The 144,179-nt window shown below is 37.7% G+C and overlaps 1 protein-coding gene across 1 annotated transcript; it reads left to right on the top strand.

The window, feature by feature from the left end:
- The first annotated feature begins 42,628 nt into the window (after positions 1 to 42,628).
- LOC150081509 (uncharacterized) lies at positions 42,629 to 126,374 on the top strand. The gene is made up of 7 exons (XM_090379349.1): positions 42,629 to 42,823; positions 76,164 to 76,240; positions 90,253 to 90,391; positions 101,517 to 101,630; positions 109,776 to 109,826; positions 114,276 to 114,350; positions 125,774 to 126,374. Exons 1-7 carry the CDS (start codon positions 42,746 to 42,748, stop codon positions 126,083 to 126,085), a joined length of 846 nt encoding a protein of 281 aa, XP_090235475.1. The 5' UTR covers positions 42,629 to 42,745; the 3' UTR covers positions 126,086 to 126,374.
- Positions 126,375 to 144,179: the final 17,805 nt, after the last annotated feature.

Here is a 144,179-nt window from a genome sequence, read left to right as displayed (position 1 = left end):
AGGTTTTGAAACTCCAAAGAAACAATACGTATTCTTTTAATAAAAAGACATGCACACAAATAAAAAAAGTATACACTGGCACTTATAATTCTGTCAGCTACTGTTATTAGAATAACACACACACAATTTTCAGCGTTGTAATTATATTCATCGTAATCTTTTCCAATCTTTTAAAATTTCATTTAGCACAATTATTAAAAAAAGAATGTGAAGAAAGTAAGCCTAGTGTATATAATACGTGAAAAATGTATATAATGTTTGCATAGTTTTGAAGATAATAGTGACTTACATACGAAGATATATTTTATATTTCAAGGAAATACATTCTAAATTCTGGTGCCCCTACATGCTTATTTTTCGTTCTCTCTCTCGCTCGTCTTTTTCATTTTCTTACCTTCGCATTGGCAGGGTGCCAAATATGTTTGCTCAGAAGAACTGTTAATATCTCCACTACTTTTAGTTTTCTATAAATTTATTTAGGTTGATGACTCGCTGATTTCGTAGAATTTCATTTATCCTTGGAACAGAAAAGAAATATTTCGATATCTGACTCTCGCAATGTTTCTATCTTCAGGTTGCTCTCGAAATTGCAGACGTGCGCTTATCATTTTCATCAGAACAGCAGCTAGTCGTCTGCCATTGTTATCAGAACGCAACGCACACACATAACTGAAGAAATTTTCTATATTTCTTTAAGGGAACATGATGCAATATTAAAGTAATTTAAAACCATTGTTTTTATACTAAAATCTCATATAAGAACAAAATAAAAAATCTAAACATCTAATATAAGAAAAAAAAAATCTCAACATCTAATATAAAAATAAAATAAAATCTAATATAAAATTATTATTATTGCATTATGAGTTAATTGGCTACATGAGGACGGCTGAAGGTCAGCCACGTGGTGAACTGTCAATTTCTGCAGCAACCAGGAACATTAGTTCTAAAGGACGTCTTTTGCCACTTTGACCGATAAAGATGGAAGGCACGTGCTGTGACGTATTATGTGTGATACGTTTTGTGACTTCTGTAGCACAAAAAAAAAAAAAAAAAAAAGTCACTTTAGCATAGCAGAATACGTATCCATTTTGTCCCATAGATTTGGCTTTGATTACTGCAGGTTTTTATTTATTTTATTTTACTTCTAATAAATTCGATTGATATTTAGCAAAGTCCATTATTTTCGGATGTAAAGATTATAATCGGAAGCAACTATTATTTTATTAAAGTTTCATGGGTTTCACTTAGCTCTGATTAGAAAATCCATTATCAGTTTAATTAATTAAAATTGTATTTTACATTAACTAATCAAGTAAACGAGCTACAATGTCAGAATTTCTAGAAAGAAAATTATTGAAAGTAAGTATTCTGATATTATCCAATAGGATAATTTTATTCCTGAAAATGTCCTATAATAATAATTAGCTTTATTTCACTCTACTTATCTGTACTAGTTTATATCTGTGTTGTGGTGCAAACTATTTTATTTATAAAATAAAATAGTTTTCGAGAAAGAGACTGCATTTCTGACATGGTTCGGTTGCAATAGTTGCATAAATTCACTGAAGACTAAAATAATTATACTAGCAGAATCTCTCCAGAATATTAATTTTGCCATTAGTTTGTATCTATTACAATCGACCCTCGCAGGTCCATCCACTCTTTAAACATTCAAATTATCATTAAATAATATCAAGGTGAATTTTTACTTTTACATCACAATTATTCGACATAATTTGAAAAAGCGTGGAATAAAATGGATGGCTGCTTCTAAACGGAGATACTCATTAGCATGATAAGAAACCATTGTCATGTAAGTTTTCGCAATGAAAAATTGATATTCTACTACATCATCGCCATAACCAGAAAAGATACCACACGAAACAATAAGAAATCAATAAAAGTATCAAATAAGTGCAGTACAGAAAAAAGAAGTCTTCGAAATACCGCAAAACGTAATCAATAATTTTATGCAGATATTTATTTAAAAACTGTGTAGTTTTTTGGCCAAGTTATTATTATTATTATTTTTTGAATTTTTTTCTCCCTCAATATTCCTGTTACCTTCATGTTTATGTCACAATCATGCGGTAATTAATTGAAATTTCGTTTTTAGACTGGCTGTTCAAATTGATTACCATAACGTTGTCTTTTTTCATTTGTTGAATCACTAAAGAGAATTTTCAGCTGTCAACATGATTTATGGCCTATTAGCATTCTTCCTTCACGTTGTTGTTATAATTGTTATATATAAAAAGTAAAGCATCAGACCAAAAAATATACCTCTTGCCTCTGGCCAGCCTTATTTGAGATGCATTTAGTTTAATAATTAAATTATTTTTAACTGCGTAATTATCCTTCATGTCTTTCTTTTCGTCGAATAATAGTTTCATGAGAAAACTGAGTTTTTTTTTTTTTTTTTTTTCACGTGATTTACTCGAGGTCGATAGGACCATCATACAGGCATCTCTAAAGTTAATATATTAACAGTAATTAATATATTGACTTTATAAACATATTAACTTAATAAGAATTAATATACAGTATTTGTTTATAAGGTTGTTATAAACACTTTTAACTTCTTCAATCGATACTGTTTCTACCCCCCCCCCCCACCTGAGGATTGCTAACCTGGTGGAGGAAGTAGGTGGAATAAGGTGGAGGAAGTAGGATTTTCAGCTCTCGCAATATGGAAATGCTCGTAAACGCACCTTGTATATATGGGAACTTAATACTAACTGAAAAGCTAAACAGGGTCCATGTTCATACCTCATTTGATTTGATGAGAGATTGACTTCACTTACACATACGTCATTTCTAAACAAATTATTATTGTTAAGATGACCATGAGATTTTTCTAAAACAACACATTTAATGGCAATATTTCCTTTGTTCATGTTATTCTCAAGTATTTCAGATAATTCAAAAATTCCTAGCAATACCACTATGTAGTAGTAATAATAGTACACAAACATAGTTCCAATCAACAATTTTACTAGAATCAACGTTGTTGGATAATGGTTGTCCTGCCGCCATCTATCGTTCTCCGATGAAACTACATACCTAGAAAATAAAGAATTTCAAATACTGTTTTGAGAAAATTAATTATATAAACTCAGAATACGACATACCGGTACTTAAACATTTCTGTATTAGGAAATTGCTTTTACTAAACGTATCAAGTGGCATTTTATGAATGTTAACAATTAATTTTGCTTGTTTTTATTTCCGTCATGAAACGTGTACCTATATTAATTTAAAAATAATAGAGCTTAAAGTAGTATATTAATTTTAAAAAATAGAGCTTTTAATCACTCTAATTTAAAAATTATAGTGAGTAAAAAGTATTATCGATTTAAAAGTAATAGAGAATAAAAGTATATTGATTTAAAAGTAATAGAGGTGTGAAGCTTAAAAGGCTTCGTACCTCGAAAAAACTGATGTATATTAATAGTGGGATGTACTTTAAGTTGTAGTTTATTTGTTAATACTACTATATGAGAGGATTAATGCAGCGGGACATACGTCTTGCGCTAATGCTCAAATTAAAAATAAAACAAATTATCTGTTTATACTCCAGGACGACCACAAGATGGAGACAGCTGCACAATCAATGGCTATTCGTACAAGCAAAAGTTAAAACCAACTACACTGGTGTGTAAAACTTAAGGACCAGTCAGGTTTTCACCTGTAGCTTCTCATAGGAGTGGCCTGGATATGGGAAAAGCATGTCAAAGGAACCTCGTGAGGTACAGAAATGATGAAGAAAATAAAACCGACGCAACAATGGAAACAAAACGGAACAGAGGGATTTTATTCAAAAATGGCAACATAGCACTGGCTGCCATGATACAGATGCATCACTGCAAAGATGGAACAAAGGGAAGAGGTGGCCCTCAGTAGGAGATATGGCCACCCCTAACGTCGATGCAGGCTTTGCACCGCCTGTCCATACTTAGAACAATGTTGTTGATAAGTTCTTGTGGTAACATCGTCCATTCCTCTGTCAGCGCCATCTTCAGCTGGTGAACGTTTTCTGGTGGGTGCGGACGTGCCGCTAGACGTCTCCCAGAGCGTCCTCGATGGGATTTAGGTCGGTGAAACGGGCAGGCCAATCCATACGAACAATGTCCTCACTTTCCAAAAGCATATCAACAGCTGCAGTGCAGTGTGGTGTAGCGTTATCATCCATACACACGAACTCGGGGACAATGGCATCTCGGAACAGACGCACATGGGGAAGGATTACCTCAGTACAGTAGCGTGCACCGGTTACAGTACCGCCTTCCAGTATCCGGAGTTGTGTACATCCATCCAAGATAACGCCTCCCAAGACGAGAACACCTCGACCGTCATATCGATCCCTTTCAGTGATGTTCCAGTGACCAATCTAGCAGCAGAGGCTATCATTGTGACTGCATATTCTGAGTCACCCATAGGAATAAATTTAATAAAAATTGTAATACTTTTACATGTATTTAGGGAAAAAACACACTTTACCCAACCAGAGGGACAAGTGTGGGCAAATGTATACCTTGTTTATTATATATATATTTTTTTCTTTTTTTCTGTTCTTATGACGCAATTGTTTTTCTGTTTATTTCTGTACAAATGGTATGGATTTTGCTCGGTTCCTTCTCATATTTATAACGTTATGTTAATAAAATACTAATGTAGAAATGAGTGCAATTGCATCATTTCAGTACATAGCCAACTATTTAAATAGTTATAAATTGGCATCATTAAGTATATTTCATATTGCGAATATGAGATATATCCACAATATGAATATATCTCATATTCACAATATGAACCTGAGGTTTTAGCCATAAATTATATTGTAATCTAAATTACTCCGCACCGTCAAGCATCTCTCATATTGTGGATTTATACTTCGCAACTGGGTTGTCATCACTGCACCACCACCAGGGTACCTGCCCCCCCCCACTGATGAAGAATCAATAAGCTCCGAAACGGTGCCGTATGTGTGATGGTATCAGCTGAGAATAAGTAATAATAATCTTCTCCTATGGTGAAGAGTTACTTATTTGAGGTAGTGCAATATCATGGCAACTCGTTGTGAAGGTATTCACAATATGAGATATACTTAATGATGCCAATGTTGGCTATGTACTGAAATGATGCAATTGCACTAACTTGTACATCAGTTAAACTCTTTACATAATCTGAGGCTGTAGCCATGAACTACTGTATATTGTAATATCAAAAAAAATACTTACAATAAATCGTTAATAGGGAAAGCGATATTCAGGGATATTCATGTGTTGTTGTTGTGAACCCCAGGAATTCCGCCATTACTAACGGTTGTATATCTTGTGAAGAAGCTTGCACCAAAACCGACCATTTTTATGTAGAGTGTGTAAGTATAATGATATGGTCTCTTGTTGCGTTGTCATCCGGTATCAGGCTCTTAGCAAGTGAGAAGCAGCAACACCTGGTCACCGCGTCCCATTCCCCATCCCCACCACGTGGAGGCGGCCAGGATATACTACCGGAACAAAGTTCCAGAATACACAAAATTATGGGAAAAGGAAAAGGGGAACAGCCGGAAAAAGGAAGTTAAAAGAAATTGAGAAAATATAAAAGAATAAAGAGGAAGTGGAGGCAATTTTCAGCCTTTATAGAAGCCACATATCATGGTATAATCAGGGACGGCGCTAGATTAGCCGCCAGCGACTGGCGCCCTAGGCAAATCATGCAGTCAGAACCCCCAAAACTCCAAGGGAAGTATAGGCTAAGGTCAGTACTACGTCCCTCTGAGGTATGCGCCCTAGGCGACTGCCTAGTTGGCCTAATGATAGCACCGGCCCTTGGTATAATCCGCTCCTAAATCAGGATTAGCAATTCTTGTCCTGTGACCAGGATTAGCAGATGCCGAGGCGCTTCCTCAATAGATCATTCAGCTTGAAGGGTAACTTCCAACAACTGAAGACCTCTTCCAATGTTGAAAATTTCTTCAGCAGTCCCATCAATTCGATAGGAAAATCCTCTTGGAGCAAAGGCAAAACAGTACTCCTTGTCAGACCAGGTTCGGTAGCTGTAGTAATCCTAAGTTTCAATGTTAGAACTGCAAGTGTGATAAATTACTACAGATTGATATAGTGTTCCAGATATATCATAAATTAACCAGAATTCCAGTCAAGATCAAGGTGTTTATGTTTAAATTGCGGTTTCAGGGGTTTCCTCTATATGCCGCTGTAGCATCTGAAAAGGCAGAAAGCGAACGCCAGTAAGTGTATGTATGTATCTAAGTACGTGTGTTGTTATGTTGGGTGCCGGCATCTGGCGACTTCGCAGCCAAGGGGCAGGGGACACCTGGTCACCTATCCCCTTGGCCACGAGGAGGCGCTACAGGGACTATATTTTAACTGAAACTCTTACTGGGGCTATCAGGCAAGCCCGGGAGCCACAAGTTGTTTAGGGAAAGGAAGCGGAGATAAGAATGAGAAATATGGGACTGGAAGGGAAGGGAAAATGGAATAGAAGATAAGGGAAAGAAGAAATAGACATCCCCTGAAATTGAAGAGAAGAGAAGAGAAAGCACAAAAAAAAAAAAAAACAAAGTAATATTTTATGAAAAGGAAATGGGTAATAGAATGAGAAGTATGGGAGCAGGGAGGAAGGGGGGGATAGAGATAGAAAGTAGGGGAAGAAATAAGAAGGAATTCCCCAGAAGAACGAGTAACATAAAGTAAGAAGGTATAACAGAATTCAGAAAAACTAGTGAACAGATACTTAATCTAAATTTAAGACCAAATATCAGTCAACCTTCTAGTCAGTGGCCTTCGTCTACAAACCAAGAAGCACAATTTCCAATGTATTAACACTATTTACAAAATACCGATACTGTAGACAGTTGAGTCGCCAAAGCTTTATATTTCGGACATGTCAAATCATTTAATGTCCAAGAAGACAGTCCAAGTTTAAATAGCTTGTTATTGAGAGAATTGATTTGACCAGACAAAAGGTATGTTCCATATAATCCAGGAGCAAACCACAATAGTTCCCTTTTCCTAAATTTCCTTACATTGGGCAAATACTCTCTTGTCACCTTACCCGGCTCCGACACAGACCAGTCAGTCTACCACTTATCAACATAAATAGTGCGCAATCGTTTCTTTTCAGTTGTAATTGGAACACTCAGATCAAGTTCCACGTTATCAAGAGAAGTAGGATGTGCCTTTTTCAGGTGGTATTTCAAATACCTATGCTGGACCTCATCTTGTATTGGCATCCTTCCTGTCACGACCTGCAACGCTGCAGTAGAAATTGTCCTACAAGTTCTCGATAACATAAGAAGGGCAGCACACTGTGCTTGCAAAAGCTATTTAATAATGGCACACTTGGTTCCCCTATATTCCCAGGCGCTAGCACCATGTGTAATAACTGGGCAAGAATACGCAGTTAGAATGCAATCTCAGTGAGTGACCTTTAAGGCCCACTCTTGTCATGTTACTTGTCTCAATCTAGATAATAATGACTTGCATTTTTATTTAATGTTTTTTTCATGAGGTATAAAGCTCACACCAACATCCAAATTAATTCCCAAGTATTTTGTGGTTGAACTGTATTTAATAGCCTATCCTTTATATTTTATTTGAGTAGGATGTTCTCTGTTTAACCTGCCTTTTAGCAACATTTCGGATGATTTTCTTGTATTCCTGAAGTCCTGAAATTTATGCTCTTCAATCTACACAGACTCCTGCAGTACCCGATTGGCAACATCTTCAAGAGATTTCCTGGAGTTTCCTCGGACCAAGATAGTTAGGTCGTCTGCGTATGCAATCATGGTTGTTGCATCAAAATGTTTATTTAACCAGGAGTTCGAACACTAAATTCCAGCACAGGAACCCAAGAATAAACCCTTGTGGACAACCTTTGGTAACTTTTCTTGAAACTTGATTGGAACCGCTCTTAACAACAAGTGAGCATTGCGGAAAGTAGCTGGTCGGCAACTTGTAAATAGGTGAGACACTTCGGCCTCCCGGAACTTCTTCAGGGCACTTTTCCACGAAAGGATGTCAAAGGCCCTTTCCTAGTCCACAATGAGGCCGAGCAGATATTTGGTCACAGTTTACCACTGTATCTCTAAAAGAGAAGCAATAGCATTTTCAGTTCCTCTATCTTTTTTAAAACCCAACTGTACAAGTGAAGAAAGTCCTTTAGTAATAACGTAGTCAAAAGACGACTCGCAAGAACTTTTTCAAGAGCCTTGCCCACAACAGGGCTTATATGACAGGGGATCAGATTCTGGCTTCTTCGGATTTTTGAGAACGATTTTTAAGTTAGTAACTCTCGAAATTGCAGAGAAAATACTCTCATTAAGACAAGAGTTGAATAATGTTGTAATAACTACAGGAACCGTTTTCCGTAGCGCTTAAGTACTTCCACCTCAATGCTATGAAGTCCAGGACATTTGCCCGAACGCATGGACGAGATGGCAATATCAATCTCCTGAAAAGTAAAAGGAAGTTTATCAGGTGAGCCCGAATAACAAGCGTTTTTCGTTCTGATGTCTATCTGTTTTGGGAAAGTGACATTCAAAAAATATATATATATTCAAATTATTATATTAGGGTCACCAGTAGTTGATTACATATACCGAAATATGTATTTTGACTGTAAATTGCTTGTCTTCTCTGGTTGTTTTGCTTGTTTTGCTGGACGAAAATATCCCAGTTTGACAGCAAACTTTGTCATATTCGCCAGTCTCCTTTGTTCGCCACCATATTGTTTCACTTAGCGAACCTACACGTTTTTCGAGTTGGCATTAAGAAGCTTCCTGCTAATTGGCTATAAATTCTAGCTGTTTTGAACCACTTCAAAAAAAAAAATAATAATAAATAAAATAGTAATAATAAACAACAATAAAATTTAATAAAATATGTCAAAAATTGAATCTCAAACGGGAAACAGTACCCCCCCCGTATTTGTACTATTGCCCCCTTCATGCAGAGCACACCTCGAGCAACGAGGAATTACTTGAAAACACCTGCCCAAACTCAGCTCTGATTAAACGGTTCAACAACAAACCAGCTAAGTTAGGCACTGATGTTTCCTCGCAAAGCGATCCAAATAATAGTAATATTATTGTTGATGAGGAGGTCGCGAGTGTGGACACCACGATGAACAGCTCCATCCCTCCAGCTGAGCGAACACGGCTAAAACCCAAAAAAAATTTCAAGAAATCCACTAAAACCTGTTCTCCTTCAGCTGCTCACTGGGAAAACCTAGAAGAAGAACTGAACTCCATGCAGTCCACACAAGATAAGGATTGCTCTCACTTGGAGAAAATTATTATCCTCAGATCCATGATGGAATGCTGCCTTCGCTTTGAAGGAAGTAGAGTATCCAAGCCAGCTGCCCAAAAAGTTACAGGCTGCTGGGGTACCCTAGAGAAAATGTTACATGATTTAATACTACAGAATTAACAACTAAGAGCAATCAATGAACAATTGAGGGAAACAAATTACACTCTGACAAAGGCCTTCAGCAGTCCAGCTCGGCCCAGCCATAGCACTCAGAACTCATCCCTCCCAGATCTGAACAGCACAACCAAACCGACAGACTTGGCCAGCACTTCTCCCCACACCTATCTTAGAATCAACTTATGCTGCTATGGTACAGTGGCCAAAAATTAATGTCCATCCTCCCAATCACACTGCCTTACCACTAACCAGTATTGGCTGCCACCTTATGGACAGTGCACCGTATATCACAGTTAATGATTATCACCAGACCAAGAGCCGGGAACCAAGTGAAATTCCACAGCGCCCCCAGTCCTATTCAGATGCGCTGAGGATCCAACCAATGGCAGATAAGCTATTTGCCCTTCCCAATACCAGACAGAATAGAGAACAAAACCTAGTCACCCTTCGCGCGACCCATGAAGGTTCCTTCACTTCAAGCGACGTTGTCAAGGATGTTGTTACTACCAACTTGAAACCTCAAATGAAAACCATAAAAATTAAAAGCCTCAGAAAAATCCGTAATTCTGGAATTACCATTGAGACTGCTTCCAAAAAAGATGCAGAAAACATTATCCAAATCCCACAGAAAAATGAACTTGGTCTTAGCGCTGAGATACCCAAACCAAAAGGCCCATCTATTGTAATCTTCGATGTCGAAAAAGGAATTTCCAAAGTTGACCTCCTTGGGGAAATATATGACAGGAACCTTGCTGATCATATCACTGGACATGAAATTCAAAGTGAACTTAAAGTCAAGTACTCCAACAAATCTAGATCGGGTACTTATTGCAACTGGGTAGTCGAACTCTCCCGAATATATGGAAAATATTATCCAAACAACAACGAATATTTATTGGCTGGAGCTCTTGCCGGTTCAACGAGCACATACCTACCATCAAGTGCTTTAAATGCCTCCGATTCGGACACACATCCCATGTCTGTGTCCGTCAAGACTCCACCTGTGGCCATTGTGCCAAACGGAGACACACTTACAACAATTGTCCAAACAAAAATCAAGCCCCTAACTGGGCCAAATGCAAAGCAGGAAAAATGGATCCCAATCACTCCGTCCGGGATGTCAAATGTCCAATCTATTTAAGGGTATTGAGAACCATCCAGAACAAAACTGACTATGGCTCTACACCATAATCACTATCCCACCAACGTCCTCAAGATTCTCCAACTGAATGCCCAAGGAGCCAGAAATGTGGTCGAACAAATTAGAATGAAAATGGATGAAGAAGAAATTGATATTCTCTGTGCTCAAGAGCCCTACAGCCACAAGGGATGGATACAAGGCTACCCTCGAGCATATAGGATCATCGAGACAACCACAGATACTCCATGGGCAGCCATCATTATTAGGAACACTACAATTACAGTCACAAAGATCGACTCCTTATGCACCCCCCCCCCCCCTTTGGTGTTTGTGCACACATTATCTGCCAACAAGGCTCTCTGCAAATAATCTCGTTGTACTGCCGACCTCGAACTGATATTGCACCATATATTGAATATCTCCAGTCAGTCATAATTCTCTTACCTTCCAGCAAAATCCTAGTAATGATGGATGCCAATTGTAGATCTCGCTTGTGGCTATGCCACAAGCGAGATCTACAATTGGCATCCATCGTTATGGATGGACAGCGACAGAATGGACAGCGACCAGAAGATTTCCTTTTATCTTCTCCATTTGAGGTCCTTAACCAACCTCATCACCTTTCTACCTTCAGCAATACCCTGTGGGAAAGCAACATTGACGTTACCCTCGCCACACGGTCCATAGTACAAAAGTTCTCATCATGGTTGGTTCATGAGGCCTGGACCACCTCAGACCACAGGGCCATCTCCTTCCATCTATCTAGACAACTTGATAGTACTCCTCCCATATACCACGATATCATTAGATACTCCACCAAAACAGCTGACTGGAATGCCTTCATGACAATATAAAATCAAAGCTAGAAATGGATACATACCAACTAAACCGTCTTGATCCACCGGAGCACCTCTCCCTCTTAACAACCACAATCCAACAAGTATGTGAGAGAACTATGAAAAAACGTCAGAAGCACCTAAAAGCAGTCCAGTGGTGGTGCAGGGAACTAGAAAACCTAAGGCAGCAAGTCCACACTGCCCGAAAAGCCTTCCAGAGAGCGAGGCATTACTGGCCTCCTGCTGAGGAACAGGCTCTACGGGAAGCATATAGAAGATATCGTAACGACTACACAAGCCTCATTCGGCAGAAAAAGAAAGTGTCTTGGAAGAACCTTGTCTTGCAGATCCTTGGGTGGTCGTTTATCGTATCATTATGAATAAACTGTCCAGGCAGGAGATGTTAAATGCTACCCTGACTCCCGATGGCAATCCAACACACACACACACACACACACACACACACACACACACACACACACACACACACACACACACACACACACACACACATGGGCTGAATTCATGAATAATATTCTGAATGCCCTACTCCGGACTGATGAGAGTGCCATCAATGATGAACAAAAGGTAATTGAACAAGATAACCAGGCCTTCTGCAACAATAAAATAGAACCTCCTTTCTCCCCTGAGGAAATGAACAAAGCACTTGACAGAACAAAAATAAATAAATGCCCTGGACATGATAATATTGAGGCGGAGGTCATCAACAAAGCAGCAATACATATTCTGAACCACCTATTAGCACTGTTCAACAAATGCCTTGCGAAAGGAATTTTCCCTGATTCTTGGAAAGAGGCGGTGCTTCAACTCATCCTAAAAGGTCCAGATAAAGATCCTACTCTACCCAAATCTTACCGTCCCATTCCTCTTCATCCCGGTCTTGGGCAAGATAAGGGAGCGGCTGCTTCAATCCAGATTATCCACCTACTACCAGACAGCCAACTTAGACTCTCCAAAGCAGAATGGCTTTATGCCAGGATGCTCCACTGAAGACGTTATGAACAATCTCCTCAACACAGCAAACTCAACCACAGAAAAATACGTACTGGCTATCTCCATTGACTTTGCTAGTGCTTTCGATTCTATCTGGTGGCCTGGCATTGTCAGGAGATTACGTCAACTCAATATTTCACCAACCTCTACCGCAGTCTCCAGAACTACCTCTTCAATCGCTCAGTAACTGTTCAAACAAATTATCAGAAAACTTCCCGACCAGTTGTTAGAGGTTTTCCACAGGGCTCAGTTCTTGGTCCCTACTTCTGGAACTTAATACTAGATGAATTTCTTCTTATGGATCTAGGTCCTGTGGACTGCATGACCTATGTAGATGACCTCATCCTCCCTCAGCAAATTGCCTCCCCTGCCTTAACGATCCTCCAAAATTGGGCAAACAACCACAAGTTAGTCATCTCTGGGGAAAAAACGAAGACTATCCTCCTCAAAGGAGCATTGGACATAAGAAGACCGCCCCAAATTAAAATCTCTGGGCAGACATTGCAACTCAAAACAGAACTAAAATATCTAGGAGTAACCTTCGACTCACGAATAACATTCTTACATCATCTTAATTACCTTACCAACAAAATACGTCGTTATATTGCCATGATCGTAAGAATTAGCAGAGCAGACGGGTTTGAAGAGGAGGACTCTCATACTACTTTACAAAACCCACTTCTTACCAGCTGTGTGCTATGGTGCAGGCATATGGTTCCCTCGTACCATTGTTGCCCATAACTGACCCCCTGGGGCTTACATCTGGTGAGTGTGGGCTTGGCACACCCAGGGTCCTGAGCTGGATATCACCATTCTTCTCTTTTCTTGGTGACTCCTCTCTCTCTCTCTCTCTCTCTCTCTCTCTCTCTCTCTCTCTCTCTCTCTCTCAGGGTAACGCAGGAATTTTTTTGGTTAGTGCAGCATAAGCCTCGGGCTTCCTAGCACCGTATGGCTGATAATAATAATAATAATAATAATAATAAATAAGTAATAATAATAAAGCAAAGTTACATACGATTCAACGCAATATCCTACTCATTGTGACCACAGCTTGCACAGTCAGTAATCCCACACTGCAGGTCTTAGCAGGTACTCTTCCTCTGGATCTGGAGGTTATTCGATGCGGCCTTGCATACCGTATAAAGAGATCAATTTCCACCACCATTCTGGATATAATACTCGATCTAGCTAATAATCCAAAAAATGAAATGCTCCTTCAGCATTGGCACAGATCTTGGGAGCAAACCAAAGGTGAAACAACTAAAAGATTTCTTCCACAGGTTATGATAACTGCTCCAAAACCTCCTCCGTGGTACTCGCCAGGCCTTCACGTCTCGTTCTTCCTCACTGGTCATGGATCGTTTCGGGCCAAGCTGCATGCCCTGGGTCTCACCGATTCTCCTCTCTGCACATGCGGTGACAATGAAGACTGGATTCACCTCATGTGTAATTGCCCTCTTTATGATTTACCCAGAAGTCTCCTAATTACCAGAACTGGAAATATACCCAGTGGGCAGGAACATCTCTACATAATTGACGAAACCAACTACAAAGCCTTCTCTACTTTTGCACAGAGTGTATTTGAAATGCGTCAAATTCACCTGCAGCAAACTGTTCAGCGCACCCCATCTTATAATGAACCCAAAACTCAATTTACAGAACAAATCCTGAATGGAATCAAAGAAAACACCAACAAGATATTGATCTTTATGCTGACCTAACAGGAATCGCTCGACGTAATCCTTGAGCTTCATGAATCCATGTGCCTTCCCTCATCCCCTAAGAGAAGATGATCCAAATCCACTGTCCAGTGTGGGACACTGCTCACTGCCTACAAGTCACCCTTGGCTGAAGAAGATTTAATTGCTGACGCTGGGCCCTTAGCAAATGTGGGACCCACTCACTTTCTGGCACCTCTCCTCTTCGAGATGTAGGACAATATCTGATTTTCTTACTTGTGTAGGAACTCACATAAATACTCCTCTGGGAGTGGGACTGGCATTTGACTTGTCAAATGCAGGGTCATGCTATTAGGCAACCTGACTTTGTGGGTCACTTGACCTCACAATCTTTTCTCTTCTTCCTGAGGTAGGGTGGATTCCCCCCATTTTTTTCGGGGGGGGAGCCCACCCTACCTTGCCCTCTTTCTTCTGCTTACTTTCTTTCTTCTCCGCAATCTCTCACCCCTTCTCCTATTTCAAAAAAGAAATTTTTTTTTCTGTCCCTGGGAAGCCCCGGCTAACCCCAGGGTCGGCCGGCCAGAGTTCTCTTCCCACTTACCTGGTCCGGCTCCCAGTGCCAGTGACGGTAACTAGCGGTCTGTGGTGTTCCACAGACCCTAGGCTAAGCGGCCAGATTAACAACATGTTATATTGTTTTGGTTTTCAGGAGCATTAGCAACTAAGGCCATATTGCTCCAGGAATATGCGGTGGTCATTCCCTGGCCTTTCCGCATCCGCCGTATTTGGTGGTGACGGGCTCGAATCCCGGTCTAATCAAGAAGCGTGTGCTAGGCACTGCTGCTCCTTCCCACCTGGCTACGGAGGCGCCTAGATTAACAACATAACCCGCACTACGCAAACATGAACATATACTAACATATGATATCTGGCCTTGACAGTACTGTCTTACTTCACAAGAGATTCAAATGCGGAGTTGTGCGAAAGCACCGGTGCCGCTTGTCAAAAAACACTATGTCACTATGTGTCTGTTCGCTTACTCGTGCTGTTACTTGGGGTTGCCCTCAAGGATCAGTCCTAGGACCGGTCTGCTGGAATGTGTGCCTCAATGGGTGCCTCGGGGTACAGCGCGACAAAATTTTGAAGGCGGCATATGCAGACGACTTGACCGTATTGGTTTTTGGAGAGTCTCATAGGGAACTTGAAGAAGGTGCGAACGAAATCTTAGGAGACCTTGATGGTTGGTGTAGTGTGCACAAACTACAGATTTCTATTGACAAAACTGAACAAATGGTTTTGAAATGTTATTTTGTCCTGAATAGACCCCCCCATTGTAAAAATGAATAATCGATCCATTAAAATTGTAAGAACGTTTAAATATCTTGGAATAACGATGTACGATAGATTTATTTTGTAGCACACGCAAAAAAATGTGCTAAACAAAATAAAAGCCTTAACTGGTAAAATCATCAAAATAACTAAAAATGTCTGGGGAATTAAACCCTTAATTTTAAAGTTATACTACGAGTGTATTTTTATAGCAATAATTTGTCATGCTGCAGGTGCATGGGATTATCGTGTTAATAACTGTTTAGTCTTGAAGTATTTGTCTCAAGCACAACGTTTCTTTCTTCTTCCAATCACAAGAAATTGCAGAACAGAGTCGACAATGGCACTTCAAGTATTGAGTGTAAAACTTCCTATTCAATATGAAGTTATGTTCCACTACTTACAATATTATCGTCGGAAAGCTCTGCCTGCAAGGGTGAGCAACTATTCAATTAATTTAGACATACCAACTAAATATGATAATTGTAGAATTAGAAGAGAGTTTGTTAATAGTTGGCTATTAACTTAGTCCAATGCAGAAGTTGGTAGAGTTACTTTTAGTTACCTTCCTAACATATTAGAATTTACGAAGCAACGGTTGGCCTGGTTTTGCCCAGGTCTGAATGTATCTTTTCTTCTAACAGGGCATGGCAGCTTGAACTCCAAATTGTTCACTCTGGGGTTGGCTGCCTCTCCATTATTTAAGTTTGGTGCTCCTGAGACCATGGAGCATTTAATATTTAACTGCTATCTCTATACAGACTTAAGAAATAATCTACAGCTTTTTACAGAAGTGTTCAATGAAGATGACCTACCATGTTTTGCCAATGATAAAGAAAATTTCCTAGCTTTTTGTAATTTTGCAGATAAATTGTTTGCACGTAGAAAGAGACTAATTGGAGTTGATCTGTAAAAAGTGATGCCAAGTAATCCAGAGTTTGTGTTCAAGGACAAGAACTATTATGCTTTTTTGTCCATTAAATACGTTTTCTGTAAATATGTTCTTAGTTTTCTTTTCTTAAGTAAATATGTTGGTTCCATGATGGTAATGATGTTGTGTTTTGTAGATTATTTGCCATAAATATAAAATTGGATTTCGTAGAATTAACAGAGAGGTTTTCTGTTAGTTGTGTTAGTGGTTCTTGAGCAGAGTGTGGTTTCCGTCAAAATGTGACTTGTAAACACTATCACGATATTAATAGCGACAGACGAAAAGTTGGCTATGCATGTTGTAAACATGATATTGAATTGTAAAACGCTGACAGGGTGCTACCTATGTTTGTACATTGGTAGCGCCTTGCCATTTGCCTTCTGAGTTTAATGCTGAAATCTGTTAGTGTCAGATCAGATAATCATTGCATCAGGAAAAAAAAGAGAGAGAGAAAGAGAGAAGGAGAAGAAAAAAAAAAAGCTGAGGCAGTGGTTGAGTCCTGTACAATGACTGGACAAGTGTTTCTGATTGCTGTGACCTAATAGTAATACTTTTGAAATAGTGTTTATTAATGTAATGAAGTGTTATTTATAGTTTTGGTTTTCTGATTAAGTCTCCCAGGAGTGGTGATCGTACTCGCTTTTTTTTTTTTTTTTTGATTTGGTAGTTGTTGGCGCATCGGCTTCTGTAGCCATATTGCACCTCCCAAGGTTTTTGCAGTACTTTGATCCAAGCCCGAGGCGAGAATCGAACCCGCGACCTTTGGGTTGCCGGGCAGGTACTTTACCCACTCGGCTAACCCGGTCGGCTCGTACTCACTTAGCTAATAGTAAACATTGTATATAGGTACTTTTTTTTTATTTATTTTATTTTATTTATTTTTATTTTTTATTTATTTTTTATTGATTTATTTATTATTTTTGTTGTATTTTATTTTTTTATTTATTTTTATTAGTTTTATTATATTTTATTTATTTATTTTTATTTTTATTTTTTTTATTATATTTTATTTATCTATTTTTTCTTTTTTTGTTATATTTTATTTTTTTTGCATATATATTTTTTTAAATTATATTTTATTTTATTTATTTATTTTTTCTTTTTTTATTATATATATATTTTTTGTATGTTTATATTTTTTTAATTATATTTTATTTTATTATTTCTTTTTTTTTGTTATATATATATATATATTTTTTTTTTTTTTTGTTTTTTAATTATATAATATATATATTATATATATATTTTTTTTTTCACTCTATACACTATTGTAAACTTCTCTCTTCTATTTCATGGGAGGTCTATCTCTTCCCCTTATCTTCTATCCAACCTCCCCATCCCTTCCAATCCCCGTACTTATTCTTATCCCCACTTCCTTTCCCTTGGGGCTCCCAGGCTTGCCTGATAGCCCCAGTAAGAGTCTCTGCTAGAAAGTGGACGATGGCGCGCCTCCTCGTGGCCAAAGTTGGGAGTCAGGGGGCAGGGGACCCTGCCCCCTGCCCACTGGCTGCAAAGTCGCTAGTGCCGGCACTCAACAGTCAACATAACAAGACACATACTTACACACCTACATAGATACATTGCTGGCCTTCACCTTTTCAGATGGTACAGCGGCATATAGGGGAAACCCTGGAGACCGCAATTGAAACAAACACACCATGACCTTGACTGGAGATATTCAATGCATGGTGCGATATCAGTTGGTGGTCGGCAGTACAAGGAAACTATGTGCAGAGAGCCTTGTTGGCAGTAATGTGTGCACAAACAGCAAAGCGGGTGCATAAGTAGTCAATCTTCGTGACTGTAATTGTACTGTTCCTAATAATGATGGGGTATCTCTGGTTGTCTCAATTATCCTATATGCATGGGGGTAGCCTTGAACCCGTCCCTTGTGGGTGTAGGGCTCTTGAGCACAGAGAATATCAATTTCTTCTTCATCCATTTTCATTCTAATTTGTTCCACCACATTTCTGGCTCTTTGGGCATTCAATTGGAGAATCTTGAGGACGTTGGTGGGATAGTGATTATGGTGTACAGCCACAGTCGGTTTTGTTCTGGATGGTTCTAAATACCCTTAAATAGATTGGATATTTGACATCCCGGACGGAGTGATTGGGATCCATTTTTGTTGCTTTGCAGTTGGCACAGTTAGGGATTTGGGTTTTGTTTGGACAATTGTTGTAAGTGTGTCTGCGTTCGGCACAATGGCCACAGCTGGAGTCTTGTCGGACACAGACATGGGATGTGTATGTTCGAATCGGAGGCATTTAAAGCACTTGATGTTAGGCATTTGCTCCTTGAACTGGCAAGAGCCCCAGCCAAAAAATATTCTTTGTTGTTGAGATAATATTTTCCATATCTTTCGGGGTGAGTTCGACCACCCAGTTGCAACAAGTACACGATCTGGATTTGTTGAAGTACTTGACTTGGATAGGAACCTTGCTGATCATATCTGGTGATATGATCAGCAAGGTTCCTATCATATACTTCCTTAAGGAGGTCATCTTTAGAAATTCCTTTTCGACATCGAAGAATACAACAGATGGGCCTTTTAGTTTGGGTATCTCAGCGCTAAGACCAAGTTAATTTATCTGTGGGATTTGAATAATGTTTTCTGCATCTTTTTAGAAACAGTCTCAATGATGATCCCAGAATTACGGATTTTTCTGAGGCTTTTAATTTTTATGGTTTTTATTTGGGGTTTCAAGTTGGTAGTAACAACTTCTTTGACAGTCTCGTTTGAAGTGAATGAACCTTCCTGGGTCGCCCAAAGGATAACTAGGTTTTGTTCTCTATTCTGTCTAGTATTGGGAGGTGCAAATAGCTTATCTGCCATTTGTTGGATCTTCAGCGCATCTGAATATGACTGGGGGTGCTGTGATATTTTATTTAATTCCCATTTCTTGGTCTGGTGATAATCTTCAACCATGATATTCGGTTTACTGTCTATAAGGTGGCAGCCAATACTGGCTAGTGGTAAGGCAGTGTGATTGGGAGGAGGGGAATTTAGTTTTGTCCGCTGTACCATAGCAGCATAAATTGATTCTGAGATAGGTGTACTGGCCAAGGCTGGCCGTTTGATTGTGCTGTCAGATCTGGGAGAAAAGAGTTCTGAGGGTTATGGCTGGTCCGAGCTGGACTGCTTAAGGCTTTTGTAAGAGTATAAATTGTTTCCCTCAGTTGTTCATTGATTGCTCTTAATTGTTCATTCTGGAGTATTAAGCCATGGAACATTTTCTCCAGGGTACCCCAGTAGCCTGTAACTTTTTGGGCAACTGGCTTGGTTACTCTACTTCCTTCAAAGTGAAGACAGCATTCCATCATGGATCTGAGGATAATGATTTTCTCTAGGCGAGAGCAATCCTTATCCAGTGAGGACTGCATGGAATTCAGTTCTTCTAGATTCTCCCAGTGAGCAGCTGAAGGAGAACAGGTTTTAGTGGATTTCTTGACTTTTTTTTTTTTTAGGTTTTTGCCGTTTTCGCTCAGCTGGAGGGGTGGAGTTTCATCTTGGTGTCCACACTCATGACCTCGTCATCAACAATAACATTACTATTATTGGAATCCCGTTGCGGGGAAACATCAGTACGTAACTTAGCCGGTTCTTTCTGGAGCCGTTTAATCAGAGCTGCGTTTTGGCAGGTGTTTTCAAGTAATTCCTCGTTGCTCCAGAAGTGCCGTTCTCTGCATGAAGGGCACAATATCACAAATACGGGGGTACTGTTTCCCGTTTGAGGTTCAAATTTTGATATATTTTGTTTAATTTTATTGTTTTTATTAATTTATTATTATTACTATTTTATTTATTATTATTTTTTTTTTGAAGTGGTTCAAAACAGCTAGAATTTATAGCCAATTAGCAGGAAGTTTCTTAATGCCACTCGAAAAACGTGTAGGATCGCAAAGTGAAACAATATAGTTGCAAACAAAGGAGACTGGCGAAAAACATGGTAAAAAGTTAAATAAACTGCTAGGATCTAAAATAAAGACTAATGTGAGGTGACCAGTTTAAAAGTTTAATGAGAGAACTCCGTTCCCAGTTAGTTTCACAATTTACAGGTTTCACTGCCTCTGTGACGCTATTGCCACGGCGACCACGAGGGTTTCCATAGGGAAGATATGACGATATATTCACTTGCATGTAAAATGGCCTTCCCACATTAAAAAATGATAAAATTTTCCCTGCAGGTAGAGGAAGCGATGCTGTCCACTGAAATGGTCGACAATGTCCAGGGAATTGATAATCCAAAGTAGAATCCGTATTTTATGGGAACACTTTAAACATCGTTGCAACACAGAGAATGAACAGTAGTGACCGGATATTGTAAATGTGTAATGTCATGTACCGTTGTTCCTCTGGCCATTTAGCCGCTGGACCCCTACTGAGGCCCAACGTGCCCGCACTTTGCCCCCTGGAGGCAGACCAAGTACACCAGTATTTTAAGTAGGTATTCTGGCAGGTCCTGCCACCTACTTTCCTGAGATTTCAGCGGCTATTAGCTAAAAAAAAATTATCGATTGCGTTGGGATGTCGCTTGAAATGAATAGACCGAGTTTGGGCGAAACTGTAAATTTGATCGAGATTAGATTTGATGTGTGGGGCATTCGCTTGTGTGCAGATAGATTGGGGGAGGGGAGGCGGAAGACTGGGGGGTAAAGGCAGAAGAATGGGGACGATAGAGAAGATGTCCCCAGATGATCAGTGGGGCATGTCAATGCTCCACCAGGAGAAGATGGGACCGACAAGGGGGAGGCAGGAGCTGTCTTCCCCTCCCCTCTGGGGAGTGTGGTTTAAACCACACTCCCCAGAGGGGAGGGGAAGACAGCTCGATTTAGGTCACCAATAAGGCTATTGTCAGCAAGCTGCGTAGTCCGGGCCTAGTGCGTATCAGTCCGGTCCTAGAATTATGGTCATTCATGTGCCATGGTTCTACGTCCATGTTGTTTTCAGTTAAGCATAGAGTTGTGCATCGTTTTAGAGTGTCCAGTTAGTCAGTCTCTTGTGACTGGGATTCTGTTCTCCAGAAGGGTGAGTCTTAGTACCCCTGCCATATTTGTAGTTAGATCAGTTGAGCCTTTTGTTGTCATCATATTGGGCGCAGTCATACATAAAGTGCTGCCAGGTTTCTTGCTCGGCGCATGTACAGTTGGGATCGTCTGTAATTCCGAGTGAGGTCAACTTGGCCTTGATGGCACCATATCCTGTTAATAGGTTGGTAGTGAATAAGTCTGGTGAATACCAGGTCGGCATCTTCGGCTGAAATCTATCAACTTTGGGGAGGAATGTTTTGGTGATTTGTCCCTTTGTGGAGGCATACCAGCGTGCCTGCTACACATGCAGCAGGTGAGTCTGGAGTCTTCTTTTTTCTGCAGCGTGGTTATTTGCAGGGTTTGCATTGAAATCCTGGTGTATGTGCAGGCTGTACCCCTGGTGAGCTCATAGAGCATGCCTCTTTTGACCACTTCAAGATCGATGGGGAGGGCTCCTGCGATAATCCGTAGTGCATGTGTGCTCACCGTGCTGCAGGCCCGAGTAGCAGACAATAGAATAGTTCTCTGGGTAGAATCCAAGATCCTTATGTTGACAGCAGTGCCGGCTTTTTTATACCATGCACCCGCTGCATATGTTGCTATTGGCAGAAGTGCTGCCTTGTAGTACAGCTTCATTTTGCGTTGGTTTAATCCCCAGTCTAGCCGGGCGATTCTTTTAACCAGGGCAGTGCAGAAGCGTATCTTCCTTCTCAGGAGGTTGAGGTGTGGTTTGAACGATAGTTGCGTGTCGAGTATGACTCTCAGATATTTCAGTTCTTTGTTGAATCGGATGGTTGTATTGCTTATTTTTATCTGGCGTATATCCAGTGTTCTCTTGAAGAGTATTGAGTTAGTTTTAGTGGGTGAGATTTGGAGCAAGTGAACTCCAACCCAGTTTTGGAGGATTTGTTTGGTGCGGTTTGCCTGGGTCTCCAGCTGTAGTCTGTAGTTGGTTGCAATTGTCAAGAAAGGTCGTCCGCGGAAGCCTGCGAACGAACTTCCTCCAGGTCCTTGTTCGGGAATTGTCCATCAGCAAGTACCACATAGTTGGTCCCAGCACTGATCCTTGTGGGCAGCCTCTCTGGATTTGTCTCTGTATTGCCTTGTACGATCATCGTTCTGTCAGTGAGGTAGCTCTGGATAACGTTGTACAGGTTGCCGGGGACCTTGGCCTCCCAGAGCCGGCCCAGGACGCTCAACCAGCATAGGGTGTCGAACGCCCAGGCAAAATCAGTGAGATAGCCAGTAGATATTTTTTATCCATCTCCTGTGCTTGTGTGATTAGGCTTTAAAGGGCATCAACAGTGGAGTGACTTTGTCGGAATCCATATTGGTTGCATGAAGGTAGGTTTGCTAGTTGGTAGTAGTGTTGGATTCTTGCTAGTAGTAATCTTTCAAAAAGTTTACTGCAGATGGTGAGAAGGGCGATTGGTCTGTATGAAGATGGTTATTCAGGTGGTTTGTTCAAATTTTTGATTATTAGTTTTACATTGGCTATTTTCCAGTCGAGTGTGAAGAATCCGTCTAGCATGCATCGGTTGAACAGTTGGAACAATAGATCAGGGTCAATTTCAGTGACCTTCTTAATGATATCCTGCTCCAGGAGGTCCGGGCAAGGACATTTTCAAGCAGTTATATGTGATGCAGCCTACAAGAGCTCCTCTTTAGGAAATTTTGGCTCCAAATCGTCAGTTTGATAAGGGTCGTTTTCCCGACATGTGCTAATCTGTTCCTCTGTTTGCATGAAGGTAGGTTTGCTAGTTGGCTCCAGGGATTTCTCCCATCTCCGCGTATGTTCTATGTGGGTCAACATAAGGGCGGAAGGATGTTATTTGGATATTATTTGTTGATGCGTCCCAGGAACACGTTGCAACACCTTCTAGTGTGATCTTGGTTGTTATTATCCCCCCTGATGAGTTTGTTTATGACGATTTTGTAAACGGTGCCCCAGGGGCCAGCAATTCCCCGTGTTATCCACAAGTCGGTCCAATGATTCTTGTTTGTTTTTCCCTATGAGAGCAGTGTATGAGTTCAATGCATCTTGAAAGAGTTCCCTGAGTGCCTCCGCTTCCTCTGCGGGCCAAGTTCGTCTCGCTCTTTGGAAGTTTTTCCTCCTGTTTTGGACTTCTTTCCGGAGTCGTTGCAACTCATGGGTCCACACGGCATAGCGCCAGTTGTAGGTCGTTTTATTTTTATTGCAGTGTTGGCAGCGTCTGTGATGATATCTGTGATTGTCCTTTACAATTCGTCTGAGCTTCTGGCGTTTTCTCGGTCCATTTTTCTTCTGTTTTTATTGACAGTTAGGTTCTTCTTAAATAGATCCCAGTTTGCAGTATGGAGCGCGTAGCGGTGGAGCAACCGTCCAGCTGTTGGCTGCCTGTGCTGCCTATTGAGGTGTAAAGTGAGAACCCTGTGGTCGGATGTGGTCAGGCATCCTGCACCGTCCAATCAGAAATGTTACCCGCTATATTTCGAGTGGCGAGGGAGACATCAATGGTCGCTTCCCATCTCAGATTACAAAATGTTGGCATCTAGTTTGGCCTGTTTAGTACAGCAATGGAAGCGCTCGCAAAGAACTCCTACAGTCGCTGTCCATTACTGGTACCCTGCCTGTCAGGTGTGTGGCTATACCGGGCCGGGAATCTGCAATTAGCCTCAGCTCCGATGATAATTTTTTCTCCTTGGAGCGTGTTGGTGACGTGGTCCAGGAATCTGGTGGCTGTAGTGATGTCTTCTCCAGGCCTGCAGTACGGGGAGATTATGTAGAAGGCGCCGATTGCAGTTATAACTTGGGCGCAGGCAGCCCAGGCTGTGCATAGATGGGAGACTTTGATGGCAGTTATATCCGGGTTTCTTATGAGAATTGCAGCCCATGGAGTTATGGCCCTTGCCCTTTGTGCGTTGTGTTGAAAGAATTTGACAATCGTGGTGTTGTATTGCTTAGGGTGTGTTGCTATAGTCGATTCTGGGTTGGTTCAAACTCTTGATTTTTATGTTGACAGGACATTTGTTATCTCTTACTGAGTGCGCTGCGTCAAGTTTTTGGTCTTCGCAGTTGGCGCATATTGGTTGTTCATCTTTCTTAGGGCAGTCCTTGTAGTCATGGCCTTTTTCGGCACAATGGCCACATGTCTGGATTGTTTGGCTGCAAGTATGGGTGGTGTGGCCAAACCTGCAGCACCTATAACATTTGGAGACCACGATGTGTTCGTGAAATTTGTGGCTACTCCAGTTTACAAAGATCATTGTTTGCTTGGCAAGGACTTGCCATGCTGTGGGGCTAAATTCCAAGATCCAGTTCTTGGAGTTTCCTGTCATGGGTTTAATCCCATATCTCAGTGTGACCAATTCTTTCAAGTTGTTATTTCGGAGGGACCTATGCAAGTTTCATCTCAGAGGGCAGTTTTTCTGGCGTAATGTTGCTATTCAGGTCGTATATGTTGATGGAGGGTCCTTTTTTCTTCGGTGATTCCGCCTTCTATACAGTAGTTGTTATTTTGGAGTTAGTCATGATGTGGTTGATTTCTTCGATGGTTTCCGTCTCTATGACGATTCCCGGATTCCTCATTTTTCTGATTGTTTTTATTCTTGTCGATTTCAAATCATCAGATAATTCTTGTATAAAGTGGGTCTTTATACTTTCACTGGAGGTGGTGTCGTCGGCGGTGAGTGGTCTGAGCAAAACAATATTGGGAGTTGGCAGAAGAATTTTTCTTTTGGCAGGTTCGTTTTTGGTTTGTATATTGTCGGGAGGAATTCCTCAGCGTTTCTGCATACGTGAGTGCAAGCTGTTGCATTTTCGCACAACATTCAATATATGCCTGGAGCTAGGTAGTCGCTCTTTCACTCTCAATGTATATTTCGGTTAGGAGTGTATCTAGCTTGTTCCAGAGTTTGGCAATTTGCACTCTGAGAGCTGTGGTTACCCTGTTGTTCTGTTCCTTGATCAGTGTTTCAAGGGCGGCCTTGGGGAACATCGCTTTCTCGGGAACGGTGCCCTCTGGAAGAGAGGGGTCCAGAGGGAGTTCTGGTTGTTTTTCATCGCTGGCATCTCTCTGGCTTGGCTGGTTACCTTTCTGTTATTTCAGTTCGGTTTGCGTGCGCGTCACCTGCTCCAACTTGAGCACTGTTGGCTTTATATATTTCCTCTTGCCAGTCTGTGGGGTTACAGTGCGAGTGTCCTCTGCTTCATCCTGGTTTTCTGTGACGATGGGGTCATCGTTGAGGTACTCAAGGTAGGTATAAGTATAGTTATAGGTATGTTGAGGGTCTGACGGCTCCAGGGATTTCTCCCATCTCCGCGTATGTTCTATGTATCAAGTGACAGTACCCTGTCTATGCCAGAGGTTTAAAAATAATGTATGGGTCATGTGGTATGCAGTTTGTTGTGCCCCATTGTTCATCCGACCTGTTGGCCGCCGGGCCCCCAGTCGGACCCGGCGTTACCATACCTAGCGACGGGGACGCAGGCGGGTGTACCAAGAGACTAATTATACTCTGGCAGGTCATGACACTTACTTTCCTTGGATTTCGGTGACCAGGATCTATAATAAAAGTTGGAGCTATCGCTGTTGATTTAAGTAAAATTGCATTTAGAAAGCGCTGCGTGGGGTTTTACGCTGAAAGAACTATTTCTAGAGAGCCTAAAGGTCGGGCAAAATTTGATGTGATTTAAATTTGGACATGTGGGGCAGTCGCTGTACAAGAGAAAGTGATAGAAGGGAGGGTGAAGATGGGGGATGAAACAGGAAGAAGAGAGGTCGGATAGGAAGGTGACCCCCCATTTTCAGTGGGGCATGCCCGTGCCCCACGACAGTGAAAAATTGGGAAGCGAGGAGAGGAAAAAAGTAAATACTCCGCTGCCCCCTCCCCGAAAAAAAAAAAAAAAAAAAGCTGCACAAGGGAGTGCAGTTTTGGGTCGCCAGTAGGCCATCCAAATCACCCTAAAGTCTTGTCTTTCTGTGGTATGGTGAGTCTTGTCTTTCTGTGGTATGGTGAGTTTTTTTTTTTTTTTTTTTTTTTACTTGTTTGACCTCCTGCATTCTTTCTAGTCGGGTTGCATTTGGTGTATTTCTATCATTGTTTTCCTTGTAGAAAACAGATCCTGGGCATATTGACTGAGGTCCTTGTAGTCCTCTTGAGTGTCTAACAGTCTGGGTTCTTGGTTGTCTGGGATATATTGGATTACCGTTATTAGGCGTAGTCGTAGGTCGTCATACAAATCGCACTCACACATTAAGTGTCGCCAGGACTCCGGGTTGTCACAGGGACAGTCCGCGTTATTTATGATGCCAAGTTGGTGAAGTTTAGCGTTAAACAGGCCGTGTCCTGTAAGGAGGAAGGTGGTATTTCGACCAGGGTGAAACCACGCTGGCGCCTTAAGGTACAGCTTGGTGACAGTAGGGAGGAATCTTCTGGTCACTGCTCCTTTTTTCTGGGTTGCTCCATCTCCTCTGCCAAATCTGGACGAGGTGGTCGGTGATTCTTCTCTTCTCATAGTTGTGGTCATTAGTGATATCAGTGGTGAGGTCATACATTGTAGCCGACGTGTTTCTGGCAAGATGGTAGAGCACAGCGGGCAGCTTCGAGATCCAGGGGCAGAACTCCTACCAGTACTTGGAGGGCAGCCGTGCTAGTCGTTCTAGTTGCTCTCGACATGGTAAGGAGGACGGTCCTCTGAATGGTTTCGAGGATCCGTTTATTCACTTCTAGTCCCGCTCTCGCGTACCAGACAGGGGAGCCATATGTGATGGCAGGGATGAAGAGAGCTTTTTAGTACAGCAACAGGGTAGTACGTCTGAGTCCCCAGTCCCTGCGAGTACGAAGAGGGCCACGTATCTTCTTATCTTTTGTTTAATATATTCTAGGTGTGGCTTGAAATTTAATTTTCTGTCCAGTATTATTCCTAGGTATTTAATCTGTTCGCACAGCTTAACTGTTTTGTTCTGAATCTTAATTTGTGGTGGTCTCCTTAAGTCTAGCGTACCTTTTAACAGCACCGATTTTGTCTTGTCGGGTGCTAGTTTGAGCAAGTGCAGCTTCGTCCAATATAGCAGCCATATCCCTGATCCGCTGGGAATTCCAATTAATGCTTGATGAAACAGTTCTAACACGCTACTACCCTTTTCCATGCAGATGATCTTGGTTTTTTTTTTCCACTAATGGTCAATCATTCTAGGCACTGGAACCCAGCCAACGTTGTTTTGTCTGACCTAACTGTCTCTTTAGTGGTTTACAAGCTCACCATCTCCATCAATAATTCTTCGTGTTAAAGGGAACCTTGACATCTTCTATCCTTCAACTATCGGGATCAGTCATCCGTAACCTGAAGACAATCTTAGACAAGGTTATTTACTACTATGCTCTCGTTTGTCACAAGGAGCGACTGGGGGTTGAAGAATAAGTCTCTTCAGCTCATGTACTCTACCATCTTCATTCCCATTGTTCTCTATTGAGCTGAAGACTTCTACCACCCAGATCGAAGCGCTTCATCCATGACCATCTCAGAGAGAGAATCATGTACTCCATATAAGTCGCGCGTGTAGGACGACCTCTATTGCTGCTCTACAAGTACTAACTGGCAATGTTCTCTTGAATCACCATGCCATTTGATTTTTTCGTAATAGTGTTTAATCTATTGCGAAAGAATCAGGATGCTTCCTTCCTTGGTATTCAAACGCAGGTCGACAACGCCATCAGAGCGGAATAAAAAAGCATTTCAGCAGAAACCTAACAGACTCACTGGCCAACTGGTGGTCTGCGCGGTAGCACAGTGGTATCGTCGCCGTCCTCCCCACACCGGGTGGAAAAGTCCAGGGTTCGAATTCCATTGATGACGACGCGAGGAACTTTAAAGGGATTTTTTCACTCTGTGGCTGAGTTAGTCAGTCTCAGGCGTGGATAGCAAGGTTCCTCCCCAGAAACTGGGGTTTTTCGGCCTGCAAAACAGACAAATCGACCATAGAACACACGCAATTTACAGACATAAGACACACTGAATACCAGATAAATTTAATGATTCGGGTGGCCAAAAAATAATAGTTTTGGCCAATTGGTGACAAAAGTCTTATTGCAGGAAGCTCCTTCCCTTGGTTCCTTCCATCGATAACGAGCGACTTCAGGTGTTTACCTAGAGACTTCATTTCTGCTCACTGGATAGATACGGTTCCATCGGGAAAATGTTAGAAAGGTCTGGGTCTTTCTGAAGATGCCAAGAAGAATGATCAGTTAATCATTCTTGCACAATCGATTTTCATCTCTGGCAGTGATTACTCATGGAACCTAACCTGACTGCTATGCAACCTGTAAGATCACTAATCAATTACAGACATGCTTTCTCTACATTTCTCCCTTCAAGGAAAGACACTGCATCAAGGCATTAATTCCTCAACCAACCATCCCCCACTTAATGAGAGATTGCTGTGGGATGTCTTCTCAGTCTTCTGCTTTGCTTGCAACTCCTCGCCCCTTCTTCGGGGATAAGTGCTCCAAGTCATTATCCAGTGTATGCCTGCTCCAGGGTCACCTCTTCGAGACTTTATTCTTCCTTCTTCAAACTATATGAATTATCTGCTTCTGGTAAATTAGATTGTTGCATGCCTTCCTTCTCGGTAGGATTGTGTCGTAGGATTTCCGTTTTCCAGAATAGAACTTTCTCTTTGCTGCTGCATTTCTCCTGAACCGCTCTCTGAAAACATCTCTTCTTCTTGGTGACCTGACAAGATTTGTCTCATCCAGGAGAAACTTAAGTGTAAGTTCACACTTAAGTATGAACCCTTGCACAATGCAAGGGTTCACACTTAAACCGTCGCATACGTCGTAAACACATTTTACAGAATATGATCTGGTGACGACGAACTTTTCATCGTGGTATTTATTTCTTATCATTAAGCTTGGATACTACTGACTGCAGAACCGCCTCCTCCTGTGTGTGTGTGATTCTTGCTAACATGTGGGGTAGGATTTTCTTCTTACTGCCTCCTGCTAGCCCTGGTCTATCTTCCAATTCGGGTAGACTCTTCCTTCCTTATGATAGCTCTAATTTCCAGCTGACACCAGGTACTCATTACTCTTGCATAGGATCTGGAGGGCTATCTTCCTTATGTTCTTCCGAGGTCCGCAACCACTTGTTTACAACCACAAGCCTTACTTGCTGACTCCTGGATGTCCCAGGAGTGGGAATATTAACCTGACATCAAGTACCCCTTCCATTGTGAGGAATCTTTCTTGATAGAACTTCTGTTGGCCCACGTGCTTTTGCACTTTCTATCTTTGCCCCAATCCTCGCTAGATTTCTTCAACCCTTCTCTAGTAGTAGGATCCCCCTACTAGAGGCATCAAATCCCTACATTCGCCAGGCGATATCTCTTTTAATACCTTCTATGCCTTTCTATTTTGTCCACACCCTTCTCCTGAGTTTTATCCAAACTCAGGAGTACCTCCAATAGCATTACTCAACAAAAGTACCGCCTGTATTCTTGAACCGACACCAGTACAGGTCCAGTCAGTGGAGCTGTAGACTGGACAGCCCATCTCCTAGAGGTGGCAGGGTCGTGAACTTGCAAGCAGCTCCACTGGTGACTGGCTGGATGGTAGCTGGTCACTAAGCAATCCGTTATACAACGCAAATAGAATACCACACTAAAACCCTGCATAACACTCACGAATGAGTGGCAGTGTTCATGCTTTTTCATAATGATATTTGGCGGGTTTGTGGGAACCCCTGGAGTCATCCAGAAAACAAACACTATATCATGCTACGTGATAATGATCAGTAATTGAAATACGACTGCTTTCCGAATTCACAAGTGCTGGTGCCTATTTGAAGGGACAGTCTTTTGGTCTCTCTGTTTCTATTTTATGTTATTATTGAAAGAGAGCTCATTCTTTGGTGGTATGGAAATATGTCTATTTGAACCGTGCACTCACCGCTCCAGAGTGCTGCTGAGATCTTTTTATAGGGACCGTAAGTTCTCAGGAAAAATACAGCAACTTGCCTTACCTTATCACTATTAACAGCATTAGTTTGCTATGTTTATTCCGCGTTTTAAGTGGTCTCTGCATATTTTAATAGCTTTAACATATTTCTAAATTTATATTTTCGTTACACTTACAAAAAAAAAGAAAGAAAACGCACTGAAATACACTTAAGTGCCTTCAGATGGAAGCAGGACTTATTAATATATTATGCCATTTGTTATTCGAGGAGATGCCATACCTTTCTAAGTGGTATCAACTTAGTTTGAAACAGTGTATACTGTAGGTGTTCCTGCGCCAGATAAAAATAAAAATTTCACACCCCCAGCTCTCGTGATGTTTGTGTTTATACATAAACATTTTTAAATTCGTGCTGAAGAAATTTATGATGAATATTAAAAGTAGAGATATCAAGAGGTTGATTAAAATTTTCAACCTTTTTTCTTCCAATAACCAAACTTTGATTGCAACAAATGAATAATCTCTGAAACATTCCTGGAGACATACATTTTTACTAAATCTTCAAACATTGTAAACATTAATTTGTTTATATGTAATCATATAGATTGAGATTAGCATCCTACAATACAGCTTACAACCGTTATTTCTCTCCATAATTACAGGGCTCTAGCGGATGGACGCGTCCTCAAGTACTCGTGAAGTGTGAATAAACATATTATGGTTGCTGATAATTTATGTATAACTGATAAAAATATTAGTGCTTCCTAAACTTTTAGCATCTGTTTGTTTATCCAAGGCATATTGCATTAAGAAATGACTAAGATAAAAAGTCCTGGAAACTTCAGTTTTTCTTCCAGATAAAAATCAGTTAAATGAATTGAATGATGCTATCCGTATTGAATTGTCCTCATAGGTAGCACAGTTTTCATCATCATCGTCCTTCCTATACCGCGTTGAAAAGACCTTAGTTCGAATCCCGTATGATGCAAACTCAGATCTTTTTATGGGCATTTCAAAAATGCCCATAAAAAGTCGAGTTAGTCGGTCTGAAGCCGAGATAGGGTGGATGTTTCTCCTGGGAACTCCAGGAGAAACATCCACCACAAGTGTTAATTCCAGTAAACAGAAAATCGACCATAGAACATATATAATTTTCAGACGCATTAACCGTTAATGACATGAGGAATTTTTATGAGGCTTTTTCACATCGTGGCTCAATTAGTCGGTCTCAGGCAAGGGCAAATTAGTGTTTTCTCCCCGACACTCGGGTTTTTGGTCCAGCAAATAGAAAATCGACAACTGAACACAGGAAATTTACAGACAATATATACGGAGTATTATGGCCCTAATCGCTGATACTTCTAAAACCTTACTACAACCAACCAATCGCATTGAATTTATACTTACAAGAGATGTTGATTACAGACTAAAATGCTAGTGCAGAACACTAGTATCTCTTTTATAAGAAAAAAATTAGAAGATTTTTATAAGTTGGTGTGGAAAATATTTACAATACATCAGAAAACCAATCATATTCTACAGAAACAAACCATTCATATTGTAACATTCTTTATTGACTCTCAATATTATTTTTCTCTTTTCCTTTTGAATCCCTCCTGAGCGAACGGCCTTGGTGTTGCTGAACCACGTGCACTGTAGTATGATTCGCCAGTGAACTCAGTTGCACAGTTTATTTGGAGAGCTTTGGTTGTTCATCCCATAAAACAAGCAAACCGAACATGAATACATGCACTTTACGACCTACAAACGGTCAAACTGACTACAAATTACAAGCATTTTACAGAAACACTAAACTGTTACCTCACAGTCTCAGTTGTAGTAGTAGTAGTAGTAGTGGCATGTGATGCAAGAAAGGATGAGCTTATGCAGTATCAGCCAAAAAAAAAATCGCACCATTCCCTCCAAATGCCTGTCCAGTTCCTCCTTAAATTTATTCAATCTATCAACTTCCACAACGACAGATGGAAGTTTGTTCCAGCAATTAACCACCCGCTGGCTAAAGGCAAATTTCCGCACATCTATTCTAGATCTGTCTTTTCTTAATTTGCATTTATGCTCTCTTAGGTTCGTAATCTAAACAAGTGGAAGGATCCCATCAGAATTCAGCGTGCTCAACCCATTCAAGGCCTTATACACCACAATGAGATCACCGCGCAGGTGCCTAGTCTCCAGCCACTGCAATTTGCAGAACTTAAGCCTCTCTTGGTAAGAGGATGCCTTCATTCCCCTCACCAATCTTGTTGCCGTTCTTTGTACACGCTCAAGTAAATCTACATCCTTCCTAAAATGAGGCCTCCAGACCTGTACGCAGTACTCAAAGCGTGGCCTGACCATTGCCTTATACAGAGGGATAACTAGCTCCTTTTCCCTGCTAGCAAAATTCCTATATATCATTGACAAAACCCCATGACCTGCCCTGGCTGCCTGTCTGCATTGCTCAGAAAACTTCATATCTGACTGCACAATTACTCCCAGGTCTTTTTCATTTTCTACCACCTTAAGAGTAGTACCACACAGCTGGTACGTTTCTCTGTGGTTACTTCTACCCATATGCAGTACTTTGCATTTGTCAAGGTTAAACTTCAGTTGCCACTTCTTAGCCCATCTGCCCAAATTATCTAGAGCCTGTTGTAGTAGCATACTGTAATTACTGCCATTACCAACCCTGCCAACCTTTGTATCATCTGCAAACTTCGACATTAAGCCTGATATACCTTCATCAATATCATTGATAAATATACAAAACAACAGTGGACCCAACACCGAACCCTGTGGGACTCCACTAATAACATTAATCCACGAAGAGCAGCACCCATTGATTACCGCCCTCTGCCTTCTCCCACTTAACCATCCTTTTATCCATTGTAGCAACTTACCCTTAATACCATTCTGCTCCAATTTGTACAATAGTCCTTCATGCGCAACAGTGTCAAAAGCTTTTCTGAAATCCAAATATATGATATCAAAATTATTTTTTGCATCCAGTTCCTTTGTAACTACATCATAATATCCTATCAAATTTGTCAGACAAGACTTTCCCTTAACAAACCCATGCTGTGTCTGAATTATTGCTGCAGTCTTGTCTAGATGATCCTGCAATGCATCTTTAACCAGTGACTCCGTTATTTTACCCGGAACAGAAGTTAAACTAACTGGTCTGTAATTACTCGTGTCACCCTTCGATCCCCCCCCCTTTGTGAATTGGGGATACATTTGCAGATCTCTAGTCCGTGGGAACCTCCCCTGAGTCCAAGCATGCTCTCATAAATTATGGCTAAATTTTGACGAATAAGCTAAAACTGCGAACAAACACAACTTGGGATAATTTCTTTCCTGTTGGAAAGAGTGCAGAGAAGAGACAACAAGATTAGTCAAGGATACGAAACAAGGATACGATATACCGTACTAGATAGCGTTAGTTGAACTTCGTTAGCAGTTAAATTGTACGTTTAAATAAATACATATAACTACTTAGATTACAAACGTAATATAATTAATTTTATTTAACATAATTAATTATACATATAACCACTTAGGTTACGTAACATAAATAATTAGTAAAAACAAATAATTAATACATAACTTGATACGAAAGTTATATAAAGGGATTTCGCAGATAACACTCGTTACTGAAATGTAAATATTTCGTAGATAACACTCGTTACTGAAACGTAAATATTCCGTAGATAACACTCGTTACTGAAATATAAATATAGCGTTATAACTGTGTTTGGATACAAGTTTAGGATTTAATTTTGTACAGAAATTGAAATTTTATTGAAAGTAAATCTAAATCATGACTCAAACCAGAGCAGCAAAGCAAAGGGCTCAAGCTAATGGGAATGCTGTGGCCCAGGGGAGAACTGAGGGGGGCAGTTGTCCTCTGAATCACAGCCTTGTAAGATGCACTATTTGCTTGATGTTTGCGGAGCAGTCAAGTATGGGACATGATACTGCCATGGGGGATGTCTTTGTGTGTGTGCGATGCAAGGAGTGTAAGGAGATAAGGCGACAACTCAGCGTTGTTATGGGCCTATATGAGAGCTTGAAGGATAGGGTGGATGCCCTCGAAGGATTACAAGTGAGGGGCCCATCAAGCTCTCAGCTGCCCACACCAATGCCAGAGCTTGCACTTGGTCATCGCGGAACACAGCCGCAACCCCCAAGGCAGAATGCGCTGGTCCCAAAGGAACTAGTAGTTGTTGGTGACTCTATTGTCAGGGAAACGGGAAACATGCTTTGTAAAAAGGATAGGTGGAATAGGACCAGGGTATGTCTGCCAGGGGCAAAAGTTGATGACGTTGTAGAGCGGATATCATCTTTTAAGGGCACAAAAGGTGATATAGTTGTACACGTTGGCACTAATGACATTAAGAGTAGGAGACCGGCGGAATTACTTGACAAGTACAGGTCACTGATGAAAAAAAGCCGTGAATTAGGGTTGACATTGAAAGTGTCTGCAATTCTGCCCAGACACGATAGGAGGGAGTATATGATGAGAGCCCTGTCAATCAATTCGGCCCTGGAAAGATTGTGCAGGGCTCAAGGGGTAGAATTTTTTTCAGCCTGGTCTGTACTTGTTAACAGGAGAGACTGCTTCTACAGGGATGGGATACACTTAAATAGAAAGGGTGCAAGAATGTTTGCTGATGCTATCGAGGCAATGTTAGGTGGGTCGGAAAACTGCTAGATTGGGGGGATACAAGGACTAATAGATTAACAGTAGCCACTGGCAGAGGTGAAAGTGATTCTTGCACTGCTTCTATTGGAATGAGCCGCAGCCTGGAAAATAAGATGCAGGATATTTCAGAGACTGCTGGGAATCATTGGGGTACAAGTAAACACATGGGTTGTGTTAGGGTAGCTAAGAAAAAGAACAGGTGCATGTATACTTGTGTGTACACCAATGCTAGGAGTTTAGTAAATAAATTTGATGAATTTGAGGTATTGCTCAAAACATCAAAGGCAGATATTGTGGGGATTTCAGAGACGTGGTGTCACACAGATATAAGAAATGCAGAACTGGAATTTGGGGAGTACAATGTCTACAGAAAGGATAGACAGGATAGGAAGGGAGGAGGGGTTATGCTATTAGTTAAAAAACACATAAAATCCAAGGAAGTGAAGCCAGTCGACATCGCTGGACAGTGCAGTGTCGAGTCAGTTTGGTGTGACATAAGCATTGGGAGATCAAAATTGAGAGTAGGAGTGTGCTATAGGCCTAATGACTCTGATGAGTATAATAAGAAACTGTTCGGAGAAATAGAGTTGGCCAGTAAATCAGAGAGTCTTATAATGGGGGATTTTAATTTCCCAGATATTGACTGGAATTTGGGGGCTGGTCACTCACACAGTAGCAAGGCTTTTGTGGATTTATTGGATGATTGTTTTCTACATCAGCATGTTCGGGAGGCAACTAGAGGGAGTAATACTCTTGATTTGATTATCAGTAGTGATTCCTCATGCATTAAGAATCTGCAGATAAATGAACCACTTGGTGGCAGTGATCACAGTGTGCTGAAGTGGGAGTTACTCAAAGAGGTAACTACCATTAGGGGTAAAGGGAAGGGGTATTGCTTTCGTAAAGGCGACTACAATGGACTGAGACAGTATTTAAATTCTATACAGTGGGATCAACTGATGATATTGCCAACAGCAAATTCAAAATGGGAAGCATTCAAAGAACTTATCGTGGAAGCTACAAGGCTTTACATACCAACTAAGAAATATTGTTCAAGGTTTAGGCCTAAATGGTTGTCAGATGAACTAATGAGGCATATGGCAGAGAAGAAAAATGCATGGGATACATACAAATTAACACGTGACACGGACGCCTATGATAGATACAAGTTGATCTGTAACCAAGTTACAAAGGAGGTTAGGCAGGCGAAGGCAGATTACGAGAGATCCTTGGCAAGGGATGCGAAGAAAAACAGCAAAGAGTTCTTTACTTATGTAAACTCTAGAAGGAAGGGGATGAATCAGATTGGTCCACTTGAGATCGATGGGTCAACTGTTGATGACCCTGCTCGGGTAGCTAACAAACTAAATGAATATTTTGCATCGACATTCACACACGAGGAGTTATTCAGCGAGGGGAATGCCAGAGGTGTATTCAACTCTAGCAGTAAGCTAGAGAATCTTGTAATAACTGAGAGCAAAGTGGAGGAGAAATTGTTGAAGATAAACACAAGAAAGGCACCTGGGGTGGATGGGATCTATCCAGTTATATTAAAGGAGGCAGCAAAGGAGGTAAGCAAACCCTTAGCCATAATTATGAGAGCTTCCTTCGACTCAGGGGAGGTACCCATTGACTGGAGATGTGCAAATGTGACCCCAATTCACAAAGGGGGATCAAAGGCTGACACAAGTAATTATAGACCTGTGAGTTTAACTTCTGTTCCCGGAAAATTAATGGAGGCACTGGTGAAAGAAGCACTGCAGGATCATCTAGACAAGACTTCAGTTATAGCTAGGACACAGCATGGTTTTGTTAAGGGCAGGTCTTGCCTGACCAATTTGATTGGATACTATGATGCAGTCACAAAAGAACTGGATGCAGGGAATAACTTTGATATTATATACTTGGATCTTAGAAAGGCTTTTGATACTGTTGCACATGGAAGACTGCTGCACAAATTGGAGCAGTGTGGCATTGGAGGCAAGTTGCTGCTATGGATAAAGGGGTGGTTGAGGGGGAGAAGACAGAGAGTGGTAATCAATGGACACTGCTCATCGTGGACTAATGTTATTAGTGGAGTCCCTCAGGGTTCAGTATTGGGGCCTTTATTGTTTTCTGTATTTATAAATGATATTGATGATGGTATATCAGGCTTAATGTCCAAGTTTGCAGACGATACGAAGGTTGGCAGGGTTGTCAAGGACACTACTGACACTATGCTGCTGCAACAGGATTTGGAAAGGTTGAGCAGATGGGCTTCGAGGTGGCAAATGAAGTTTAACATTGACAAATGTAAAGTACTACATATGGGAAACAGCAACCCCAGAGCAACGTATCAACTCTGTGGTACTACACTGACAGTGGTAGAGAATGAAAGGGACCTGGGGGTGGTGGTGCAGGCAGATATGAAGTTCTCTGAGCAGTGCAGACGAGCTGCAAGAGTAGCTCATGGTGTATTGTCAATGATATATAGGAATTTTTCTAGCAGGGATAAGGAGGTGATTATTCCCTTGTATAAGGCAATGGTCAGGCCACACCTAGAGTACTGTATACAGGCCTGGAGGCCTCATTTCAGGAAGGATGTAGAGCTGCTGGAACGAGTACAGAGAAGGGCAACTAGATTGGTGAATGGGACAAAGGGGTTCTCTTACGAAGAAAGGCTTAAGTTTTGCAAATTACAGTGTCTGGAAACTAGGCACCAGCGGGGTGATCTGATAGAGGTGTACAAAGCCTTGAATGGTTTGAGCATGCTCAATGCTGATGGGATTCTTCCTCTAGCTCAGAAAAATCACCTGAGAGGGCATAAATTCAAATTGAGGAAAGACAGATGTAGGATAGATGTGCGGAAATTTGCCTTTAGCCAGCGGGTGGTTGGTGGGTGGAACAGACTTCCATCCCTTGTCGTGGAAGTTGATAGCCTAAATAAGTTTAAGGCTCAGCTGGACAGGTATTTCGAACGAACAGAGGGGTGAAGTGGAAGTGGTTATTTTTATTTATTTATGTTACTTTTTTTTTTTGGCTGATGCTGCATAAGCTTGCTTTCTTGCATCAAATGCCTCTACTAATGCTAATGCTAAAATGCTAAAATTAGAATAAGAAAAATTTTAGACGAAGTCATAGGCAACAAGATTATTCAAAGAGAGGAAAGAGTACTCTTGCTGTAAATGACTTCGGTTTTGAAGCTAGGGAGAGAGGCGGATTTAATGGCGGGCGCACCGGGCGCGCGCCCTGGGCCCCGACTTCTGTAGGGCCCACGCAAAACCCCAACAAATTAGTTGAACATATCAGTTCAAAACTTTCTGATCATTATTATGCTATTATTAATTATATTATACAAATTCAAAATGGGAAGCATTCAAAGAACTTATCTTGGAAGCTACTAGGCTTTACATACCAACTAAGAAATATTGTTCAAGGTTTCGGCCTAAATGGATGTCAGATGAACTGATGAGGCATATGGCAGAAAAGAAAAATGCATGGGATACATACAAATTAACACGTGACACAGACGCCTATGATAGATACAAGTTGATCTGTAACCAAGTTACAAAGGAGGTTAGGCAGGCGAAGGCAGATTACGAGAGATCCTTGGCAAGGGATGCGAAGAAAAACAGCAAAGAGTTCTTTACTTATGTAAACTCTAGAAGGAAGAGGATGAATCAGATTGGTCCACTTGAGATCGATGGGTCAACTGTTGATGACCCTGCGCAGGTAGCTAACAAACTAAATGAATATTTTGCATCGACATTCACACATGAGGAGTTATTCAGCGAGGGGAATGCCAGAGGTGTATTCAACTCTAGCAGTAAGCTAGAGAATCTTGTAATAACTGAGAGCAAAGTGGAGGGGAAATTGTTGAAGATAAACACAAGAAAGGCACCTGGGGTGGATGGGATCTGTCCAGTTATATTAAAGGAGGCAGCAAAGGAAGTAAGCAAACCCTTAGCCATAATTATGAGAGCTTCCTTGGACTCAGGGGAGGTACCCATGGACTGGAGATGTGCAAATGTGACCCCAATTCACAAAGTGGGATCAAAGGCTGACACAAGTAATTATAGACCTGTGAGTTTAACTTCTGTTCCTCGAAAATTAATGGAGGCAATGGTTAAAGAAGCACTGCAGGATCATCTAGACAAGACTTCAGTTATAGCTAGGACACAGCATGGTTTTGTTAAGGGTAAGTCTTGCTTGACCAATTTGATTGGATACTATGATGCAGTCACAAAAGAACTGGATGCAGGGAATAACTTTGATATTATATACTTGGATCTTAGAAAGGCTTTTGATACTGTTTCACATGGAAGACTGCTGCACAAATTGGAGCAGTGTGGCATTGGAGGCAAATTGCTGCTATGGATAAAGGGGTGGTTGAGGGGGAGAAGACAGAGAGTGGTAATCAATGGACACTGCTCATCGTGGACTAATGTTATTAGTGGAGTCCCTCAGAGTTCAGTATTGGGGCCTTCATTGTTTTCTGTATTTATAAATGATATTGATGATGGTATATCAGGCTTAATGTCCAAGTTTGCAGACGATACGAAGGTTGGCAGGGTTGTCAAGGACACTACTGACACTATGCTGCTGCAACAGGATTTGGAAAGGTTAAGCAGATGGGCTTCGAGGTGGCAAATGAAGTTTAACATTGACAAATGTAAAGTACTACATATGGGAAACAGCAACCCCAGAGCAACGTATCAACTCTGTGGTACTACACTGACAGTGGTAGAGAATGAAAGGGACCTGGGGTGGTTGTGCAGGCAGATATGAAGTTCTCTGAGCAGTGCAGATGGGCTGCAAGTGTAGCTCATGGTGTATTGTCCATGATATATAGGAATTTTTCTAGCAGGGATAAGGAGGTGATTATTCCCTTGTATAAGGCAATGGTCAGGCCACACCTAGAGTACTGTATACAGGCCTGGAGGCCTCATTTCAAGAAGGATGTAGAGCTGCTGGAACGAGTACAGAGAAGGGCAACTAGATTGGTGAATGGGACAAAGGGGTGCTCTTACGAAGAAAGGCTTAAGTTTTGCGAATTACAGTGTCTGGAAACTAGGCACGAGCGAGGTGATCTGATAGAGGTGTACAAAGCCTTGAATGGTTTGAGCATGCTCAATGCTGATGGGAATCTTCCTCTTGCTCAGAATAATCACCTGAGAAGGCATAAATTCAAATTGAGGAAAGACAGATGTAGGATAGATGTGCGGAAATTTGCCTTTAGCCAGCGGGTGGTTGGTAGGTGGAACAGACTTCCATCCCTTGTCGTGGAAGTTGATAGCCTAAATAAGTTTAAGGCTCAGCTGGACAGGTATTTCGAACGAACAGAGGGGTGAAGTGGCAGTGGTTATTTTTATTTATTTATGTTACTTTTTTTTTTTGGCTGATGCTGCATAAGCTTGCTTTCTTGCATCAAATGCCTCTACTAATGCTAATGCTAATGTTAATATATTATATTCAAATTTTATTGGAAATAAAACATTAATAGTACATAATATATTTTATTTATTTAAAAAAATGGTTAACATGTATTTTTATTTTCCCTATCTCTCTCTTTTTTTTAAGGGGCCCAATATTTTCTTCTGCGCCCGGGGCCTCAACCGACCTTAATCCGCTACTGGCTAGGGAGGAGGGGATCTGATTAAAGTATGTAAGACTTTAAATGAATCGAATAAACTAAATGCTAATGGCATCCTTACTCTTTCTTGGAAGACATGGCTATCGACAGATGTGCGAAAATTTGCTTTCAACCAGAGAGTAATTGATTAACAACTTTTATACTTCTTCCTTAAATAAATTTCTGGAAGAATTACACAAATCATCAGAGAGAATGGATCTGATACTCTATAAGTTTGTTTCCTTGAATCATTGTCACTACTACCAATAATAATATTAATAATAATTCCAAAATATCAGGTGATGTGGTTTATGTATAGTCGTGCCTAAATGACAATCTCTGCCAATATTCAAGGGTCATGGCTTTCTTTCAAAAGTTTCGATAAATTGATACGGATTGTTCTTCCACACCGCTATGTTTTGAGCGTTGAGATTTCTATTTCTTGTAAAACATGATTCAAACATTGATGATGGCGTACATATTTCATAATGAGCCTAGTTTAACAAATGACATACTGTGATAAAATAGCACAAAGTCGTGGAATCTGAAACTCAAGTAAGAGACTCGGTGACGTTGCTAGTACATACTGCTCTTAACTACACTGTTTACGCACACGCTTGTAATTGGTATGATTCATGTAACAGAAAAAGTCCTCACAGGTAGTCTAATGGTAATAATTACCATCCTCGCACACCAGGAGAAAAGGTCCTCATTTCGAATCCTGTAATGTCGCAAGCAATTTTAATGTGCTTTTTTCATAACGTCGCTAGGATTAGTCGTTCTCATGCAAGGGTTTCCAAGTTTTTTTTTCTCACAAAAACACATGTTTCTCATTTATGAAACAGCAACCGACCTTAGAATCAAGTAATGACACACACAATATACACTGATGCCTCATTGCCTTTGTAACTTAACTCAGAAATAAGCTAACTTAGGCCAGCCTGGGTAGCACAGCAATTATCACTACCAATGACAGAAAGGCCGGGGTTTGAATCGTATCAGTGGCTCGAGGAACTTTTATGGTTTTTTTTTTTCTTTTCATTTTGCAGCTGAGATAGTTGATCTCAAGCGTGGACAGAAAAATTCGTTTTGGCCAGAAACTTCGGTTTTTCATCCAGCAAAACAGAAAAATCGATCAGAGAATACACGCAATTATTATTATTAGTCATATGGTGCAAGGAAGCCTGAGGCTTATGCTGCACCAGCCAAAAAAAAAAAAAAAAAAAATTCCCGATTTACCCTGAGAGAGAGAGAGAGAGAGAATGATGATATCCAGCTCAGGACCCTGGGTGTGGCAAACCCATACTCACCACATGTGAGCCCCTGGGGTTATGCATTACAAATGGGCAGATGATTTAGGTCTTGGCTACCGTAATATGACAGTTTTTTTTTTTTTTTTTTTTTTTTAATGTAACCTAAAACAACACTGTTCATGTCGGTTTTAGAAAGTCATGTTTTTATGACACAAATTTGAACATAGAAATGGTTTTCAGTTTTACAAGGTTTTGAAATTCATTAGCGTTTAGTATTACGGAAATAAAGAATTTTGAGTTATATGTTTATTGAAATTTCCATTTCTTATTTTTAGGTGTAGAATATGCTCTTAAATTTTTTCCGTGGAAATGTTCAACATTCTATATTACAAATACCAGAATATTACTAACAAAATTCCGTTCCGGGATAAAATTTTATTTTGAATAATTTTGGTACAAATTTCATTATATTCTTACAGGTAAATTTTAAAATTTAGTTTATCAACTGTTTTCATCTTGTATGTTTGTTTTTTTTTTTCTCTCTTCTCTTTTAAATATTATTCGTTATTTATAATAATTAAATTTGCTCTCAGCCGTTGAAGGATCGTTGATGACTACCAATAAAAACGCTGCATTATTTTCAAGTGTTATTTGTGGTGCCCTCTGTCGATTGAATGTTCGCCAGCGTCACTCTTCTTAGCGGTATTCATTTTTAAAACTTGGTGACTATGTAATTATTATATGTTCGTCGTTGAGTATTCGTATCACCCAGCTAATTTTACTTTTTATTATTGAAATGTGCTTTCGCTTTCTTTGAGTTTCGATCAACATGAGCAAAAAAGTGCAGTATAAAGCTGGCGACTTAGTATTTGCTAAAGTTAGAGGTTATCCACCATGGCCTGCACGGGTAAGTTTGGTACCAGGGATTTGCCGCTCTTTTCCGTTACTGATTCTTCCCGGCATTAGTTTTATTTTATGATAAATTGAAAGGGAACTCTTATGATCTAATTAATTTTTGTATTGTTTTTCTGTTTTTCACAAAAGTTTTTAATTCAGTAATGCAAATTGCTTGATGAGAATTTTAATAGATGAAATTTGAAGTAATATTAAATTGAAACTTTTTTTCTTTTTTTTTCTGTGGCTCGAGAAATGGAAAGCAAACTGTGCCTTCTTTATATTTGATTATTTTCATTAAAACATAACGTTAGAAAGACAGGTGTGTGATGAGTGTAATCAACAAAATATTTGAAATAAAATTAAAACAAGCCATGCAGAAGCAGCCCTAAATTAAAACAGTTAAATGTTAACTAGACAATTACCGAAGTTTGAGGTATATTCGTGGCAGTAAAGCTTTAGCCACTGTAGTCAATTTAACACTAGAAGTGCTACCATAAAATAATGTTCGTTTATTCCGAACCACGAGTAAATTTTGTTCACATGAAAATAGTATTTAAAGGAAATGTCAAGGAATGTATTTTAAAAGGGATAAGAATAAAAACCTGAAGAGATTTTAAGCTCATTACAGTCAAAATTTATTGAAAATAGAAATAAAATAAAAATGCCAGTCAAAATTCATATATAGGCTTTGTTTGAACTTTGCCTATAGGTTGACTGCAAGAAGTGCAATTTTGAAGTGTTTTTTAATAGTTTGCATATGTAGTCATATTTTGTGGGATATTATAACAAAGGTGCAGTTTCAAATTTTATTTCGTTACTGCTTTTTTTTTCTAATTAAATTGTTGTAACGACTTAGGTGTTCATGAAATTTGTTCGTGTAATTTAGTCTGTGTGAAGTGCAGTCATTTTTAACACATATCCACTTATTATTGCCAAATTGATCACAAAAAAATAAACAGTGCTCTTTGTGTTAATTTGAACTTTGGTGTACTTGATCCACAGTATCAGCTATGTTTATTTGTCTTTGAATTGTGTGATATGTGACTTTCTAGTTTCTTCACTTCATTAACTGTTTAATGAGCAGGTGAGTGAAATACTGTCACTGTACAGGCTTGCTGTGAAAGAGTTCAGTAGAAATAAAACAAAAAAATTATGATGGTCCAAGATATATTCATGGTAATTGATAAAAACAAAAAAACCAAACAAGTTTGTGCATTTTTGTTTGAAATATTTTATAAAACAACAGTACTTCATGAAAATCAGTTCATTTCAGTGTTTACTCAATGCAAATGTCCATTCAATTGTGGTCAATAAATGAGCACTGTAAAAGGAGACACGTGAAATGACTGATATCAGCACACTGATTTAAAAATGGCTATTACATTACAACTGGGATTTTGCTTAGCATCAGTCACATTGTCTAGAGAGGTATATAAAAGCTGTATACATGGTTTAGTTTCATATGTTTGAAGTTCTTTTATCTAGTTTGGTATTTCCTACAAGAAATAAAGGGAAAAATTTTTTTTGAAGATTAAGTTTGCTGAATTATAATTCTTTAGTTTTTGAAAAACAAAACATCATCCTTAGTGTGTTAGTGTGTATCTACTAATAAAATTTTGTGTGAAGTGCTTTCCTAAAAAAAAAACCTTGGCCTAAAGGGTTAGTATAATAGATTCACAGCCTAAGACATGACTGAAGAGGAACAGGGATACAGTATGTTGAAGCTGATGACATTGAATCAGCTCTTTATAACATGTCTGATACTGAAATAGAACTCTATTCAAGTGGTGCAGATTCTGATTCTTGTTCAGATGCATAAGTTGATGTTAGAATGCTACAAACAGTAGATGCTGGTGTTACCTAGAGCGAAGATTCTTTGCAGATGAATTCCATATACTAAAAAGGACTGCCTACTTGTCTAGCGCATCAAGCTGCCCATAAAGGACCCTTGCAAATATAAAAGGCAGTGAATGTGGTAATGGACATTGATCTTCGTGAATGAATGTTATTAGTGGAGTTCCCCCCCTTCTGTGCTTGGCCTATTGTTCTTTTCTATATTTATTAATGATATTGATGAAGGTACATCAGGCTTAATGTCCTAGTTTGCAGATGATTCAAAGGTAGTCAGGATGGTTAATGATGGTACGCTGCTGCAACAGGATCTAAAAAAAAAAAAATTAGGCAGTGGGCCAGGAATGGCAGTTGAAGTTTAACATTCATAAATGCCAGCTACTACATATGGGTAGCAGTAATCCCACATTAACATACCAACTGTGTGGTACTACCCTCAAAATAGTGGCAAATGAAAAATACTTAGGGATAATTGTGCTGTTAGATACAAAGGGTACTAGGAAAGTTTTGCAATATGACGCAACAATGAATCACAGGAAGCTGCTTGTTGCTGCATGTTGAGACATGTTCATACGTGCATAGTAGCCGCTGCGCCAAGTCGATGGGCTTAGTTATTCATTAGTAGTGAGAGTGTAAAGTGCTTGCGATGGCATCGTGGTCACGAAATGAGATAAGGACAGTTTTTCGGTATAATTTCGTGCGTGGTTTAACCATAGACTAGTGCTTAGAAGAAATGACTCTTGCACTAGATGATGATTGTCCACATCGTACAACGATATTCAGGTGGTATAGAGAATTCCAAAGGGGAAATTTCACTCTGGAGGATTCTGAGAGGCCGGGAAGGCCATGAACGTCAGTTACGGAGGAAAACGTTACTGCTGTGAGGAAAATGCTTGATGAAAACAGGCGAGTGACCTACCAACAGATAGAGGATACTTTGGGCCTAAATGCACCAGAAATTCGTTTGATTCTGCAAGATCATTTGTACGTGAAGAAACTTTGTTCTCTCTGGGTGCCGCATCAACTGACTGAAGAGCAGATGACACGACGTGTGACTTGGTGCCGGGAGATGTTAAAGTTTGATAAGGGACAATCTCGGTATGTGAACAACATCGTGACAGGTGACGAGACTTGGCTGTACTATTACGATCTGCCGACCAAGGCTCAAAACATTTGGGTCTTTGATGATGACGACACACCTGTAATTGTCAGAAAATCCCGATCTGTAAAGAAGAAAATCCCGATCTGTAAAGAAGATATCTGTATTTTTCAAATCGAGTGGAATTGTGGAACGTGTCGTTTTGGACACGCAGAAGACAGTCACAGCTAAGTGGTATACTGAACAATGCCTGCCTAAAGTCATTGAATCTATGAAGAACCTGCGGCCAAAGTCACGAATGGACACCTGGTACCTCCATCACGATAATGCTCCAGCTCACCGCGCCAAAGCCTGCACCGAATATTTGACCACGACAGGACTGAAACTTCTCGAGCACCCTCCCTACAGTCCAGACCTTGCTCCCTGCGACTTTGCACTGTTCCCGCATGTGAAAATTAAGCTAAAAGGGAGGCGGGTTTTCCAGTGATGAGGACCTTCTACGGGCTTGGGACAACGAGTGTGCTTTATCCCCTAGTGAAACTTGGCAGAACTGGTTTAAAGATTGGTTTCGGAGGATGGAGAGGTGTATTGAATGTATTGAGGAAATTACTTTGAACAAATTAAATAAACAAAGCTGTATTGCAAAACTTTCCTAGTACCCTTTGTATGAAGTTCTCTGAGCAGTGCAGAGGCTCACAGGACAGATCTTGGGGTTTTGTTTACAATATACAGGAACTTTGCTAGTGGGGATAAGGATATGATTATGCCATGTTGTATAATGCAGGCCTCATTTTAGAAAAGATGTAGATATCTTGGAATTGGTACAGAGAAGGGCAAAAGGAATGGGGAATAGTCTTACCAAGACAGTCTTTAGTTCTGAAAATTGCAGTGTGTGGAGACCTCTGAGGTGGTCTGATTGAGGTGTTTAAGGCTTTGAATGGACTGAGAAAGCCCAGTGCTGATGGTATTCTTTATCTTGGTCAGACTACACACATGAAAGTGCATAAATCCAGATTGAGGAAGGTTGGTTGTAGGATAGATTTGCGGTTTCCCTTCAGCCAGTGGATGGTAGATTTTTGGCACAAACTTCCATCTGCTGTTGTGAGACTGGGCAGTTTGAATAAATTCAAGGAAGAGTGACAAATTTTTGGAGTGGGTGGAAAAGTGATGTGGGAGGTTTTTTTTTTTTTTTTGCCAATACTTTATAATGCTTGCCTTCTTGCATCATATACTACTAATAATAAATTGAACTATATGAACTTCAGCAGTGATTCTTCATGCATTAAGAACCTGCAGATAAAGGAACCACGAGGTGGCAGTGATCACAGTGTACTGAAATGGGATTTACTTAAAGATGTAACTACCATCAGGGGTAAAGGGAAGGGTTTTTGCTTTCATAAAGGTGACTACAGTGGTCTCAGATGTTTTAAATTTTATAGTGGGACCAGCTGATGTTGTTACCAACAGCAAATTCTAAGGAAGCATTCAAGGAATTAATCTTGGAAGCTACTAGGCTTTTCATACCAACTAAGAAATACTGTTTAAGGTTTAGGCCTAAGAGGTCAGATGATCCACTGAGACTCGTGGCAGAGAAGACAAATGCATGGGACTCAAATTACCAGGAGAAACAGATGCCTGTGGTAGATATAAGATAGCCTGTAATTGAGTCACAAAGGACGTTATGCAAGCAAAGGCAGATTATGAGAAATCTTTGGCAAACATAGCCTGTAATTGAGTCACAAAGGACGTTATGCAAGCAAAGGCAGAGTATGAGAAATCTTTGGACGTTATGCAAGCAAAGGCAGATTATGAGAAATCTTTGGCAAACATAACCTGTAATCAAGTCACAAAGGATGTTATGCAAGTAAAGGCAGAGTATGAGAAATCTTTGGAAACAATGCAAAGAAAAACAGTAGACTACTTTACTTATGTTAACTCTAGAAGGAAGGGGCTGAATCAGATTGGTCCACTTGACATTGACAGTTTGATTGTTGATGAACGAAGTAGCTGACAAACTGAATGAGAATTTTGCATCTACATTTACACTTGAAGAGGTTTGTAGGGAAGTGGAGGCCACAAGCTTATCACACTCTGGAAAGGAGTTAAATGATTTTGTAATAACTGAAAGTAAAGTGGAGCAGAAATTGTTAAAGTTGAACACAAGAAAGGCACCTGGGGTGGGTGGAATCTATCCAGTTATATTAAGAGAAGCAGCAAAGGAAGTTAGCAAACCCTTAACCATAATTATGAAAGCTTCCTTGGACTCAGGGCGGTCCCCTTGGACTGGATATGTGCAAATGTGTCCCCGATTCAGATGGGTATAAAAGGGTGACACGAGTAATTACAGACCTCTTAGTCTAACATCTGTTACAGTGAAAATAATGGAGTCAGTGGTTTAGGAAGTGATGCAGGATCATCTGGACAAGATTGCAGTTATAATTCAGGCACAGCATGGTTTCTTTAGGGGAAGGCTTGTCTGACAAATATGATTGGATACTATGATTCGTCACAAAGGAACTGGAGGCAAAAAATAATTTCGATATCATATACTTGGATTTTAGGAAAGCTTTTGATACTGTGGCACATGAAAGGCTACTGTACAAATTGGAGCAGTATGGCATTGAGGGCAAGTTGCTACAGTGGATAAAAGGATGGTTGAATGGGAGAAGACAGAGTGGATATCAATGGATACTGCCCTTCGTGGACTAATGTTATTAGTGGAGGTCTCAGGGTTCGGCGTCGGGCCCATTGTTGTTTTCGGTATTTTTCAGTGCTATTGACGAAGGTATATCCAGATTAATGTCTAAGTTTGCAGACTATACAAAGGTTGGCAGGGTTGTTAATGACAGTAATGATAGTACATTACGCAATAGGATCTGGAAAATTTGAGCAAATCTGCTGAGAGATTGCAACTGAAGTTTAACATTGACAAATGTAAAGTACTTTATATGGGTAGCAGTAACCCCACAATAACATATCAATTGGATGGTACTGCATTCAGGCTAGTGGAAAATTAAAGCGACCTTAGGATAATTGTGCAGTCAGATATGAAGTTTTCTGAGCAGTGCAATAGGCTGAAAGAGTAGCACATGGTGTTTAGTCAATGATGTACAGAAATTTTGCTAGCAAGGATAAGGAGGTGGTTTTCTCCTTGTATAAGGCAATGGTCAGCCACACCTTGAGTACTGCATGCAGGTCTGGAGGCCTCATTTTAGGAAGGATGTAGAGTGCCTGGAGCATGTACAGAGAAGGGCAACTAGATTGGTGAGTGGAACAAAGGGTTAGTGTTACCAAGAAAGGCTTAAGTTCTGCAAATTGGAGCTTCTGGAGACTGGGCACCTGTGAGGTGATCTAATCGAGAAGGCCTTGAATGGTTTGAGCAAGCTCAATTCTAATGGGATTTTTCCTGTTGCTCAGATCTGAGGGGACAAATTCAAATTGAGGAAAGGCTGCTGTAGAATGTGTGGAAATTTGCCTTTAGCCAGTGAGTAGTTGATAGTTGGAACAAACTTTCATCTGTTGTAGTGGAGTTCAGCAACTTAAGTTCAAGATGGAACTAGACAAAATGTTTAGAGTGAATGGATGGGTGAAGCAGGAAGTTTTTTTTTTTTTTTTTTTTTTGACTGATGCTATATAAGCTTGCTTTCTTGCATGTTATGCCTCTACTAATGCTAACTTGAGGACCAGGGTATATCTTCCAGAGGAAAAAGTTGCTTACATTGTAAAGCAGATATCATCTTTTTAGAGCACAAAAGGTGATATTGTTGTACATCTTGGTACTTACGATATTAAGAGTAGGTGATCTGAGGAGTTACTTAATAAACTAAGACAGATTATGAGAAATCTTTGGTGAAGGAATGCAGAGAAGCAGCAATTTATTGAACACCAGAGGGAAGAGGATGAATCATGCTGACTCACTTGATATTGATGGTTTACTTGTTGATGATGTGAATGTAGATGCAAAATAAATATTTTGTATCTACATTCACATATGAGGAATTTTTTAGGGAAAGTGGATGTCAGAAGTTTATCAAACTAACAAAGAGCTAATAATTTTGTAATAACTGAGAAGAAAGGTGCCATCAGATGGGTTTTATCCAGTTATATTAAGGTAGGCAGCCAAGAAGGTAAGCAAACCGTTAGCCATAATTTTAAGGACATCCTTAGAGTTAGGAGATGTCCCTGTGAAATGTAGATGTGTAAATGTATTTCACAAAGGGGTCAACAGGTGGCATGAGTTAATTGCAGACCTGTTTGCTTAACTTCTGTTTTTAAGGGAAAATAGAGTTGCTGGTTAAAGAAATAATGCAGGACCATCTGTACAGGAGTGAAGTTATGCTTCAGTCATAGCATAATTAATTTTCTGGAAAGCTTTTTATACTCTTGCATATAAAGGACTGCTGTACAAATGAGTGTAGTTGCATTAAGGGAAAACTAATGCCACACTACATGGGGTTTTGTCAGTGGTATGCAGGAATTTTGCTAGTAGGGATGAGGGGATTATCCCATTGTATAAAGCAGTGGTAAGGCCACACATCTTGAGTACTGCATACATGTCTGGGGGGGCTCATTTTAGGAAGGATGTAGATCTGATGAAATGGGTGCAGAGAAGGGCACAAAAGCTTGTGCTTACCTATAATTGCTTCAATTCTGTAAATTGTGTCACAAGACTAATTTAGGAGATCTGATTGAGGTGTTTAAAGCCTTGAGTGGATTGAGTAAGCTGAATGTTAATGGCATTCTTCCACTTGTTGAGATTACACACATTAGGGGACTAATATGTGTAATTAGACAAATTCTTGAAGGATACAAATGGGCAAACTGTGTAGGTTTTTTTTTTTTTTTTTTTTGCTGATACTATATAAGGTTACTTTCTTGTATCATTTGCTGTTACTACTGGTCTAGAGGTTCCATTTTAGGATGTTGAGCTCTTTGAATGGGTACAGAGAAGGGCAGTGAGATTGGTAAAGAGAACAAGGCGGTGCTCTTACCAAGAAAGGTGCAAATTACACCTTTCTTGGTAAGAGCACTGCCTTGTTCCCTTTTCCAATCTCAGTTCTGCAAATTGCAGCATCTGGAAACTAAGTGCCTGCAAGGTGATATGACTAAAGTGTTTAATTCTTTGAATAGATTGATCAAACTCAGTGCTGTTGGAATTCTTTCTCTTGCACAGACTACATATAAGTGGGCATAAATTAAAGAAGGATGTTTGTAGAATAGGTATGTGAAAGTTTGCCTTTAGCCAGTGGATGCTTGATTGCTTGAACAAACTTACATCAGTTGTGGAAGTGGATATCTTGAATAAATTCATGAAAGAACTAGACAAACTATTGGAGTCATGGATAGATAGATGAAATGGGAAGGGTTTTTTTTTTTTTTTTTTTGTGATGCTGTATAAGCTTGCTTTCTTGAATTATCTGCCACTGCTAAGTATAGGGCAATGTTGAAAAAGTCAAGTTAGGATTAAATTTGATAGTGTCTGCAGTTCTGCCTATATCAAGAGGAGGAAATACAGGATAAAACTTTGTTAAGCAATTTTTCCCCTGGATAGACTGCAAGGCTCTTGGGGTAGAATTTTTCTTAGCATGGTCTGTACTTGTTAACAGGCTAGACTGTTTTTACAGGGAAGGAATACATTTAAATAGAAGGGGTGAAAGTATTATTTGCTGACAGTATCAAGGTACTGTTAAAAAATTTTTTGGAAAACTGTTAGATTGGGGGAATACACAGATGAAAAGATTAATGGATAAAGATTTTCTGTATTTATCAATGATATTGATGAAGGTATATCATGCGTAATGTCCAAGTTTGCAACGATATGAAGGTTAGCAGAGCTGTTAATGACAGCACGCTACTGCAAAAGGCTAGATTGATCTAGAAAAGTTGAGCAGATGGGTTGAGAGGTGGCAACTGAAGTTTAACATTGACAAATGTAAAGTACTGCATATGGGTAACATAACCCCAGAATAACCTTGTCAACTGTGTGGTACTACACTCAGGGTGGTAGAGAATGAAAGATTTTGGGGGTAATTGTGCAGTCAGGTATGAAGTTTCTGAGCAGTGTAGATGGTCTGCAAGGCAGTGGTCAGGCTACACTTTGAGTACTGTATTTAGGTCTGGAGGCCTCATTTTAGGAAGGATGTAGAGCTACTCGAACAAGTACAGGGAAGGGCAACGAGATTGGTGAATGGAACAAAGGGCTGTTCTTACAAAGAAAGACGATCTGCAAATTGCAGTGTCTGGAGACTAGGCTCCTGTGTAGTGATCTGATTGAGGTCTATAAGGCCTTGAATGGTTTGAGTAAGCTCAGTGCTGATGGGATTCTTCCCCTTACTCAGATTAGTCGCTTGAGGGGACATAAATTCAAATTGAGGAAAGACAGTTGTAGAATAGATGTGCAGAAATTTACCTTTAGCCAGCGGGCAGTTGATTGCTAGATCAAACTTCCCTCTATCGTTGTAGAAGTTGACAGCTTAAATAAATTCAAGGCAGAACTAGACAAACATTTGGAGTTAATGGATAGGTGAAATGGGAAGGGGTTTTTTTTTTTTTTTTGCTTGATGCTATATAAGCTTGCTTTCTTGCATCTACTAATGCTAATAGTAGTGACATGCAGGTATAACAATCCTTGCATTGCTTCCTAAGGGTACAGGTGCATATATATTTGTGTGTATACTAATGCTAGGAGTATAGTAAATAAATTTGAAATACCAATTGAGTCATCAGATATGGACATTTTAGTGATATATCAGAGACTGTGTCACTCAGACATAAGGGATGCAAAATTTAAATATGGGGAGTACAGTATATACAGAAAGGACAAACAGTTGGCAAGAGGAGGGGGTTATGCTGATTTTTAAGAAGTATATAAAATTTAAGGCAGTGTGTCCAGTTGACATGGGTGGTTAATGTAATGTTGAGTCAATTTGATGTCACATTTGCACTGGGAAAACAAAAATGAGAGTAGGAGTCTTTTAGCCCCAATAAATGTGATTCTCTGTATAATGAACAATTATACAGAGAAATAGTGGCCTAGTAAATTACAATGCCTTATAGACGGCCTCCGTAGCCGAGTGGGCAGGAGCGGGAGTGCAGTAGCACACGCTCTTTGAGTAGACCGGGGTTCAAGCCCCTGACTGCTGAATACGGTTGATCTGCCAACCTGCACTGGACCAGCGTGGCAGATTATGGTCCATTTCCCTCAGCATGAATTGTTGAGGAGGCTTCCACCCTGCAGTGGGTTGATAATGGCTGCACTTTACTTTTATAATGGAGGGTTTTAACTTTCCAGATGTTGACTAGAACTTATGGGTAGTTCACTCAGCTCACACACTAGCAAGAGTTTTTTCTGGATTTATTGGATTCTACATCAGCACATTAGGGGGAGCAACAAGAGAAAGCAGTACTCTTGATTTGATTATCAGCAGTGATTCTTCATGCATTATGAATCTACTGATAAAAGAATCACTAGGTGGCAGTGATAATAGTGTATTGATGTGGAATTCACTAAGATGTAAATACCAAGAGGGGTAAAGGGAAGGGCTTTTGTGAAGGTGATTGCAGTGGTCTGAGACAGTTTCTAAATTCTATACAGTGGGACCAACTGATGATATTACACAGCAAATTCTAAGTGGGAAGTAATCATAGAAGTCACAGATACGGCTTTTTGTACAAAGTAAGAAATACTATTCAAGACTTAGGCCTACATGTTTGGATATTAGATGATTTCATGAAAGAGAAGAAAAATGTATGGGATGTATGTAAATTATCATTTGATATAGAAACCTATGGTAGATATAAACTAGTCTGCAGTTACATCAAAGAAAAACAGCAGACATCTATACTTGTGTAAATACTAGGAGGAAGGGGATTAATCACATTGGTCTACTTGATATTCATGGTTTAACTGTTATGATCCTGCTCAGGTTTCTGAGCAGGATCATAACAGTTTGAATAGGTATTTTTGCATCTCTATTCACACATGAGGAATTCTTTAGGATAATGGATGCCAGTTTATCAAATTATGGCAGGGAAATTGTTTAAGCTAAACATGAAAAAAGACATCTGGGATGGATGTGATCTATCCATATTAAGGCAGACAGCAAATTGGGTAAACCAACTTTTAGCCATAATTATGAGAGCATATTTGGATTCACGGGAGGATCCCATGGGTTTGAGATTTGCAAATGTGTCCCCAAATCAAAAAGGGGCTAATAAAGAGCGACAAAGGAACTGGATGCAAACAATAATTTTGATATTGTAAACTTGGATTTCAGGAAAGGGTTTGATGCTGTTGCATATAAAGGAAAAATGAGAGTGATGTGGCATTAAGGGAAAGTTACTGCTATGGATAAACAGATGGTTGGGTGGATGGAGAGTAGTTATCAATGGACACTGCTCTTTCTGGACTAATATTATTAGCAGTCTCCTAGGGTTCAGTGATGGGGCCCATTGTTTTCTATATCTATTAATGGTATTGATGAAGGTATATTAGGCTTAATGTCCAAGTTTGCAGATTATACAGAGGTTGGTTAATGACAATTGTTAAAGTATGTTACTGCAACAAGATCCAGAAAAATTAGGTAAATTGACTGAAAAAGTTTAATGGTGACATGCAAGCTACTGCATATGGGTAGCAATGTGTAGTACTACTCAAGGTAGTGGGGAGGAAAAACCCTGGAGTAATTGTGCGGTCAGATATGAAATCCTCTGAGCAATGCTGCCAGGAGAGTTCATGGGATTAAGTCAGTGACATGCAGGGATGAGGAGGAGGTTAACCCATGGTATAAGGCAAGGGTTAGTCCATACCTTAAGTACTGCATATACAGGTCTGGAGGCCTCATTTTGGGGATTATGTCGATTTGCTTGAACATGTGCGGTAATGGACAGAGAGATCAATGAGGGGAACAAAAGGTGTGGTCTTATCAAGAAAGCCTTCAGTTCTGCAAATAGCAGTGTATGGAGACTCGATACCTGCAAGGTGCTCTCATTGAGGTGTTTAGGGCTTTGAATTTATTGCACAAACTGAATGCTGATGGCATTCTTTCTTGGACTACATACATGATGGGACATAAATTGAAGTTATGGAAGTGATGGTTGCAGGATAGGTGTGTGAAAGTTTGCTGTTAGACAGTGGGTTGTTTTTTTTTTTTTTTGTTTGAATAGACTTCCATTTGTTGTGGAAATAGGTAGTTTGAATAAATTCCAGAAAGAACTAAAACTATTGGATGGGATGGACATGTGAAGTGGGTTTTTTTTTTTTTTTTTTTTTGTGGCTCTAAAGTTCCTGGACTGGTGAAATCTTCTTTTGCAGAGCAAAGGAGTCCAAAATGTTTAATTTTTATTCAAATTAATTTCCACCTGATTGAATGTACTAGATTCCATTCAGAAGAGGGTAGTTAGGTTAATTAATGGCTCATCTTGAACAGTCTCTTCACTCACTGTCTCATAGGCATATTGTTTCTGTTGCATGCCTTTTCTACAGATACTTCCATGGGCACTGTTCTAAATTGGGTTTTATAATTCCTGCTCTCTCTTTCAAAACAGTCTGAATGCGTGCTTCCACCAGCCAACATCCATTCATCTTCTTTATTTATTCATTCAGCTGCCATTTTCTGGAACAACCTTCCTTCATACGTATTTCCTGAAAATCACAGTCTACAGACTGTGATGTTCAAGTCTAATGCCAACAAATACCTCCTTTCATCTTTCCAACCCGGACACGGTACTAAATACTATGGGTTCTAATGCCTCTCGTTTGTGGTTTTCATTAAAACAAAAAAAAAAAAAACTTATTACACTGTTCTGAAGGTTTCTGAAAAGAGTCTGTGAAGGAATTCGAAGAGATTGATGTTTATATTTCTGTGGTTACTTTTTTTTTTTTTTTTTATGTCCTCAACTTCCTGACATATCTTACCTTTTGGGGGCAATTTTCTCCCTGGGAAAGAGAAAGTTTGCTGGTGCTAGATTGTGAGAGGTAGGGTGGATGATTCATCTGTACAGTGCCCTGTTTTGTCAGAAGTGTCTTCACATGTGTGGAATGGGTTGGGACATTGTTGTGGAACAAGAAACAGCAGCCTTTCTCTTGAAATTGCAGCCTATCCTGGGAAATGTACTTGAGTGGTTGTTGAAGCATCTGTATGTAGAATGCAGCCTAGATTCTCTCCCCTTAAGGTACAGATTTTTTGTGATTCACATCCTGTTTGTGGAAAAAATTATTACCATTGTCTTGATGCTAGACTTCTGTAAACAAAATTTTTGGACTTTGGTGATGATTTTGAAGTCCACTGCATGCTCTGATGCTTTGCCTCTGGGTTGTATTGAAGCACCCAACTCTCATCTCCAGTAACAATACAAAGAAATTAGGATTGGACAGGTCTTGATGAAATCTTTGTATGATTACACTTCATTGCTTTTACTCATCTGTGAGGCTGTGCAGAACAGTTTTGCATAGACCTTTTTTTTTTTCCCTAAATCTTCATGCAGCATATGATGAATAGTCTCCTTATTCATATTCAACTCATTGGCGGTTCTGCAGGTCAAATGACATTCTCTTGCCTCAATTTCCTGAAGTTTTGCAACTCAGTGTCTGTTGCATCTTTTCCCAGTTTAAAGCAAAATGTGATATTTGTTCATTGCTCAGTTGGAAAATTGTGATGCAGAATGTTAACGATACTAATGAAACTGGTTACATGCACTTCCATTTATTTTCAGATTAGTTGATAATGGCTACCAGTCTGAGAACTTTATTGCCACACCTTGTATATTTGTATTCTGAATCATCTGACAGGAATCAAGTATGAATTTGTTAAGAGGTGTTGTCTGATTAGCTACTGTGACAGTAACTATGGGTGTGGAGAAGAGCAACAAGATTAGTCAAGGACATGAAAGGGTCTGTTACCATAATGACTTCATTTCTGTAAATTGTGAAGCACTTAGAAATTAGTCATCTGTGAAGAGACCTGGATTGAAGCGTGAAAGGCTTTAAATGGATTGGTTAAACTGAATACTTGTGGCATCCTTACCAATTTTCAGACAATAAACATAATTAAACTAAGAAAGGATGGTTGTAGAATAGTTGCGCAAAAATTTGCTTTCAGCCAGAGTAATCAGTTGTTGGAACAAACTTCCATCTGGTGTTGTGGAAGTGGGTAGTTTGAATAAATATAAGGAAGAATTAGACTGATTGCACTAGCCAACACAACTTTTACCTCCAAGAACTTAACTGCTTTTTTTTTTTAACAAATTTTTGTGTAGATTTTGAAAATCACCATGATAGTTTTACATCATGTCACAGTTATTAAATATAGAGGCCAGAAACAATTTTAACAATTGATTCTGGCCTCTGTTTTCTTGTGATAAACATAATCAGACTTCTACCTATGGTTCTTAGGTTCAAATTCCTATGCAACAATTTACAATTTGGAAAGGGCACACATCGTTTTTGGTGAGGATTTTTGTAGGTTGTCATGGTTTCCCAAGCATAAATTAATTGTGACATGTCCTCAGGGTTGTAAATGTATCCTCCAAACATAAACAGCTGCATCACATTTTCATTGTGGAGTTACGGAAAAAATATTTTTTGTTGGCTAGTGTTATTAGAAGGAAATGGAAAGATGGGGTTTTTTTTTTTTTTTTTTTTCTGATGCTGTATTATAAGCTTGCATACACATCTGAGTGTACTTGCTTGTTATAATACCATACTTGCAGAAAAGCATGTAATCATAAATTGTCTTTTTGAACAGGATAAGTATTTCTTTTTGTCTTTCCATTCCTAATAATGGCTGTAGAAACTACTAGCATTGAAGTATGTTATTTGAGTTGATGCCAACCAATCATGAACTGGATATAGAGAATAATTTCATTGTTGTTTATTTCAATTTTAGTAATGCATTTGAAGTTTTCGAATGCATTGCTTGAAGTTTTCTGGCCAGTTTAAAAGGCAGTCAGGAAAGCCCTGGTGCTCTATTGATGATTTATCAAACATCTTGTAGAGGTATGGAGGTCATAGTCCCACTGTAAGGCCACATTTCGAATACTGTGTTCAGGTATGAATACCTCATCTGAAAAAGGACATTGAGCTTCTTGAAAGGGTCCAAAGACAGACATCTTGCATGGTTGAGATTGGCAAAAGGGCAACCATATTAGGAAAGCCTCTGGATATGCAGGCTTATAGAGCTTGGCAGCCATGCACCTCAGAAGGGACCTGATTGTGGTTTGTAAGGCTCTGAGAGGGGTTAGTAAAGTGAATGAAGAATTCCAGTGAACTGGAATTCTCTATAACAGTGGCATTTTCACTGTTATAGAGAAAGGTAAAACTTGCTGACTTTATTCCTGTCTTTTTGTAATTTTTCCTGCACATGAGATACAAAAAATTTGAATAAATAATTCTGTTTACATGTTTGCCGAACATTTGTTTTTTTGCTTCAATCAAATTTGCTAGTGCTGCATAAGCATTTAAGGAAATTCCGACTTTCTTAGAGTTCCGCAGAATGCAACCCTTACGTAAGCTGGGGAATGACTGTACTTTCCCTCTACTCGACCCTCTCACTTCATGTAGTAATAAATCTGAATATTAACATTTAAATATATCAATCAATTCTTTGAAAAGATGTCTTTGCTCGCATATAGAGTTAACTATTTTCATCACAAGTTTCATAACAGAGATCATATTCAGGAATTTGGACACTACCCTTTGTGGACCAATGTTATTAGTGAAGTCCTCCCCAGAGTTTGCTATTGGGTCATTGTTGTTTTTGATATTTATGAGTGATATTGATGAAGGTATGTCGGGCTTAATGTCCAGATGTCCAGGCTTAAAGTTTGCAGATGATACAAAGGATAGAAAAGTGAGGCAGATGGGCTGAGAAATTGCAATTGAAATTTCACATAGAGAAGTGCAAAGTGTTGTGTATGGGTAAAAGTAAACCCAGAGTAATGTACCAACTGTGGGGCACTGTACTCAGGGTAGTAGAAAACGAAAGGCTTGGTAATTGTGCAGTCAGATATGAAGTTCTCTGAGCAGTACAGGCAGGCTGCCAGGACAGCTGTGGCTTTCTCAATTGATATAGAGTAATTTTGCTAGCAGGGATAAGGAAGTGATTATCCCTTTGTATGAGGTGGGAGTCAAGCCACATCTTCTGTACTGCATAAAGGTCTGGAGCTTCATTTTAGGAAGAATGCAGAGCTGCTGGAATGAGTAAAGATGTCCTGCTGAGCTTTATGAACAGTATACAGTAAAATCTCGTTAATACAAACTCGGTTTATACAAAGTACTCGTTTATATGAAGCACATACCATTCCCTCTGCGAAAGGATAGGCTTTTCTTTGTAAATATTGTAGTTTTGTATGTTTAATACAAATCTTGCAGAGATCCGATTATTGCCCTGGGCCACCTGGCTCCCTGCTTCCTGAAGGATGGCACTGACTTGTTAGAAATTAGATTTGTGTAAACAAAACAGTTTATGGTAGCTACAATGTGAAGTGCACTCTGAAAAACATCTTTTTGAAGGATAAATTGTTTACATGCACTCCCTCGCTCTCCATGGGAATAAGGTCAGTTGCAGTTGTTACCCCAGTTCAGAGTCTTTTGCTATTGTATACAGCAATCTATTTTTTGTGCCATTTTATCTGAGCTGAAGGAACTTGTCTTAAAATTTGTTTATATTAAATCTTATCTAGCAGTGTTATGGCAACAAAACCTAGACGGACAGAATTAAACCTGGAAATTAAACTAAAAATACAAGAGGCTGATGGGATTGAAAGAAGGAATACAACATCCCTTACTTTACCTACAATACTGAAAAAACGAAAAAGACTTGAAGTGTGTGACACTGGAGCAGCAATGAAAAACAGGAAACAAATTCATGGTGCAAAACATGAGGAGTTTGAAACAAAACTTTGAGTGGTATCAACAAATGCGTGCATCTAATTTGCCAATATCAGGTCTGGTTTTGCAAGAAGAGGCAAATTATCTAGCTCAGCAACATGGGATTAGTGACTTCAAATACAGCAGTGGCTGGCTTCAAAGATTTAAAGACAGGAATAACTTGGTTTTGCGAAATGTTTGTGTGTGAGTCTGGATTAGTCAACAAAGAAAAGGCTACAGGCTGGTTGTGTTCTGTACGGTCCACCCTTGAAAAATATAAGGCAAAGGATTTTTTTTTTTTTTTTAATCTTGACGAGACAGGTTTATTTTATAATTTGCTGTTCGAGGAGAGTCTTTTCATGGTGGAAAATTAAGTAAATAACGACTCACTGTTCTGTTATGCTGCAATTCAGATGGCACTTACCCACTTGTTGGTAAGTTTTCCAAGCCAAGATGTTTTAAAGCAGTTAACCAATTTCCCTGTGATTTTGAGGCCAATAGAAGTGCTTGGCTTATGGTCAAAATTTTTCAGTCTTGGTTATCAAAATTGGACAGAAGAATGGCTTCAGAAAAAAGGAATATTTTGATGATTCTAGACCATTGTACAGCACATTCTGCCAGGACACTTAAGTTGACAAATATACTGCTGTTGTTTTTACCTACAATACCACCAGTTTAATACAACCACTGGATCAAGGCATTGTTTATAACCTCAAGAGAGCATATAGAGACCGCCTTGATAAGATACTTGATCTGCAACATAGGAGGGAACAATTTGCAGCCAGATTGGAATGTCTTGGATGCTATCCATAATCTTTTTATTGCTTGGGAAAGTATTACATCGTGTAATAATCAACTGCTTCAGAAAGAGAGTAGCTTTGGAGATAACATCATCGAAGAACATGGTCCAGCAGACGAATGTGATAGCAACAGTGAGGATTGGTGGAATTTGAAGGAGCATATGGATTTTGTTGGCAAATTTGAAGAGTTTCTGAAGGTGGATGATGAAGTTGCTACCACTGCAATGCCAAAACCAGAAGAGCTGCTGGGTACGAAACAAAACAATATTTTTGTTACCAGTGAAAGTGAAGAATCACGCACACTGGCATCTAAAAGACGCCCAAAATGCATTGAACATAATAAGAGAATGTTGGTCTGCAGTAACGTTGATAAAGAAACAATTATTGCATTTATTTTTACTGTGATACTAAAATATTGTATATATCAAAATATATACTGTACAATATTTTCATTTCCATTAATAAGTTTGTCTTACAAATAAAATCTTTAAAAAATGTTATTCCTGTCACTGTGTTGTAAGACAAGGCTTTTGTTAATTTATTTTTGATATTATTTATTTATTATTATTCTTAGATATACAGTATGTACCAAAAAACAAACAAACCTATAAAATTGACACTTTGTGGGGGGGGGGACTCATTATTACAAAACATGAAAATTTAGGTCCCTTGAACTTTGTATTAACGAGATTCCACTGTATGTGGGTTCGTTCATCTGTAATGAATAATAAGAGCAGGAATCAAGATCAGCATTCAGTTGCAAAATTATCACTTGCCATTGATATTACTCGTTGTGAAACAGTTCTAGCTGACAGCTGCATTGAGTTAATGGTTGAAATTGACCACTATTTTTGAAATTTTAAAATAATATATTAGCAGCCCTTAGAAAGGTTTCCATTATAAATATCCATCTTCAAGTGTGGTTTTTTTTTTATTTTTATTTTTTGTTTTGAGCATTTGTCTTATTCAATAAGCAATAGTAGATGCTCTGCTTTTATCAACTTGTTTTTTAAACACTATTAGCCTTTCAGTTGTTCTTTGAGTTCTTGCACATTCCTAAGTTCACTTGGAAAGGGAAGCTGATTATTAATTGTAGAGTGTTTACATTTGAAATAGCTCAAGATTACCTTGTTTGCATATTGCTATACTTGAGTAGCAAATTAAGCACACATACTTACCATCCACATTTATAAAGAAAAACTCTTTTTTCCATTTGGTATGAAAACGATAGTTCCTTGCTTTCTTCGCTAGATGCTTTTCACTAAAACTGGTACTCATTATGGGGTTTAGATATTTTGCAAACAAAAAGTAGTAAAAGTATCCACAATAAATTTGAAGAAATTTATTTTTTACTGCCCATGCACTGTAGTTTGAGGGGGGGGGGGTTCTTTTATTGATATAAAAAAAAATTGTAGTACCTGCTTGAAGCTCATTCAAGTTGTTAATTCTACTTAAGGTTTTTTATCTTTACTATAGCTAGCGTTGTTGCCGCATATGTTGGAAGTAGCTCTTGGAACTGGTAAGGGGATTTCTTGACAGTGTGTACTGACAGTGAAACTAATTTTCAAAAAAGTAACAACATGAAAGAATATTTGGAAGTATAACTCATGTGAGGCCAGTGGTAATATTTTGATTACTGAGCTTTAGTGGTCATTGGGAAATATAAGGCAGCAATTTTAAAAACTCTAGGATTTTTCACTTCTCTATTATTTCCATTAAAAATTCTTTTTAATGATTCCTATGAATGGATACATGTTTGTCCAGATAAAGATATTAGTTAAAAGAAATTTTTTTTTTTTTTTTTTTGTTGCATTTGGTAAATGTTTGAGGTCTTGTTGGTAAAATAGTTAACTGGGGCTTCTGCAATTACTTTATTACTTTATTTACCTAATTAAGTAATTACTTAATTACTTTATTTACCTACCAGACAATCTTAACCACACAGCAAAAACTTTTGATCTTTTTTCTCACAAACAAACCTTCCAAGTACATGGTTGAAGTGAATGATCCTCAGATCACACATTGATGGTGGTCTCTTCTCCAGTGGAGCCTTTCTCTCATGGCCATTCTTAACTGCATGTTGTTTGGCATTACAAGAATGCAAAATGGGATGATCTGTAGTATTTCTTTTCCATTGTTGGATTACTGTTTCAAATCTTTTGATGTCAATGTTTGCTCAGATCATGTCATTGAAATTATTCTTGTAGTGATAAAATCCTATATTCCACGCTCCACATTAAAAACCCGGCCTTCATCTAAACCTTGGTTTTCCAATAAATGTGTTAAGGCTGTTCAAGATAAAATGTTGCATATTGCAGTTGGCTTGCATCCAGGTTCATTTCCTGCCTATCTGCACAAATGCTCAACAATTGTCAAGGATTTATTAATCTGTCCAAACTAGATTTTGAACAGGCTGAGAGTAGAAAATATACTTCTTTTGGTTTCTTGCCAAAGCTATTGGCTGGAAGTTTTGCTCATCTCTCTTTGCAACTCTGTCAAAACCAGATAGTTCTATTGCCACCTCAGCTAAAGAAAAGGTGACTTGCTGGCATCCTGCTTTTCTTCAAACTCGTGTATTGATGAACTTGGTAAACTACCTCCTGCCATTCCCAGTACACTCCATTCAATGCTTCCTGTGGCCTTCCATTAAAAGGATGTCGGAAGAATTTTGAACAGCCTTGATGCCGAGAAAGCACCAGGTCACAGTGATATTTCTGCATTCTCAAAATCTATCCTTCTGAACTTTCTCCTGTTTTGTGTTGCCTTTGTACACTTTCTTTTTCCATCGGTGTTTTCCCTTCTATTTGGAAATGTGTTCATATCCGGCCAGTTCCTATAAAGTGTGACAAATCCCTTCTATTCAATTATTGTCCCATTGCACTTTTTTTACTTTTTGAAAAAGTAGAATAAATGCAGCTTCCTAAAATGAAGCCTATCTTATTAACCAGTAACTCCCAAACTGTCTTGAAACCTTCCATCTCATCATAGATTGCCACTATGGATTCCATCAGTGTCAGGCCACTGGTCCTGCTCCTGTACTTATGTTACCCATCTGTGGACAAATTTAATGGAAAAGCTTGAAACTCAATCATTTGCTCTTGGCATTTCAAAGGCTTTCGATTGTGTGGCATAAAGGTCTTCTAAATAAGCTTCCATCCTGTGGTTTGTCAACTTTTTTTTTTTTTTTTTTTTTGTAATTGGGTATCCAGTTTTCTCTCTGACCACTCACTATGTGTGATGGTAGATGGTTCTGTCTTCTAATTTCTTCTTTCAGTTCAGTTCTTTCTCCCACTCTTCCTCTTGTGTTAATGACCTTCCATTTACTGGAAATACTATCCATGACCTTCCATTTACTGGAAATCCTATCCATAGTTTTGCTGGTAATGGCACACTGCATTCCACCTTCCAGTTTGAGGAACTGGAAGATGGAATGCAAGCAGCTTTAACTTCTCGAACATCTACTACCAATTCCTTAAATGCTGATGTCTGGGTAATTCTCCAGCGGGACAAAGATAACTTAGTTGATTTCTTCTGCTCCTATACTTAACTCTGATGACACTTGGATTTCTAGACAAGATCACCTATCTGTTTCCTGTGCATCTAAACTGGGTTTTCTCTTTCGCTCTGTGTTAATTTTCTTTCAAAGAGCTACTTACATTTGTACAAATCACAAATGTAGCCTACCGTGGAATAATATTCAAACATCTGGGGTGACCCCATAACCTCTTATAGGCTTCTAGATTCCATTCAAAGGAGGGCAGTTAGGTTAATTAATGACTCATCTTTAATAGTCTTTCCACTCTGTCTCAGACATTCTCTTTCTGCTGCATGCCTTTTCTGTATATACTTCCATGGGCAATGTTCTGAATTGGCTTCTGTAAATCCAGCTCTCTTCAAACCAGTCTGAACATGTACTGCAACCAGTCGGTATCCTTTTACCTTCAACTTCAAATTGACAGAACCAACTTTTCTTCTTCATTTATTCTTTTAACTTCTGTGTTGTGGAACAATCTCTCTTCATACATATTTCCTGAAAATTACAATCTACAGAAATTAAAGTCTGTCAGCAAGTATCTTCTGAACCTTTGAGCCATGTTTGGGATTTTCATTTAAAAAAAAGAGGACATTTATTGGCACCACACAGTTTGTTTCATGCTCCTTATCTTTTTGTACCACAAATAAGATTATTGTTTTTATTGCTGTTCCGTAACACACCAAGTTTTTTTCAGTATTGTAGACAATGTAGGTAAAGGATGTTTATTTTTTTTTATTTATTTTTTTATGAGAACCCCAAACACGAAAGGTATCAAAACCTATAGTACTTAGTATCGTGCATGGGTTGAAGGAGAAGTATGGGGAGATGAGGATGCCGGAAACTTTGCTCTAGAGACTAAACATGGGTTTCACCACTTCAAGCCTCCAATAAGCAAAGTGGTGGTATTTCTTTGTAGTGTACATTTTACTTGGTTTCATCTTGTCAGCCTCTTGTATATAATTCAATTGCCATCTTTTAGATCATGTGTGTAATTGATCTAAGTCTTTCTGAAGCAGTATAGCCCATACCCTATTGTTAACTAACCTACTTGCTGTAAATCATAAGCAGACTTTGACAGCTTTCTCCTGTGTATCGATATCATGGTTATTTTTACTTTAATACTGGCACCTAAGTTTTACAGACAGTGCCTAGATATGGAACAAGTTCTTTTTTTATTGCCGCTCTTGCTGATGACTCCTATCTTATTAAACTTTTGTTTAGCAAGCTACAATACCCATGCTATCACACCACTGCTTTTGCATATGCCTCTTCCATTGATCTTATATGGGTTGTTAAACCCCTTCGTGGATAATTAAAATTTGAATCTATATTTGGAATATGCAAAAATTTAACACTTAATTTTTTCCTAAGTTGCTGATTATTAAGTTCTCACTGAATAAGAATTTTTATGTTTAGAAGAGATTTTGAAGTAGTTCTGCAGTGGTTGGTTATAGATATTAAAATATCTATTATTGGGCACAATGTGCCTAATAATAGATACTAATCCAGTCATTCCAAAAGTTTGCTTAGTTCTGTCTTGAATTTATTTAAGCTGTCAACTTCCACAACGACAAATGATAGTTTGTTTCTTGCAATCAACCACCTGCTGGCTAAAGGAAAATTTCTGCACATCTGTTCTACAAGTGTCTTTACTCAATTTGAATTTATGCCCTATTGGGTGTGTAATCTGAACAAGAGGAAGAATGCCATCAGCATTGAGCTTACTCAAACCATTCAATCAGATCACCTTGCAGGTGCTATCCAGACATTACAATTTGCTGAACTTATGCCTTTCTTGGTAAGAGAAGCCCTTTGTTCTACTCAAAAATCTCATTGCCCTCCTCCTCTGTACTCATTCCAGCAGCTCTACATCCTTCTTAAAATGAAGCCTCCAGACCTGTATGCAGTAACTCAAGATGTAGCCCAATCATTGCCTTATACAATGGGGATAATCACCTCCTTATCCCTGCTACCAAAATTCCTGTATATCATTTACAAGACCCCCCATGAGCTACTCTTGCAGCCTGTTCACACTGCTCAGAACCTCATACCTGGCTGCACAATTATCCCCCAGGTCTTTCATTCTCTACCACCCTGAGTGTAGTACTGCACAGTTGGTATGTTACTCTGAGGTTGCTGCTACCCATATGCAGTACTTTGCATTTATCGATGTTAAACTTCAGTTGCTACTTCTCAGTCTGTCGGCTGAACTTTTTTTAGATCCTTTTGCAGTAGCGTATTGCCATTGCCAACCTCTGTATCATCTGCTATCATATACATGAAGTACTTCTGCATTAAAAAGATATTTTTAATGTTTTAATGCATGAGACCTAGGAAAAACGGCTCGTGCTTGACCTAGGGGCCCATGCCCTTGGTCAGTTGTCCTTTTGACATCCCTAGAACTAAAAAGTTTGAGACAGTGATGTTGAAGCTGACAGTATCAGATGTAATGAACATGATTCTGCTAAAAGCAGATGATACTGGAAAAAGTTTAGTGAATTTTCTCTAAGAATGCTAGTGATGTATGTATGAATTGTTTGAACGATCTCAAATCATTGTATCCTTGATGATGAATAAAATTCATTGAAAGGTACTGTCCTGAACATGGTTTGTAATAATAATGATATTTTGTGCTGAATTTGAACAAAAATCTAGCATCTTCCTAAATAGTCAAATCTAAGCACTGAAACTTGTCTATGGTAAAATCTTGCATTGATTTCGAATACAGGTAATACCGAAACATTTTTAGTAGTATTAATAATGGCAAGTGATGTAAGAAAGCAAGTTTATACAGCATAAGCATAAATAAAAAACATCATTTCACATATCCCTCCCTTCCAATAGTTTTTCTAGTTCTTGAAGTTATTCAGTCTATTCCATTTCTGCAACAGCAGTAATCAACCACCTGCTGGCTAAAGGCAAACTTCTGTACATCTATTCTGCAACCATCCTTCTGCAGTTTTAATTTATACCCCCTTATGTGTATATTGTAAACAAGAGGAAGAATCCTATCAGCATTGGCTCACTCAATCTATTCAAAAACCTTAAACCCTCAATGAGATCACCTCACTGGTTGTAGCCTCCAGTGCTTCAATTTACAGAACTGAAGCCTTCCTTGGTAACAGTAACTCCTGTTTCCCTCACCAGTCTTGACCCTCTTCTCCGTACCTATTTCAGGAGCTCTACATCCATCCCTAAAATTTTATGGTGCTATTTCATGTATAACTTCAACAATTGAATTGCTGTCCTTGTTACAGTTTGTGAAGTTTAAGTGTAACAATAGCAATTCATTCACTGAATAATCTGTATAACTTAAAGAAATTAATGACAGATTCTTTCTGTCTCGTGTATGTGTTGGGTTGAAATGCTTATATTTTCAGTATTTCCATTTTGATATACTTGCACACTGTGTGGCACTTCAAAAAAAAAAAAAAAACCCCACCAACTTAGTTACATGTTAATAACCCCTGTAATATGAACATGGTTTAATCTGTTTGATCTTTATATTTGTCAACTTTTAGGATTTACAGGTAAAATCTGTAGATGTCTGTCTTTTATGGTTATAGGAGTGGGCTCGCTTGCTAGCACATTTATGCAGAACTTTTGTCAGAACTGCCATAAAGATTTTGGTGATTGCATTTTGATTACAATGTTTCCAGTACAAACAACTGTTATAAAGTAGGAAGCACATATAGTAGTGATTTCCCACTGGTGTTTGAAAGTTATAATTATTAATTAAACCAAGAATTGAATTTGAATTTTGTGGTTTGTGCCAATATTGCATTAATGTAGTGCATGGTATTTACTGCATTAATGTCATAATGATATGGAATGGTGTTTTCCCTAGTTGGTTTATGTAGCCAGTTTTTTTTTTTTTTTTTTTTTTATAGCCAAAAAATATAAATGCATATAAAAAATGTTTTTTATATAATTTGTATTAATCTTATAACACAGCAACTTCTATCCTTAAATCTGTTTTGAAACTCGGTCTATTTTTATACTTGTTTTTCAGGAAAAACCAAAGATGATAAAATAGTTTCACTTTTATATTTATTTATATTTAATAGACATGAGTTGACACTAATATTCATGAATGTTGCATGATAATAATGGGATTTATGTGATTATTTTCTAAGAACTATTCCTCCAAGGTCTAGTACTGGGTTGTGGAACACACTTTGGAAAATGCTAGTGTGGAAAAAATATTAATCCTTCGTGGATACGTTCATAATAACATACATTCCAAGAGCTAAAACATTGACTATCTACCTAATAGCATGTTGTGATAATTGATTGCACCTGCTGTGGCATTTACTCCACAACATTGTGGGTGTATTTCAGGTACCCTAGACAGAAGATATCATGGAGTTTGGCAACAAAGCAAGTTCATTGGTGTGGGCTGGTCAGTACTACATTCCACTACATCACACAAATGTTCAGTGGGATTGATGTTGGGAAATTTGGCTGCCAGGGGAGCATATGAAATGCTTCAGCATGATCCTTATACCATTCCTGTACAATGCTAGCTTTGTGACACTGGGCATTATCCTGTTGAAAGAGTCCATGCCATTTAGATACATGATTGCCATGTAGGGCAAAACTTAGTCCAAAACATGCTGAGATGGGATCTGGCAGTGAGGGTTTGTATAGGGATGAAGGAACCCAGTAATTCTCCAAACCATGATACCACTGCCACTGGCCTGTTTTTGTCCAACTGTGCAGTCTGTTTGCAGCTATTCACTTGGTTTCCCGTTAAGTACTTACCCATTCATTGGCATGATGGAGCTGGAATCTTGACGTGACAGACCAGGCAACTTTTCCATTCGTCCAGTGCCAGGAATGTTCCTCCCATTCCCATTACATGTGTTGATGACATTCAGTTAGTACAAGCACATGAACAGGATGCCTATGCCATATGTCTATCTGTAAGAGCATCCACTGTGTGATGTTGTCAGAAACATTTCTCTTTGTGTCCTGGACAACACATGCCAACCACTGTTCAGCATGATTGTCAAGCAGTAGTGGTCTCCACATCCTGGAATGTTAGGTAGTTGTGTGTTCCTGTTTGGACGCACTATAACCTTGCTGTTTTTGTGCCACAGAAATCAAAATCAAATCCTGTTTGGACCATTTCTGCCACACCTTCACTTCAGTGGTCCTTGAACACCTGACAATACCTGTGATTGCTAAAATGCTGCCTCCATCTTCCTAGTGCTGCAAATCATTTCCAATTCAACATCAATCTGGGTCCTTCCCTTTCCCAATTGCATGGGCTTTGTACTAATGAAATGACAGGCACTACACATGACATAACTTCCAGATACTGTGGGGTAGGGGTGGTTGCAGTGTTTTGGCTCATGAGTGTATGTTTTTTAAGGTTGTTTAATGTACATTAAAAAACCTTAAATAAACCTACCCATATTGTTGTGTTTTCAAGTAGTTTTAAGTGGCTTATAATAGATGGCTACAATTACTTAAAAAGCTTTGAAAATCACAGGAACAGTTTACACCTCTTGTCATTTGTCTGATTTGAGCTTAAAAAATCCAGATATTCTCTGCAATTCAGAAGTGGAAGGTTGGTGAAGTTTAACTCAAATGATACCTAGCTGCATGTAGAGGATATTAAAACGATTTTTTTTTTTTAAAGAAAGATCTAATTTGATTTTTGAATTTCAATCTGATTTTGGGCACCAGACTGAAAATTAGAACACATTTAATATTTAACAGCATTTATGTATAAGGCTTTAATTTCTAGAATTTTAAAAAATTCCTTCAAAACCCTCACCACAGTTGAAAATGGAAGTGTTATTCAAACAGAACTTCAGTGGTTTGTTTTTGAGGGTTTCGTCTTTTTATACTTGTTAATAGTATAATTTTGCTTGGCTTTCCCTAATGAAAAGGTTGTGATACAATAATTTCTAATACCAATGTTGTAGGGGAAAGTAGTTTTAGAATATAGGCACGCCTCGGCTTAAATAATACTCTACTTAAAAAGGTTCAACGTTGTGTAAATTTTTGCCGGCCGGTGCAAACTTTAAAAAAAAATTGTGGAAACATATTTTGCATCCCATAGGAATAAATGGAGGTATTGTGAAAATATCATAATGGGAACCCAATAACGTGTGTGTGTGTGTGTGTTTTTGGCAGTTCACTGCAAGACCTCGGAAGCTAATTTTTGCTGTATAACTAAGCTATTTATCTCTCTAAAAGGTCATTTTCATAATGGAAATTGCACTACACTTTCATCGTTATCATATATACCGTTATAAGAATCAATTTTGAATGCCTTTGTGATATTTTTCTAAAACACATTACTGGAGGTCACAACCATAAAACAATAAGAACAATTTGCACTTACCGTGTTCATTGGTCTTTTCTCTTAGCGCAATCTATTATAAACGGGTATAAACTCTTATCTTATTGCATTTGCAATAATACTGATAGCTGGAATTCTGTGTGTTTTCATGTTACGGTATTATGGTGAAATGTGTTCCCCTTCACTGAAATCTTCAATCATAAAGAACAAATTTTCACAATCTTCTCTTCATTCGTATTTACTTGTTACAATGGTGAAGGGAAAGGGACCAATGGAAAGTGTAAGTGATGGTGGGACTAGGAGACGAAACAAAATTGATTTAGAAATTAAGGTGATTAATTAAGAAGTATGAAGCAGGACAAAGTTTGCCATCTATTGCGTGGGTCTCGCTGCTTCAACAGTGAATACTATTTTAAAGGACAGTGCATGTATAAAAGAACATGTTAAAGGATCAATGCATTTAAGATCAACAGTGTTCAGATGCTATATCAAAGATGGAAAAGCTATTAATAATATGGATGGAAAATCAGATTCAGAAGCAAGTGCCCCTGTGTCTAATGGCCATTCAAGCAAAAGCAAGAAGTATTTAAGAAGCCATTAAAGATAAGTACGTTTGAAACCAAAGCCAAGTTCGTGGCAAGTAACAGGTGGTTTAATAGGTTTAAGCATTGTGTTGGTTTCCAAAACATTAAAGTATGCAGTGAAGTTGCCGATGTTGCTTCTGCAGTTGCAGAGAAATTTTGTGATGTGTTGGAAAAAACTTCCTTCTAAATTTCCATAGCCCTCAACTTCCACAGCAGTGTACTTATCAGCTGGAGAGTTAATTCTGGAAACGATATTCGAAAGGTAAAACTTGCTGGCATTATGCCTGTCTCCTCTCTTTGTAATTTTTCCTGCACATGAGATAAAAAAAATTGAATAGATAATTCTATTTACATGTTTGTCGAACATTTTTTTTTTCCCCCCTTTCTTCAATCAAATTCAGCATGCATAGTTGCGAGTGCTGCATAAGCATTTAGAGAAATGCTGACTTACGTAAGTTGGGGAGTGGCCATATAAGAAAACAAATAATGGTTTATAGCATTTCCTTATTGCATACAGTTTGTTTACCCATGGTATCACAATTAATTTATTGTTATAATTATTATTTGAGCTGAATGTACCAGAATATTCTTTTGGTGTGCCCCAACAGAAAATGGGCTTTATTTTTTATATGCAGAATGCTTTACATTTGTATTTTCATGAGAAGAAGAGCACACGGCATTCTGCCTATTTCTCACACATTAGGAAGTACGCCAGCACTCTTTTAGAGTGCTGGCGTACTTCCTAGTGTGTGAGAAATAGGCAGAATGCCGTGTGCTCTTCTGTACTTTTGGAAAACATACATACCTGCATACAGGTCTGAAAGCTTTATTTTAGGAAGGATGTGGATATGTTGGAATGGGTGCAACGATATTTTGGTGGAAGGTTCCAGTATGTTCTTGGAACGTATTTTGCTTTCCATACTTCTGGCTGTCCCTTGTGATATGTTTCCAGATCTGTAAGACACTACACTGAGATGAGTGAAGCAGTTTTCAAAGCTGTGTGTTTCAGCATTTCACAAAAGAAACAAATTAAGTGCACTGAGTTCAGAGGAAAATACCTCGCATAGCACGGTTAATTCGTGCCAAAAAAAATGCCGCGCTATGCGAAACTGCACTGATCAAGGTATTTTTCGTATGTATTTTAATGTAATGCGTTCTGAGAATTTGATTATATGGGTCGAGTTGCAAAAATATATAGGTATTTGTTTACTATAAAAAAGAAACTAAAATGAAAAATACTAGTAAATACAGTACAAATGATTTTTAGTGAAGTATGTACTGTATTTTTATTTTGAAAAACAACTGATAGACTTAGTTAGCACAGTTTTTTTTTTTTTTTTTTTTTATCTGCATACATCTCTTTATAACATCGAATGTCATTTTGCAACGCTTTCCTTACTTTCATACCTCGTTCGATGTTTGGATCTAGAAGAACACTTGGTGCCATTACATTTCTTTCCACTCATATTTGCGTATAAAGGTGTAACATTTTTAAAAAATAATCTTTAATAAAAAATACACAGCGAAAAATATTTGTACAGCTTACGCACAATCAACGACCTCACCGCTCGGAATCTAGTGTTTACTAATCTATCAAAGCTAGCAGAGCCCGTATATAATGCGAGTTGTGACAACAGTCAGCGTGGCCTTCCATAACGCATTGGCCTACGTGCTGGCATTATAATACATACATATCAAATGTATTGGTGCATAATGCAGTTAATTTTTTTTTTTTTTTTTTTTTTCAATTTGTAAACCGTGCAATAGTTAAACCTGGGCTATTCAAGGTATTCCTGTACTTTGAAAGAAATTGTCTGACACAATCTTTTTCAAATGACCTTATTAAAGGTAATCATCTCTAAAATTCTTAAATATATTTCTCAACAAACAGCTATAATATTTAACTGTTATTCTGTTAGCATTTCAATTACCATATTTTCTGAGTGCAAGTTGTGAACAGTTGGGTTTTGTGACTTTTGTCCATAACATCAGGTGAAGGTTGGAGTTTTCAGCAATTTTTTTTTTTTTTTAATTGGACTCTGTAGGAGTTCACTTAGCTGAGGAAAGGAAAAGTGTTTCAAAGTTGGCAGTCATACCTGGGTAATTCTAAGAAGTTGTACCCACTGGATATTGCCAATAATGGATCACTTTCAAGAGAAAGGTGGGAATAATTTATGTTGACTATGAACTGGATGAATTTAATATGGTAAAATTTGTCAAAGGATTGTTGGTCATCTGTTTCAGTTTCAGTTGCATAACTGGATTTGCAAGTCTGAGTGATGTAGCTGTCATTAAAATATAGATAGCAACTGAAAGAAAGAAAGAAAAGATCAATTTTACCTGAAATTATTAAAACTTTTGAGATAAGGTTCTGGCAATGGATTTGTTAACTTACACTTCAAATCCAGCCTTGGTATTTGTGAGATTTTTGTAAATGTATTAGTTGTTTGTTTGACACTTTTAATTGACCAATAAGGCACACTTCGTCAAAGTCTCCAAAATTCACCAAAATTTGTACCCTTTCTTCGAAATGGTACAAATTTTTGTACCCGGTTTGTATTTTTGTTCAGTAAAGTCTGTGTTAATTGCTTTTCATTTATAATTCAATAATTGGTAAACTTTGGATAAAATTTTAGTATAATTGCTTTATATATATATATATATATATATATATATATATATATATATATATATATATATTAGTGATAAGAAAAGAAAGTTAAAATGACAGTAACTGTAACTAATATTTATGGGTCAATGCAGTTGCAAGCAATCATGCAATACACCCATAATGTCTATAAAATATTAAGGATCAATCAAATAATAATACTATCAGGGACTTAAGAAAACACAAAAAAAAAAAATTATCGCTTTTTACAGACAAACCCATTGTTTCAATATAATTGTCATATTTAGTGGCATGTATATATGTACATAGGATACACTTTGCATTCTTGGTGTCTTATGGCATAGAAAACTTGTACCCGCCAGCTTGCAAATTACAGTGTATCGTTTTTTATATATACAAAGGGTACTAGGAAAGTTTTGCAATATGACGCAACAATGAATCACAGGAAGCTGCTTGTTGCTGCATGTTGAGACATGTTCATACGTGCATAGTAGCCGCCACGCCGAGTCGATGGGCTCAGTTATTCATTAGTAGTGAGAGTGTAAAGTGCTTGCAATGGCATCGTGGTCACGAAATGAGATAAGGACAGTTTTTCGGTATAATTTCGTGCGCGGTTTAACCATAGACCAGTGCTTAGAAGAAATGACTCTTGCACTAGATGATGATTGTCCACATCGTACAACGATATTCAGGTGGTATAGAGAATTCCAAAGGGAAAATTTCACTCTGGAGGATTCTGAGAGGCCGGGAAGGCCACGAACGTCAGTTACGGAGGAAAACGTTACTGCTGTGAGGAAAATGCTTGACGAAAACGAGTGACCTACCAACAGATAGAGGATACTTTGGGCCTAAATGCACCAGCAATTCGTTCGATTCTGCAAGATCATTTGCACGTGAAGAAACTTTGTTCTCTCTGGGTGCCGCATCAGCTGACTGAAGAACAGATGACACGACGTGTGACTTGGTGCCGGGAGATGTTAAAAAAGTTTGATAAGGGACGATCTCGGTATGTGAACAACATCGTGACAGGTGACGAGACTTGGCTGTACTATTACGATCTGCCGACCAAGGCTCAAAACAAAGTTTGGGTCTTTGATGATGACGACACACCCGTAATTGTCAGAAAATCCCGATCTGTAAAGAAGAAAATGATAGCTGTATTTTTCAAATCGAGTGGAATTGTGGAACGTGTCGTTTTGGACACGCAGAAGACAGTCACAGCTAAGTGGTATACTGAACAATGCCTGCCTAAAGTCATTGGATCTATGAAGAACCTGCGGCCAAAGTCAAGAATGGACACCTGGTACCTCCATCATGATAATGCTCCAGCTCACCGCGCCAAAGCCTGCACCGAATATTTGACCACGACAGGACTGAAACTTCTCGAGCACCCTCCCTACAGTCCAGACCTTGCTCCCTGTGACTTTGCACTGTTCCCGCATGTGAAAATGAAGCTAAAAGGGAGGCAGTTTTCCAGTGATGAGGACCTTCTACGGGCTTGGGACAACGAGTGTGCTTTACTCCCTAGTGAAACTTGGCAGAACTGGTTTAAAGATTGGTTTCGGAGGATGGAGAGGTGTATTGAATGTAGAGGAAATTACTTTGAAAAAATTAAATAAACAAAGCTGTATTGCAAAACTTTCCTAGTACCCTTTGTGTATATATATATATACTAAATTCATTTAAGTTCACGCTGAGATAACATGCAAATTCAGCTCAGGGTCCTACTATAGGAACGGGTTTGCAATCCCAGGCATACCCGAGCCACAACTTATATCTTGTAATGTCCTTAAACTGTCCTTCCTTATTTTTATTTCTCCGAAATTATTGGGGCAATCCGAGGACGTGGGAGAAACTATTTCTTATCTATACCACTATTTTTCGCCTTTGTGGAGTTCAGGTTCTATTATTCCTACTCCTTTAGGTTTTTCTTCTTACTATCTACATGTTTCTCTTTGCGTTAACTTAAATTTAATTATTTATATTTATTTTTACCATATCCATCACATTATTTTGACGACTATTACATTATGTCCTAGATACGGTAAATATGTAGTATGTATTATATATTTAATCTTATTTTAATCATTAAATTACATTCTCTGTCGGGTCAACGATGATTAATATATACTTACATTTATATTTTACTTATATTTCTTACATTTGATTCTAATAATTCTAAAATTTATTTACATTTGATTTATATTTGGCCTATACTGGTTTATATTTGGTTTAGATTTAAATTACTTAGCATATATTGATCATTACAGAAACAGAGAACCTCTTGTTGTTTTTTGCCTTCAGTCTGGGTGGTTGGCCCCAGTTGACGTCATCTAGATTGTCGGTAAAAAGCGATAATAATATTTTTATTTATTTATATTTTTTTTGTTTTCTTAAGTCCCTGATAGTATTATTATTTGATTGATCCTTAATATTTTATATATATATTCCCACAGGTTTTTACATATAAGAAAGTGAAAAATATTCATGTTTTTTGCATGAATCTCTCCCTCGCAAAAAAAAAAAATCCAGTATATCATTGTTTAGAGCAATAAACTAGACAATTTACTTAAATTGTTTTATATTAATGGTTGGAGCTAATATTACTGTTAATTTTTATGCGAATAATACTTTACAATGTATTTCTTACATTGAATGTTTTTTTTTAGATTGAGCATGAACCTCCTCCTGGAAAAAAAGTTCCAAAAAATAAGCATCCTATATTGTTCTTTGGAACATATGAAACGTAAGTAAAAAATTGTTGTTTTTTTTTTTTTTTTAAAGAATTTTATAAGAAAATCTATTGATATTTTGTGACACTGTTTTCAGAATTGGAAAAAAAAAAAAAAGTTCGGGAGGTAACTAGAGGGAGTAATACTCTTGATCTAATTACCAGTAGGGATTATTCATGCATTAAGATCTGCAGATACAGGAACCACTAGGTGGCAGTGATCACAGTGTTCTGAAGTGGGATTTACTCAGAGGTAACTACCATCAGGGGTAATGGGAAGGGTTTTTGCTTTCGTAAAAGTGACTATGGTGGTCTGAGACAGTATTTAAATTCTATATGGTGGGACCAACTGATGATGTTCCCAACAGCAAATTCAGAATGGGAAGCATTCAAAGAATTAATCTTGGAAGCTACTAGGTTTTTTAGACCTAAATGGATGTCAGATGAACTAATTAGACCTGTGGCAGAGAAGAAAAATGCATGGGATACATATAAATTAGCAGGTGAAAAAGAAGCCTATGATAGATATAAGCTAGTCTGTAACCAAGTCACAAAGGAAGTTAGGCAGGCAAAGGCAAATTACGAGAAATCTTTGGCAAAGGATGCAAAGAAAAACAGCAAAGAATTCTTTACTTATGTAAACTCTAGAACCGTGGTGGCGAACCTATGACACGTGGGTCAGTATCTGACCCACGAAGGCTTTGCAAGTAACCCACGCGCACGCGTTTATTGTAATATTGGCCTACTTTTTTTAATTATAACAAAGAGAAAAGATAATCGAAAATATTAAACAATTATAAAATATAAATATATAATGTCAGATTTATAAAAAAAAAATAAATAAAAATAAAATGTATAAATAAAAAATAACAAAAATCCAAGTGGAATGTGCTCTATTGTATTAAACTATGGGTGTGGGTGACTCATGACAAACTTGGCGCGATTTGTCGTTGCATTGAAGAACGGATGCGTATCGGGCTAGTACAAAGTTACCAGCTCGCAGTATTGGGCTAAGAGGCAGACTTGACATACACGTCTAGAAGTGTTAATAATAAATTGATTATAACTTAATTTTTCTATTGTCAAATTTTCTCATCTACATAACCGATGTAAGTATATTAAGTGGGCCTACGTTTATAAAAGTTCATCTAAAATTATTGCATCCTACATATATAATATGTATGTAGGTTATAAAAATATATATATTTTTTTGCAGGCGTAGCCCTGAACTATGTCAGTGGTTAAAAAAATGAAAACTAAAGGTACAAGCTCCAGGCCATATCAAACAGAATGGTTTGATAAATATCGTGTGATTGAAAAGAATAAAACAACTGTGTGTGTTATTTGTAACGAAAAAGTCACCTCTTGTACATTCAATGTAAAAAGACAATTTTAAAAAGTTGCATCCAAATCTCGGCTTCTCAACAGACGAAGAAAGGAGAGAATATTTTTTACAAAAGAAAAAACAGAATTATTCACAAACAAGTGTTTTAAAAACTTTTTTTGACTCCGAAAAATAACATTACAGCTGCTAGTTTTCAAGTAGCCCATTGCATTGCTCGCCAGGGGAAACCTCTTTCAGAAGGAGAGTTTGTAAAACAAGCATTTTTAGGATGTGATGCTACTCTGTTTTCAGATTTTAAAGAAAAAGACTCGATTATAAAGCGTATAAATGAGTTGCCAATAAGTCGCAATACTATTAAAGATCGAGTAATAGAATTAGAAAGAAATTTCTTCTCAAATACATAACGACTTAGTCTGTAGAAATGTATTCGATTGCTTTAGATGAAAGTACTGATGTAAATGGTTATGCACAACTAGCAGTTTTTGCTCTATATAATGTAGGCAATGAAAGAAAGAATGAAATTAATAAAACTGATAACATTGAAAAGAAGGTGTACCGGTCTTGATATTTTTAAAGAATTTGATAATGCATTTAAAAAAATGGAAATTGACCTACAAATAATTGTTTCTATAACAACAGACGGCGCTCCCAATATGGTGAGAAAAATATTGGTTTTATTCAGCAGCTTAAGCAAAATATTAGACATTCTCTGATAGAATTTCATTGTATAATACGCCAGCAAGTTCTATGTGCGAAGCAAGGTTTAAAAACATTTTCTAATGTAATGCCAGTTGTAATTAAAGTTATTAACTTTATAAATGCAAGAGGTCTTAATAAACGAGAATTTGCACAATTATTAGAGGAAATTGAGTGCCAGTATTCTGGGATTTTGACATACAACAATGTTCGATGGCTCAGTTGCGGCCAAGTTCTTAATCGGTTTGTCATTTTATTAGACGAAATAAAGCTCTTTTTGAATGAAAAAAATAGTTATGACGAATTTTCAAATATAGATTGGCTAAATGATTTAATGTTCTTATGTGATATCACTCAGCATTTCAATGAACTGAATAAAAAACTTCAGGGACATGGACAAATTGCATTAATGATGTTTGAAAATATCAAAATATTTATGAAAAAACTTGACATCTTTACTAAAGATTTGGAAATGAGCACCATGGAATATTTTCCTCAATTACAAAAACATTTTCAAAACACTAAAGATTTTGAAAATTTTCTTGACATTCAAGAAAATGCAATTAAAAAATATTTAACCATTTTGCAAGAAATAAAACAAGCTTTCCATGAGATATAATCAATTTAAAAGTTTGGAAAATACATTTCGCTTTATTTTATGCCCACATAAAGCAGAGTACGATACAATGCAGCTAAACAATTTTATGTGGCTATGTATCACTAACTTAGAAATGGAATTAACTGAATTCCAAAGCAGCATAGTGTGGGAAAATAAATTTGAAAACATTTTCGAAGTAGAAGGGAAAATTTCAGAAAGTAATGCTGATAGGCCTAATGAAGATCCCACACTAAAAGTTGAAAATATTATATTAAACTCATGGTATTCTTTACCGAACAATTGTTTTCCTCAATGAATTTTGTTAAATCTTCCAACAGGAATAAACTTGGAAATGAATTGACTGCAAAATGTATTAAAGTAATGAACACGAAGTATGTACCTAATATTAAGAAACTGTCTGAAAGTAAGCAACAACAAATTTCACATTAAATATACTTTTATCAACTTTATTACACGTACTGTATCTGTAATTATGTTAATTATTAATGAAGAATATTTCAAAATAAAAGCGTTTTCTTTTATTCCTTGCTCATTCAAATACTTTGTGCAGAGGCAATACTGGTCATGACGTCACCTGGTGCGGTACAAGGTATAAAATCAAGCTTCGATATTTACTTTTTTTTTTAGCTCTTCGCTTGCAAAAGTTAAAGTTATAAATCAAAAAGGAAACTAAAACCTTTTTTGGATTATTTCAAAAGTGAGAACCAAAAAGATTCAATGTAACTTTATCTCTTAACAAAAGTTTTGATGTTTCCAAATAATTGGCGCCCTTTTTACCCCCCCCCCCCCCTTTCTAATTGAGGCCACTAACTTAGACTCACGGGCTAGTATTTAAAAAAGAAATAAAAAAAATTGACCTACTCTTCAAAAAGGTTTGCCATCACTGCTCTAGAAGGAAGGGGATGAATCAGATTGGTCCACTTGATATCTATGGTTCAACTGTTGATGATCCTGCTCAGGTAGCTAACACACTTAATGAGTATTTTGCATCTACATTCACACATTAGGAGTTACTCAGGGAGGGGATTGCCAGAGGTGTATTAAACTCTGGCAGTAAGTTAGATAATTTTGTAATAACTGAGAGTAAAATGGAGGAGAAATTGTTGAAGATAAACATAAGAAAGGCACCTGGGGTGGATGGAATCTATCCAGTTATATTATAGGAGGCAGCAAAGGAAGTAAGCAAACCCTTAGCCATAATTATGAGAGCTTCCCTGGACTCAGGGGAGGTACCCATGGACTGGAGATGTATAAATATGATCCCAATCCACAAAGGAGGATCAAAGGGAGACACATGTAATTACAGACCTGTTAGTTTAACTTCTGTTCCAGGGAACTTAATAGCGGCACTGGTTAAAAAAGCATTGCAGGATCATCTAGACAAGACTTCAGTTATATAGCTCAGCTGCAGCATGGGTTTGTTAATGGGAAGTCTTGTCTGACCAATTTGATTGGATACTATGATGTAGTCACAAAGGAACTGGATGCAAAGAATAATTTTGATATCATATGTTTGGATCTTAGTAAGGCTTTTGATACTGTTGCACGTGGAAGATTGCTGCTATGGATAAAGGGATGGTTGAGTGGGAGAAGACATAATCAATGGACACTGCTCTTCGTGGATTATTGTTATTAGTGGAGTCCCCCAGGGTTCAGTGTTGTGTCCATTGTTGTTTTCTGTATTCATTAATGATGTTTATGATGGTATATCAGGCGTAATGTCCAAGTTTGCAGACAATATGAAGATCGGCAGGGTCATTAATGACAGTATACTGCTGCAACAGGATCTAGAAAAGTTGGGCAGATGGGCTGAGGTGTAGCAATTGAAGTTTAACGTTGACAAATGTAAAGTACTGTAATGTAAAGAAAAATTCCTGTATATCGTTGAAAAGACACAATAGTATATTCTTTCAGACTGTCTGCAAGAGTAGCTTATTGTGTCTTCAGTGATATACAGAAATTTTTTTCTAGCAGGGATAAGTTGGTTATCCCCTTTATAAGGCAATGGTCAGGCCACACCTTGAGTACTGTATACAGTTCTGGAGGCCTTAATTTTAAAAGATTTAGAGCTGTTGGAACGAGTACAGAGAAGGGCAGCAAGATTAGTGAATGGAACAAAGTGTTTCCGAGACTAGGCACCTGCGAAGTGATCTGATTGTGAGGTGTATAAAGCCTTGAATGGTTTGAGCATGCTCAATGCTGATGGGATTTTTCCTCTGCTCAGAATAATTGCCTGAGAGGGTATAAATTCAAATTGAGGAAAGATAGTTGTGCGGAAGTTTGCCTTTAGCCACAAACTTCCATCTGTCGTAGAAGTTGGTAGCCTAAACAGATTTAAGGCAGAACTAGACAAACATTTGGAGCGAGTGGATGGGTGAAATGAGAAGTGTGTGTGTGTGTGTGTTTTTTTTTTTTTTTTTTCCCCTCCTCTCTTTGGCAGATGCTATATAAGCTTTCTTTATTGCATCATGTGCCCTTGCTAATGCTAATCACTCCTCCTCCTGCATTCCAGAAGACAGGTGCAATGACTGTCCCAATTGAATTTTGTACTCAACTTCCTAAGAGTGGGAGAAGAGGGATTCTTCTTTTGTTTTAGGATCAAAGTGGTATACCCACATTTCTTCCTTAGTGACATATTGCCTCCAAAACTGAGCTTAATTAGCTTAAATGCTACAGATTTTTATAACAGCGCCTCTCTTTTCCATTTTTGATCTGCATTCAGTGCACCACTTGGAAGAAACCTTAATTTCCAAAAATTTTACCACAGTATCTTGAGCTCACTCATAGGAGATGGTGAATGTTATCTCAGTGTGCTTTGATGCTATTCTGTGATCTTGCATCAGGTCATGGGTGGCATCCACATTTGCCTGTGTTGATGTAGTAACAAGCCTCCCACTGCAGAAGCCGACCGGGCTAGCCGAGTGGGTAAAGTACCTGTCCGGCAACCCAAAGGTCGCGGGTTCGATTCCCGCCTCGGGCTTGGATCAAAGTACTGCAAAAACCTTGGGAGGTGCAATATGGCCACAGAAGCCAATGCGCCAACAACTACCAAACCCACTGCAGATTGCATCTTTAACATTGTCTTGTTCATGCTTAAATTCTGAAACCCAGTTTTTGACTGAAGTGTATGGAGGACACGATTCCCCCTAATGTTTGCTGCATATCTTCATGGATTTATTTTGGTGACATTCCCTTTAAATGAAGGTACTCAATGACTGCATGGTGCTTGATTCCCTCAACAGTTTCTGTCTTCATTCACCTTCAATGCTCTGTAAAGGAGCAAGTGTATAGGATGATTATTGACCTGAAATTTTCTGTGAACACACAAGAAGAGGCCCAGCACAGTTGGCAGTATTGTATTTCACAAAAGCCTTCTGTGATCTATATTGGGCTAAAACTTCTGACCTCCACCCCATTATGCTTAATTAAGACAAAAACATGGAATGGTAAGCCACAGTGTGGGCTGCATTTCTTTATTTATATATATATTTATTTTTTTTTTTTAGTCTTGGTATATATAATATGTATAATCATACTCTCTAAATTTTTGAATTTAATTAGATGGTGGTGAGTTTAATGAAAAAGTGCATAGACAGGTAGAATGGGCCGGTGTCTTATAATGGAGTTGAACCTTTCAGATATTGACTGGCACTTGTGGTCACATAGAGTAACAGAAATTTTCTGAATTTATTGGATGAATGTTTTCTACAGCATCATATTAGAGAGGTGACAAGAGAAAGCAATATTCTTGATCTGATTATCAGCAGTGATTCATTGTGCATTAAGAAGATCCAGATAAAGGAACCACCAGATGGCAATAATCATAATGTATTGATGTGGGAATTACTTAAAGATATATATACTGTCAGGGATACAGAAGTGAATTTCCTTTCATAAAGGTGCCTGTAATGGTCTTAGACAGTTTTTAAATTTCTTTCAGCAGGACCAACTGACGGTGTTACAGAGTGCAAATTCTAAATGGGGGCATTCATGGAAGTAAGCATAGATGCTACTAAACTTTTTATATAAGCTTAGAGATGTGGTTCATGGATTAGACCTAAATACATTTCAGACGGACAGATGAGACTACTGGCAGAGAAGAAATATGCATAGCATGATTATAAATTAGCAAGGGAGACATGGAACCATGCGACTAAGTGGGCTAGGCAAGCTGAGGCAAGTTATGAGAAGTCTTTGGATAAGAATACAAAGAAAAGTAGCAAAGAGTTCTCTTAATTAACACTAGAGAAAAGGGATGAACAGCATTGGCCCACTAGATGTGAATGGCATGACTATTGATGATCCTGTTCAGGTTGCTGCCAAAATAAATATTTTGTATTTATGTTTGAACACACATGAAGAAGATTTTAGGGCTAGGAACACCAGAAATGCACCAAGTTATAATTGGGAGTTATACAATTTTGTTCTAGCTTTGGATAAATTAGTGAAGCTGAAAGTAAATAAAACCTGGACTAATGGATCTATTCAGTTATAATAAAAGAAGTAGCAAACCCTTTGCCATACTTATGGTGTATCCTTGGATTCAGGGGAGTGGGAGTTTTTTGGGGGGTTGTCACAGCATGTGTTTAAGTGTGGGGGTGAATCCTCTCTCACCAGTTGGACTATCTACTGTGCTGCAGTAACAAATTAACTGAACCCGTATCATATTTAGATTTCAGTAAAATTTTTGACACTGTTCTACAAATTTGAGTTAGTGTCGCATTCGAGTGGCAGACTCGATTATAAAGTGTATAAATGAGTTACCAATAAGTCGCAATACTATTAAAGATCGAGTAATAGAATTAGAAAGAAATATTTCTTCTCAAATACATAACGACTTAAAGTCTGTAGAAATGTATAAGTGTATAGTTATAAGTGGACAGTGCTCTTCTTGAACTAATGTTGTTAGGCAGTCCATTAGGATTCAGTGTTAGATCCCTTACTGTGTTTGCAGTATTTATTACCAATATTAATGAAGGCATGTCAAGCTTATTGTCTAAGTTTGAAGATGATACAAAGGTGACATGGTGGTTAATGACAGGGATTGAGATATATCCAGGTCTACTGCAGCAAGACCTGGATATATTAGGCAGTTGGGCTGAAAAGTGCCAGTTTAGGTTTAATGTTGTTAAATGCAAGGTACAGTAGTGCCTCGCAATTCGTCAGTTGGATTTCGCGGGCCGACGCAAATGCTACATGATATGCACAATAGAATTCTTTGCTGGACTACATAGCTGAGTTTAATGTTACTAAATAGTGACGGTTGCTTCATACATTTTAACCAATGGTATTAAAGGGCGAGAGTAACATTTAACCAATGATATCTAAAGCGGGAATAGATCCTACAATCGTTCAGCTACGTTAGCCGCCCTCAAAGATAGCTACAGGTATGCCGTCAGTTCTTCCTCAGTTATGAGACAACATTTTCTCGTTATTAATCGTAGTCTGAGTTCATGTTTGCTTGAGTTGTTTGTGCTAATTTATAATGCTGCATTTCTCATAAAGTTAAAAAATTTTTTGCTTTGGCAGTTATTTATTTTTGAGTGAAATTTGATAATGGGTCCAAAGAGAAGTGAACCGTGGAATAATTCAGGAAAGAAACACACTTGGTTGAGCACAGAAAAGAAGAAAGAAATTATAGATAAGGTGCAGAAAGGTAGAACAGTTACAGATGTAGCTCAAGAGTATGGCATCCCTCAACTGTGGCAATTTTTTGGCAACAAAGAGACAAAATTATAGGTGCTAGGGTGTTTGCTGGAGCAATGAAAATTTCTGACAGAAATAGATCATTTAATCAATGAAGAAATGGGAAAGCTGCTTCTTACCTGGATTACAGAAAGACAGATGAAAGGAGATCCAGTAACTCGGGCAATGATCTGTGAGAAGGCTAGGTTAATTTTTGAAGAATTGCAGAAGAAAATTCAAGGCAAGTCATGGGTGGTTTCACAGATTCAAAGGTAGAACAGGTATCCATAGTGTTCTCAGACATGGGGAAGCAGCTAGTACAGATAAAAAGGCTGCAGAAGAGTTTGTGAAAAAAGTTGAAGATTTAATCATGAAGGAAGGCTACTTGCCGTAGCAAATTTTTAACGGGGATGAAACTGGGTTATTTTGGAAGCGCTTACCAAATCGAACATACATCATGCAAGAAGAAGTGACACTCCCAAGACATAAGCCTATGAAAGATAGGCTTACCTTGTTATTGGCAGCAAATGCAAACGGAGACTTTAAAGTAAAGCCACTTCTCGTTTACCACTCTAAAAATCCTCTCTGCTTTGGGAAGAAAATCATAAAGTCCAAACTGCCAGTGATGTGGAGATCCAATGCAAAAGCCTGGGTAGACCAGAAAGTCTTCAAAGATTGTATTTTTGAGGAGTTTGTCCCGAGCGTAAAAAAAATTCCTCATTGACAACAATTTACCTTTGAAAGCACTGCTGATTCTTGACAATGTTAGTGCCCACCCCCAAGACTTGGCGAACTTTCTTGAAATTGACTGATTTCATCAAAATCCAGTTTTTGCCTCCAAACACCACATCACTGATTCAACCCAACCATTCAAGAAGTAATTGCCTGTTTTAAAAAACTTTACACCAAGGCTTTGTTTTCACAGCTTTTCGACGTGACTCATTCTTCTGATAAGACACTGAGGGAGTTCTGAAAGACTGAGTTCAATATTCTTCATGCCATTTCCTTTATTAAAACTGCCTGAGAGCGGGTGACACAGAGGACCCTTTGTGCATCATGGAAGAAACTCATTCCTTCCTTTTTTCAGGATGACAACAGTGCAGTCCAAGCTGCTGTAGAATCAGAGGCAGCTGCAGCCATGTGAGAAATCATTTCGACAGCAGAGAACCTCGACATAGAAGTTGATGAGGCTGATGTAGAAGAGCTTGTGGAGGATCACGATGACGAACTAACCGTGGAAGAACTCAAAACACTCAGCGAACAGGAAGCAAAAGAGAGAGAAAAGGAATTTCACGCGAAGAAGAAGACAGAGGAAAGGGGCCGATGCCAACAGTTGCCATTGAAGAAATTTTATTCCATTGGGAGAAGGTTCCCAAGGTCTGCTTGTTTAAAATGGCACCCCAACACTGCTGTTGTAACTAGAATGACAGACTTGTTTAACAACACTACTATGCATCACTTCAAGGCTATCTTGAAAAAGAGGGAGAGACAGTCCACCCTTGATCAATTCCCCATCCTCATTCAAGCCGAGAAGAGAAGGGGTAGAACAAGATAAATAAAAACATCCTTCCAACATCTAAGGCTCAATGAAATGTCTGTACTCATTATGTATTTTGTAATTTCGTTTGTTATATGGTAGAATATAGTAAAGTCAATAATATTGTGTATTTCTCTCTGACAACGAATTAATCAATTTGCCATAAACTTGGAAGATATTAACTGCAATTCGACAAATTCGCAGTTCAACTCTAATTCAGCGACGGATTACAGTCGAATTGCGAGACACCACTGTACCACTTATGAGTAGCAGTAATCCGAGACTAACATACTAATTAAGTGGTACCATACTCAAAGTGGTGGAGAATGTGGAAGAGACTTAGGGACAATTTAACAGTCCGATATGAATTTTTCTGAGCATTGCAGATGGGGGTGTTAGAAGAGCTAGTGTGGTTCTGTCAATGATACACAGGAACTTTGCCAGCAGGGAAAGGGAGGTGATTATCCAATTATATAAGGCAGTGGTCAGGCCACATCTTGATTACTGTATATAGGTCTGGAACCTTTATTTTAAGAAATGTGGATATTTTAGAATGGGTGCAGAGATGAACAACCAGATTAATTGAGAACGCAGAGGTATTCTTATCACAATAGAATGATTCTGCAAATTGCATCTTGGAAACTAGGCACTTATGAGGAGACCTGATTGAAGTATTTAATGCTTTAAATAGATTGAATAAAGTTAATGATGATGATAGTATTCTAACTCTTTCTCAGAAGACATGCTGAAATTTAAAATTTATATTTTTGGTATAACCATTTTCTTTTTTGTGTTAAGTATCTTTGTGACTTGTTGCTTTAAAGCAAATAAGTGTTCACAGAGCTATTCTTGGTGGTTTTTATTATGATAGTTTGGGTTTTCTTGGGGGAATGGGAGATGGGTGTTTCCTGAACTGTTCAAATATCCAGGTTTTGGTTATCTTCGTTGATTAAATTTTTGCAAGTACCTGTGCAAAGGAAAATTTAAACGTATTAGAGGGGATGAATGAGGTAGGGGTTTTTTTTTTTTTTTTTTCTCCTGCTGATGCTCCATAAGAATTAAATCATTTGCCAATACTACTACTAATAATAATCTAAAGAGGTTAGTAGTAGTAGCAGTGGCATTTGATGCAAGAAAGCAAGTGTATGAGCTTATGCAGCATCAGCCAAAAAAAAAAAAAATCACACCATTCCCTCCAAATGCCTGTCCAGTTCCTCCTTAAATTTATTCAACCTATCAACTTCCACAACGACAGATGGAAGTTTGTTCCAGCAATTAACCACCCGCTGGCTAAAGGCAAATTTCCGCACACCTATTCTACATCTGTCTTTTCTTAATTTGAATTTATGCACCCTTAGGTTCGTAATCTGAACAAGTGGAAGTATCCCATCAGAATTCAGCGTGCTCAACCCATTCAAGGCCTTATACACCTCAATCAGATCACCGCGCGGGTGCCTAGTCTCCAGCCACTGAAATTTGCAGAACTTAAGCCTCTTGGAAAGAGGATCCCTTCATTCCACTCACCAATCTTGTTCCCCTTCTCTGTACACGCTCAAGTAAATCTACATCCTTCCTAAAATGAGGCCTCCAGGCCTGTATGCAGTACTCAAGGTGTGGCCTGACCATTGCCTTATACAGAGGGATAATCACCTCCTTTTTCCTGCTAGCAAAATTCCTATATATCATTGACAAAACTCCATGACCTGCCCTGGCAGCCTGTCTGCATTGATCAGAAAACTTCATATCTGACTGCACAATTAGTCCCACGTCTTTTTCATTTTCTACCACCTTAAGTGTAGTACCACACAGTTGGTACATTTCTCTGAGGTTACTTCTACCCATATGCAGTACTTTGCATTTGTCAAGGTTAAACTTCAGTTACCACTTCTTAGCCCATCTGCCCAAATTATCTAGATTCTGTTGCAGTAGCACACTGCCATTACTGTCATTAACAACCCTTGCCAACCTTTGTATCATCTGCAAACCTTGACATTAACCTTGATATACTTTCATCAATATCATTGATAAATATACAAAACAGTGGACCTAACACCGAACCCTGTGGGACTCCACTAATAACATTAGTCCAAGAAGAGCAGCACCCATTGATTACCACCCTCTGTCTTCTCGCACTTAACCATCCTTTTATCCATTGTAGCAACTTACCCTTAATACCATTCTGCTCCAATTTGTACAATAGTCTTCCATGCACAACAGTGTCAAAAGCTTTTCTGAAATCCAAATATATGATATCAAAATTATTTTTTGCATCCAGTTCCTTTGTAACCACATCATAATATCCTATCAAATTTGTCAGACAAGACTTTCCCTTAACAAACCCATGCTGTGTCTGAATTATTGCTGCAGTCTTGTCTAGATGATCCTGCAATGCATCTTTAACCAGTGACTCCATTATTTTTCCCGGAACAGAAGTTAAACTAACTTGTCTGTAATTACTCGTGTCACCCTTCGATCCCCCTTTGTGAATTGGGGATACATTTGCACATCTCCAGTCCTTGGGAACCTCCCCTGAGTCCAATTATAGCTAAGGGTTTGCTTAGTTGCTTTGCTGCCTCCTTTAATATAACTGGATAGATCCCATCCACCCCAGGTGCTTTTCTTACAACAACTTCAACAATTTCTCCTCCACTTTGCTCTCAGTTATTACAAAATCATTAAGTAAAGTAAAGTGCAGCCATTATCAACCCACTGCAGGATGGAAGCCTCCTCAACAATTCATGCTGAGGGAAAATGGACCGTAATCTGCCACGCTGGTCCAGTGCGCGTTGGCAGATCGACCGTATTCAGCAGTCAGGGGCTCAAACCCCGGTCTACTCAAAGAGCGTGTGCTATTGCACTCCCGCTCCTGCCCACTCGGCTATCCTGGTACAATTTGATAAACTTCTGCCATTTTCAAACCTTAATTCCTCATGTGTGAATGTAGATGCAAAATACTCATTCAGTTTGTTTGCTATCTGAGCAGGATCATCAACAGTCAAACCCTCGATGGCAAGTAGACCAATCAGATTTATCCCCTTCTTTTTAGAGTTTATATAAGTAAAGAAATCCTTGCTTGTTATTCTTAGCATCTTTTGCCAAGGATTTCTTGTAATCTGCCATAGGCTTCTGAGTCGCTTGATAATTTATATGCATCCCATGCATTTTTCTTCTCTGTCACGAGTCTCATTAGTTCATTAGATAACCATTTAGGCCTAAACCTTGAACAATATTTCTTAATAGGTATGAAAATTTTAGTAGCTTCCACGATTAATTCCTTGAATGCTTCCCACTTAGAATTTACTGTTGGTAACATCGTCAGTTTATCCCACTGTACAGAATTTAAAAACTGTCGGAGACCACTGTACTCACCTTTATGGAAGCAAAAACCCTTTCCTTTACCCCTGATGGTAATTAAATCTTTAAGTAAATCCCACATCAGTACACTGTGATCACTGCTGATAATCAGATCGAGAGAGAGAGAGATTGAGATTTAACTCTTCAAAGAAAAGAACATCTGAATTGTAAAGTCCAGTGAAAGCAAATCCACAAAGAAAAATCGTAGGTGTGTGTGCTAATGTTTGAAAGCAGATTGTACTGGTAAACAATGCTATTGGTTTTATTTTGATCTAAAATGTGAAATTAAAATTTCAAATCCAAAGTCCAGATCTTAAAAATCTGCTGTTTTCCTACTGCTTACATTTAACGGATCTGCAGTTTTTCACAAGTCAGTAGTTGGCAGGTAGACTTGCAGAACAATCAAGAAGAGTTCGAAATATGTTTTAGTTTTATTTATTTTAAATATTAAGTGACAGGCTTTGTAATGAAAACTTCAGTAAGTTGCTAGTGATAGTGTAGGTTGTATAGAGAAGAAATTCTCCCCATTTAGTAATTGTTGAAATTTTAAGTGAGAAATAACAGTATGCATTTGTGGCCTATTGTTCTCCACGTGTCATAAGAGATTTTGCATGTGTGATATTTAGCCACAAATATTAGTTTTAAGGGACTTGCCGACAGTTCATCATGAGTTGTCAGTGATCTGTGCGATAGTCCCATACATTTTTCATTTAAGATTAATATGAGACTGGTATTGTATTATTCTTTTTTTTTTTTTTTTTTTTTTTAAATGTGTGTTTTTAACTATTCAGAGCAGTCCTTGGTCCAAAGGATCTCTATCCTTATGAACTCTACAAGCAGAAGTTTGGTAAGCAGCAAAAAAGGAAATTCTTTAATGAAGGTCTCTGGGAAATCGAAAACAACCCAACTGTCAATCCACCAAATCAATTGGTAAGTACACATTTTAGTTAGAGCCTCAAGCCAATTTTCTGGCAAAAAACTGAAATAGATGAATTCTAATTTATGCATTGTTTCAGATTAAATAAAAAATAAATATATAACTAGTTGCATTCAGTTTTTTAAAAGTTCTGATGTTCATTTTTATGATGGCATAAGCAGCAAGTATAAGAATTAATTTCTTCGCCATGTCTGAAAGCATTAAAGAGCTGTTTTCAGACTTGTGGAGTAACATAAAAAAAAAAAAGAAAAAGAATTCAACAAACAAATTGCTTTATTTAACCCAGAAGAGAGGAATAGGAATGTACATGAGTGAATATAATGTGCCTAGAGCTGTAGCTTGTTTAGTCTGTTTTAAAAATTCATATTATTCGATTTGTTTTATAAATTTTGAAATTAAGATTAATTAATTATTATGACTCCTTGTGCAGTGTTAGTAAACCCTTTGGTTTACTAGCACTGCAAAAAAGGGTAATAGTTGAACTCATCTGAATTTTATATTACTAATTAAACTAAAGAAATTTCAATATAATTGAAAGGTAAATTATTGCTAATGGTTGAACTCTTTGAGGAGTAACTTTTCTGAATTCACATGGGGGGGGGGGGGTATCTTCGTAGAATTTTTGAAAATTTGTAAAAATTAAAACATTGCAAGCTTTCATTTGTGATTCAGCATAGAACTATGATCAACTTTATAATTTCCTTCAGAGATTTGAACAATTTTGTCTATAAATGTAATATTGATGTGGTTGGATTCATGTTATTTCATGCTTTAATGATTTTGTTGCTACTTTGAGTAACATTATTCAAATTTTTGCACATTGTGTGATATCATATTATACAAACTGCAAATAACCACTAGGGGCACAACAGAAAGAAGAAGAAAGAACTTACAGAGATCATTAGAGTGGTAAAAATTCAGAAGGAAGCTTAACTAGAAGTTATTGACAAACAATTTAGAAAAAATAGCTTCCATAGGATTAAATAAAAGGTGTATTTTGAAAACTGCTGTTTTGTCATTGGAGGAGTTTTTTTTTTTTTTTTTTTTTTTTTTTTTTGGCTGAGTGTTTTTAACAAGCATGGCGTATATGCAAAGCATATGAGAAAACATTTCTAAGAAATTTCCAAATATGCCAGTACCACATTGGCATGCTGTTTTGAGTATTAATAGTAAAATTTTGTGAGACAAATGCTGTACATGATGCAGAATGTAGTGCAAGGGTGTCAAACTCATTTCATCTGTGGGCCATTTCCTGTATTAGTGTACCTCACGCAGGCTGCACACAACCTATAAACCTTACTGTTTCTAAGCCTAAAAATGCTTTTTAATTGCTCAGTTTTGTTGCTTGTTGCTGATTGATACTCACAACTGAGAATAATGAAATTCAAGTATTATTCCAGGTAATACAATATTTCAACAAGGGAATATACATGAAATTAGGTTATCTAGGCCTTTTTTGGCAGACACTTGACTCCGTTTGCTTGCAGCTATCTTCACGAGATTTGGAGTCAAAGATTGAGAAGACACAACCTTCATTATGGAAGAAAGGATTGGCGCCAGTTAGCTTTGATCTGTGGGCTGTTTTGTTAGCTTTCATATGCGAAAACAGTTGTTCACATAAATATGTAATTCCAAAGTAACGTAGAATTTGTGCAGCAAACCTTCTTGTCTCTGGGTATTTTTGCCCTAAATATGAGTAGATTTTTTGAGATTCCAACTTCTGTGTATTACTCTTTTAAAATTGAGTCATTCTGCAGATCAGTTAGTTTCGTTTGTGTGGAAATGGGAGCTGTCTCGACATTAAAAGAAAAAGGACCTGAGAAAGGGCTTCTTGGTGCTCCTTGAAATCTTAAGCACCTATTGAATTATCATAGTTTTGAAAAGGTATAACCTTGACTGATTTTTCAACTGTTCACACATAGAAAAGTAAGTCAGTACCCTCTTTTAATTGAAAATCAAAGCCATACAATCAACTTTTTTAAAAAACTAGCCGGTGCATGTCTGTTATCAACTGATCTTTCCATTGCAGCTTGATATTTAGATCGTTTAGGTCAGTGGCACACAAACTTATTTTGCTCACAACCCCCTTTATTAAGTATAAAATTAACACGACCCCTCAGTGTACACCCCCAAGGGAGGATGACAAGATTTTCAGAGAAGAAAAGTGGCATTTTATAAATTATGGAGTAGAAAATTGAGTATTGAGAAAGGAATTAAAAAGATGTTTCCTGTTTTAATTGAATACAGCAAAAACAAATGAAATTCTTATTCTTCAATTAAGGTAACAAAACAATAAAAATGAACAATAACAAAACAATTAATGAGAAGGATGAGCTTGGATAACTGATAATATTTGATCTATGTTTGAAATTGCTAATCTCATGTCATCTGGAAAAGACAGCTATAAAAATACCTTGTTTTTATAGCTGTTAATTTTGAGAAACAAACCTCACATAAATATGTAGACCCAAAGGTAGCAGTGTTTGTATCGCCATTTTCGATAATTTTGGGTACTTGTCTTGAAGAGAAATCCAAATTTTTTTTGCAAGTAGTCTTGAAACGAGCACGTAATGCTTCATCAGATGACAGGTTGATAAGATCTTCCTTTTGCTCAATGGTAATTTCAGGGCATGAAGAAATTTCAGTTAGCATTGTTAGGTGGGTGGCAATGACATCTCTAAATTGTAAATTGTCAATATTATTGCTATTAACAAAATCAGAAAAACATGGGAATATTTCAGTATTATTTAGTTCAAATTCACTTTTCCAATGATTAAGTTTCTGATGTTTGTTCTCTGTCCTTGAAGACTTAAATTTAAATCATTTAAGTTTTTCAAATATATCACAAGGTAGCTGAGTTTTCAAGCCATTTTTGATTTGTAAACAATTGAGCAAGGTCTGATCTGTATCTGATAAAAATACTAAAACTTCATTTTTGATGCCAGACATTGCAACATTTTACCACTGGACAACCACCTCTTTTATATAAAAAAGAAGTTTCATAAGGGATCCCATTTCAAAGTGTAGTGAAAAGTCTGCTATTTAAGCTTCTTCTCTTAATGAAGTTGATTACACTTAATGCATCTTTCAAAACTATGTGCAAACCAGTTTGCATTTCTTTCGCTACTAATGCTTCCCCATGAATAATGATTAAAAACTATATTTGGAACAATTTCCTTTACTTTGCCTTTTAAACCTTTATTTTCTCCTGTTAATGGAGCCATCAGTACAAATTGCAACACAGTTGTTCCAAGTTAGATTGTTTGTTTGAAAGAAAATATTTATAACATAAAAATCTTCTAGTCCACCGTTCTTCCTTCCAAAGCTTTGCAAAATAGGAAATCCTCCAAAATATACCCCTCATAGCAGTATCTGACATATACAAAGATATCTGTTTGAAATATCTGTGGATTCATCTAGCTGTATTGCAAAAATTGGACTTTTTCTCAATCGGTTTAATAAATCAAATTTTATGTTGTCCGATAACTGCAGTACGCCATGAGACTTTTAAAACACAGTCTCGTGGCGATTTTAAAAACCATTCCTGGACAGAGGAATGGTTTTTAAATTGTTGCTATACTTTTCTCCATGTGTAATTGAAATAATTTTTATTGTAGCAAGGAGAATGCACTGAATTACGAAGCAGAATAAAGCTTGCGTGCAACCACTTGCTGGAGCAATATGGCCTTAGTTGCTAATGCTCATAAAAAAAAAAAAAAAAAAAAACCCAATAACAACCAGCAACATTTGCTATGTTTATTTACTGCTACCAGACATTTGCGCTTTATTTATTATTATTATTTTTAATGTAAACTCCAAACACAAGAGGTATTAGAACCTATAGTACTTAGTACAGTGCTTGGGTTGGAGGTTGAGAAGATGAAAGAAGATATTTGTTGATATTGGACTTGAACTTCTGTAGACTGTAATTTTCAGGAAATACGTATGAAGGAAGGCTGTTCCAGAAAACAGCAGTTGAATGAATAAACGAGGATGATGAAAAGTTGGTTCTGTGAGTTTGAAGTTGGACAGTAAATGGACGTTGGCTGGTGGCTGCATGTGTTCAGACTGTTTTGAAAGAGAGAGCGGGAATTATAGAAGCCAGTTCAGAAGAACAGTGCCCATGGAAATATCTGTAGAAGAGGTATGCAGCAGAAACAGTACGTCTGTGAGACAGCAAGTGAAGGTAAATCATTAATTAACCTAATTGCCCTCTTCTGAATGAAATCAAGACGCCTGAGAGAGGTTGTGGGGGCACCACCCCAGATGTGGGAACAATATTCCATGGTGGGGCAGATTTGCGATTTATACAGGGTGAGCAGATATTTCGAAGAAAAGTAACAGCGAGAGCGAAAGAAAAAACCAAGTTTTTTAGATGTAGAGGAAGCAATATTTGTAATGTGCTTGTGCCAAGAGAGATTAAAGTCAGGGTAATCCCCAAATGAGACATATCATTTTGCCTAGAAATCAGAGTGTCACCAATATTAGCACAGGAGCAGTAGAATCCTTTTTGCGAGATATAAGACAAGACTGGGTTTTAGAAGGATTGAAATCAACTAAGTTGTCTCTGCCCCATTGGAGAATTACCTGAAGATCCGCGTTTAGGGAATTGGTAGCAGATTTTCGAGAAGTTGAAGCTGATTGATCAGGACAAGGTTTCTCAAAATGGAAAGTTGAATGCAATGTGCTATCATCGGCAAAACTATGGATAGGATTTCCAGTCAATGGAAGAAGGTCATTAATATACAAGAGGAAAAGAGTGGGGGAAAGAACTGAACCTTGGGGGACACTGGCATTAGTGGAGAAGTTAGAAGACAGAGAGCCATCTACCATCACTCTCATTGAGTGATCAGAGAGAAAACTGGATAACCAATTGCAAAAAAACAGATGGCAAACCATAAGATGAAAGTTTGTTTAGAAGACCTTTATGCCAAACACGATCGAAAGCCTTTGAGATATCAAGAGCAACTACTTGTGTTTCACCGAACCTTTCCATTGAATTAGTCCATTAATGGGTAACATAAGCCAGAATATCACCAGCGGATCGACACTGACAAAATCCATACTGGCGATCGTTGATCAGACGGAAGTTTTCTAGGTAGTTTGAATTGGCAGTTAATGGATTTCTCCATTACTTTAGAAAGAGTAGAAGTAATTGCAGTGGGATGATAATTGGATGGGTGGGATTTGTCACCCTTTTTGGGTATGAGCAAATTTCCAAGCAGAAGGAAAAACACCTTTAGAATAAGAAAGTGAAAAAAGGCAGCAAAGAATAGGAGTAAGTTCGGGAGCACAGATTTTGAGAACGAGTGGAAAAATACCATCGGGACCTGGAGCTTTCTTAGCATCAAGATTCGTCAAAATCCTTCTGACATCCTTTTGACGGAAGACCACAGGAAATATTGAATGGAGCGTGTTGGGAATGGAGGGAGGTGTTTTACCAAGATCATTAATACACGAGTTTGAAGAAAAATGGTATGCTAGCAGGTCAGCTTTATCCTTGGCTGAAATGACAACAGAACCATCTGGTTTGGACAGAGGTGGGAACAGAGATAGGTAAAAGTTGCGGCCAATAGCTTTGGCAAGAGACCAGAATTCTCGGCTACCATTAGGGCAAGAAGCAAGTTTTCTACTCTTAGCCTATTCAAACTCTAGTTTGGACTGATCAATAACTGCTTTACAATTGTTGCAAGATTTGGTGTAGGCAGAAAATGAAGCTGAAGAAGTAGAAACAAGCCAATTACGATATGCTATATTCTTCTCTTGAACAGCCTTAGCACATTTATTGGAAAACCAAGGTTTAGATAAAGGGCGAGATTTTAAAGTGGAGTGTGGGATAAAGGATTCCATTCCTACAAGAATAATTTCACTGACACGATCAGAGCAAACGTTGACATCAGAAGTTTTGAAACAGTAATCCAACCAAAGAAAAGAAATCTCGTAGATCTTCCCATTTTGCATTCTTGGAATGCCAAACAACACTAGGTTGGGAATAGCCATGAGATAAAGGCTCCATTGGAGAAGAGACAATCACCAAGTTGTAATCTGAAGTGCCTAAAGGACCTCTCACTTCAACCGTGTACTTAGAAGGGTGTTTGTGATAAAAAGATCAAGCATATTGGCTGTATGATTAGGATTGTCCTGTATTCTTGTAGGTAAATGAACAATCTGTGCAAGGTCATTAGTAATTGCAAAAGCCTCAGCATCTCGACCAGCTGGGTCAGTGTGACTAGAAAATGGAAGCCAGCTGGAGTTAACATTAAAACATCTGTTAGGAAAGTTGGACTGGAGAAAGTCAAGTTGCAAAGAGAGGAAGTCAAAGAGCTCCAAGTGATTAGTGGAGTTGGGAGAACAGTAGAGACAACAGATGAATTTGACACAATGAGGTAGAGAGATTTTAAGCCAGAGAAGATCAAAGAGAAGAGATTCCAAATTACCAAGACTCTTACATGGATTATTGGAACAGACATATGCACAAGTACCACCTTTGAGGCGAAAGGAATCATACAGCGAATAATTTGGGCACCTGAGATGAGCAGTAGTTGAATCAACCAATAATTGAGATTCTGTCAGAAAAAGTACATGGGATTTGGCAGACTGCAAGTGGAAATGGACATCATTGAGATTAGAATTGAGACTACGTATATTTGTGAAATGAATTGGGAAGTGTTTGGGAGGTTTAGATCTTTTCATATATAAGCTTGCTCTATTAGTTTGTTTTGTATTCAATAGTAAGAAAAAGTGGGTGGGACATGCTGTATGAAGTAATGAAATTTTTGGATATGGCATACACGTAAGAATATACCCAGATCCTTGACATAACGTGGCCTCGACAATGCTCCCCGCATACACACTACTCTGACTCCCTCCAGTCACTATCTGGCAGAGTAGAGGTAGCAAGATTATACACTAGCTGATCTAGAAGCCTCCAAGAGAGTAACCAATAGGTTCGGTCCGGTGTACTAACTAGCAGCCGGCCTGCGAACACCGTTTTCGAGCTGTACCCTCGGAATGTAAGGAATATTGGATATCGCCACGACGTTCATAATAACCTCAAAAGTCATCAATCATATTGCATGATGGACGGAACTTAGCTCTAGAGACTGAACATGGGCTCCACCACTTCAAGCCTCCAATAAGCAAAGTGGTGGTATTGCACCGGTTGATGAGAGTCGCCTATCCCCTAGTACTGCCTGGTAACATAGAGGAGTGGCATTCCTCCATGTGGTGTGGGTACCACACCTCGACCCCTGCTTACGTTGGTTCACACCTGGGTGGTCACCCACCATGTACTTGTGCATAGAGGTTATACCCAGGATTACTAACAGTCCCACCATTGTGAAGGTGCAAGCAGGCAATTTGGCTGTCAGAGACCATCCGGAATTAGCCAAAATTGGGTCCTCTTGACTTGAGTGTCACGCGAATATCAATTCCATCAGCGTTTTAGACTCCAAGGTAGCAAGTACAGCTTGTGTGGCATATCTGAGAGAATGTCTGTGACAACCTCAAGGACCTCTGGCCTTTAGGCAATACAGTACAGGCAATTTGAGAATTTCTGCTGTAGGAAACATGAATTAAAAGCTAAAGGGATTATAAGGGATTAATTGAGTAGTAATGAGAAATATTAATACATATTGAGACGTCGCACTAGCCAGCTGTTTTTTATGTGTCCATAGTCGGTGAGCAAATAAAGGCGTATCCCCAATGCCGGTAGGCAGTAAGGTTCATTTGTATCTCAAGTAGAAAGGTCTCTGCACCTACAGTATTGAAAAAGCAATTTTAACAACAGGTTTTTAGCTTTTATGTACACAAAAAATAAATTTATTTAAAATTTTTTGAAACCCCTCTGGGAGTCATGCTCCACAGTTTGCACACCACGGGTTTAGGTGACCTGTAATATCTACTAGGAAGGCCAGATCTTGTAGCCAAAACTGAATCCTTCAGAAGCGATACATCCTGACCTTTCATTTCTAAGAACAGTATTATTTCATCCAAAAGTAAAAAAAAAAAAAAAAAAAAAACCTAGTACGTTGTGGCGAGACAACCAGTGAACCTCTGTGTAGTACAGCAGCCCTTCAAATTCACTTTCCAAGTCTTTAAGGAGGGCAAACTGGCAGTGATTGTCCTCTGGACCAGATGTCTTGAGCAAATAATTCCATTTTCAGTATTTTTGAACACAGAACCTGCTGATGACTAATGCACTGGAAAGAAATCAAATTTTGTTTATTTGAATACTTTTCCTACAGTTTTGCTTCTAGTGTTGATACAAATCCTTTGACTTTACCTGTTATAGCTGGAGTACTGTTGGTAGTCTCAGCTACAAGTCTCTTGAGAGGAAGCTTGTATTTCTCCAGTATGGCTCCATACGGCGTCACAAATGTAGTTCTATGGATGTGAATCATTTCCAAAAACTCTTCGGTAACTTTCAAATTGTCATCGCAGGCTCAAAGAAACAGTGCATCCTGTGGCACATCTTGAATATCGTTACTTTCATCAAGTGAAATTGAAATGTTGCAGTGCTTCCTGCAGTTGTTTGTGCAAGTTGTCTGCTCTCTTGGTTATCCTTTCAGCTGCTATGTTTCTTGACAATGAAATTTCTACGAACACTTTCACATTTCTAGGACATGTTTTTCTAGTAAATAGCTGATTTCATAACTGGCTTTCACTACCAATTCACTGCCTTTGTTAATTTTTATAATTTCATTTTGCTGCCTTTGAAGTGAGTTTTTCGTATCCTTTAGTTTTCTCTTAATTTACCCTCGAAGCAGGAAAATTTCTCTTTGTGAATTGTATCATAGTGTCATTTAATATTGTACTCTTTGACGGCACTAATCAATTCATTGCAAATAATATATACAATTTTGCCTTTGTGCACAAGTAACTCAATTCCCATCTTTCTTGGAATTGTCTCCCCTCATCAACGACCTTTCTTTTTCTGGTTGGCTTGGAAAGTGACATCACATTGGAATCATGTGTATATAAGAGTTGCAACACAAATATTAGCTCACTCGTGTTACGATGTAACTGACTCGAACAGTATGAAAGCCACGGTAAAACTAACTGTTAGCGTGCAAAAGTAAAAGTAAAGTGCAGCCATTATCAACCCACTGCAGGATGGAAGCCTCCTCAACAATTCATGCTGAGGGAAATGGACCATAATCTGCCACACTGGTCCAGTGCGGGTTGGCAGATCGACCATATTCAGCAGTCAGGGACTTGAACCCTGGTCTACTCAAAGAGCGTGCGCTACTGCACTCCCGCTCCTGCCCACTCGGCTACGGAGACCGAACGATCACTTAAATAGGCAATGGAAAATTCTGGAAATTGTACAATCACAGGAAGCAGTGGAAAGTGTTAGAAACGCATTTTAGAAACTTCATTATTTTCCATGGAGGTGGTGCAGGCTGCAAAAAAAAAAAAAAAAAAACACATTGTGGGCCACCAGTTTGACACCTCTGATGTAGTGGCAGGCCACAGAAGCTGACAGAAGACCCACGGATATTTCAGATTCAGTGCTACGGAGTCCTTTAAGATTAATGCAGGAGTTTTCACGACAGCAAACCATCGGTCTTGCAACTGCACATTTAGCAGTAAGGAAGAAGCTGTGCCTTTTCCCATGCAAAATCACAGTTGCCCAAGAATTAAAAGCAGCAGATTACCAAAAGCAAGCACATAGCTGCCATTGGTTTCAACAGTTCATCACTGAAAATACCGTTGCTATTCTGGAACTTGCATTCTTCATTAGTGAGGCATGGTTCCATTTGTCAGGATATGTGAATGCTCAAAATGTCTGATTATGGACATCTGAAAATCCACACAGTCTACATCAAGCACTTCTCCAGAAGAATTATTGGGCCTGTCTTCTTCAATTAAACAATCTCTGAACATTACTGAAGTAATGTTCAGTTCCAGTATTCTTTTCCAATTCATTGGTGAACTGAATGAGGATGAAATCAAAAATAGGTAGTTTTAGCAAGATTCTGCCACTGTCCATGCTGCTATGCAGTTGATGACACTCCTACATAATATTTTTTTTTTCTGATGGAATAATATCAAAAATCTGTGGTCCCTCGTTCACCAGACACTGGAATTCGCCTGATTTTTATCTGTGGGAAGCAGCAAAATGTAAAGTTTACAAAGAAAACCCACAATCACTTCAAGAACTCCAAGCTGCTGTAACTGCTTACATCTGAGGCATCACACTAAAACTAAAAAATGTTTTTTAAAATAAAATTAAGCATATTTAGGCCTGTTTGAATGTTTGTGGAAGTCAATTTCAACATATGTTGTAATGAACTGTTTATGTAAGTGAAACTGGGCAGTAACAAACAATTTGTAATAATAACATTAAAAACTTGCTTTCCTTTGAAATAAGGGTGTAGTGACTTTCTGAACACCCTGTATAAGGTTTGCAAATTTTCAAGGAAGATTAAGGTAAGCAGATTTAGTATTTCTTTCTGCTTCTTTCCACTTTGGCACGTAACGAAAAATTATAAGCTAATGAACTGAAGGTTACATTCAACATATCCAATGCCATTCACCTTGAGATGATGTATGTCATTTCATGTTGAAATAATCTAATGTTATTAAAAGAAATTGATTCTTTGAAGGTTTAAAATGTCCAAGTTGAGAAGCACAGTAAAATGTACTTTAGAAAATAAGATAAGTGATAGGACAGTTTTTTTTTTTTTTTTTTTTCCTCCATATTTTTTAATACAGTATTTTGATATGACTATCCAACATCATTGTGAAATTAAAATAAATAGAGGGAAACATTGTAAAAATAACTTACTTTTTTTATATATCATCTGATTCAGTTTCATAAACTTTTGTATCTCAATTCCAGAGGATTTCAGCTTTCATGAGTGCAGATTGGATAACCAATCCACATGATAGGTGTTGATATTTTCCTCCCTCCAGTTTTCAAAGATATTTTACTGCTGCTATCTACTTAAGTGTCTGCTATTAGAAACAAATAATGATGTTGTATACGGGAAAATTTGTGGTTGTGAAATCACTGTTTAGAAAGTAGTGTTAAATGTGCTTTGCTTATATTTTTATTATGAGAAAGAATAATAGACTGAATTTATTGAAAAAAAATTATTTTTTAAAACTTAGGTGGCAGGAATGAAAGAAGAGGAGGAGGAAGAGGAAGAAGAGGAGGAAGCGGAACAGGCACAAGAAGCTAGTGACGAAGAGTCAAAGCTGATTATTGATGAACAGCCAGCACAAGTAAGATTAATGTTTCCTTTTTCTAGGTAATTTTCTATGTTTCTTTAAACATAATTGTTTTATGTTATAAGCTGAATGCTTATTAAATTAGAAGTATCTTCTGAAATTATTTCCCAACTTCTCGGTTGGAATTACTTTTCCAACAGATCATTTCTAAGACATCAGATATATTGGTAAACAAAGTTAAGCACCTAATCCTGGTCCTTGAGCCTGTCATTGACATTCTCTCAGGTATGCCAAGCTAGGCTTGCTATCTGGGAGTCTAAAACATTGATGGAATTGATATTCCAGTGACACTCAGGCCAGTGGACCTAATTTCAATTAAGTCCTATCAGTCTCTAACAGCCAGGTTCTCTGCTTGCGGGCCGACCGGGCTAGCCGAGTGGCTAAAGTACCTGCCCGGCAACCCAAAGGTCGCGGGTTCGATTCCCGCCTCGGGCTTGGATCAAAGTACTGCAAAAACCTTGGGAGGTGCAATATGGCCACAGAAGCCGATGCGCCAACAACTACCAAAATCAAATCAAATCAACTCTGCTTGCATCTTCATGATGGTGGGACTGTTAGTATCTCTGAGTATAAACCCCAGGTGCGAACCAACGTAAGCAGGGATTGAGGTGTGGGGCTAACACCACACAGAGGAATGCTGCCGCTCTGTGTTACCAAGCAGCACTAGGTGGTAAATCACTCTTCAACCGGTGCAATACCACTACTTATTGGAGACTGAAGTGATGGAATCAGTGTTTATTCTCCAGAGCAACCCCACCCATCTCTTCCATCATGTAATATGATTGATCTCTTTTGAGCTTATGATGGATGTCATGGTAAGATCCAATCTTCCTTACATTTTGAGGCTCTAAAACAGTGTTCACAGGCTGGCTGTTAGATAGTCCACTGTACTGAACTTATTAGTAACTCTCTAGGCGGCTTCTGGATCAGTTAGTGCTATATGTGTATGTGGGGGGGGGCAAGTTTCAAAGCCACATTACGTCAAGGGGTTAGTATGTTATAATCGCACTGCCTCTACTTTGTCAGAGTAGTGTGGATGTGGTGGGGGGGGCATTGTCAAGGCCATGTAATGTCACTGAGTTGGGTATGTTCTTACCATGTTTATGCCATGTCCAAGAATTTTCATTATTCATACAGCGTTATCCTCTGTGCCTTTTCTTACTAATGATTACATCGTGAATTGTTGAATTAGTAGAAGAAACTTATCTGTTAAATGATCTAAGCCCTCCCAAACGCTTCCTCGTTTATTTTACGAATATACGTGGTCTCATTTCTAATCTTATTGATGTTCATTTACACTTATAGTCCGCCAAACCACATGTATTTTTTGTGACAGAATCCCAGTTATCAGTTGATTCAACCATTGCTCATCTCAGTTGTCTGAATTATTTGCTGTATAATTCCTTTTGCATCAAAGGTGGTACTTGTACATATGTCTGTTCTGATATTCCCTCTCAGAAACAGTAATTTGGAATCTTATCTGGCTTAAAATCTCTACCACATTCTGTTAAATTCATGTTGCCTCTATCTTTCTTCCAACTCTACTAATCACTGGAACTCTGACATCCTGTCTTTGAAACTTTACTTTCTCCAGTCCAACTTTCCTAACAGTCCGTCACCAAGGAAAATTATCCTTGAATATTTTAATGTTCACAACTCCAGCTGGCTTCCATTTTCTAGTCACACAGAACCAGCTGGTCAAGATGCTGAGGCTTTTGCAATTACTAATGACTTCACCCAGATTGTTCATTTACTTGCCAAAATACCAGACAGTCCTAACCATACAGCCAACAGGCTTGAACCTTTTCTTGCAAGCAACCCTTCTAAGTACACTGTTGAGGGTGGTGGTCCTCTAGGCACTTCAGATTACAACTTGAAGTCTCTTCTCCAATGGAGCCTTTCTTTCATGGCCATTCACAAGAATGCAAAATGGGATGATCTGCAATATTTCTTTTCTTCTTTTCCTTGGTTGGATTACTGTTTCAAATCTTTTGATGTCAACGTTTGCTGAGATCATGTTATCGAAATTATTCTTATAGGGATGAAATCCTTTATTCCACACTCCACCTTAAACTGCTTTTATCTAAACCTTGATTTTCCAACAAATGTGCTTAGGATGTTCAAGGTAAGAATGCTGCAGTTTGCAATTTTCTTGCATTCAAATCTCCGGGTTCGTTTTCTGCCTACACGAATGCTTGCAACAATTGTAAAGGATTTATTAATAATTCCATACTATAATGCATTTAGGGCTTATGCCTCAGACTGCGAGAAAGTCTAGACTATGTATAAGTTAAATGCATCATTAATGCACAGCCAATTCTAAATTAGCAAAATATTTGCAAAGGTGGCATCGTTTTAAGTCATATCTCATATTGTGAATACCTTCACAATGAGTTGCCATGATATTGCACTACTTCAAATAAGTAACACTTCACCTAAAGGAGAAGACTGATGTTACTTATTCTCAGTGGATACCACCACCCAGGTGGCACCGTTTCAGGGCTATTTGGCCCTTCTTTGTTGGGTGGGTAGGTACCCAAGTAAAACAATGCCACCTTTGCAAATATTTTGCTAATTTAGAATTGGCTGTGTATTAATGATGCATTTGCACTTAATTTATACATAGCCTAGACTTTCTTACAGCCTTGAGGCATAAGCCCTAAATGCATTAGTCTTAATACATCATATACCATCAGGCATCTCTCATATTGTGGAGTTATACTTCATAACTGTGGTGCTTCAAAAAGAGGTGGTGCTTTTTCAGGATGAACTGCACCATCTTATAGTCAAAGAAATGGAATTTATATTTTAATGCTGGCAAATGTTGAGGGTATGAACATGCAAAAAGCAGGTTGAGTAGCATCTGTTGGTGCCGAGAACACATTGACCAGTATTTAGTTTTCAGTATACCTGGACTCTCATTGAAAAAACTATTTTAAAGGAATAGTGGTCTGAAGATTTGACAAACAATTCCATTTTTCAAGACTGCATTAAGCAGAAAGATTTCTTTATATATTTTGGATGTTACATCTTGCCTAGGAAATAAAAAGAATTTAAATTAGGAAATCTAGAGTAAAAGAGCATTTTTAATTTTGGTGTTAAGTGAATGTGAAATTTTGAATTTTTGTCTTAGGGAGGAATGTTGAGAATTTTTATACTAGACGAAACTACTGTTGGTGTCAGAGGTGGAATTATAACATGTGAATGAAACACTAGTTTCATTCACATATTATAATCTTCAAAAGCCAACAAAGTGAGCCTTCACCTATTTATTTTTGCTAAATCAGAAACAGGTTACATGTCAGCTATTGTGCCATATTTTGGAAAGCTTAAGACTAATAAGGCTAGGCTTGATTTTCACTTTGAGGATCATGCTTCATCTTATCCAAAAACTTCTTCCTTGCAGTAGTACTCATTGTAGTGGATTTCAGTTATTCAGTGACCAGTTTTGCACTAGTGTATATCCAGAAGAACTTCAGAGTTAAATTTGAACCTAATGGGCACTGTTAAGGTAAATGCAAAGGGAATTGCCATCAGAGATGACTATGAAGAAAATTGAAATGCACAGGGTCGTTGGTTTTCAAAAAGAGGATAAAGCTTAGAAAAACAAAAGAACCATAGCCATTCTTTCTATAACACCAAAACTGGAGTAACTGTAAAAATTAAGGGGGGGGGGTGGAGCCAGTCACTGTTTGTGAATATTCAAGAAATATACGTGCTATGGCCAGAGCTCACTGTTGCTGTGCCAGTTATTTGTTCATTTTAAAATCAATAAATTGGTGGAGGAAGTTTTTTTTTTTTTTTTTTATATATTAGAGGTCTCGATTGGGAATAATTTCACTTTGTTGAAGGTGACAGACCTCAAAAGAACCTTTGTCACAAGCAGTTTTGAAAGAAGTTGCTTGCTCAGCCAGTAGGATGTGTATGAAATAAGAAGATTCTTTCATCCGCACCTCACATTGCTGAATTCGTAGGAAAAATTGGACCACTGATGCTCGATGGCTGCTGGATAACAATTAAAGGGATAGTTGCTGAGACTGGGATAAGCTATGCATCAGTGGAGAGCATAATTCACTGATTGGAATATGAATGTCTCAGCATGATGAATTCAGAAAGAAAAAAGCAAGCCTCTTATGAATTGATTGCCATGTATGATAGTAAACCTGGTCTGTTTGTTCCCCCCCCCCTCAATTGGTGACTATGAATTGTGAATACATCACTTTGACCCAGAAACAAAATAGGTTTCAAAATAACAGAAACATCCATCTGCAGGGAAGGTGTTGCAGTTAGTTGCCTGGAATGAGTGGGCATTATTCTCACAGATTACTTGGAAAAAGATACCACCACCACCACCAGTGCACACTACATGGCAATTAAGGAAAGGTGATGCAGAAAATGCTCGGCAAAGGTATGCTATTGCTTCACGACAATGTACCAGTCCATACTGATGTCACTACCTGGTATTGCCTGGAAGTTAGGATTTTATATCTTGCCACACTCTCCTTATTACTCTGACTTGGCATCTTTTGACTTCTTTCTCTTTCCAAGCTGAAACCTTTTTTTTAGTGTGTGGGAAGGGGTTTGTGTTTTTTTTTTTTTTTTTTGTGTGATGCAGAGAACTTTTTTGCAACAGAAGCGTGGTTTCAACAACAAAGTGACACTATTCAACAAAAATGGCATAAGGAAGTGCTGCAAAAGATGGGAGAAATGTTGCTATGGGTGGTGACTACATAGAGAAGGAATAATATACAGTCAGTCCTTGTATAACACGTGTTTACATTACGCGAATTCAATCATTTTATTACGATTTATAAATAGGGGAACGATATCTTATATAACACGAACCGAATTTGCTTATGCACGATTTGCCTTTGTTTACAAGAAATGGCAGTTGAACGCAGAATCATCCCAACCGAACGCAACACGATAGGAATTAAGAGAAGATTCTGAAAATGTATTTGTTTCTTATATCAGTGAAGGGGAAACACATTTCACCATAATAACGTAAAAACCCACACAATTCCAGCTATAGGTATTATCGCAAATGCAATTAGAGTTTACTACCAGTTTATAACAGATTCCACTAGCAGAAACGCAACTGGAAATTGTTTTTATTGTTTTATGGTAGTAACCCCTAGAAATGTGCTTTAGTAAAATGTGAGGTGTTAATAGTGTATCTCTGCCTTTACGGTGTTGTTTATTCAGTTGCTACACGTGCGCAGCTTTGTTTATGTGTATCAAGCGTGCCTCCTCATTTTGTAATTGTGCTTTATTCCCTAAAAATTAGTAAAATACTTAAAAGGTGTGAAAAGGAAGCATCTCCTGGTGAAGACACTACGGCTTCAGAGAGAGAAAGAAAAGCAATATCGATAAACAGAGGTGGACTGGGTCAAAAATTCTTACCCGGGAAAATTTATAGTGGCCTCATACTAGCGTTTATGGCCAAAATCACGCCGGCCTCGGGCCAACCAGGGTTTCCCCGGTAAGGCTCATGGCCAGTCTGCCTCTGTCGATAGAGAAAAAATATGAAATTGTAAAATGTTTTGAGCGAAATGAAAGACCATGTGATGTTGCACGTGCTACAGACCTAAATGAGGCAACGCCGAGAATTACAAAGAATGCAGAGAAAATAAAAACAACTTTCATAGCAGGAACAACTCAAAGTGTAATTAAAATCCATTAGATTAAGACAAGAATTGGAAGAGATGGAATGGCTGTCATCTGTTTGGATAGAAAATCAAACAAAAAACAAGTTTGCTTACGATAGAAGCAAAAGCATTAGCAATATTTTATTATGTAATAGTCGTAATAAAATACGTAAGTATTTTATAGCGATAATTTATTGTGTTTGGTAATGTTTTGGTTACAAATGTGTGTTCAATCTTGGGTGGTCGGCACCTAACCCTATTTTTCCCATAGGGCCTGTTGTTCATATTGCACTAATTTGCATTGCACGAGGGTTTCTAGGAATGCAACTATCGTGCTATACGAGGACTGACTGTATGTTCCAAATCCCATCTTCCGTGGACACATGGAACAGGGTTAGGTGAAAAATGTTTTGATACTCCCTTGTATATGTAAAATATAAACTACTTTTGAATTAAAGGCACATGCCTAAGGTTAGAAAGACAGGAATCATATTTACAATTTATTACATATATTTTTACATAAAAATGTGGTTTCTCACATTTTTAAAATGTAAGAACCAATTCATCTTCATCAGACAAAAAGTAGCACATGGAACAAAAACAATTAATAGAATTCATTTGGAGTCATGTTTTTGGGTCTACTTTTTGAGGTTTGTAAATTCTTATAGCAGATACTTCCATAATGAAGTGCTGTTTACAGAGAAGTACTAAACAGGCAACAAGGAATGGATCAGTTATAATTTGGGCTTCCCATGTGCACCTAAGGTATCAGTAAGAGTGATGTCACATCATCTGTCTGTAGGTTTTGCTTTTGTTAAGGGAGTGCTGTATACATAGGAATGATCTGGTTTAGAGATAATGGGTTCAAGGATTAATGGGGGTTAAAGAATTAAGTTTTTCTTGCTGGAACTGAGTGCATTTAGCACCATTAAAACATAACTGCCACGTCTCTGACCTTCTTTGAAGTTTGTTCAAGTCAACCTGAAGGAGCACTGATCATAAACGGCTCTGCCATTCTTTACGTCATCTGCAAATTTTGACATCACGCTTTTGATGTCATTTATGAAAAGGAGAAACAATGGTGGTCCAAGAACTGATCCTCAAATGACCCCACTCCTGACATTACAGTAATCTGAAGAATGTCCCTTAATGACAACCCCTCTGCCTTCTGTCCTACAGCTACCCAGCAGTCCATTTTAGAATCTTAACAGTAATCACAACTTGTTCAAGCTTATATATTAACCTGTCTTGAGGGGACTAGGTCAAATTCTTTGCTAAAATCCAAATAAACTGTCAAAATTATTCCCTAAACCCAGCTCATGTGTAACTGTATCAGAATAGCCTAATAAGTTAGTTAATCATGATTTACCCTTAACGCCATGTTGTGTGTCCTTCAGAATGCCATATCTACCTAAATGTCCCCGGATTAAACTCTTATCACTGCCTCTAAGATTTTTCCTATCACTGAAGTCAGACTAATCAGTCTGTAGTTACCAACTTCACTCCTAGAACTGCTTTTATGTATTGGTGATACATTGGCACTTCTCCAATCCAAAGGAATCTCCCCTGAGTCCAAAGATGCCCCCATAATTAGCCTCAATGGTTCAATACATTCTCTCACACTTTCCCTCAAAACTACAGGGTATATGCCATCAACTCTGTGAGCCTTACTTGCCTTTATGCTCAAGTTTTTCTAATAAACAATCATCTGTAATTACAACATCCATATTTTCATATGGCTTGCCCTCACTCGCACAGCCTCTTCTCAGCATGAAGGGTCTTTTGTCAGTAAAGACAGATGAAATGTACTTGTTTGATTCATTGGCAACATCAGCTGGGTTGTCTAAGACTTTCCCACACCCAGTGCACAAGTTTCCAATCTGATTTGCTTTTTTTCTTCCTTGTATTCATACGCATACATGAAAATTTCCTTGTCCCTATTCTTTTCCTCTCTTTGCTAGTGCTTTCTCATACACAGCCTTGGCTTCCCTAACCTTATTTGTGGGAATATTGCAGATCAACTTGTACCTGTTGTAGGCTTCAGTACTTTTTATTGCTCTGTAACTGTCCCATGCTATCTTTTTGTGCTCTATTTGACCAGCCAGCTTTGCAGTCATCCACTTCAGCATCCTCCTCCTCCTGCAATATTTTCTTAAAGGTATGTATGCGTTCACGGCTTCTTCCCTCCCGCTTATTCCAGTCAATAATAGGGTCATGCAATTACTTGCATGTTTTTATGGTCTCTCTTTCACTTCAAGGGGTAACAAACTATGGATCACACTTTGGGAAACACAAGACTATCTTGTAGAAGTTTTGATCATTTGAATAAGTAGCCTCATGAGTAGTTGATGTTGATGGCTCAGAGAAATTCAAAGGCCTGCTGGGTAGAGCAGGGAAACACAGATAAAGTGGCTAGCATATTTTTTTAATTTTAGTGTTGTTGGAAATTTAACTTTTGGGTCAACTGATTGTAATAAATATCCTTTTATAGAAAGATGGCAGTCAGAAGAGAAAAGGAGAGCATAAGGACAAAGAAGGAAAGGTAACTTAATGTTTTAAATGTAGTTGTGAAAAAATATTTTTAGAATCCCCCCCCCATTGGTAACTTTTAATTCAGATTATTATCACAATTGCAGTCTAAAAATTAATCAAACTTAGGATTAATTAACCAATTATACTTAATTTTAAAAATTTCTAACTTGCAATATGAACAAATGCTTGTTTATTCAATATTGGATTGTATTTCTGTTGTGTTAGAAAGAGGAACTTAATTTCTTTTTAAAGTTTCATTTCCCAATGGTTTTTTACTATTTACTGCTTAATAGATGCCATTTTAATGATATTTGTAGAAAACACTAATATAGAAAGAAGTGAAAAAAGGAAAGACAGATTTAAATAGTTTCAGTTAATTCTTGCAGCTGAAATGAAAGATTTTGAAGTCTCTGCTTGTTTGCAGTATTTGGGGTAATATTTCACTGGGTTTCTAGAACTCTGACAAGTCTATTTAAAGAGGTCAGAAATGATAAAAAGAGCCATATAAACAACTGCAGTTATCAAAATGATTAAAGTTAATTAATGTTCACAGTGTGTTACATTTAAGGAATGTTAGCAGTGAGCATAGATTTTTACATGAAAACAGTATTCCATTTTTGTGTGCATCCACCGCATTGCCTGTTCATTATTTCAATCAGCAATAGGAAATAAACAGTATCTAGTTTTTCTGTTATGATATATTTGCTACACTTCTGTTGGCTCAATTTTAATGGAATTTGGGATGGCTTGACAAACATTTCTAAAAGTGTCAGGTATAAAATGTTTTGAAATTGGTTCAATAGGAGTCAAATAATTACATGTGGAATGATGGACATGGTGAACACAATAGATGCTTTATGCATACATGTTAGCAAGCTGATAACTTTAGGCAAGTGAGCCTCATACACGGAGCATTTGAAAGGTTCGTGGCCTGAATATGAAAGGGTAGTGGTATAGTGTTAAAAATTTCAGTAACATGTATTTTTAATTACAGGTCTTGAAATCAACAAAATTGTGTGAATGAGGAATGGACAAATTCAGTCCCATCATCCAACATTTGCGGGGAAAGGGACTAATGCTGAAGGCAATTTATGAGGATATCATTAGAACATTGGGGGAGGATGCCCCTTCCTATTCTATGGTTAACCAGTCAGCGGCAGAATTGAAACAATTCTGCTGCCCTCTGCTTAACCATGGAGGGAGAGCCTGGAAGGTGACCCCTGCAGTGGAAAACCTGCAGCATCCATCACTCCAGAAGTTAACAGTGCAGTACACTACCAGCACCTTGGGCATCTCATCTGAATGTGTGTGTACCACATGAGTGTTTTTTTTTTTTTTTTTTTTTTTTTTGTGCTATGAAAGAGGCATCAGCACAAAATTAACATCCTGATGTTGACAGCAGATCAAAAAAGCACAAGTGTTATCAAATCAGGTGTGAACATTTGCAGCATTTTCAAACAAATCCAGCAAATTTCTTTGCAAGGTTTGTGACCATGATGATACATGGGTTCATTGCTTTCAGCCAGATACAAAGGAACTGGAAATACAGCTCTCTTCCCCCCCTCCAGAGAAAGCCAAGTTGATTCTTTTTGCTGGAGGAGTGTTGCTAGTAGATTACTTTCAAAAAGGCCAGACAGTAACTGGGGCATATTATGCAGACCTTGTGAAGCATTTGCATAAAAAATCGAAGACAAACACAGGAAAAACCCAAGCTGGATATCATCATTCTTCTCTTTCTTTCTTGGTGATCCCTTTCTACTTTTGTCTGTCTCTTTCTCACTCTGAGGGTAACTTGGGATTTTTTTTTTTTTTTTTTTTGCCTGGTGCAGCATAATCCTCAGGCTTCCTTGCACCATGTGGCTAATAATAATAACCCAGTAAAGGAGTCTTGTTCCACCCTGATGATGAGTCTGCTCGTAAATCTGTCATTGTAATGGCTGCACCGCATAAGTGTGGCTTTGAAATCTTTGATCATTCCCCAGAGCTACCTATTACTTATTTTACTACAGATTACTTATTTTATAATATGAAAAAATACTTGGCTGGCATACATTTTCCCACCAAAAGTGATTTTTATTTCTGTAGTTGATGCATTTCTGAAGGCCCACGAGAAAACAAATGTCCCTGGGATGTGCGGAAAAGCTGTTGGTGATTTGTAAAAGTATCGTTTTTCCCCCCCCCTCTGACCCCTTTGATGTGGGCATCATTGTACATGGAGGAAAATAATTCTGGTGATTGATGCTGAGTTTTTAGATTACCATCACTGGTATCCAATTCCTGCCCTTCACTTTCACGGTCAAAAATATGAGGAGAGGAGACAGGCAGAATATTTGACAGACAATATGAAGTCATACATTGAAATCCACAGTGGGGAAGGAGAACTCTGGATGCTTCTACTAAAAACTCTTTCTTTTTGGCTTATAAGTTCTTAACTTCCATTGCTGGAATCCAATGTGTTTGCTGTGCACTGTATCCCTGGACTTGCTGGATAGCCTGGTGGTTGAGGAACCCAGTGACAAGGACAGGAGGTCCTGAGCTTGATTGATCAGGATCAATCGGCTGGCATGTCTACTTGCTAAGACCACCAAAGGTTTCCTTCCCTTTGGTCCTGGGACAGGGTGAAAACCAGTATCTTCTAGATAATGCTGGTGTGTTACTTGTGCATGCAATACCTGCTAGTTCATTAGTGGGTGTCCCCTGATAGGACTCTATTGTGGATGGAAAGCCTCAATGATACCAAATTATTTTTTTACTCTTCTTCTGTGAGTAATTAATTTTTATTCTTCCTCTGGGTCTTCTATCATGACCCTACCTGAAAATAAGAATAAAAAAAGTGAAATGAACAAAAGAAGGGGGGGGGGAGAACCCTGAACTGAAGTGGCGTCACCTGTACCTTGCTTAATTTGTATTCAACTAGAGAAAAGGAGGTTGGTAAAGTGTTGTCCTTTATTCAGAAGGGTCTTGAAGGGGGTGGTGGCTTCTTTGAAGTAGGTAAAATGACATATATTGGGAAACTCTTGGTAGAAACTTTCTCGGTATAACATTCAGAACTGCTCCTCTAAGCAACATCTCTCAGGGGCAATCCAATTAAAGTAACACTGCATAGAACATTATCAACATATTAATAACTATCAGAAATAAAAGTGCTTTTGCGTTCTGCTCAAATGAATTTAAAGGTACCTTTTTAACCTTGTAATATTTAATTGACCTCTTAGCCACACCACACACTTGATAATCAGGCAGTGTGACATACATAGTGGCACTCTGCACCCTTCTAAACCTAATTAAATATAAACTCTAAACTGTATATAATAATACTCTTTCAATTAAAAACTATTTACATATTTACAGACGTGTACATTATTTGCATTACATGTATCATATTTGGTTCTATCTTTAAAGAGCATACTTTACAGTCTTTGAAGAGCTTATGCACCTCTACACCATCAGTGTCAATTTGCTGCAACACACCTGATACTGTGGAACTGCTCCACATCACATGGTATGCTTCCTCTGCCTTTCACTGTCTCCACTCCACCTTTTCACTTCTCAACATTTACTTCTCAATCCATATCTTGTAACAATCATGCATCCAAAACCCTAGAGTTGGCTACTTCCTAATCCTTGTTGTGTAGACATCAAGCTGAAAGATGTGTAACCCAGACCTGTGCAACAGTCAGTCCTGCATATCTGTTTATTTCTTCCTGAAATCTTTTCTTCTCAGTTTTCAAGTCGCTTTTATCATGTCATATCTATTCTTTGGCAAGACCGTGCTCCTAAAATCTTCGTGGACTTATTATTCTTAATTGCAAATTCAAGAGTGTTTTTCATTACACCTAAGGTACCTTTACACTGGGTTCTCACCCTCCCAACGCTTGTAAAGCATCATTTGAACACTCAGTATATCGTATGGCTTTGTTGCTTATTGGGATCTCCTTGAAACATCTGAAAAGGAGATATACACTGAATTGAGAGACCAAAGGATGACAGCTGTTAAAAAGACATTCATGCATAAAGAATAATTAGTTCCAGGGGTTCTTATCCTTTCATTTAACACTCCTAGGCTGCCTTTTTGTATGCCTCTTTCACTGTATTTATTGCTACACAGCAACATCTGTGTGTAGTTCCCTGTACAGCCTGCAATCATGTGTTATCCATAACAAATTACGCTTTCACGAAGTTTGATGCATTTTAATTCAATGTGCATCTTTTAGTAATGCTTTCTGTCTTTAATGCATCTAACTGAGCCTTATACATCCAGTCAGATTTTATTAGATGAAAACAACGTTAGATATATATATTCAAGTTTTTACAACTTATTAAATCTACTTTATAAATATGAAATTTTTTTAGTTGGTAGTTTATTTTATTTGTAAATGTAAGTTGGTAAATATGAATAGTAGAACTTGCAAAGCATGTGAAATAGTTTTTTTTTTTTTTTTTTTTAATACACTTCTAGAAAAACAAAAAGGCTAAATCCACTCCTACCCATGACCCTCAAGAAGAGCACGAAAAGGATGTAGATGATACACAAGTAAGTAGTTTTTACCATTTAATTTACGGCACTTTGTTCTTTTCCTGTAATGCTTTTAGTAATGTTTAACAATATCTACCTTCCCTCCAGAAAATGAAATGTTGGTAGTTGCTGTGGGTGTTTGAACAGGAACTTATATTGTTCTGGATTTTTTTTAAAAAGTTATTTTAATAAAAACTTTTCAGCCTGCGTAGGTTAATGACCTAGATTGGTTATCTAAGATTAAAATTTAAAGGAAGCTGCACACAACTTTTCTAGAGAAGATTTATTGTTAGTAGTAGGTGGCTACAAAGTTATTCCAGAAAGCTCACTTAAACTGATAATGAAACAAATATATTTTCAACATGTTTCATGTCTACAAAACTTTTTTGACTTTTGTAGATATGATACTTTTTTTGAGTCACGATCCATATCTATGTTCACTTAATATAGACATTCCTCCATTTACATCCTAAATTGGTTCTGTGGTAGTTGGAAGTTGAATGAAAATATTTATATATTGATGTTTATTTTCTTGTAAACACTATGCTTTAAATATTTTGTTTGTATACATTTAGAATCAAATGATATTCTGATATTACCCTGTTTTAAGCAGTTATTAGTACCATAAATATGGTGTACAGTATTTAGATTATGTAAAACTTACTGTCACCTTTGCTTTGTGAACAAGCTTTAAAAATTAAGATCTTATCTTTATCTATTCAGTTTTCTTTAGGCTCATATATTTTTTGTCTTCTCTGGACTCTGAGGCTACATTTTTCTTGGGAATACCAGGTTGATCCATTTTCAATTGCGTGGAATCCTTTGTTCTAAAACCAGCCTCCTATAGCAGTTGATAGAATTCTACATACTCACTTTTGTTCAGGAATTGGATCATTTGTTTGAATAATCTCTAAATGCATGAATTGATTTGAAGTAGTTTGCTTTAAGGAATATTAATGGAGTTTCTACTTCATCTCCATCTGCCTTTTCTGATTCTTTCAATTTATCTAGTGAATGGGCTCTTCATTTTTTGTCTCACCTGATGCAATCAATTCAGCAGTCTTCTTTCTCCAATTACCCAAGCCCAACTTTGTTTAGTTGTGCAATCTTAGCTTGGTTTGGTGTTTTTTTTTTCTTTTTTCTCCTCCCAAATTCTTTGGTTACTACAAAATTCTGGACATCGTTCATGTAGCTGGAGCGAATTTCATCCAGGCTTCATTGGTAGTGAATGAAGTGAATGAAAGTACTGAAACCACGATACCGTCAGTGACGGTATCGTGGTTTCAGTACTTTTCACATGATTGAAAGGTCTGAGTTAAAGGCAATAGTAGCCAATCTGAGGCAGTGGTGGTGGTGGTGTGTGTGTATGTGTGTTGGTGTTCGCTTGTGAGTTATTCCAAGTTTTTCAGTCTGCACATGTCAGTTGGCAAGTGAGCACACTTGTACAGACATAATATACATTGGTGCAGCAGGGTCTGTTGCTATGTGCCTAAAAGCAAACAACCACAGCTTCAGTGATATTTATGTCTTTGGTAATAGTGCTTGAAATTTCAAAGTTACCCTGTGATCCATAGAATAAGTGCACTTTTTTTTCTATAAAAGAAATTCCATGTAATTAACAAAATGGACCTTTTGTATGTGAGGCAAAATGCCAGCTTCCATCCAACCTCACCCACTGTTTTTATAATTATAGTCAGTTGAAAAAACCTTGAGTCTCCATATTTGTGGTGGTTATGTGCTTTATTATTATTATTATTATTATTATTAGCCATATGGTGCAAGGAAGCCCGAGGCTTATGCTGCACCAGCCAAAAAAAAAAAAAAAAAAAAATTCCCTTTTACCCTGAGAGAGAGAGAGAGAGAGAAGTAGAAAGGAATCACCAAGGAAGAGAAGAATGATGATATCCATCTCAGGACCCTGGGTGTGCCAAGCCCATACTCACCAGATGTGAGCCACCCAAATAGCCTCGGATGTTTTCTACATATGATTACACAACTATTTACAGGTGCCTCCGTAGCCAGGTGGGAAGGAACAGCAGTGCGTAACACACGCTTCTTGATTAGAATGTGGTTCGAGCCCGTCACCACCAAATACGGAGGATGCGGAAAGGTCAGGGAATGACCACCGCATATCCCGGAGCAATATGGCCGTAGTTGCTAATGCTCCTAAAAACCAAATAACAACATAACAACTATTTACAATTAACAGAAATGTGTTTAAAAGGTTGTGTTTTACAATAATGAGTAACATTTTAGACCCATATTTCAAAAATACTGCATCAAAATTTTATTACTTTTACATAGTTAATAACAGGATATTTGCCACATGATTTCGTAGTAGGAGTCTCAGGGGCTGAAGAAGCAGGGTTGGGTGATGTAGAGTCTTCCAGATCGGGGGTACAAGGAGTTTTAGGCGCTGATGTAGAAGTTGTCCTTTTCAGGAACATTGTGATGGGAAGCTGCTGCGTCTTTTGTTTGAGCTGTTGAACTTTGCTGTGTATGATGTTAAAATATTGTCAAGGCTTTCGTTACATGAATCATGTTGTTGTATTCGTAAAGCCCACTAGGTGTTTGGTGTCATGCATTGCCTGTGATAAGTTTCCAAGTCGAACTTCTTCTCTTGGCGTGGCTTTTCATCATTCATTAGTGTTGTTGCCTGTCCATCAATTAAATCATTGATGTCCTCGAAACCTACGCCCGCTATTCTCCTGGCCAGCTCCTTTATCTCTGTGATGGCTTTCTTGCACTGTTTGTCACGCACAACCTCGGGCCACACGTTCTTCCGACAGGCGTTTACAAACTTGTCCTTGATGTCTACCAGTGCATGTTTTATTAGGAAGAGACTGTCAGCTATGGTGAAGTCCTTCCAAAACTGAATAATGTTGAGGTTGTCATCACTGTCCATGGCCTCAACAATTTGGTCCATACACCTCTTCATGTAGTTGTCCTTGGCCTTGATTATCTCCTGGTTGAGCAGCTAGATAAGGGAGGTAGTGTTAGGGGGTATAAATACCACCTCTGTGACTTCATTTGCATAGTCTTGTGCATCCTCAGGCATTGTCCAGCACGAGGAGGAGTACTTTAAATGGAAGTACCTTTTCCTCTAAGTATTCCTTGATTTCTGGGATGAAGCAGTAGTGGAACCAGTTCAGGAAGAGATTCTTCATCGTCTAGGCTTTTGCATACCACATCCAGTACACAGGTGGTATATTCTTGTTACGTCCTCTAAGAGCTCTTAGGTTCTGTGCACAGAAAATTAGGCCAGGCTTTGTCATATGGCCTGCTGCAAACTAGCAGCTTAACCTGGTCTCGTGCTGCCTTGAATCCTGGGTCCTCCTTCTCTTCGACAGCTAGATAGGTATGCTGAGGCATCTTCCAGAATAATCCATCTCGTTGGCATTGAAAACCTGTTCGGGTCCAGATCCCTTCTCCTCAATGAGCATCTTGAGTTGCGCAGAGTAGGCCTTAGCATCCTCGTGATCAGTTGAAACAGACTCTCCCATAATCTTTATATTACAGAGTGAATGATGCCTCTTGAATTTCTGGAACCAGCCTTTGCTGGCAATGACATACTCAAATTCAAACTCTTTGGACATACTCAAATTCAAGGAATTAAATTCTGGTCTCACACTGCTAAAACGTGACAAATTTGATTTTCCTAATGTGAGGTGTGGTCAGAAAAGCTTGGGAAGTTATGATCTTCAAATTGCAGTGTTGTAGCAAGATGCAACGTTAAAACGTGTTCAGCAATTCATACAGCAGCTAATGGATCAGCCTTTTATCTACAGTTAATCTGAATCACTTTGTGTTTAATTGGAAGGTGTTTTCTGTATTTCTTTGCATTTTAAAATTAGTGCTTTTAATGAGCAGTGAATTTGCATCAAATTTTCAAATTGGGATTGAGAGTGCAACAGAAACCCACAAACCTGTTTTGGTTTTTTTTTTTTTTTTTTATCTTTCTTTTGTAGAAAATGCTACATGTTGTTTTAAAGACCTTTCAGTGGTTTCCAAAGTTTAGACTGCCACTTGTCTGTTGAGGATGATCCTTGCTCTGGCTCCTCTTCACCTTCAAAAAGCAGTGATTCAGTTGCACATGGTTGCAGTCTGATCGGGAGTAATTGATCAAACTGGATATGTCAATTGATTTAATACAAGATTTTGGAATGCAACACATTTCAGCCAAATTTGCGTGTTGTATGTCAGTATCCTTGTAAGTGTGTTACTGCTGGCCACATTGTTTCCAACCATTACTAGTAACAAATCATGGATGTATGGCCATTATCCTTGAAATACATGCTCAGTTCTCTTGGTGGACAATTAGCCTTTCCAGGGCTCAAAAAAGGAAGAAAACCTCAACTGAAAATTGTGCTTATCGTATTAATTTAATTTTTTTATTTTCAAACTCATATGGCATTTATCATTATGAATTTTATCTGTGTGGTGAAACAGTGAACCAGAATACTTACTACAGAACAGTTCTACAGAGATTACACAATGCTGTTTGGAGACTGTCTGGAAAGGTGGGTTTTGTGAATTGGCACTTTCTATTCAAGAATTTCTTGTAAAGCACTGAATCACTAATACAGGGGTCAGAAACTTTTTTTTTTTTTTTTTTTTTTTTGAGTGTGAAGAGCCATTTTTGATCTAATTAAAAAAAAAAGAGAGAGAATCCGAAGAGCCACACCTCAGCCCAAGCTGGGAGGAGTTTTAAGTCCTCTAACTCCATTTAAAATTGTGCTTCATGTGGGCTAAAACTTAGAGCCTCAGTTACATGTTCAAAGAGCTGCAGGTTGCCGATCCCTGCTCTAGCACACCCATCTGCCATATTTAGCATCCTGTTTCCCCTACCCATTTCAAGCTTAAATATATGAAATGATTGAGGAAATTATTCAGAATTTGATACAGGAACAACTATAAATTCAAAAATAAGCCTAGCACTTATTTTGTAATTCATATCACTCAATTTGCATTTATATGATTTATATGTATCTTCTGATTCCAATGCTGTAATTAGTAGGTACAGTTTCAAGGAGACTACTTCAAAGGAGAGTCATCTGAATGGCCAATAAGCATCATTTCCCAAATATCAGTGTTCATCCCTAAACATCTTGATTACATCTCATATATAGATTGCAAACCTATTATGAAATGAATCCACAGTTAAAAGGGCTAAAACTTTAACAGGGTGAAATAAACTATAAATATAAAGAAAGTAATAAAATTTGGCACATTTTACGTGGCCATCATTTTAAAAATAGCAGTAGCATGTTGAGAAAGATCTTGACATGCAAAAAACTCTTCTTTCTGGTGGTCTAAGGTATAAACTTTCACATTTTTGCCAACGCACTCCTGATTTATGAATCCAGAGTGTTGTCAAGAGAACCTTGTTTGCTTGATTTGATCTCTTCTCACCACAATTGGTAACAGGGTTTTTCCATCCTCTTGGTGGTGGGGAGGGTTTCTTGGTGAAAAATGCTAAAAATGACCAATTTTTTTCATAAAAAAATTTGGGGGGGGGGTATTAACAATTTCTGCTTATTTTAAAATTGACAAATTGACCATCAGATGTGCTGTGCTAATCTATGTTGCACAGTAGAAACGTGGTAATAGTATTGTTTTTCTGTTATGTGCGGTTATTTCATAGTATGTTGGGGCCTTGACTTTCATTAGCATCAACATCCAGTATTCTCAAGAACCGATTTACCTTCCACAAGAGCTTTGTTACAGCTGGGAACAATGCATGGGTGGACTCTTGGCCAATCAGCATCTTTGTTATTGTTCAGTACAGCATCCCTGCTTTGTTTTGAAATATATAATGAACATTGTTATTCTTTGTTCATCTTCTATTTGATGTGGTTGTTTGGTGTAAAGTGCATTTTTTAATTATAATTAAATTAGAGTTACTTTTGTAGTTAGTAATTTATTTAATTAATAAATATTAATTAATAATTTGAAATTAATAGCCATGGCTCCTAAAGTGCAAGGTAAGAATAATCTCCATTAAAGTGAAGCAGGAGATGATAATTGGGGAAAAAAAAAAAAAAAAAAAAGACTAAAATTAGTGTGTGAATATGGTTTCCCTTGATCAACCATTTCTACAAATAAATAAAGGGCCATTCTATAGAGAGCTAAAGTTAGTGATGGTTCCACATTGGTGCATAAGGGCAGAGACTATTGTGGCAGTGGAAATACAGTTGATTCCAGTTGGGGAAAATCTTAAACAGAACCCAGTCGAGAAAATAGCCAGGGTTTACTTCACTTGATTGGGACAACATGCCGTGTAATCAGGGCAGGAGACCGCAGCACTGGAGATTACCCTAGGATTGCCTCCAACTGTACCATGTGGTTCGGTTGCTTTTCTGGAGGTCACAACCATAAAACAGTAAAAACAATTAGCAGTCACCTGTTTATTGGGCTTTTCTGTTAGTGAAATCTATCATAAACGAACAGTAAACTCGATCTTACTGAATTTGCAATAATACTGACAGCTGGAATTCTGTGGGTTATTATGGTGAAATGTGTTTGCACTTCCATGGAATCTTCAATCATATAAAAAAATGAATTTTCAGAATCTTCTCTACATTCCTATTTTTAAAGCTTTGTAACTTGTTACTCTGTTCTTCACTTGCACGTATCATGTTACTTGCAGTTTGTGTGTGCTGAGTTTTTTGTTATTGATTGCGTATCTTTTTTTACTGTTTTAAATTTTAATCCCCACCCACCCAGAAATGTCAACTAGTTAGTACACCTAATTCTGTTTTTACACGATAGATACGTTCCTGAAAAATACGTGTAAAAAAAATTCGTGTAAAAAAAGACATTGTATTTATGGAAGAAAAGAAGATTGGTTCCGGATCTAAAAAAATCAGTAAAAATAATTAAAAAAAAACACATAAAATATTCGTTTTAAGCTTATTATTTTATTTCAACAAAATACGCATGTAATAATATGTAATTAAAATGTACTAAAATAAATTTGTATGCATATGAAATGAAAAAAAATTCTTCATGAACAAAAAAAATCTGTTTTACATATAACAAGATTTTATTCATTTTCCACTTTCTGATAATAAACGGCGCATACGTTTGCGTACGACTGGAATATCACTGCCATCACTAGAAATGTTGTGGACATCGTCTTCTTCCTCTATTAATGAAATTCTTTCTGTGATCTCTTCAGCAAAATCAGCACGAATCTCCTCTGGTGCTGATGTTTCACCGGTTTTACGAACGAATTCAGTTATTAATCGTTGTGTTCGTGTTTTGGTTAGTCCGTTATATAATTCTCTGTAAGAGGCTGTCAACAACTTCAGTTCGCGTTGAAACTTCCCAGCGCGTTCCTCATTAGGGTCATGTTTGACAGAATGATTACCTAATTTTCTAGCCAGTTCCAGACCTTCTTTTATTAAATCTGCATTTAGAACAGGATCATTTTCTTCATTATCACTACGTTCTGTGGGATAAGGAGTCCCAAGGACAACCTCTAATATTTCATCTTCGCTTAGGGCTTTGTCGGTTAACAATTCATCAATATCTTCAAACGATAGATCATCGAATCCTTCTCCACCAATTTTGTGTGCCATTGTAATGATGTTGGGAAATTCGGTCGTATTAGGGATGATGGGATCTTTGCTTTTTACACATTGTGGCCAAACCGCTTTCCAACATGCATTTAAAGTTGCTGGTTTTAATTCAGTTAACGCTAATCCAACTTGACTGATACAATCCATAATTGAGAATTTCTTCCACACATCAATGACTGTTAGTGTTTCATCATTCAGTTTGTCCAAAACGTGTTGGAATGTTCGTTTTACGTAGTATGTTTTAATTGTCGCAATTATACCTTGGTCTAGCGGTTGTATCAAAGATGTAGTATTAGGTGGCAGAAATAAAATTTGTACATTTGGGTGTTCCAAGACAGGATGGCCGGGTGCATTGTCAAGAATCAGAAGAACTTTAAATTCGAGACCTTTCAAATTCATATAACGTCTGACTTCTGGGACGAAACATTTGTTGAACCATTCTGTAAAAATAGTAGTGGTCACCCAGGCCTTCTTGTTTGCCATCCAGTGAACAGGCAATTTATTGATATCTACACCTTTCATTGAACGTGGGTTTAGGGCTCGATTTACCAGCAGTGGTTTCAACATACGATCTCCTGAAGCGTTGGAGGAAAATAATAAGGTCACACGATCCTTAGCTACCTTAAAACCACCAGCAGTTTTCTGCGATTTGGCTACATACGTTCTGTTCGGCATTCGTTTCCAGAAGAAACCAGTTTCATCTGCATTCCACACTTGATCAGGAGTGTATCCTCCATGTTCAATAATTTTTGCAAGTTCCTGCGGGAATACTTTAGCAGCCGATTCATCTGCAGATGCAGTTTCACCTTTAATTTTTATATTAGGAAGAGCATTCCTTTTAAGAAACCCTGTCATCCAACCTGTACTCGCAGAAAATTCATACTTTCTGTTTAACTGAGATGAAGTGCTTGGCTCCTTTTCTTTAATCTGTCTGTAAATTCTTAGTGCTGTTTGCTTGATGGCATTTCCATCTACTGGTACTCTTTTTTGTGACTGATCTTCTATCCACATTACCAGGGCCTTTTCCATTTTTTCCTTGACAATATCTCTTGTATATGATGATGAATTAACACTTACTTTTGTTCCAGAACATACCGACTTCCTAATTGCAGCTTCATTTTTCTTAATAGTTCTTACGGTAGCTTCATGTACACCAAAATGCCTTCCTACAGACGTAGCCCCTTGTCCAGTTGCAAGACGATCTAAAATTTGAATTTTAAGTTCCAAAGAAATCGCTTTCCTTTTCATTTTGGTAATAGGCGAATTATTCGACATTATATAAGGGCTACCGAAAAATATCTCAGTTATAATTAATAAAAAAAGGTATGAAAATTTTGTAAACTTACAATTTATTGACTATCGGCAAAATTAATAAATTTATATGTGCACAAATTTCACTAAAGATTCTTTCACTTTGAAATAGAGCTTACTACTACATGTCTGCTGAAGATACAATGCACGAATACCGTAGATGTGCACAAAATTAATAAAAACGTTGATGATTCATAGATACCTAGACGTAAACATTGGTAAGCAAAAGCACGCGTTTCAAAACGCAAATACTAGCTGTTATCCAATCTATTGATGCGTGTAATATAGAAATGATACTAATATGCCACAAATAAAAAAAAAAATTTCTTAGAATTTAGGCAAAAAAAAATTCATAGAAATCGTGTTAAATCAAAATGACTCGCGTAAAAAGAGAATGAAATATTTATTTTGAATTCGTGTTAAACCAAATTCATGTAAAAAAAGTTCGTGCAAAAACAGAATTAGGTGTATGTACATATTACAGTACGTATTAATTATTCCGATTTTCACGTATCGTTTAATTTTTTAATTGGTAAGGTTTTGTGCATAATTACCTTTACTTTTATAGTCTGTGGATAATATTCTTCCTATTTTCACTAATTAGAATCTGTTTAATAGAATTAAAATTCAATTCACAAATGTGATCACAATGACCGGAACTTACTACACATCATATAGTGAACGGCACTTTACTATGGTGACTCTATTGTACCATGATTTGATTGTACAGTGAACCAATTGTAAAGCTGGTCCTTTGTGTTTTTTAACTATTTATGAAACTTTGGATAATTGGGCCAAAATGCACCAGTCCCGATGTGTCCCAGATAACCAAAATCAACTGTACTTTTGTTAATATAGATAAGGGAAAAGCAGATGCAGGATGACACAGTGCCTAGACAATTTACCTAAATGTGCTAATTAGATCATTAATGATCTGAAACTAAAAAAAAAAAAAAAAAAAAGCCCCATCAGCCAGTGCTGCTGTGTGCTTTGAAGACCAAAGTAAGCAGAGGCTGGTTTGGGCACTTTGAAAAACAGGGAGAATGTCAAAAGTGTTGTAAGGCATGGAGGGGTATCCAGTTCTGATAAAGAACTAGCGGAGGCCTTTAAAATTGAATTCCAAGAGCTGGTTGATCAGGAGGGTTATCTTCTCCAGCAAGTTTTTAACATTGAAACTGGTGTGTTCTGGAAGTGAATGCCCAAGAGAACATACATCACTAAGGATGAGGCTGGTTTTCCTGGGCATAAGCCTATGAACGATAGGCTCGACTCCTTTGGGATGCTAGTGCCTCTGGGGATTTTAAGCCGAAGCCTTTGCTTGTGTATCACTAACTTGGCACAGTAACAAGAAGACCTGGGTTACAAGATATGTCTTCAGTGAATGGATGTTTGAAGTTTTCTGCCCTTCATTGAAAAATTATCTTGAGAAAAAATAATTTCTGGTATTTTACACGTGGGAGGAGACAGTGAAACAGGGTATACTTCATCAGTTTGCTACATAGGGCAATCCTACTATAAACTCTGTTAGAATGAAATAACATTCAAATGATACTAGGTTGAGGAATGGGTGGGGGAGTGATGTGACTTTCTAGAGTGTCACAAGTCAGTTGCAGATTGTCATCTCTGTTGAACACTGCATCGAACACAAATGCGTGATCCATTTCAAAAACTATAGGCAGTGCAGCATACCAGGACAAAGTTTGTATTTCCATGCCTCGTACTAATTGGTTTCAGGAGATTAGTCGGGATAATAATGTAGACAACCTCAAAGAGCTGACTGCCAATGACAGGTTGAGCTCCTCCTTAGGTCCAGAAATAATGCTAGCTGATACCTGCAATTAGCACTGTAGAAACTGTCCAGAGAACAATTATTCCTTCTGCCAGGAGCTGCCTTGCTATAGGTTCATTTGGCAACAGAGTTTGTGTAAATTCCAGTTAGCAAATTTGGATTACTTTTTAAATTAAATTAAATTTTCTGTTTATACTTCGGGACGACCAAACGGTCAGAGGAGTTCACAAGATTGACAGCACCGTATTCAGCTTTTTTTGAATAAATTGTCATATTGAATTATCAGTGTGTAATATTTTTCAGTGTACAAATCAAATGAGATTTATTTATCCAGTTTACTACAAAAAAAACTACTTAACAAAAAAAAAAAAAAAAAAGTTTGTGTAAAAAGCTGTACAAATTAGACACTGTTCCTGGTGGAGACCAGGAACAGTGATTTCAGTATCCTCCCATTACTATAGTAAAAACAATTCTGAATTTAAGTTGTGAGATTGAGATGGCACTGTATGAGAATTTTTAAATAATTTTCCACAAGGATATATTGATATCACACTGACAAGCAGACATACAGTTTAACAAATTATTCTGTTAATTTTATTTATTTATTTTAAAAGAAGGCTTTGTAACTTTGCATTTTACAAGGTCATTGTGATTGTCAAACCCTGAAATTCTTTTGTAATTTAATTAATTATAATGTTAATTTTTTGTGTAATATTTCATACCTTTTCTTCTTGTACTTACCTGTGCTACATTTATAGAAAATGACTAGTGAGAAGGACAAAGCTAAAAAACAGGCCAAGGGAGGAGGAGGAGGAGTTGTCGGGGGTGGCGGTGGTGGTGAACAGCCAGAGCGTAGTCGAAGTGGAAGAATGATCAAAAGAAAGAAATTTGGCTCAGATAGTGAAACAGAAGAAGGGCAAGGAGATAAAATTAAAGATGATGAAGAGGAGGAGGAAGAGAAAAAACCTGAGAAAGCAGAGGAAAAGAAGTCCAAGTCAAAGAAAGAAGGCAAAGAGAGCAAGAAACACAAAGAAGGTCGTCATGGGAAAAGTAGCAGGTCTCAAACATGAGGGAGGTTGAATCGTGCAGTCATTGCTGTTGTTAACCCATTGATTTTTACATAACTTTTGAAAAGCCATAACATCAAATCATTTTTATAAACCACCATTGGAAACCATCATTACAGCATTTGTTAGTTCTAGACCCACACCATCCAGGTTTTCTAACTTATAGAAACAACTAGATGTCATATATTAACAATCAGCACTACTCTTCATGATAGGAATCTTTACAGGAAGAGGACTGAAATTTGAGAAAAAATAGCTTTTATTAAATTACACTTTTCCCTCTTTTAACAGATGCAATTTTTAAAATCATATATATATATTTAAATAACTACTTAACTGACTTTTCTTTTTAATCACTTGGTTGAACAGATAATTGAAAGCCATTGGTATTGGATATTTTGTACTCATTGCAAGGTTTTCTATCGGTTTAGAATTAGTTATTTATTAACAATTTGCTCTTGTAACATAACTGTTGGCTTGATTTGATTACAAAAATTACAGAATAACTTTTAGCAACCCTCTACTATGTTGTGCACTGATGTATAGTTTAGCTTTTTTTTTTTTTTTTTTTTTTTCCCCAGCTGGTATTGCTAATGGTTATTTGTTGCTTTGTTTCATTATAAAATGCCTAAATATATGAACCATGAACCTTTTTTTATTTTGTGTGGGAATGCTGCTTGGCAAATGACATCTTGTTATTAGAGAGCTTCTTAAAACTGTTTATCTCCTCATGTCTCATCCAGATGTTATTATTTATGTGTTCATTAATTTTGCACTTCACATTTATAAAGTTTTACCTGGACTTTATTTATATAAAGGGAAGACCTGCTTTCTTTTTTGACAGTACAAATTGACTACTATACACTTGTTAGTCATTCTCCATTGTCCTCAACTTTTTTTATTATTATTTTTTTATTTTATTTTAATCATCATCCACCTTGTGTGTTGTGTGTGCGTGTGTACATGTGCATGTATGCTTTCACATTGTTAGAAAATCCTACAATTATATCTGTATCATGCAGGATCCCAATGAAATCATGTTTGTTCTGTGACTTGTTATATGTGGTTATGCCATATTGTTAGAAATTATGGGGTATATGGTTTATAGACTTTGGGTGGAATTGGTGGGTGGGGTGGGAGGGGGAGAGCAGTGGTTTATATGTATACATTTGATTAAATATTAAGTTAAAGTAATAGGACTCAGTAACAAATCTTCTGTCCTGTTAAATATATGTAGTATATGGACACAATATTGTAACTTTGTGTTCTATAATATGTATGCAATTTTTAAACAATTAAAATGCAGAATTTTGTAAATTTTTTGCACACCCATCTAACATTATTTATTAGCTTGGAGTGCATTCAGTGTTTTATATATATTACAAAAGCATGACTTCAATAGGCTGTAATAAACCTTGTCAGAACTTTTCAAAACATTGTAAATTGTGATAATGTATGTATGTGTGAGTATTATTTGAAGGTTTTCATGGAACTTTTAATTCATATTCCGTATACTGTGTATCACATTTTATCCACTAAGAATGGAATGGTATTTTATTTCTGGCTTTTAATTTTGGAAAATTTAATTTCAATATTTAGAAAATAAAGGAGCATTTTGAACTTGGTTATTAAAAATGAAATAATATATATATATTTTTTATTTTAATATATATATAAAGGTTTTTGAGGGTTGCTGGGACAACTGTAGTTTTTGTAGTTAATGCTATTTTTATATTTAATTTTCAATTTAAATCTGGAACCCAAAGTCCTATTTACGTAACAGTACCTTGATATTTAAATTGTTCTGACATTAGCAATCAAGCTAAATCATTGAGGAAGTTGCTCTTAGAAGACGGGGATGGGTTGCACATGATTATTCAGCACAAGTACTTTTATTGAAATATATGTTTTCAACAAAAGAAAATAAATATTTTTAATAAAAGCATAGGAGTTGAATATCAGTTTAATATTTTGTGAGAGAACAGTTTTTCTATTAGTATATATATTTTTAAAGATGCATGCATATTTTTACCACTGGAGTTGTTAAAAGTACCTATAACAAAAAAAAGAAAGAAAAAAAAAAAGCAAATCAATTTTGAAACAGTAATGCTATTTGATCATTGTGTAGAAATGCTATATCCATATTGTTGTCAATTGACAGTTTTATACATGTCAGTTATCTGGCTGTCATAAAGTAGTAAAATTTTCAGAAGCATTCACAAGCAACTCATATGGACCATTTGAAAAGTGGAGGAAATAAAGACCCCTGTATGTTTATTAAAATACATTTTAAATGACTTAAAATATACCAAGGAAAAAGCAGGAAAATTAAGTTATTCCTGATATAAAATTGTATCACCTAAATATATGAAATTTGCTTTTCTTGCTTTGAAAACTTGGCATACTGCTCTGCTAAAAACCAAATAAGCAACAAGTTGGGAATGATTGTCTTATTTATGCATGTTATCAGATTTTGAAGGAAATTTTCATATTTGCACACACCTGAATAGTCCTTGCATGTTTGGTAAATTCTGAAGTCCTGGCTGTACATATTCACATGTTATGCTGTATAATCCATATACTTTACAATTAACCCCCTGTAAAATTTACCTCCTACAATATATGAAAATCTTGGCTTAATACTCAAATTATATTACCATGTACACAACAGTGTACATTTGTTGCAAAAAAAAAAAAAAAAATTATATATATATATATATATACTGTCAGTATGGAAAGAGACTCATTGTAGTTTATAGTTTACTACTTTAGTTATTTAATCAATGAAACTTGACAAAGACCATACAAATGCAAAGTATTGCAGTTTTTAATAATTTTTTTGAACTTAATACCCTTATTACTGCCAATAAAAAGTTGCATTCTAATTCTTTGTTGTGATTGAGGGTGGTGGTATCTGTCTCATGCCATTTGAGAAGTTTGTACATCTTTGAAGTTTCTTGATTATGAACTAGAAGTACTGGAAAATATTTAGTGCACTATTCATTCTTTTCTATTAAATATTAACATGAGCATGTCTTATTTCAAACATCAGAAGAGTTTATTTTTGCATGCTAATTTCGTTTTATTTTCACAGACAAGGTTTGTCATCAATTATGGAATGGTATGAGAGTTTGTAAATATTGATTTTCTTGGATGTCATGCTGTGTACTGAATATTGCACATTGCTCAAATTCTAAAACTAGAAACTAGTTCTCTTTTATTATTGCTTTTCTATATATAATTATATATATATGAATAAGTGTAAGCTGAAAAAATCAAATTCCTTTAAATATGTTATTGATGGAAACTCCTTTCATAATATGTAGAAATTTTTTTTTCCCTTTCCTTTCCTTTTTTGTGTGGAAGTTTTTGTGATTGTATAGAAATGTAATTGTCCAATCAAATTTGATTCCCGGTGTCATAAGAATTGAGCATGTGCATGGACTTGTTTTACATGTGTAGTTTTTTTTTTTTTTTTAATCGTTTGCCAGAAGCATCAGTATATCGAAGTTCATGTCTACTGTTTATGGTCTTTTAATAGGAAGAAATTTCATTCACATTTTCCTTCTTAACTTTGTTGGGGCTCTAAGCTTTTTTTTTTTTATGTAAGAAATGCTTGTTTGCCTAACAGCTTTCCTTGTTAAGGAGTGAATTCATTTAAATTTCTAAATAGACAGATTTCATTATTTTGTGTACCAGACTAATGCCACCCTGATTATGTTTTGTTTATAGGTTCAGAATTCAAAACTTGATTTCATTGGAATAATATTCCCTTTTCAAGAGTTTCTATATTTTACCGAAGCAGTGATGGTGTTGCTCTGGAATATGGCAACCCAGAATCTGTTTTTGTTCATTTGCTGTATTCGCTTTGAATCATATAAGTTGTCATTTTGAAGGTTATTTTTAATAATCATTAGATCATAAGAAATGACTTGTGTGCCTTATTTGTAGTTATGTCTCTCTCTTCTGTGTGTGTGTGTTTTGGCACCTTATGAGGGTTTTGTACTTCTTCGTATATTTTGCTAGTTAAAGCACCCTTTGTGTATTTTGTGTGAAAATAAAGGACTTATGTGACTTTATTATGATTTTAATCGAATTTAAAGTGTTAACCATTTAGGTATTAAATTCATTTTTGGCATGTATGGATATTTAAAATCTGAAGGTATGGTAAAATCTTGTAGAAAAAAAATCAAAAGGGAATAAAATTTCACAAAATTGTAATGCAAGGTCCTTAGAATGGGGATTTTTAAAATTCTATTCTATGAAAGGTTTTTATCTGTATAGCTTTGAAAATATATTAGTCCTGTGCAATTTGTTATTAATTTACAGAATTGATAATGACACACAGTACGATTATATATTTGCAAAGAGAGAAGTGTGAAATTTCATTATTTTTTTTTTATATATATAAACATCTTTTCCCCTATTTTCTCTCTCCAGATTGAAGGTTAGAATTTTAATGATGAATAATATTTATTGAATATATTTTTTTCAAGAACAAGTTTGCCTTCACTGCAGTTTGAATGGCATGCCATTGAGAACATTTTGTAATATTGCTTTTTCTTTTGAACATGTCATCTGTATGTATTATGTTAGAGGCAAGTGCTAAATACTGATCAGCTAGACTAGTCTAGAAGACCAAGGTACATTCACTGGAACTTGATATTGCAGAATCATTTTTAGCTTATTTTTAACAATGATTTAGAAGGTTATCCATACAGAGTACTGCTGGTGCAAGAAATCCTTCCTTTTCATATGAATGGTTTTGTTATTAAACACAGCTTTTGATTGTCTTGCAGAGAATATATGGATCAATGACGTGGAATTGTGACACAATAACGTGTGTATTATTTCAGGAAAGATGAGAGCAAAACTCAGACAGCGAATGGTGTATAATAGAGCTGTGGCATGGTGCAAAACTTCCTCAGATCATTCTGGTAAAAGAATCAATTGAAGTTGACCTTATTGAAATCGTAATACCTGTTTATTGATTTCTTATTTGTTGCAGAAGAAAGTATTTTCTCATACTGGAGACATGAACCATCTTCAACAACCCTCAGATATATCAGAAGTACTCTGTACATGCTTTCCCTTTAACAAAAAATAAAAATGCACATGGGAAGCTTTGGCATCTGTAATGAAAATTATTTTTAACAGTACAGCAACTTGTGTGTGTGGGGAAAATAATGAAGGTATGCTGCTGCAGCGAGGTATAGAAAAATTAGGCAAGTGGGCAGAGAAATGCCAATTGAAGTTTAACATTGACAGATGCGAGGTATTGCATACGGGTAGCAGTAATCCCAGAGTAACGTATCAACTGTGGTACTACACTCAATGCAGTGGGAAATGAAAAGGACATGGGGATAATTGTGTGGTCTGATATGAAATTCTCTGAGCAATGCAGTCACTCCCGGCTCATGGAGTTTTGTCAATGATATACCGGCATACAGCAGGGATAAGGAGGTGATTATCCATTGTATAAGGCAGTGTTTGAGCCATATCTCGTGTTACTGCATACATAGCTGGAGGCTTCATTTTATGAGGGATGTGGAGCTGCTGGAATGGGTGAATAATAAGTTTGTCTTCAGTCAATGGATTATTGATTGCTGGAATATTGATCCATCCATTGTGGGATTGGATAGTTTGAATAAATTCAAGATAGAATTGGGCAAACTGTTGAAAGGGGATGGATAGGTGACAGTTTTTTTTTTTTCTCCTGGTGCTGTAAGTTTGCTTTCTTGTATTTGCTACTATTAATATTAACTACCAGATATCATTTCTCATATTGTTGTCGGTTAATTGTTTTTATATATGGTTTTGTAGAGGGAAGAAAGTTTTAACTTTTACTTAAGTATAATATGAAACCTGTATAAATTAATATTTGCACTTTGATTATTAATTAAATGAAACATTTGACTGACATCCACACAAAAAATAAATGGAGTAAGAAGAAATACACAAAATGTATGACTTTTTAGCACAGAAAGATGGAGTTCAATCTACAAGGCTGTTAATCGTGAGTATATTGTCCATGAGCAATTTGTTCCAAGTGTATTGGATGAATGTGGGAGGAGGAACTGTTTCTGCCTGAGACTGCCAACTACACACACGAGTGAGAAGCTTTAATATGGTGTTCCTCAGGTCTGCAATGTGAATTGAGCCTGAGAGATTTTCTGAACAAGATAAAAGCAGTGGTGGTGTGCAGCTTGTGTAATTAAGAACTGCCACATCACTAAGTATAGTACCCCAAAGTGTCAGTTTTGCCTATTATGCTGATCTTGTATCCATGGAATGCAAGTTGTTTGTTGTCAGTGTTTTGCTCCAAACAGCCCTTAAACTTTTTACTGGGTTAATGGTTCAGCGATTTTTTTTAACACCCAACAGGCTCAGTCTTTACTGCCCTTCAAAACTGTTAAACCTAGTTCAGTTCTATTTGTAATATTTTTAGATGTGTAGCTTATGACATTGCTTTCTGATCAACTTCACCCTGCTGTTGCAGTTATGTGGAAAGCAAGTAAAATGTAACCCACACGTTCAAGAAGTATGGTTATCAGCTTAAAATCACATGCTGCCTGCTCATCACCATTTTCTAACAATTTGGTCTAAAAGAAGTTTCAAGTGTGGAATAGATGGCTGTCAATGAATTTACATTCTATAACAGGAGCAGCAGTGCGTAGCACACGCTTCTTGATTAGACCTGGATTCGAGCCCGTGACCACCAAATACGGAGGGTGCGGAAAGGTCAGGGAATGACCACTGCATATCCCCAGAACAATATAGCGTTGGTTGCTAAAAACCAAATAAACCATTCTATAGATCGTATGTGACACCCAGTGTATTGATTAAACCATTTCACTCTGTATACAGAACATTTGAATTTTTCTCTGCAAGCAGACTAAAGTGCCAGTGCTGTATTGAATAATTCAGTACTAAGTTCTGCACCTCAATTTAGTTTGTGTAAATTATCTTTTGGCTTTCAACTTCAGTACTTACAATTTACTATGCTACAGGAACTCTCAATTGGGTTGGAAGTATGAGTATTCGGGGATGTGGAATTGGTAGATCTTTCTCAGGTATAAGTTGAATACTTAATAGCAGAGCAGATTTGGATATTGTGTTGTAGCTTTGTTCTTGTTGCTGTATTCTGTAATATTGTAAATTAATCTTGTGTAAAGGATTGATGACCCCCTTATACCCTTGTGTTATTTTCTAAATTGTCATTTCTTGGTCTTCCACATTTCGAATTTCTTTGGCAGTTCAGTACAAACTTTGAGCTGCATCTGTCATGACTTCTGAGTAAGTGGTGTGTCATTAAATATTTTCTACACACAACTTATTTCTGTTATTTTAACAGTAAGGGGTGTGAAAAGTTTTCATACCTAATTTTCTACTGCTAGAATACTATGGGATATGAAAACTCAGTTATGAGTCAAGCCAACTGTCATTTCCTATATGTTCATTATAAACAAATGTGTGCATCGATGATTAACATTGAAGCAGCAGATGCCTGTGTTTCAACACCATAATGGGTTACTTTTATTTCTAAAAAAAAAGGGGGGGGGGGGATTTTTTTCCTCCAACTTTTCTTGATTCCAAAGTGCGAGGCAGCACAGTGTTTTCTCTGGCATGTGCTTGATGGGTGTGCCACTCCTTGCAGTTGACTTAAACACAATGTGGATAAATACAGTCGCTCTCTATACGTCAGCCAAAACCGTACGCATTTCTCCAAGGCTTGGTGGACCAAAGATTTAGCATGCAGTTTGCAATAAGCAGTATCTTCACAGACAATGGAGCTCTCAATCTACAACTATGTTCTTTCCACACGAGTTTTACCTGCTCGATGGAATGAATACTCTACTTCCTAGTGTTCAAGCCCAAAAGATTTCAATTTCAGACCAGAACTTCAAATTCAGGAACAGAACTGACCACCTCGCAATGAAGACCCAGTTCACAAGGAAAATTAATGCAGGTGACCCACAAAGTAATGTCCTGTCTGACCTTTTCTCAGCCATCCTAATACCCTTCATGTGTCCCCATGATGATGCTATAATATATGCTGATGGTATAAAGTTCCTTACCTTAATCCTGTCTGCAAACCCAACGGTAATTACGTCTTTAATCACTGAGAACTTCACCGCTTTTTCAACTTACTTGATGTTTGGGTGAAACCTTAACCCTTCAAAATCCCTCAGCATGAATTGTTGTGGAGTCTTCCATCTTGCAGTGGGTTGATAATGGCTGCAGTTTACCTTATCTGCAATGATCTGCTCATTGAAACAGCAACCATCAGTTTCTGGCACTCTCTTCCAAGTGGTTGCCTGCTATAAGGACCTTGGTGTCAATTTTGATTCGATTCGCACATAGAATACTTCCGGAAGCGATTTAACACCCTACGCTGGAGAGCGAAGCAACACTTCATTCCAACGATGCCACTACCAGTTACCTTTTTAAACCACTGTTTATCCGGTATATTTTATACGCTGCTGCAAATTGGACATCTGCGTCGCCCTCACTTCAAAAACCAGTGTGAATACTGGACCCTCAAAAATGGGCTACAGATAAGCATCGCCCCCTCCCTTCATTTGAAAACAGCTGACTTGACTGAGTAGCTAAATGTGCCTAGGCTCCCTAAGTTAATTGACAGCAGGCGTTTAATGACTACAGTAAAAATGAACGCCCCAAACACCGAATTTCTGCCAGTGGCACAATCCACCATCCTGAGGTCAGAAATTCGGTAAAAACTAATCCTCAAATACAACCGGCTGAAACTGCACTGCTTCGTCTTGGAATTAACCTGCAATAAATTGTTACCGACTACACATTCCGTCGCATTCTCCTCGAGTGGATCGAATCTGTTAAACGGATAAATTCTTCCAAATTGTATTGCTCTGTTCAGTTCTTTTTTTATTATATTTTCCTATTTATAATTTGAATTTACATGCTTTATTTTTTGTGTAACTTATATCCCATGTAACTAACTTAATTTTACCAATTTAATCACATGTATCATTGCTTAATGTAAAACTGGCAATGTTGCTGTGATGAGAACTATTGTTTCTGGTACTTGTACAGCACTTTGCAGCAATAAAGAAGTTTATTATTATTAATATTATATGCAAGACAATATACTATGTTACCACAGATGTTAGTAAGTTACCCCACCTATGTTTTTAACATGTGGTAATCACCGCTTGACGTAGAAATAAAATAATTCGTTTTCACATAATGAATTGAGACAGACTTCTGAATAAGTGGAAAATTAACACAGAAGTTAACAAAATTTTTTTACTCTGGGGAAAGGTTGCAATTAATAAAAGGAAAAACTGCTAGCAAATCTAATGGTATGACCTAATTGAGCATTGTACAAGGGTGTGTGTATAGTCTGGTGGATGTTTTTTCACTTGCCTACCTCTGCAAGCACATAGTCGATGCTGACCAAGCAGCCCAGGTAGAATGGCAAGCATTGCAAACCCTTTAAAAGGGGTTTCTCCTTGAATTTGATTTTCATCCAGCAAACAGAAAATGGGCCATAGCACACGCATTTCACAAACAATATACACGGGGAAACATGGTTGTTGCCGATGCTCTTTCGGGGAAAAAAAACATCTTAATAAAATCTAAAGGCACTACTGCTAATGTTATGCCATTTTTCAAAATAACGTAGGAAAAAAATAGCACTTTGAAGATATGCTGAAATGGGAAGGAAAGTAACGCTGCAAATTCTGTTTTCTGAGTTATATCTAAAACTGTATGAGCTTGCTGGACGTGATTTTTGATATTTTTCTTTTGCTGATTCCTTATAAGCTTGCTTTTTTGCATCATGTTCCCTTATTAAAACAGCTAGAGATTTAAGGAGAAAAAAAAAAACACTTAGAAAATGCCAGTGTTTCCTTATCGAAACCAAGTTTGGGTATCACAGATGGTAGAATTGCCACCCTCTCCACACTAAGTTGGAAACACTTGAGTTAGAGTCCCCGCAATGACGAAGAATTTTCATGAGATTTTTTCCTTTCACAACGTAGTGGAGTTCGTTGGTCTCAGGAAAAGGTAGAAGGGTTTTCCTCCTTGTCCACAGAACACGCAATTTATAGACAATATTTACGGGGCAATATAGCCTGAACCAGGAACTTGTTACAAGTACACATTACGTCTGAATGGTTTGTTTGTTCCACAACGATTTTGTGAGCTGTTCTCTTGCTTAACTGCAATTTAACCCGACGGCAATAACACGTTCCTAACAGACCTGGTGGAAAAATAATCCTGATGACTCATGCGTTCGAGATTAGTAGTTAGTTTTTGTATAGTGTTGATCGAATTTAGTGGACATTTTGTATCTTCTTAGACTGTGGTGCTTTTTTGTCTATTTCCATTTTTCAATTTGATTGGACCGTTCATTGTGTAGAGAAACATTACTTTCCATCACAACAGAATGCTTTTCGTCATCCCAAAGTTTTACCAGTTGTTTCTGATCACTGAAGATAAGAGAAATTCTGGATTAGTCACATGTGGCCACGAACGGTAAATCAGTTAAATGGAGTGAATGATGTGGGGATGCATATGAATGTCTTCGTATAGTGACGGTAAGAGTTTCAGATGTACAACAGCTTGACTATGCTGACGCCTTCGTCAGCGGCAACTCACTTTTTGCCATTGTTATAAACGTCATCTGTGTATCGAACTTGAGATTTCTAAAACAGTCAAAAATGATTTTTTTTTTTTTTTTTCGAAGGAAGACCTGTTCCGAACCAAACGTTAAATTATGTGGTAAACTACTTGTCAACGAAACTAAATGCCCTTGGAGCTGCAATAGCGTTTATATTTCCTGATATACAGAATTCACTCTGTAGCTTGTACTGTCCTATTGTTAAGTCACCCAAGAAGACCGAGGCGTAAAGTTAAAGTGCTCCATCTCTTATATTATTCTCAACCCTTATGCTGCTGGACTTTCATTCAGGCGCGCTATGCTATTCATCCAAGCAAAACTTCCCCCTATACAATAATGTTTCTGCTTTCCCCCTTGCATACTTTACGTCCGGTTTTACTCTGAGCAGTTCCACTGAATCCAGTTATTTTACAGACCTTATTTCATTTGAAAAGGAATTTGTACTACTTTCCAAACATTGCTACAGCGATAGCTGCTGATTCTCGCAAATAAAATACAGATGCCCTCAGTTACTTGCAGCATATTTGTCAATGTGGGCGGACTGGCTTGCAAAAAGGAATCAATAATTTTTACCATATGACAATCAGTAAAATCATTTAGATTATCACACTTCTATACATTGTTCACAGATCTCAATGTTGTTCAAGCTCAATCATTCCAATACAGATTGTTTAAGTCGTGCTGTTGAATACTCATACTGTGCTTTATACAACTGTTCACTCTACAATATTACATTAGATTTACAATGAATTACAATCGAAGCTTTTCCTTGTGTCAAGAAAATCGCTTACTTTGCTCAAGTATCAACTTCATTCCCTGCAAAGGTCGATCATTCAACGTTCACCATTAGAAGAGGTGGTACCAGTTCCATTTTCCAGAATTGCTATTTCAATGTTAAGTTAAATATATTTTTTCTCTTAATGGTTCGTTATCCTACTATTATACCCGTTCCTATTTATTATTACTAGCCATACAGTGCAAGGAAGCCTGAGGCTTATGCTGCACCATCTAAAAAAAAAAAAAATTTCCGAGTTACCCTGTGAGAGAGAGAGACACACAAGTAGTTGGGAATCACCTAGGAAGAGAAGAATGATGGTATCCAGCTCAGGACCCTGGGTGTGCCAAGTCCATACTCGCTAGATGTGAGGCCCTGGGGTTATTCTGAGTTTCTTCTCGGCTTGGAAAAAAAAAGAAAATAAGCATTGCAATATTCAAAAAACCGAAGAACTAATTCGTCAAATGTTTAAATTATAACCTAGAGCCCCTTGGGCTACTATGATATCGTGTTAGAAAGCAGCAATAAACGAAAGGTTTGCTTTCTGGCATTGCTTTGGGATATTTTTGATGGACACCTTGGGACTGGATTTTTGCTTGCCAATCAGCTGTATTTTAATAATCTCATCAGGATATTTATTGTTTGCTATCCTTTTGTGAATGGGAATTAGCCTCTTGCTTGCACCTGCAGGTGTAGTTTTCTGCTCTCCCTGAGTGCAGATCTGCACAATGGACAGTTATGACCTTCCTCCTCATAGCATGGATAGGTAATGGGGAGTAGCCCAACTAAAATATCTATAAATTTTAGTTGGGCATCGTCATAGTGTGCTACAGAATAGTTGAACTAATGTTTAGGAGCCTTATATGAGATACACAACACATACTCTGTTCATATAAAGGTGTTGCACTATATTCAATTTAGTACAGCATTCATCAATGGAATATATTCAGTGACGTCAAGTGCATTCAAGGTAGGGCACAAGAATTTTTTCCCTATGCGTCACAGACCGTTATTTCACAGAAATACGAGTACCATGCAGTATATTCCGTTAGTACCTTCCACTTCTCGAATTAAACTTGGTTTAATGAGTTGTGGATAAGAGCGAAAGTGAAAAAGAGAATCTGTGTAAGATTTCAAATCAGAGCTGCTGCAGGATGAAACGTTTGATGTTACTGAATATTGTATTTTAACTGCATTGGGTTGAAACTAAAAGTGATAAAAATCTGTAACCAGTCTCGTCTATTTTTAATGAAATCATCGTAACCTGTACTCATATTGCCAGTCCCTGGCATAGTATTACAAAACTATGAAACCGTATGTGCAAAAGTGTGTGTGTATTTTTGATGAAAATGCTGGGTTTTTTTTTCCTTTGTGGCTGATGCTTTAACCAAGCTGTAATGATCTCGCCTACTGCAGGTTATTTCTCTCTTGGTGTAAGTGCTCCACTGTTCGGCCATTTCCAGTAGAAGGCTGGGCTTTGGAGTGACGAGTTCTGCCTAGGTGTAGTGGAAGCCCAGAGAAAATCACATGCCAAATTATATCGTCCTGACGCTGTTTCGGCTGTGATCATTGTGGTTTTGAACAAAACCACAATGATCTATCTTGACATCCTGGACATTGCTTTTGTGGCAAAGAGACAGAGAATGCAAATAACTATCAACAGGATGTACCACGTCATACTGCTCGTGTTATGGACTGGTTTCAGGGTACGAGCATTGAAAAGTTGGACTGGCCAACCACAAGCCCTGACCTTAGTCGTATAAATAAGAGCCAGGATGAAATGTATTGTTGAGGCATGTAAGCAGACTGCCCAAGAAACGTGTGAACTGAGTACCTCAATCTAGCAGAAAGTCTGCTGGATTGAAAAACATCTGACCACATTAATCAATTTAAGATCATTTGCTGTTACTCTGAGGTCGATTTTCTGTTTGCTGGACAAAAAAAAAAAAAAAAAAAAGTTTCCAGCAGAAAAAAAGCCATGCTACTTGGCCCGAAACCCATAAATTCCTCTAATCATCCTAACTCGTCTTTTTCACCCGTTGTGGGAAGGACAGCGATTCTACCGCCCATGCTACCCACGAGAGCTGGATACAAATGAAAACATATTTTACATACAAATTATCAATTTATGCACGTATTAGTATTGTTTTTCTCCAAGTTTCCAAAGTTAACATAAAAGGAGAATATAGTAAGTTGAATATCATTTTCTGTAACACACCCAATAAGCACTATCTTTTCAATTATAAATAGCATTCTAGAATGCTATTTATAATCTTGCTGCTAGTCTAAAATTCAAAATAATTTTTATCTTTACCATTAATCAAAGCTGTAACGTCTGAATTGTTATCAGATCAACATACCAGTTTTTTCCTGTCTCCATTTCATTGTACTCCCCAGTTTATATCTTTAAAAATCATCTCATTTCAGCCTTTTTTTTTCTCAATGGAGAAAACTTCTTTTATAATGCAGTTATATTTTCAGTTTCCACTGCAGATTTTTAGTGACAATTTAAATGCCTGAATCAAATTTAGGACGACTGGTTACATTAGGTGTGCAGTTAAGAGGAAGAAACATTACCATCTTTATTTCCTTTAATTTTTTTTTTTCAAATGGAACAATTCAGAATGAAAGCATTTTATGAAATTTTGTTTACTTTGCTTTCTCATGGCCCTTGTAAAAGAACAGGGTGATCTGTTTTTGAAAAATCCCACTTTTTTTTTAAATCAGTAGCAAAAATATTTTAAGGTTGATGCATTATTCACTTTTCACTGAGTCTTGTAAGACTCCAAAATAAGCTGTCCAGAGATCCAATTCAGTCATATTTTGATTTGAGCCTAAAAGATTCTGTTGGCAGTAATACAAAGGGTACTAGGAAAGTTTTGCAATATGACGCAACAATGAATCACAGGAAGCTGCTTATTGCTGCATGTTGAGACATGTTCATACGTGCATAGTAGCCGCCGCGCCAAGTCGATGGGCTCAGTTATTCATTAGTAGTGAGAGTGTAAAGTGCTTGCGATGGCATCGTGGTCACGAAATGAGATAAGGACAGTTTTGCGGTATAATTTTGTGCGTGGTTTAACCATAGACCAGTGCTTAGAAGAAATGACTCTTCCACTAGATGATGATTGTCCACCTCGTACAACGATATTCAGGTGGTATAGAGAATTCCAAAGGGGAAATTTCACTCTGGAGGATTCTGAGAGGCCGGGAAGGCCACGAACGTCAGTTACGGAGGAAAACGTTACTGCTGTGAGGAAAATGCTTGACGAAAACAGGCGAGTGACCTACCAACAGATAGAGGATACTTTGGGCCTAAATGCACCAGCAATTCGTTCGATTCTGCAAGATCATTTGCAGGTGAAGAAACTTTGTTCTCTCTGGGTGCTGCATCAACTGACTGAATAGCAGATGACACGACGTGTGACTTGGTGCCGGGAGACTCGGTATGTGAACAACATCGTGACAGGTGACGAGACTTGGCTGTACTGTTACGATCTGCCGACCAAGGCTCAAAACAAAGTTTGGGTCTTTGATGATGACGACACACCCGTAATTGTCAGAAAATCCCGATCTGTAAAGAAGAAAATGATAGCTGTATTTTTCAAATCGAGTGGAATTGTGGAACGTGTCGTTTTGGACACGCAGAAGACAGTCACAGCTAAGTGGTATACTGAACAATGCCTGCCTAAAGTCATTGGATCTATGAAGAACCTGCGGCCAAAGTCAAGAATGGACACCTGGTACCTCCATCACGATAATGCTCCAGCTCACCGCGCCAAAGCCTGCACCGAATATTTGACCACGACAGGACTGAAACTTCTCGAGCACCCTCCCTACAGTTCAGACCTTGCTCCCTGCGACTTTGCACTGTTCCCGCATGTGAAAATGAAGCTAAAAGGGAGGCGATTTTCCAGTGATGAGGACCTTCTACGGGCTTGGGACGAGTGTGCTTTACTCCCTAGTGAAACTTGGCAGAACTGGTTTAAAGATTGGTTTCGGAGGATGGAGAGGTGTATTGAACATAGAGGAAATTACTTTGAAAAAATTAAATAAACAAAGCTGTATTGCAAAACTTTCCTAGTACCCTTTGTATTGCTAAAAAGGTGTTTACTGTTGAGGTAAAATGAAGTAACTATAGTAAGACACTGTAGTTAAGTTACTATAAAATCTCGTGTAGTGCAAAACCATGCTATCGTGTAATCTGATGCGGTACTGCACTTAACATGATCTTTTGATTCCTTAAAACTGCAGTTTATTATTTTTTTTTTAATAAAATTTTTTCCCACTGAAGACCTGTCTCAACAGCAATTGAAAACTTTGTATCCGTGCTTTTCAACTTTTTTTTTTAAAAAACCTCTGCATACTTCTTGGCAGCTTCATTATCAATCATTCCCCTTGAATTGTTATGTAACAAGAAGCAGTTTTTAAATTACTCAAGCCAACCTTTACTGTCAAAAGCTGTGGGTTAACAGATCCTCCATTTTCCTTTTAAATTTTTAGTGTCTTTTAATTACATTGCTGTCTAATGGGATCCATTTTTTATTTATTGCTATCCATCATCAATCCAAACAGCGCTTTTTCCATTTTCTCACTTATTGGTGCTCCGGGGAAAAGCCATCATTATTTGTGGAAATGAAAGATCCTGAAGCAACAGCTGTTCTAATTTTATGTTCATTTTTTTAATGGATTGTTGCTTCATTTAAATTTAATTTTTGCAACGTATGATACCTTCTCCCCTTTTTTTAAGACAATTCAAAGTTTATATCTGATTTTAGAGAAATAGTTTCTTTTGAGTCATGTTTTTTTTATACTTTATGAGGGGCATAATTTAGGGCTCTAATTTAATTCACAATAAAAATTATTTCAATACAGTTAAGAATAAAGGTTAGTAATACATACCTGGAAATTTATAACCGATCAAATAAAAACAAAACCTTAAAAATCACAAACTCCATGCCTCCAAGTCATAATTTATGGTCTCAAATAAGCACAAGTTCACTAACACAGAACCAAATATGGGGATTTCCCAATAATCAGGCTTATTTATTTATTTTTTTTTTTTTTTTGCATAATTAGTGTGTCAACAGCAGGGATTTACAAAAAAAAAAAAAGGAAATGTTGAAAAATTATATCCAACAAAATAGCAGGGTTCCCTGCTATTATGTTATATGGAAAAGAAGGGTTCGCCTGCTATTCCACACAAAGGTTCAAAAATACTGTTATGCAAGGTTTGCTGCAATTCTCTAACCGTGTTAGAGCAAAAGTGTGTTATATAAGTTCTGTTGTTCAACTTATTATTGAACACAATCTAACACAATTTATTGTGTTAGAGTGAAACAATGTTGTAGAAGTTCCGTGTTATACAAGGGTTGCCTGTACTTTCTTCCACTGCAATTCTCTAGCACAGCAAGACCCTTTTTTGCAACCTGTGTATTCAGCCATGGGGAATCAGGTCCCAGTAATATTTCTATTTCATGTCAAATCATTGCTGTCATAATTCAAGATAACCCACTTTTATGCTAATTCTAAATACTGCATCATTTAAAACCTTGGGACAAACTTGATAGTACTCCCAACAAGTACTTAATGAGCTGAAAAAAATGTAATCTTAATAAAAAAATAAAATAAAAAGTGAAAACCCTTTCAAGACTTGAAACAGTTGTTCCCTTCAAATCTTTCTTGTAAATAATTTGTGTAGAGCTGAATAACAAGTCCTCCAGCTTTATTTTTTTGTAAGAAACTACTCAATCTTTTAATATTAAAATATTTTGAATTAAGAAATATTGCTGAATACATTAGTCCACTGAATTCTGCAAGCAGTATACCAGACAAAACCTCAAAGTAGAAATAAGTGCACACAGTAATTTGGAATACTGCAGTCTTAACACCTGCACCACAAAATAGAAGCAATCATTAATTTCATACTTATATTTTATGATTTTAACACTGACTTTTAGCAGAATTTTTTTAATTTAAAAAACAGCATTGCTAAATATAACTTTTTATTAAATACTAAAAAGTTTAACATGAAATAAGTCTTACAATCATTTAAGAAAGGATGATACTGGTATACTGTACACAGAAATCAAAAAAATTTATAAACTTTTTCCATAAATAAAAAAGTTGACCTGTGAGGAACCATTTGATCCCTTGCAACTTTTGGGATGTGACTATGTACAGTTTAAAGTAATAAATTATTTCTATTTGTTCATTAAATCAATGAAATAAATATTTAAAGTTTTTAATTAAAATCTACAGCGAATCAGTATTACAAAGTTGGATGTGAATATTGCATTGTAAGGAATATGGCATGAAGTAAATTTAAAAAAAAAAGAAACAATTACCTTATTAGTAATTTATATTTCCACTTTCAGCTAAACCACAAAGGGAGAAAATTCAACTAACAAAAACCAACAGTGCACACATTTACCCAACTTTTCTCAACAGGCAGTAAGGGAATTTTTTTTTTTTTTTTACATCTTATGTTTCCTCTTTCTGTAGAAAGTAACGTATATCTCGACAATTCAGAGCAGGCCAGTCTTAGCATGGCAAGAATGTTAATTTCTTGGTACAGCCGAAGTCTATATAAAATCAGCAACATAGGTAAAAGCTTGAACATTTAATGTAATTCTACTAATACAATACAGTATAATCTT

This window comes from Mastigoproctus giganteus, chromosome 8 (genome assembly GCF_048544385.1).
Source record: "Mastigoproctus giganteus isolate SK-2022 chromosome 8, ASM4854438v1, whole genome shotgun sequence".
In the NCBI taxonomy this organism is placed as follows: Eukaryota; Metazoa; Arthropoda; class Arachnida; order Uropygi; family Thelyphonidae; genus Mastigoproctus; species Mastigoproctus giganteus.
This window is presented reverse-complemented; position numbering and strand designations above follow the sequence as displayed.

Coding starts and splice junctions, on each gene's coding strand:
- LOC150081509 (XM_090379349.1), top strand. CDS start 42,746: ATGAGCAAAAAAGTGCAGTATAAAGCTGGCGACTTAGTATTTGCTAAA. Junction 42,824..76,163: donor ATCCACCATGGCCTGCACGG/GTAAGTTTGGTA, acceptor GTTTTTTTTTAG/ATTGAGCATGAACCTCCTCC. Junction 109,827..114,275: donor ATAAGGACAAAGAAGGAAAG/GTAACTTAATGT, acceptor ATACACTTCTAG/AAAAACAAAAAGGCTAAATC.